Here is a 144,179-nt window from a genome sequence, read left to right as displayed (position 1 = left end):
AGCTGCTGATGATGAAGAGGATCCATCAGAGGATGAACTAATCAATCCACCTCTGCACATCCCATCATTTTTTGAACCTTTCAAATCTACGATTGACATTGACTTACCTCCTGCCGAGCAGTCTGTCCCCTTAACACAATCTTCAGTACCTGTCCCTGAAGAGGACAGTGATGACGAGAAAGACACACCCAAACCTGTGGAAAGGGAACCCACAACTGTTAAAGAGGAACAACTAGCAATGGACAGTGAGGAACCTGAAATTGACCCTGAACAAATCAATCCTGCAGAAGTCTCCAGAGTTGAAGGAAGTCTCTCTCTAGGTCCTGATACTCCAGAGTCTGAAAATGCAGGACCTGAAACACAGGAGCCAGACATTTCCAGCTATGCTGAAGAACCTCATTCACCAGTGGAGTCAGTAGCTTTGGATACTGAGGACCAACCCCTGAGACGTTCCAGCCGCACAAGAAAACCACCTGAGCGGCTGCAGTATACTAAACCTGGCAAACCATTATTGAAAAGCATTCAGACTTTACTCCATGGGCTGAGTTCTGCTTTTTCTTTCGCCCTCCAAGAAGACGAAGAAGAATCGTTGATTGATCCATACTCCAGCCAGCCACCCATTTGCTGCCAGCCTGGTGCATGTACGGGGACGTACATGGGATCAGGAGGGGAGAGTGTAACCGGCATAAAATAACTACCCGTATTTTATTTTGGCGGGTCAAACGAGAAGCCACCCTTTAAGTTTTGGGTTGAAGGTGAGCTCTGATCCTACTCCATGGCTGTTGCTGCTGTTGCCGGGCTAGCTGTTTCTGTCGGCGTTTCCCTAAATCGCTGAACCATATCGCAACATCAACTCAAATTAAAGCTGCCAAAGGATTACTTTGAGCATGTTGTGACCACTACTCGACGGTCAGGTTTTTTCCCCCCCACGGTTTCAAGTCAGGATGGCGAGCTACCACCGGATCACCGCAGCTTTGCGGTAGGACGTACTAGAACCAAAAAAACATTTTTCCTTTTTCCCCGGACCTTTAATTATTTTTTCTTTCCCCCTGGATTACGGACTAACACCAGTTGGACAATTGTTGGTGAATCATTAATCACCTTAAAAGAAAAAGAAAAGAGAAAGAAACGGACTTGAATGAGAGAAAGAAAACCTCTTGTGTCTCATCAGGGTTTATTTGTTTGTTTGTTATTGTTGTTTTCTTGTTGTGTTTATTGTTTATATTTATAAGAAAATATTATTATTATTCAATACCTTCCTAAATATATATATAAAAGAAAGTATACATTAAAATACAATAACTCAACTTTACTTTTTTTGTCGGATGGTGTTTATTCACACACGGGCTCCTCGGCCGAACCTGTCTGATTGCCATAATTGGCCGTAGTCAGGCGCCTAGCCTCAATTAGCGTTACACCAGGGACCTAAAAGGTTCAACGGCTTGATAAAGAAGGCTAGTTCACTTCTGGGACGACTAAAAATCAATCAGACAGCTGCGGCTGATCCGGAATGCTGCTGCTGGTATTTGGCTAAAACCTGGAAGATTGAGCACATCACTACGGTTCTAAAGTCCTTATATTTGTTCCCTGAAACTCAGAGAACAGACTTTAAAATACTGCTGTTAGTTTATAAATCACTGAATGGCTTAGCACCACTTTACATAAAGATCTGCTGTTGTATCAACAACAGCAGATCTCTCAGGTCTCAGGTCTGTTCTGTGTCCAGAACCAGAACCAGACATAGAGAAGCAGCATTCTGCTTCTATGAATATGGAACAACTTCCAGAAAACAGCAAAACTATTGAAGCACTGAATTCATTTAAAACCAGACTTAAAACACACCTGTTTAGAGTTGCTTTTGAAACATTGTAAACAATGTGCAATATTGCCACAAGACAAAATGTTATTTTTCAAGTGTTAACTGTGTTTTCTAAGACTGCATGTATTTGTTATGATGAAAAGAGCTCTGAACTGCCTTGTTTGCTGAGATGTGTGATACAAATGAACTTGATTGATTGATTAATTGACTGTGAAACTGCTGGAGATGACTATGCAGAAAAGGATTCTTCATGAATCAAGAAAATTATGAACAATATTCACAAGAATGTCTTGGGAAGACTGAGCATTTTGAGTCAGAGGTTTCTTCAGATCCAGTATAGAGCAGATTGCTGCAGAACATCTTTCCTGCCAACAGCCATCAACATTTTTTAGAATTTGATGGCGAAATGAAGGTGAAATGGAAGAAGGATGCTGAATTGGGCTGAACTGAGAGAAAATGCGGTGGCATTATTGATGTTAGGAAAACATTTGTAGACAGGGAATGAAGGGGAAAAGGATAGATCGGAAGGAAATGGAGTAGGAAGTCTTGGCTGAACTGGATTTATGAGCTTTGAAAGAAGCATGAACAAACTAGGCATGAAAGGTAGGACAGTTAGAAGAAGGGATGAAAGGATGCTTGTTCACAAACTTTCTGAAGCTTGCGAGGTTGAGGATGAAATGACGGTACAGAGAAGAGCTGGGAGCGTCAAACAAAGAGGATGCAGCAGAGAGTATAATACAACCTGGCTCCCATGAGGGGAGCTATCGGTGCGAGTGGAGGCAGAAATTACATCACCAGAGATGTTGGAAGAGGAAGCAAACACTGAGGAGGAAGCAGAAGCCGAGATGTTTTGACTTCGGTGGTGGTGTTGTTGTCTTTCTAGTTTCTGAGTAACTCTGAGATGTGGATATGTTGCTTGGGTGAGAGACTCTGAAAGTCTGCTGTGATCCGGGAGGAGACTGACGCACCAATGGAGGTCTACAATGGAGGCCGGAATTGGAATGACGTCACTGGAGATGTTGGAGGAGGAAACAGACGCTGAGAAAAAGCCGGAAGCCCAGGATGTTCGGATGACGGCGAGGCTGTTGTTTGATGAGGTACAGAAGATGAAGGGAGTTGGAAGAATCTTAACTTGTTTGAGCAGCTGAATGGGATTCCTTTCTCATGTAGAGAGTTCCAGGAGCACTTAGCTCAACTTGACAGGTTGAGACGCCTGCGGTGGAGCGCTGGGGGCATGAATGTGTTGGTGTTGCGTGGCTGAGTGACCCGGAAGGCGGCAGGAAGAACAAGCCTGATGTCTGACGGACCAAAGTAAATGGGACCAAGTACACCTCGCTACAGCAAACAGAAAGGGGCGGGGACGGACCACTGTCAGTCACATACCTTATTTGGATATGGGACCATTGCACTACACGGGGCACTATTTCTTATATTATCCGCGGTCTCCTGTTTTTATTTTCTTTTGAAATCTTTGATATAGCTTCATCTTTAGGAAGTAGTTTCACTCTCAGCATGTACTTGAACTTATCTCTTTTATTTACTTCAGCATAGCTCAAGGTTTTTAACAAATTCCGTAGCTTTCAGTGTACTTCTAAATCTGCTTCTTAGTTGCATCTTTTCGAGCCTGCTACTGCCTCTAGTGGCGTTGGGGTGGTAACACAACTAATATAATTACATTGCTAAATGAGAATACCTCAAATTCTTTATTATTTACTACTAATTTCACCATTACTGGTAATGTAAAAGATAAATTATCTTCTAAAACAGCATATTTTTCCACTTTCTTCAGGATGTAGAGCTACTTAGGTTATATAAACAATATAAATAATATCTTTATATCTCCATCAATTATAGGAGGAACAAAAGAAATAAGCAGTGATGTCAGTAACACGTTACTGATGTCAGATCACTTTTTTCAGTAACGAGTAATCTAACACATTGCTATTTCAAATCCATTTGTCAGACTATAGTTACTTATCAAAATCACTCTGCGTTACTATCTTCTTTTGGAATTAAATTTTATTTCCTCTATGCGTCTTGGGGAGTGATTGCCATTTTCATGCAACAGTATGAGCAGCGACAGAAACACAAACAATGGAGGGAAGAGGAAGATGCGCATTTTGTCGGTGGAAAAATAGGAACTATTTTGAGTTTCTGTCGCCAAGTCCGATTATTATAAGTGGTTTTGTGCTTGTTTTTTTTTTAGTCGTTTGTAAATTTAATGAGTTGCGGGTTGAGCCTTTTTGGGCTCGTTTTTAATGTGTAGTTTCTCATTTGGGTTTGGAAATAAGCAGAGACTCATAATAAATCCCAGAATTTCTCTGACATCCAGTTAGTTTTAGTCCACCATTTCCCGGATTGTACGTCCCACTGTGTCTTTGTTAATGTCAAGTTAATATATTTGCTGTGACTGACGTCGAGCTTCGCAAGTTACTTGTAAGAGCCATAAGATCGAAATAAGCTATTACTGATGTGGCAGGAGCACATGGTTTTAACACTTGGGTGGTGGGTGTGTCGAGGTGGGCATGACTGTCACTAAGGTATGAATGGGAGCCATACTGGCGCACTGGTTTAGTATGTATGAGTGGTAGTGGTAGTCGTAATTTCTGTTGACCGTGCTATAATCTCGCTTATTGTTGGCACCATTGTATGGTTTAGCCTGGTCAGTATGTGTCAGTACTTGTAAAGTCTGAAGTATGGCTGTCAAAGTGGAATAAATTGATGATTGCAACAACCTGAAGCGACCTGGAGTGTGTTGAAGCACGCGTCGGACAGTTTGAAATTCACCGCGTTAACCCAGTGCGGCCTTCTACAATATCGTTAGTTTGCCGCACATTTATTACTTTTAATGTAACTTAGTTACTTTCCAAATCAAGTAGTCAGTAATCTAACTGAGTTGCTTTTTTAAAGAGTAATCAGTAATCCAATTAAAGTTACTTTTTCAAAGTGCCATCACTGGAAATAAGACATGAAAAACAACATGATCAACTATAATAAAAATACTATTTGCAATGTATACATAAGAAATTTAATTGAGCAAAAGTCAATAATGAACAAATTAATTAGGTTCACAGATGAATTACCAGGGTTGTTAAACAGAATGTTTCATCTTCCAAGGTGGAAATTTTTCTTTGACTCTAAAACGTTAAAATAAAACTCTTTCTAGAATCACAATATCAATAATTTGTGCATCAAGTAAAACACTTTGGATGCCATAGGTAAATGTTATCATTTAGTATGGTTAAGAATAATTATTGCAGTGTCAATAAATGGCTTCTAATAGATGTTGTATAGTTACCAGAGGAACACAATAACGCCTTAATGAGCTCAAACTGTCACCTACTATTTTACCTGCCATTGAAAGTATTCTTAAAGATTGTCTGATAGTGTGCAGCTCATGTGACCAAACCAGCTGAAAAGGTGAAAAGTTAAAACACTCAACAGTTAAAATTTGAGATGAGTTAACATTTTAACTTGAGTTTTAAGTTTTAGCATTTTAACTCAACAACCACTACCTATCTAGAGGTTATACACAACCTCTAGATAGAGGTTGGATCACTGGGTCTTCTTAAAAGATAGTCTCTGAAAACATTTCTTCAAAATATAGCCAGTGTTTTCAGCAAAATTGAGCTGACTATCCAGGAATGACCCGAGGTATTTAAAATTTACCAGTTTCAACAGGAGTGAAACTGGAACCACTTTCAGTTCTTGTTTATGTCATTTAATTACCTCTACTTCCTAAAGGAAATGAAAAGGTTTGGTGTTTTGTGAGGAACTTTATCTTTTATGTCGTGATCTGTGTTTTTTCTGTGTTTATTCTGAGTTTTTCTGTGTCTGAGTCTCCGTGTTGTCCTGTTTCCCCTTGATTATTCCCAGGTGTGTCTCGTTCCCTGATTACCTCATGTGTATTTAGTGTCACCTGCGTCTCTGTGTCTTTGTCGGTTCCTTGTCTCAGTTGGTGGCTAAACTGCCTTCAGTGTTGTTTGTATCACGCCTGTGGAGCTAGTCTCTTCGTCCTTCGTATCATTGAAGGTGTTGAGCCCTTGATTCTGCTCAGCCGTGCTGCCTGGTTGTGGACTGTTTTTGAATTGTGCTTCAGACTGTTTTGGATATTGTTCACCATTAAATCATCATTTCATTTATACCTTGGGTCTGCTGCGTCCTGCCTCCCTCACCTCATACCACCGCACTTCATAACATTTTATGGTTCCAGAAAAGCCAGAATTAATGATAAATAATAAAGACTTTGTGATAATTTGATTTAGTGATGTAATTAGGCCTGTCACAATAGCAAATTTTGCTGAGCAATTAATTGTCTCAAAAACTATTGCGATAGACAATAAAATTGTTTGAAGACCTTTGTACACTGATTTAATGGACATGACAATAATGTATGCGATTTCCTAGATAGATACACTGGAACTGATAAAACAACCAAAAACAAAAATAAAATGGATTCTCAGTCTCCATTAACAAATGTAGCTACTTGAATAAAAACACCAAAGTGTAAATAAATACTGTATTCAACCAAAAGAGTTCAGATTATGAAGTCTGTAAACCATATTGTCCTTCAGTAATCATTAGATTTAAATAAAGAAGATGGAACATCGACTACCTGATGCAATAGTGTTAGTTCACACCTACATTTTCCTCTTACGACAACTTTGATCGTTCTATGATTGTCGCTTGTAATCATCCTGTAGTAACCTGTGGTGTGTTATGGTAGATCGTTGTGGCCGCTCCGATCTAAATCAGAGGTTTTCCCCGACTGGAAGCGTTAAGGCAGCCTATTGAATGTGACAGGTAGCCAATCAGAAAGCGCGGCTTCTCCTCATCGCTTTCTGAGGGGAAATTACAGAGGGGAATCCCAAACAGCTGACACGGGCAACCCGAAGTCCAGCGGACATTGGAGATGATATGTGGAAACAACATTAATATTTATAAAACATTTCGTGCAAAGAATATAGAAATGACAAGAGGAGGAGTTGAAGCAAAATTGCTACGCAGTTGATGAACCCGGTAACTTTTCAGCTGTTATAATGATTTTCATTCAGTCAGGACGTTACACTGACACTAGAACCACATGCATTGCAGTTACAGTAGATTGTAGTAAAGCATTGATTAATGCCTAGTTTTAAAATGAGTTCAGTGGACGTGTAGCCATTATTTTGTGCCCATTGTTGGACACCACACGGCATAATCCAACCATTATTTCTGTCGGCTAATGTGTGATCTCTCAGGTTTTGAAAATGGGCCGACAATCAGCCAACAGCTCTAAGTTCGTGTAGTGTTTGCTGGGCATTACACTGAGGAAATGAGGAAGGGAGGGTCAGTGGAGAGCACCGGAGTTGAGCCTTTTTTCATTTAGTGTCATCAACAGAAAGAGAAAAAGGCTGGAAGAGACGATAAAGCCGATAATTAAAATGACATCAATAGTTTTAATTTATCATACAATTAATTGATTTATTGTTTATCACGACAGGCCTAGATATAATTATAATAGTTGTGTTACCACCACCAAGCCACTAGAGGCAGTAGCGGGCCCGAAAACATGCAACTAAGGAGCAGATTTAGAAGTACAGAGAAAGGTGCAGAATTTGTTAAATTCTGTATGCTGAAGTAAATAAAAGAGATAAGTTCAAGTACATGCTGAGAGTGAAACTCCTTCCTAAAGGTGAAGCTATATCACAACTTTCAAAAGAAAATAAAAACAGGAGGCCGCTGATAATATAGGAAAGAGTGCCCCCTTCACTTCCGGACTGCAATGGTCCCATTTCCAAATAATGTATGAGACTGACAGTGGTCCGTCACCGCCCCTTTCTGTTTGCTGTAGCAGGTCCTCGTCATCGCAGGCATTTGCTACTTGGAGCTTGTCTCATTACTGAAAGAGGAGAATGTTCAGCAGCAACTGGGGAATTGAAGATCATCGTCTAAATAAGAAGGGTAGAGCTGAATAGCCATGTTGCATTCTGTGGTGAGTTGAATTTGTAGATTTGTAATCATAGCAAGAGTTGGGGAGCCTGATGGTTGTCAAAACGTAACAGACTTTGATGAGTGGTGAGCAAAGTATAAATAGGCCTCCTGGAAAAATAAAGGTGTGGTTTGGGCGTGGCTCTGCTCCTGAACCTAAGTTAACACATTAACTCCATTTATATTCCCTGTATTCGTTTTAATCCACTTTTTATGTTTATTCTTCTGGAAGTGTTGTGGTGGTATTATTTTAGCTCAGAAATCGCAGAGGTATTTTTAAGTTCGGACCTTGGTGTTTTGATAAAAGAAAAACCTTGTTGTTTAGGGTGGATGTTACTAAACCTAAAATAAATACTGCTTCTACTTCACTGAGATAGCTAAGCTGTGTTGAAAAGGAAGTTGCAAGGGCGGGGTACTGTTAGGTAAATTGTATATATTATTATCAAATATTTGTTGTTTCATGTAGCCTTTAGTTTTACCTACATAATGTTCTTGATTTATATAGCTTTATTGTTTTATCTTAGCCTAAAGAATGTTTGTGTTGTTTTGCTCTGTTTCTTTCCTCCAGAAAGTCTCTCTGAAGAAAAGCAGTGACGACCAGGTCCAACCGGGTTTATCACTCAGCAGAAACCTCGGCCTCCTTGACCTGTTAGATTGCTGTAAAACTGTCGCAGTGAAGACGTACAACTTGCTCTGTTTTTCCATGTGTCTGGAACAAAAGAATCTAGTGTGTAGATAATGACTAACATTTGCGTTGCAATTATTTGATTGAAGTGTTTTCCCCACCCCTTTGAGAAATTGCAATGCTCCGTGTGACAGGGATCCTAACAGCAATAAAAAGGGAGAACGGACACGTGTTTTCAGAAGCGGAAGAGATTTGTTACTGAAAACATTTCTCTGGCTGTTTCTCCTCGCGAGTACAAAAGAATCTAATTCTCTTGTCTTTCTTGTGTTTTTTTTTTTTGTGTATGTACCTGTCAGGTTTAACACCTATTACTACACAATGTCTGGTTGTTATGCCCCCAAAGTCTAGAGGTCCAGGGGCGGCAACATAAAAATGGCCAGAGAAAAAGGGATTAAATAAAAATGTGACTTATTACAAAAAAAGGAGGTTTCACAGAACCAAGCAGTGATGTCAGTAACGTGTTAATTTGTAACGCGTTACTGACGTCGGACCACTTTTTTCCGTAATGAGTAATCTAACGCGTCGTTATTTCAAATCCAGTAGTCAGACTACAGTTACTTATCAAAATCACTGTGCGTTACTATCTTCTATTGTTATTTAATCGTATTTCCTCTACTCGTCTTGTCGAGTGACCGACGTCTCTATGCAACAGAAATGTAAACAATGGAGGGAGATGCGCATTTTGTTGGTGGAAAAACTGGAACTATTTTGAGTTTCTGTCGCCAAGTCCGATTATTATAAGCAGCTTTGGGCTTAATTTTTTAAAAGTTGTTTGCAAATTTAATGAATGGCGGGTTGCGACTCTTTGGGCTCGTTTTTGAACGTGAAGTTGCTCATTTGGGCTTGGGAATAATCAGAGACTCATAATGAATCCCAGAATTTGTCCGTCATTAAGCTAGTTTTAGTCAGTCTCTCCCTGTTCATCATTTCCCGGATGATTCGTCCCGCTGTGTCTTTGTTAATGTCAAGTTAATGTATTACCTCTGAAAGACGTCGAGCTTCGCGTTGCGCTCCAGAAAACTGCAAACATCGAGACCAATATGAACAGCGCAATAAACGGGAAAACAGCCACGAATGAACGTGTCCGTAGTTGGCAATAATTATAATGGCAACTTAACGCCATTCTAATTATTAATATTAAGATAAGTGTCACAAATCTGTGCAGCAATCTGAGCTGTGGAGCTGCAGGAGGAGCTCTGTGCGCTGACACCAAACGCAGGGCCGTAACGCACAATCTGGAGGCTGGGGGCAGGGGGGGCTTTAAAATCCTTCTTAGAGTTTTCCAGACAACAGTGGACCACACAAATCACTCACGTTTTTTATACAATCTCCTCTTCAGTTCAACCTTATCAGTGGAGACACATTTTTGATGTTACCATTATAAAATAAATTACAATTAAGTATTGTCAAAGCTCAATGTGATTTTCACAGGAGGCAGAGCGTTGTTATTAGTAGCTGCTGAGATTAACTAAAAAGTTACTTTTAGTGTAACTTAGTTACTTTCCATATCAAGTAGTCAGTAATCTAACTAAGTTACTTTTTCAAGGAGTAATCAGTAGTCCGATTAAAGTTACTTTTTCAAAGTAACTATGCCAACACTGGAACCGAGGCACAATACAACTTAACCCAATTGAAACAGCAGAAAATGACTAACAAATTTAAGAATGTGCAGTGCAAATTAAATTACAAAAGTTCAAACAAGTCAGTCTAAGGTAACTCAAAACAATCCAAATCAAAAGAAAAAGGAGCACCATACCTCCCTAGCACAAGCTTAGAGCTTGTAAAAACAAACAAGGTCAAACTGCGTTAGCAGACCAAACAAGAGTTCCAGAATTTCCACAAGCAGTAGCAAAACACAAAAGGTTGGGGAACAGTTTTCCCTCTTCCTACTAGCTGCCCCCACTGGAAGAATGATTTCAGGTGTCTTTTATATGGTGCAGGTGGGCCTCATCAACGTCTGATTGGCTTTGCTGATCCAATGGGGTGGCCACTCTCCTGCTGCCTCCGGGCAGACAATCAGAAAGGTGTGCCTGCACAGCTGTTCCTACATAGCAAAAGGAGCCTGCACAGCCTCAAGAGGCCAGGGGCCATAACAGTTCTCCATTACCATTTTGTCTGTCTGGATCTGGAAGTCCCACAGGATCTTAGCGCCATCATTCTCCACTATCTTTGGGGGTGTTTCCCACTTTGATTTCAGGGCTTCCAGTCCATATTCTGCACAGATCTTTGTGTACACTATGCCCGCCACTTGGTTATATTATTCCAGGTATGCTATCCCTGCCAGCATCTTGTACCCTGCTGTTATGTGCTGGACTGTCTCAGGGGCCTTCGTTGTACAACATAACCATGGGGAGAGAATCATTGGTCGGCCCCTTCAGAGTCCATGAAGGTATGAAAATGACCTCAGCAAAGTATATGGACTTTCTGACTGATCACTTTCTTTCATGGTTCAAAAAAAGAGCCAAACCTTCTGTACCAAAATCATCTTCATGCATGACAATGAATGAAGATGATTTGAATGAAGTGGTATTCCAATGGCACAGGAATACCACTGTGCCATTGGCTGCTATGGGCATACAAGGGGAGAAACTCATGGTGTGGTCACCATCCTCCTCTGACCTAAACCCTATTGAAAACTTTCGGAGTTTCCTCAAGCAGGAGATCTGAGGGTGGAATGCAATTCATATCAAAACAGCTCTGGGAAAGAATTCTGACATCCTGCAAAGAAATTCAGGCAGAAACTCCACAAACTCACAAGTTCAATGGATCAAGAATTGTGCTGTCATATCAAAGAAGGTTCTATGTTAACATGGAACTCGGTTTGTTAAGATGTTTTTCATTGAAATTGCTTTTGATTTTAGTACATGTGATCACTTAATGCTGCACATTCAAAGAATGACCTTTTGCAGTTCTTTAGAATCCATAAAATGTTTAGAAAATCTGCTGTGCATAATAATTTGGAACAGTGCATTTTGTTCAGTAAAATTTGATTTACACTGTAATAGTTCATGACATGAAAATTATACTGACCGTTATTTGCATTGACCATTTAAGAAAACCTGAGAACATAATAATTTGGAACATGCTGGTATATATATATATCTATAGAGAGAGATATAGATATAGATATATTGCATTATTGTTCTTGCATTATTGGTGCAAGAACAATAACTTATGTCAATTTGGATTTTATTTGGTAGGAACATAGTGCAGTTTCACTTCCATCCATGCATCCATTTTCAGTTCACCCTTTGTCCCTAATGGGGTCGGGAGGGTTGCTGGTTCCTATCTCCAGCTGCGTTCCGGGCGAGAGGCGGGGTCACCCTGGACAGGTCGCCAGTCTGTCGCAGTCACTTCCAAATAACCAAAATTATATAATGCCCACATAAATTAATTTAGTTTTTAAAGCTGTACAATAATATGCAAAAGTGCAATGAATGAGGAATTTTTTTCATTTTGCCCACAGACAACTTTGACTTTCACAGTGTGGCAGTTGTGTGCATAAAAGGATCGTATAAATGTTTAAAGGGCCTATATTACCCTTTAAACATAGTATAAAGGGTCTGATTTTCAGGCAAAATCTCAACTTTGTGATGATGATGCATGAATCAATATATGTCTATTATTTGCAATAGTTGCAACATAAAATAATTACATTTTGTTTTTAGGTGTGGCTAAATGTCAACTTCCACCATAACTTGGTGGAAGTTTGTGAAGTTATTATGATGTTTGATTTCCCTCATACACCACTAAAGGAGATCCAGATGTTTCTCTGGACCTGAACTGTCTGTCACTAACCTTTCTCAGGTTTAGAAGCTCTCTTCCCAGAGTCACTGATTTTCTCATGAAGCTGACACTAACTGGGCCATGGCACATTCTCACAGTAATAAACTTGAATAAGATCAGTGACGGCCAGTTAAAAATAGAGCTGTGTAATGGGAGTGATGACAGGATGCTTGATTTCAGAGCCATCATTTGTAAAGACAAACATTTTATTACTGACATCCTGGCATTTAAAAGAAAAAATCTGTTTTATAGAAATACTACCAGCTCTGAATGAGGGCCTCTGTGCTGAAACACAGATGAAAGCAACAATGTCCCTTCTGTTACTAAGTGTGGGCCGTCATTTGGGAATGCATGAATTCCATTCCAGACCCATTTCTTATTGTCTGTTTAGCCAACCCCGTAAACCGTGGAGCATTCCTCTGGATCCTCATGGATCCAACAGCACTGAAGCCACTATGATCCCCCAGCTGAAGAACAACCTGAAACATCCCAGTAACTTCTGTCTGTCACTGATTTGTGTCTTTCATCTTCACCATCATTTCATTTGCAAACATAACAGCGCTGGCTCAGGAGTAATAAACATCATGAGGTTGAAATGGTAATAATGCTGGAACATTTCCAATCCGCAAATGTAACAAGTTACGTAACACACAGGAATATCTAACACGCAGAGCTGCGTCATCAGAACAGAGATCCATTCATTCAGTGAAAGACAAGTCCACAACGTCTGCCGGAGTTCTGTCAAGCAGCCTAAAAGCACGCAATGTGCAACATGCACGTGTGGTTTCAGCACCAGCAGAGAGCGAAGTTAGAAACAAAGCGGAACAAAACACTTAATCAGAATCTTGACTTTAAACTTACTTCAGTGTCCGAGTGAGGCGGAATCCCAACAAGGCAAAAAGTAACTCCATTCATTGGATTCTCAGCGTCTGCTTCTTGTTTAATAATAATAATAATAATAATAATAATAATAATATGGAGCTAGTCTGCAGTGAGCATCTTTCAGGCAACAAACACCCTGAGCGTGGGGCCCTGCGCTCTGCCCTCCCTCTCTACTTGTGCTCCACAAGAACAGCCTTACGTCACTGCCATAAAATCTCCGCCTTCAAAATAAAAGTGAAGGCAAAAAAATCATTCATCTATTCATCAACTGTCTTATCCCTACAGGATCATGCAGAGGACTGAAAGTAGGGAGTGAAAATAATCTCAAAAATACACGTGCATAATGCTGGATTTGTAATCTGTGTAAGCATCTTTGTGTGTAACCTTTTATCTGTGAAACATGATTTGTAAACCATAAAAAAGAAAGTTTGTGCGTAACTCCAGGTACTTGTAAATATGTGTTCAAAGGCACACACAAATGCAAAAATCTTACAAATACAAAATAAAGTATACACACACAATTACAATTTTTACAAACATTAAAATTCTACACAAACTTTTTAATTTCAATCTCACAAATCCGATAATTACAGATTCAAACCTTCTCCTATGCCCACAAATGTTAAATAAGTACGCACAAGTCACCTGAAACACACAGACAAAAATGCATTTACACACAGATTAGGTTACAAGTGCACAAGGATTTTTGAAACTCGGTTCACACTTCCAACGGCCTCCGATTTGAACATAAGTGGTGCGTTAAAATGCTGGTGTTCACCAAAATGCTGGTTTCTCTTTTGTAGTAATTACACAAAATGTCTTTATTTGGTTATTTGTATTGTTCCTTACCTGACTGAAACGCTTCTAAAGAACTCTGTCATTGATTTAACTGTCTTACTTTTAAATTGGAAGCCCCGCCTTTTTATTTCTTCTTCTGTGGTATTGTCTTAATATTGTTTGTGCCCCTTAGGCCCTCCCCTTTTGTCTTGTTTTCCTGCGGGAGAAGTGTGTGTAGTTTATTTTCCATTTAAATACATGCAGTTTATTTGTAGATTTAAGAAGTACATTTTTGTTATGTACTTTTGTTTTGTGTAGGACTTGGAGCGGGCAGCCTATAGCACGGTTGTTTTCTGTTAATGATCACTCAATAAAACCAGCACAACGCAGAAAGGATCCTGTCACATTGGGTCATCTGATTTTTGTCCGGAGACTAATGTTTCCTCTGAACTTTTGTCACTGTTCTTGTATTGAAGTGGCAAGGATGTTGACGGAATACCTCAGCCCTTCTTTATAATACTCAAAATTATTTATAGATCTAATGTTTAATTTTGAACTGTACAGATGTGATAACATAGTTTATAAAACAACCACTAGGTGGCGGAATGGTTCATTGGCTGGAAAAAAAACAGGCTGTCATACAAAAAGCAACATGGAGTGCCTGGTCTGCCTTGAGATGATGAAGCTGAAGTTGGTTTCCGATTCCAGCTACCGATTCGGGAAATGGCGAAAGGGCGATTCCACCTAATTTTTCACTATCTTCTGCATCTTTAATCTCCTCTAGTTAAAAAACTACAACACCAGACTTTTCCAACCTGGACTAGATTCTTCTGCTCTAATAGCAGAATATTTAAAACCATGTTATGGATTTGTGAAACCTTGTTCTGATTTGTGAAACTTTAATAAATTGCCATTTTTGCCCTTTTTCCAGTCGTGGTTATACTAGAATTGCTCCAACTCCAAAAGTACAACAGGTACACACTTTAAACCTGTATTGGATTCTTCTTCTCTAATAGCAGAATATTTAAAACCATGTTTGGGATTTGTGAAACATTTTTCTGATTTGTAACACTTCAAGAAAGGTTGATTTCGCCACTTTTTTGCCTCTTGCTCACAATAGAACTGCTCTAATTCCAAAACTACAAGACCTAGACTCTACAAACCTGGACTAGATTATTCTGCTCTAATAACAGAATATTATAATCTGTTTGGGATTTGTGAAAACTTTATTGGGGCCTGCCATATGCAATGTATGGAAGGCACCTATTGTTCTACACCCAATAGAATGTCTATTTATTTATTGGAGCCTGCCATAGCATTACATATGGAAAGACAGGGACTGCCTCGTGAAGCTTACTGAAAATTTCAAAATAAAAGCCTTGACGATTATTTACATCAAGTAAATTCTCTATTGGGCATGTATACAATGCCCAATAGAGAATTTACTTGATGTAAATTGGTTTAACCCAAACACTGTGTTATTGCACATCCCCCCCCCCCCTTCTCTCTCTACTCACTCACTCTCTACTTCCTCTTCTGAGAGGGGAGATGTGGTACCAGCTCTCCATCTAACGGGTTAATTGAGTTTCCTAAATCTGCTGAGATTTACCCTGTCCAGAACTGAAGTAAACTCTGTTTAAGCTGGCATCGAGAAACGATTCGCCTGGTTTCTGACGACCTCCATCCAGGTGTCCCAACCTTCTTCCCCCTGTGAATTAGCCAGACTGAGCAGCCTGCAGCCAACTAGTTTCACAGAGCACACCTGTTAACGGTCGCTCGTTCTCTTTTATTACAATTTGCTCTTGTTACTGAACCAGGTAGGTTTTAGTGACTCGGGCGAGTCCCAAGGATGATGTTTTAAATTTGGGCTATCAGGAACCAATAAACATTTTCCACCTCTTCCTCTCCAGAATCAAACATCATAGCTATTTTACAACCATCAAAGAACTTTAAGGTGACTCATTAATTGAATGTCCACAACATCTTTTAGATTTTCTTTATGCTAAATATTTTATTAGTAAGGCAATTTTGCAAGGGTCAGTACAGCTTAATTCAGTAGCAGAAATAATCAAATAAGAAAAATCAATCATCTAGTCTATCTTTCCCTAATGCTGACACTGAGAACTAAAAAGGGAACCTTTGAGAGAGACGGACAGTTTGGCTTTTCGAACCCCAGACCTGGCCTGATGATGAAGGAGGTGTTGCAGCAGTAGGAGGATGTTGGTCGACGAAGGCAGGGATCTCTGTAGGCCTGATGAGCTTTCTTCTCCTCATGGATGGTGAGGTCACACAGGACTTGGGTGCTGGCAGAAAGGAAGGCATCAGTTCTTCTTCTTTGTCTTTGCCTTTGTCTTTGCCTTTGCCTTTACCTTGGTCTTCATCTTCGTCTTTGGGGTCTGAACCCAGCTGATGAGAGAAGTGCAATTTGAAGCCACATGTTGCGGGGCAGACGGGTTGGTCCCCATGATCAGGACAGTCTTCGGCTCTGTGGCCCCGGCTCTTCTTCAGCTGCAGAGTTCTTTGTCCATCTCGATCTTGACTCGAAGCTGCCTGGAGGATCCAACCAAAGTTTCCTCTTTTGCACCCACCTTTTATAGGGTTCATCCACCCTTTTGGTTCATTTGCATTGGCTAGCACTGTTGCTGTGCTTATTTCATTGGCTGACTGCTTGGACAGATGATCTCATCTCCATCACTGTCTTAGAGACATTGTGTCCTGATGTCTGTGCTAATGTCTCAGGTTGCTTAACAACCTGTTTCCAAATAAGGCGTTGACCATCTCTGCTCTCCTGTTAGTTCCCCTTTTTCCCTTAACCTTTCACCTACCATCCACCTCCAACACATCAGTGATGTTTAATTGCAGTTACACCTTCCACACCATTTCAAGTTCAATGTCAAAATCACATTTATAACTTCTTTAACTTCTCTGATTTATCATTCATTTTTAATTTTATGATAATCATAATTTATTAGTTACTCTTATTATAAGCTTAATGTGAGTTATTACAAATGTTTTCTGAAAAGAATCCAAGAATAATCCATGATTCTTATTATTTGACACCAAAGTTACAGTTACATTGGTGGGAACTCTTACAAATAAAACAAGTAAGTGTAAGTGTACGTAAGTATTATTACAAGCAAATCAATATTAATATAAGTATTTTACTTTGAATCTTATCCAATTACTCAAAATGTTTAGATTTCATTCTTTAAAACTTTTATGCTTTGAAATAATAATAGTCTCAACTACTTTTATAAATCTGCAGGGTGGAAACTTACTTCCTCTTTTTCCGGGAGGCAGGCATTGTGCTCCTTGGAGTCTTGTTCACTTATGACTGCTGTGCAACCCTGGATGGTCCAGATGGACGCAGTAGTGGATTGGTGGTGGATGATCACCATGTCCCAACATGGCGGTGACATCAGCAAGGAGGTGGTGGAGTCGTGCTTTGGGCCGAAATCATTGGGAGAGAATCATTGGTCGGCCCCTTCAGAGTCCACGAAGGTATGAAAATGACCTCAGCAAAGTATATGGACTTTCTGACTGATCACTTTCTTTCATGGTTCAGAAAGAAGAGCCGAACCTTCAGTAGAAAAATCATCTTCATGTATGACAATGAACCATCTCATGCTGCAAGGAATACCACTGTGCCATTGGCTGCTATCGGCTTACAAGGGGAGAAACTCATGGTGTGGTCACTAGACCACACCAATACCTTTGGTATTGAGAGTCAATAGCAAAGGTATTGAAAACCTTTGGAGTTTCCACAAGCAGAAGATCTGAGGATGGAATGCAATTCATATCAAAACAGCTCTGGGAAAGAATTCTGACATCCTGCAGAGAAATTCAAGCAGAAACTCCACAAACTCACAAGTTCAATGGATCAAGAATTGTGCTGTGATATCAAAGAAGGTCCTATGTTAACATGGAACTCGGCCTGTAAGATGTTTTTCATTGAAATGCTGTAATAGTTCATGACTTGAAAATTATACTGACCATCATTTGCAATGACAATTGAAGAAAATTTGAGAAAATATCACTTACATAATAATTTGGAACACAGTGTAGTAGAACAGGTTAAAAAACAAACAGAGAGTGAATCTCTCTTAACTTCTCAGAGTTAAGAGAGATTAACTTCTGAGCATGTGAGTTTTCTGACCATATGGCATTGTCTCTGTTTTTTAATAATGCCCCAAAATTTATGTGCCAGTTGAGGGATTTACTTATAAAGACTGAATCACTGTGGTGATCTTCTGACAGAGACAGAGATTAGTGGTTATGTCCAGATGTAGTCTACATCATGACTCCCACTCCCTGTTAAAAACAAGAGTGTTGACCTGGTCTTAGTCAATGTTTTTGCACAATCTGAAGCAAGAGGAAGCAGAGTGACCTGTAATATCGATATATACAAGTGTGTTGCTATGGGTCATCATTATAAAGGCCTTGTTCTAAAAAGGCCTTTTTAGAACAAGGCCCCCTCATTGCCACCAGAGGGGGCTGTGTGTAACCAGCATTAGTAAACGTTCATGCAACCCACACGTCTTTATCTACCTCTCAGTTTATTTATTCTGCGGCCTGACTCCCACACCTCTTTTTTCTCTCATAAAACCTTCTGGTCTACCAGGTACCTACAGCATTGAAAGTTTTGTTGTAAAGCTACTTTTGAAGTTAATGGTAACACAATGTGGTCCAACATTAAAGCATGCAAAATTACACAGTATGCCATATTGAGACTAAAGGTATTAAAAGGTAACTTTATATATTGTTGAGCTGTATTTTCATCTGTTCCTGATAAATATTGCAAGCAGCATAACAAACAAAAAAATAGAAAGAAACTGACAAACTTGATAGAGCAAAGGCAAATCAAAAACAGGGGATTCAGTGCATAATTTCTGTTCAGAAATGTTTCATTTTTTGAAGCCACTGAAAGGACCTTGTGTGTACATGTAGGTTGGAGGAAGGGCCCATCTGTCTATTTACAGCAGCAGAAAGAGATTTTGTTAAATCGGTCTAATCCTCTGGGAAGTAATGAATAGAAGGTGTAGTAGGTTTGCTGACTGATAGACAGTGAGTTGACTTTTACATGTAGATGAAAAAAAGGGTGAAAACAGAAATGCTATAAGAGCATAAGGCATTTATGTCCACTGGTAAATGAAAATAGACTTTTATGGATCCACACACTCCAGTGTGTGTGCAGGATGAAAAGCCAGATTACATATAACTCTGTGATTGAATTAGGGTGGCTTCAAATAGAGATTCTGCTCTGCAGAACAATCTCCTCACATCACTGTCACTGATGTCACATCTTTACACTCTGTGGACTGCTGAATGGAAACTTTTACTAAGTTCACTAAAGTCATAGTTTGGTCAAAATACTCTTCATCACAAAGAAGTGCTTCACCTCTTGTCACTTTACATAATCAGAAAGTTGAAGCAGAAAACGGAGCAGCCGTCCAACATTATTCAGCCTTTGAATAACCTTTTAATCACTTTGTGGATAGAAAATAGAAAATCTCACATAAAAATCTGTGCTAGCTTTATGTTTTTGAGAATTCAGCAAGGATTTCTTTCCACATACCTTGAAGTGAGTAAAAAGAGAAACTGTATCAAAACAGTTGTTCATTTTAGTGAGGTGATTTTTAAAAAAAATATATTTTTATAAACACAAATTTTAAGGTCTGAAGAAGAGGTGCTTTTTTGCAATTGTCTATTTAGAGCACAAATATCAGTAAGTCTTTGGAATGAGGTCATTCTGTTTGTACTTTAGAATCAAAATATTCAAGTTCCAAGTCAAGGGCATAAATAAAAATGGACAAAAATAGAGACTGAAATGGCCAGTGTATTTTCAGGCAGTTCGATGTTTTTCATTTGAAATAAAAAAACAAAAATAGACTTGTCTTTTTGTTTTACGTTTATTAAACCAAAATCGGAAATCAGATAATGGCTCATCTCAGCTCGTTATCTGATTTCCCATTTAGTGCACAAAACAAAAATGGAAAAAACGAATAACGAGCATTGAATTTCAATTTTCATGATTTCATTTTTTGACAAGTGGACTGACCCAGAAGTTCTTTCTGCCCCGCACACTATGTAGAGATCCGTTTTTGTAAACTCGCGGCATGCAATTAATTTGATCATGAAACCTTCACACAGAAAGCATTATACTCTCACTTTGTTTTGTATATGAAGCTAATGGCTTCTAAATGCAGCTTCCGATTCAGTAAATGGCTAAAGGGCTAGTACGCCCAATTTTTACCAACCTTTAATCTGCTCTGGTTTCAAACGATGCTCAAACCGTGACCAAAACATTCTGCCAGTCATTGAAACCCTATATTGTAAGTTTTTCCTTTCTGAAAACATTAGCATACCAATTATAACCCGTTATCATGAACAAGCATGCAGAAAAGACTGATTATCCAAAATATACAATAAAAACATTTCTACCAGGTAGGAAATGATTGAAATAATGTGCCAATTAGATTACTAAAACCGTAACTAAATAAATGTTTACCTACGGAAGAGGATTTAGGCCACGTAAATATGGTCATCATTCTGACTTTAATCTCTGATTTCAGGCTTTAATCTAAAGAAATAATCTTGCACATCAGGGGTTGGAAAAATGTTTATGGGGCCCTATAATCCTCTTCTTTGGTTTACCGCCTTATCATTTTTCACACTTTTATAAGTGAAGAATGACTGTCCAATATGAAATGAAAACCTTTGAGACTCTACTTATAACTTATCAGTCTCAATTGACTAACCATAATGAACAACCTTTGAGTTGATGCTTTCCATTATTCCTTTGCTCTGAATTTCTAAGCAGGAAACATTAAAATAATTATTTCATATTTAATTTGTATCAACCTATATGTAGCCAGACCTTTAACTGAATGATTTATTTCTAATACTTACTATATACTGACCATATTTAATCTTATCAGATTGTAAACTCAAATCTTACAAAATAAACAGAGACAAAAAGTTTTCATAAAAATGTACATATTCCAATAACATACAAGCAGATTTCAGCCCATTTTTGGGGAATCATGACAAAATATTCCCATAATTTAAGTATATATAAGATGAGACAGTGAAGAAGACGATGTCAGGCGAAGGAAGAGTTTACAGTACACTAAGTACATACAGTAAGTTTAAAAAAAGTTCCATTTAAAACACTGTGACCGGTTCTTATTCTATTTAAAATAATTTCAAGCTTCTTACATGGATTGTAAAAAATTATAATCAATATTACATTCTCTTCTACCCATATTTCAATTGCTACATTATACAAATCAATTACTTTATATGGAATCTCTTCCTTAATTAGAGAAAGACACCCAACCCCATTTCCTTCTTTTCTATCATATCTCACTGCAATATATCCAGATACTCTGAAGTCCAAAAAAGGCTTCAGCCAAGTTTCCTGTATCAAATTATGTCAGGTTTTACTTCCTGCTCATAAATAAAGTGTTTAAAATCTTGACCATTTGACAAAAGACTCCTTGTATTCCATTGTAAGATTAAAATTATGAAAGAAAAGAAAGGAAAATTACCCACATGAACCTTTTTGACTATTTCTCCCCTTATATCTTCCCATCAAATATTCTTCAAATCTAAGCTATGGCATGCTGATTAATAAACTGTGTCCTTTCCGTCTTTGATTTCACATCTGAAATAGCATTTATTACTCCTGCAATAAAAGTCACAATTTTCTTCTTTTCCACTTCTATTTTCCTTTCAATCACTTCCATAACTTTTTTTTATTACTTGTTTTTCTCCTGTCAACGATTTTCCATTTTGTTTCTCTTTTCCAACCATTTTACACGCTTCTGCATATGCTACTTTCTGCATAACTTTTGTTTTCTGTATAATTCTTTGCTGTTTCATCACTTCACATCCCCAAAAAGTGACACTATGCACTCATCCACAGCTACAGCACTTTGGTTTAACTCCAACTCCACATTTTTCATATTCATGGTCTCCAGAACTTCGGGCACATCTCCTTTTTCCTTTACACATTTTTGCAACATTGCCAAATTCCTGACAGTTGAAACATCTTCAGCTGACAAATTCCCTGACACTAAATCTTATCAAACCAAAGCAAACCTCCTTTGGCACTTCTTTTGTTTCAAACTCCACCAACACAGTGTGGAATAAAAATAATTATTCACAGTATGTTTATTTTTATTAGAAGTTTATTTAATGTTAATCTAACAATGTTTAATCAGTTTATTATATTTTACTCAGACTTACAGAGTCATTGTTTCTTTTCTAGCCTTCACAAGTTTGCTCCAGTGTGATAAATAAATAACTATCAAACCTCCAGAGTGACAGACCAGAGCCAACGGCTGAGTGATTATTATTAGGCACAGAATATTCTCCCTGAAACTGGTTTTTAACTAAAGGTTGCATTTTTCTCACTATGTGTATTAATCTGATAAGCGTTTTTAGAATATCAGCGATGACACCCTGTCTGTGTGCAAAGGGCATTAAACAGTATATATAGAGAAGTGATTCCTTTGTCTAGTCAGATCTCAGATCTATCTTCTGAGTTCTCCGTCTGTACAGATGAAATAAAGCTGTTTTGTTCTCTCTTTTTAACAAGGTTTGGACTTTGACAAAGGGTCCAGAAAAAGTCGAGACAGAAACTGTTGTCGAGTGCAAGAAATTAACAGTCTTCGTGCTCCTTTTACTTCCCTGTTTCTTTTTTTAATATTCCCAACTAAATCTATCGTATTTACACTTAAAGGCACTCTTGTGATAACTCCTTTTCTTCCATTATTTGTTTTTTCACCTGCTCTAACAACTGTTCTAGCCTTGACTTTGCACACCCACCCAAGTTTCTTTGCCTTTTCCACTTAAACTTGCTAATTACAACCAGTCAGAAGATTTCTGTCTCCCAATATTTTAGCATGTTTAATTTCTCCAACATGCGCTTTAAGTGCTTTTGCTAACTTAAGTGGATCAATCTTCTTAACCCCTTCTCCTTCATCAAATCTTACTATAAGATTCATAGTTGGATTTTTTTATTCTTCTGCTCTCCTCAATGCAATCCCTATCAGTGTCTTCTGTACTTTCCTCATCTTCCCATCTTGCCGGTCCGGAGACAGGGGAGTTATGGCTGCAGTATGTTGTGGAAAGCCACGCCCCTCTGTTGTCTCTTTCAAAATAAAAACTAATTTTTCTTGGATGCCAGATGTCTGGAATTGTTTGTTTCTCACAGGAGCATTACTTAAACTGACTTGCGGTTGGCAGGAAATATTATAGTGTGAAATGAACAAGATTGTCCGTCGGCAGCCTGTATAATGTCTGTGTAATACGGACCCTGTGAAAGCCACTTCTGGGTCAGGCAGCTTGTCAGAAATGAAATCATGAAAATCAAAATTCAGCGCTTGTTATTTGTTTTTTCCATTTTTCTTTTGTGAACTAAATGGAAAATTGGATAACAGCTCAGCTCGTTATCCAATTTTGGTTTAATAAATGTAAAACGAATCTCTGTTTTCTCATTTTTCATTTCAAACAAAAAAAAAAAACAACTGCCTGAAAACACACAAACAGAAAATGAATATTCCACTTGGAAACTAATTAGGTTTGTTTTCAAGCAGCTGAAGCTGAGTGGGAAGATTAATGGTCTTTCAAATGGAGAGCTGGGTTGTATTTCAGCTCCTCTGACCACAAGGCATCGTCTGCTTGGCCCAGCACGTTACTTCAAACTGCCTAGTGAAAAGCATATTGATGTATCCGTGTGAGAGGATTCTGAAGGTGTAAAACACTTCAGAATTTTGGAGTTTATAACTCTAATATTCTAATTCAAAATGGCTGCTATAAATGTAATATGTGATAGTTATATTGATAAAATAAAAAAATAAAAAATTTATAAAAGCTATAAACTTGTCCTGGACAACTCAGTAAACCAACAGGAGCATGGACACTTTTTGCAGAGCAATGTCAGTAAAAACACAATAAAGATTTTGAATTTGACTTGTAATGAATTTAACACCCTGAACAACTACCGTCCAGTGGCACTCACACCGATCATCATGAAGTGCTTCGAGAGACTGGTGTGAAGTCACCTCCTCGCCCGCCTGCCTGCTGAGCTGGATCCTCTCCAATTTGCCTACAAAGCAAAGAGGTCCACAGAGGACTCTGTATCCACAGCACTTCATGCCGCTCTGACCCACTTAGAGAAGCAGAGGAGCTACATCAGAATGCTCTTTGTGGACTTCAGCTCAGCATTTAACACTATACTCCCCCAACGTCTGGTGTCCAAGCTAGTAAACGTTGGGCTACCATCAGCCACCTGCAGTTGGATCCTGAACTTCCTAACAGGTCGATCCCAGAGGGTCAGACTGGACCCCCACACCTCCACTGCTCTGAGCCTGAACACCGGATCCCCACAGGTTTGTGTGCTCAGCTAACTTCTCTACACCCTCTACACTCATGACTGTGTCTCCAACCACCTCAACAACAAGATCATAAAGTTTGCAGATGACACGACTGTTGTTGGTTTCATCTCAGACAGGAAGGTGGAGCTGGAGAACAGGATGAGGTGAAGCAATTGTCAGAGTGGTGCAAAGTCAATAACCTGCTCCTCTATATCTCCAAATCAAAGGAGCTGGTGATCGACTTCAGGAAGAACAAAATGGACATCCAGCCTCTCACCATCAGTGGGACCTGTGTGGAGAGGGTCCCAGTGTTCAGGTTTCTGGGCATGGAGCAGGAGGACAAGGTAACCTGGAGCACCAACACCAAGGAGCTACTGAAGAAGGCACAGCAGAGACTGTTCTTTCTGAGAATCCTCCAGAAGAACTGTCTCCCCTCAGACCTGCTGCAGGCCTTCTATCACTGCTCCATAGAGAGTGTGCTCACATACAGTCTGTGTGTCTGGTACGGCAGCAGCACATCCTCGGACAAGAAGGCGCTCCAGAGGGTTGTCAGGGCAGCAGAGAGAACCATAGGCTGCCCCCTCCCCACCATGGAACAGATTTACACTTCCAGGCTCCGCAACAAAGTTCTGGAGATTTTAAATGACTCTTCACACCCTGACCATGGTCTCTTCCAGCTGCTGCCATCAGGCAAGAAATACAGAGCAATAAAAACCAGGACAAATCGCCTGAAAACAGTTTCTACCCGATGACAATAATGGCACTAAATTCAAAGGCATAAGAACTTCTGCTCTTGACACCACTCTGTTAAAAATGTAAATTCTGTTTACTCTGTGACAACTCCAGTCGCTGCAACCATCTTATGATGTCTATTTATTTCTCGTTTTGTACTGTTTGTTTCTTTATCTTTTTATGCATTTATATTTATATTGCGTGTTGTGTATGTGTATACAGGTAAAAGCCAGTAAATTAGAATATTTTGAAAAACTTGATTTATTTCAGTAATTGCATTCAAAAGGTGTAACTTGTACATTATATTTATTCATTGCACACAGACTGATGCATTCAAATGTTTATTTCATTTAATTTTGATGATTTGAAGTGGCAACAAATGAAAATCCAAAATTCTGTGTCACAAAATTAGAATATTACTTAAGGCTAATACAAAAAAGGGATTTTTTAGAAATGTTGGCCAACTGAAAAGTATGAAAATAAAAAATCTGAGCATGTACAATACTCAATACTTGGTTGGAGCTCCTTTTGCCTCAATTACTGCATTAATGCGGCGTGGCATGGAGTCGACGAGTTTCTGGCACTGCTCAGGTGTTATGAGAGCACAAGTTGCTCTGATAGTGGCCTTCAACTCTTCTGCGTTTTTGGGTCTGGCATTCTGCATCTTTCTTTTCACAATACCCCACAGATTTTCTATGGGGCTAAGGACAGGGGAGTTGGCTGGCCAATTTAGAACCATGGCCCGTAAACCAGGCACGGGTAGATTTTGCAGCCACGAAATGGAAGAGCTACTAAAGCCACAGTATTATTTCTGGTTTTAGATAGCATTTCATCGGCGATGTTTTCCCGCCTTGGTGAAGAAACTCAAGACTAGTATGGACAATGCCGGTGTTATGCCGAGAAACGCATGCCTGCCGAGAATTGCATCCCCTGTCGCGGGAGCGCGCATCCCTCTAAACTCTCGCATTTTAATGAGGAAACGAACTGAAATATGACTGAAGACGAAACTTTTAAAGATATTCGTAACATTATCACGTTTCTTAACCATATAAGCCTTATAACGGTGGGTTTTATATCGCAGATTAATTGAAATAAATACGGTTGTTACACATTTATTGAGACAAATGAGTCGAACGTTTTTCAGTCAGTGTCTGAAGAAAATGCTCTCCGCATTTGGTTTGAAATTTCCCGATTTTTCTTTTAACATCATATTAGCTTAAAGTATTACAAAACAGAGGCCCATTATGTAGAGCATTTTATATCATGCTTAACTGTCTAGTCTATTAATGTAGAGGGGATGCATTTTAATTACTGAGCCTGCCAATATTTGTATCCCCTGTCTATTGTTGATATGAAACGTATAGCAGTAGCACAGAGAATAAGTGTCATTACGTAGAAAAGGTGAAGTCCCTCTTAACTCTTCGTTTCTTCAAGTTAGCAGAGGGATGCATTTTCTGGCATAGCAAATTATTACCTTGCCAATATATGTAGGCCTTATATATTTTCCACAAATATAATTCTACTGATACAAAATGTATACCAGCAGTTCATAAAACAAGTCTGATTGCATAGAAAAAGTAATTTCACTCTTAATTCTTTATTTCTCCATGTAAGCAGGGGATGCATGTACAGCAAAGCCTATTATTAGCCTGCCAAAATATGCATGGCCTCTCCACGTTCTTCAAATATTATCCTATTGATATAAAACTCATACCAGTGATTCAGAGAACATCTCTGATTATGTAGAAAAGGTGAAATCCCTCTTTAATTCTTTATTTCTCCATGTTACCAGGGGATGCATTTTTTGGCAATATGGATGTTGAGCCTGCCAAAATATGCATGCCCTATCTATTTTCCTCAAATGTTATCCTATTGCTATGAAATTCATACCAGCAGTTCATAGAACTACTCTGATTATGTAGAAAAAGTTATTTCACTCTAAACTCTTTATTTCTTCAAGTTAGCAGGGGATGCATTTTTTGGCAATATGGAGGTTGAGCCTGCCAAAATTTGCTTGACCTATCTATTTTTCTCAAATGTTATCCTATTGCTATGAAATTCATACCAGCAGTTCATAGAACAAGTGTGATTTTGTAGAAAAAGTTATGTCACTCTTAACTATTTATTTCTCCATGTTAGCAGGGGATGCATTTTTTGGCAATATGGATGTTGAGCCTGCCAAAATATGCATGTTCCTGACATGTATGGAGGTAAGAACAAATTCTGGGAACATAAACAACTGTGTTTAATGTTTTACGACTGTACTTAAAAAACCTTTGTATATCTCAATACTTTGCAGCTGTTTTAAGGATGATATATGGCAGGGGTATTCAAGAAAACTGTGAGGAGGTCCAGTTCAAAGAAATTTCCTCAAGCAGAGGTCCGCAATATCGTCTATTTGTAGTATGACAATATCGGAATACATGGTGTTAAAAAAAATTATAATACAGGTTAAAATAATTTCAAAGAAGTTTATTAGCACTGAAACACAGGATAACATTGTGTGGCTGCAGTTTAAATTAAAAATAACTAAATTATGTATTCAAAAATAAAGAAAGTGCTTAAGAAAAAATAGCAGCTTCAGTTTCCTTTTGATTGAACAATCTCAATATTTCTGCTCAACAAAACAACTCTCAAAACACCTGAACTATTTCTCTTACAGATTTGACTTGCCCTGCCAACATTTTAAATCTGGGCTTGAAGGAGGTCAGGGCCGTTCTCATGCACATGTGCAGATGCTCATTGGTGCTCATTTTGCGTTTCCCTAAAACCCAAGCAACACGGAGGAAACATTCATTAGCACGCTGTTCTGCGCTGAAAGCACGGCTTAATACCCTGGTGGACTGATCATATTGGGCAGTGAGACTTCGAATTTTCTGCGTCAGGAGTTCGGACTTAGGGGGGTATGATTGGTCAAATGCTTTGTGCTGAGTCTCATAGTGACGCTTGACGTTGGCACTTTTAATAAGCGTCACGGTTTCGGAGCATATGAGGCACACTGGTTTCGTGCTCGCGGGTGGAAGAATGACCATTTATGCATCAGTCCATTCCGTGTTGAACGCTCGATTTTCGGCATCTACTTTTCTCTTTTTAGAAAGCGCCATAGTGTTTGTACCTCTTCTGACTGTAATTCACGCCCTGTCTTCCTGTATCACCCTGCATTTCTCGCTTCAATCGCTTTTCGCTCGCCTTTCACCTCCTCTTCCTTATATCACACTGCGTGGATGTCTGTGCCTGGCTACAAACCTCTGCTTCGGTTTGCTCATACAACTCGCGCTGAGTTCAAGCTGGCGATTTGATTCGCTAGTTGAACCACGTGGTTAGTATGACTCGCACGCGATTGGTTTGTAGCTTCCAATCCTTGCTGGTAAAAGCACTTGTGTCAGATAGGGAAAAAAAATAAATGCTCCGGTTTAAAATTAATTCTCCCGTCAAAATTAACAAATATTTTAACAATTTATTCCGGGTCCGGATGGGATGGCATATGGGTCCGTATCCGGACCGAGGTCCGTTGGTTGCGGACCACGGGTATATGGTTTACTTGAATTTAGTTTTCAATGCATTACATTGTTGTCTTACCCACGTCTGATCTTCTTTGTCCTCACTGCCACAGTGTCTGCAGAGTTTATCCACTAACTACAGAAAAACAAACCGCAACTTTAAATCAATGTTAGAAAATAAACTTAACGGTAATTTTTTTCCGTTTCTTTTTTTATTATTATTATTATTATTATTATTATTATTATTATTATTATTATTATTATTATTATTATTATTATTATTATTATTATTATTTTAAATAATTACATTTGTTAGTGCTCTTTAGAAAGTTGAACAACAATAATCCTCTGTGTGTGTCTCAGTCTTCTAATCATCCCTTTTTGATAATGTCTGGTCTCATAAACAGATACAAGTAATAGAAACTGCACATCATATTGGCATATTAGGCAGGATCACATGGTGTCTGTCTATTCATAAATTGAAACACATATGTATTTAAGGTATTTTTGGGATTTATGGTAAAAGAAAGTATCACTGAGTGTTTACTTTTTTATAATTTTCTCCAACTTATGCGACTGAAAGTATAAAAATGGCATTCAGAAAATGTTAATATGTCTACATATATATGTATGTATATGTTGTGAAAGTTGTCATTTTGTAAATGTTAATTTTATAAAAACACAGTAATGAATATAAGGGTTCACATGATACAGCTCATTCCAGTTTTGTACTTTCACAAACTGCAAATCCTTTTTTGCTTTTTATGTTACATTAAAGCTACTCACGAAAGGTGTAATTGTATTCTAGAACAATTTTAAGTTTGTTTATTATGTTTTTTGCATCAACAGTTTTACATTGGGCTTTGTTATGTGTAATTTATGTATTAGAGATCAAGGCCAGGTGTATTGAAATGTTCTTCACTAATTGAATTTGACATAAACACTAACATGATTGTACTTCACACATCTGCAAAGTTCAATGCTTTAATATTTCTAATTAGATAAAATAGTTGACCTAACACAATTTTTTTTGTGCGTACATGATTTTACACTAAACATAGTATCCCAAGCACAAGGGAACTGAATAAAAACATTTCAAGACACCTGATCCTGAAAGAAGTGTGGAAGAAATGTTGAGTCTCATGGTATTAACAGCTTCTGCTGGTGATGGAAAGTTCAGGTCACTCTGCAAACTGTAACGACAAATATATATATATTTTTTTTAAATGGAAAGAAGATTAACAGTAGACACACTACAAAGATAAAATATTTGTCAAAGTAGAGGTCATGACATTTATGAATAATTAAACAGTTTTGCTATACTTATTTCAGAATCTTTCCATTGTCATTAAGAGAAATCAACCATGTAATAAAGCAATATAATTCATAAACTACATTATATTTCTGGCAGAAATGCACAGTTTAACTTAGCCAAAGCTGTTCATCATCTTAAAAGTTCTACTCATGCAAAATAGCATTAGATTAATGGCAATTAATCTAATGCTATTAATCTAATGCATTAGTTGTGATTATTAGACCACCACTTTCATATTATTCTTTTTTTCACAACAAAACATCAAAAACATAAACTAGCATGTATACAAATATAGTGATATACAATTCTATCTATCTTCAGACATAGATAGATATACATATATGTGGAAAGTGACAGAACAGTGCATATAAAGGTTATATAAATGAATTTGTAAACAGACAATGTTCAACATTACATAGGAAATATAAGTAACTATATATATATATATATATATATATATATATATATATATATATATATATATACAAACATCACTTACTTTAAGAGCAAACACACAACATGAAACCACATCTTGCTGGATGTTGAACTGTTTCACATTTCCATCTTGACACTTTCATTCCTTTGCTTCTCATAAATGTTCTTGTTGAGAGGATAGAATGCTAAATTAACATCCTAGTTACCCAATTATGACATTTTTGATTATAATAAACAATAATTGTTCTAGTTTTTCTCACCTTGTTGGATACATGCAATACCATAAAAAGGACACTGGTCATATAGACAAGTGTGACTTTTAAGTGAATACAATTACTGTATGGAACCATCAGTTGAAATTCTTTCATATTTAATGATGCTGTTAATAAATTAAAGTTTGTAAGAAAGGGAACCATTTACAATTACAACAGTACAGACAGTTTTCATTCACATGACATTTTTAAAGACATCATAACTGACCAGCTTACATGATAATAATAAGGAATACATCAATTTCATATATAGAGGTCAATAAATAAGGCATGGAGATTTTGGCAGGCTAATAATAGGCGTTGCTGTAAAATGCATCCCCTGCTAATATGGAGAAATAGAGAGTTAAGAGGGGTTTCACCTTTTCTACATAATCAGAGTAGTTCTATGAACTGCTGGTATGAATTTCATAGCAATAGGATAAGATTTGAGGAAAATAGATAGGGCATGCATATTTTGGCAGGCTAATAATAGGCTTTGCTGTACATGCATCCCCTGCTTACATGGAGAAATAAAGAGTTAAGAGTGAAATTACTTTTTTCTATACAATCAGACTTGTTTTATGAACTGCTGGTATAAGTTTTGTATCAGTAGAATTATATTTGTGGAAAATATATAAGGCCTACATATATTGGCAAGGTAATAATTTGCTATGCCAGAAAATGCATCCCTCTGCTAACTTGAAGAAACGAAGAGTTAAGAGGGACTTCACCTTTTCTACGTAATGACACTTATTCTCTGTGCTACTGACGTTTCATAGCAACAGTAGACAAGGGATACAAATATTGGCAGGCTCAGTAATTAAAATGCATCCCCTCTACATTAATAGACTAGACAGTTAAGCATGATATAAAATGTTTTACATAAAGGGTTTCTGTTTTGTAATACTTTAAGCTATTATGATGTTAAAAGGAAAATCTGGAAATTTCAAACCAAATGCGGAGAGCATTTTCTTCAGACACTGACTGAAAAACGTTCGACTCATTTGTCTCAATAAATGTGTAACAACCGTATTTATTTCAATTAATCTGCGATATAAAACCCACCGTTATAAGGCTTACATGGTTAAGAAACGTGATAATGTTACGAATATCTTTAAAAGTTTCGTCTTCGGTCATATTTCAGTCCGTTTCCTCGTTAAAATGCGAGAGTTTATAGCGATGCGCGCTCCCGCGACAGGGGATGCAATTCTCGGCATAACACCTAACACCGGTCTTGTGCGAGATTCTGTCCCCCGGTAAAAGTCTGTTCCCCATGTCGGGAGCGTACATTGCAGCCGAAGAGACCCTAACCCTGACCATTTTCACTTCTGATCGATTTCTCTGAAACAACAACAAAAAACCCTCATATGATCATGTCCATGTTAGAGAAAGAACGAAGAACACATTTTCAAACTTACATGATTTATTGTTGATGATGAAAGGAATAAACACAGTTAAAGACTTGCAAGTAATTCAATTTGTTCCCATTTTAAGGCGGGGGAGCATTAATTTCAGGCAGCTGAAATATCCATTTGCTCCTATCATCCCCCCATAACTTTGGAAAATAAACAGCAACTTTTCCAAATTCTCAAAAATTGTTATGTGTGATAGCATGTAGTATACTAGCAATCTGTTATATTTTACATTACAACAGGATTTACCAGAAAGTCTACTCTCTCATCTCTTCAGGAAGTCTTAATTTTTGGCGGCTTGCTATCAGCCAATTTCCATCCTCTCATACTAGGAATGAAAAATTATAAATACACACAACGTGTTGGAAACCTGTTTGGTGACTTACTTTTATTTTATTTTTAAGTGACAAAAGTTAGAAAAAGACAGATTCTCTTGGCGTTTAAAATAACACAAAACAGCGACAACCCCTATCTCCAGCGGGGTCGCTAGTCTGTGGCAGGACAACACAGAGACAGACATGCACACACACACTCACACCTAGGGAGAACTTAGAGAGACCTACCCTAACTGGAGAGAACCCACACATTCACAGGGAGAACATGCAAACTCTATGCAGAAAGACCCCAGGCCGGGAATCGAACCCAGGACCTTCTTGCTGCAAGGCAACAGCTCTACCAACTGCACCACTGTGCAGCCCAAAGTGTGACATTGCATTTCATCCTATTTGTTACAGCAAGCATTTCATGGCATTAGCTTGTCATTTCAAATTTAAAGCCCATCAAACAATAACAATAAAACCATTACAAATTTGTTATGATTTTATCGGTTTTTACCCTAGATGTTAACATTGTGTTTTTCTTTGCCTAAAATAATTACGTAGTGGATGCATTTATTTGATGTGAATTTTAGATTTTGGTTACCAAGTAAGAATGAGAGACTTTGTTACTTTACTTTTAATACATTTTTGAGGCAACAAAGCTGAATTTGTGAATTTGGCTTCCCTCTGCAGCTTCCAATTCCAGAAATGGCTAAAAGGCCACTACTTGATATTGCACTATCTTGAGCATCTTTAGTTTGTTCTACTTTAAAAACTACAAGCAAAGACAGTTCAAACATGGACTAGATTATTCTAAACTACTAGTAGAATATATATAAACAAATATGTGATTTCTGAAACCTTTACTTGATACATGGAACTTCATGGAAGGCCCATATTAGTACTTTTTATGCATCTGGAACCCATTTGAAACACTCTAGCTCCAAAACTACAGGAACTGAAGAAAATAAAGATGGACTTGATTCTTAAGTACTAATAGCTGTATAATTACAATATATAATTACAACACAGTTTGTGATTGGGGAATCTGATTTATGAAGCTTAAATAACAGATCAATATGTATTTTTTTTTCTTCTTCCAGACCAAAAAAGTCTAACATCATCCCTATCACTTACATAGAGAATAGTCATCTGATTCTGAAAAAGAAGGAACAAAAACATGGCTGCCTTAAAAAAATCAAAATAAAACAACAAAAAGTCAAAGCCCAAATACAATGATGTCATTTGTAGGCCTGTCGCAATAAGCAATAAATCAATTAATCACACGATAAATGAAAATTCTCAACCTCATTTTAATTTATCAGCTTTATCATTTCTTCCTGCCTTTATTTCTTTGTATTGATGACACTGAATCAAAAAAGGCTCAACTCCGGTGCTCTCCACTGACCTCTCCTTTCTTCATTTTCTTAGTGTAATGCCCAGTTCAAGCTACACAATTTTGGAATTAATCGGCTAATCGTTGGCCGATAATTCCAAAATCGTGTGAGATCACACATTAGCCGACAGAAAGCTTAGGTATAATGGTTCGATCGAGTTTGATCGTGTCGTGTGGTGTCCAACAATGGGCACAAAATAATGGCTACAAGTCCAGTTAACTAATTTTAAAACCAGGCAAACCAGGCTATACTACAATCTAACTGCAATGCATGTGGCTCTAGTGTCAACATAACGTCCTGACTGAATGAAAATCATTATAACCTATTTATGTCACGTTAACGAAGAACAGATGAAAAGTTACCATGTCAGCTGTTTGGGATTCCCCTCCATGTTTTCTCTTAGAAAGCACGGAAGGGAACTATAGTTCTGATTGACTACCTGTCAGATTCAACAGGTTGCGTTAACGCTCCCAGTCGGGGATAACCACATGTTGCAGTGATAAACTGGCTAAGACAATATAACATGTTGAATATGCCTGATTTAAATCAGAGCGGCCACGATGTTCTACCGACTGGACCCGATCAGTCAGAACACACCACACACTACAGGACGTTTATAGCAAATCCAGTCTTAAAACGTTGGACGTTCTAAGATTGTCATAAGGAAAAAAATCATGTAGTGTGAACTATTACATGAGGTATTCGGAATTCGGATATGCTCATCTTCTCTATCTAAATCTAATGATTATTGAAGGGCAATATAGTGTACAGACTTTATAATCTGTACTCTTTTTGGTTGAATGTAGTTTTTATTTCCACTGTTGTTTTCCAGTTCCAGTGTTAAATGTTCTTTTGAAAATAGTGAATTTATTTTTGGCAGGATATCTCTTGCATTATTATGTCATTGCCATTACATCAGTTTAAAATGGTTTTCAAACAATATTATCGTTTATTGCAATAATTTCTGAGACAATTAATCGCTCAGCAAAATTTGTTATCTTGACAGGCCTAGCCATCTGACCCTTTGTAGCACAAATTTAGCTAGCAGCAATGGAGTCGATGCAGACCAATGAGGAAATGAGAATTTAAAAGGCCTTCCTGTTTAGTCAGATTTCCTTTGCTAAAACAGGATAAAAAAAATAGTTTGATAGTATACGTGCCCCGCCTAGACTGCAAGCTGTTTGTAGTTTTTACCTTTAAGTGGCCAATTCTGTTATTCCTCTATCGGTTTGATACAATAGGGACTTCTCCATGTCCCCTATCTGTGTCTTCTGTGATTTTTTTTCAGCGGTTAGAACTGTTTAATCCGTTGACACATCGTAACCTGCTTTGCCGAGCTGCCTTTAAACACATCATGAGTGCTAAGATGCTCCCGCTGGGTTTACACCTGTGCAGGAGACCTGCTGCTGCTGGGCACTGTGTGTTGGACTCATGGTTGCAAACCAGTAAAATGCAAATAACTTTGCAGTTTTTTCTCCACAAACTAACTGCCTGAATTGAGTAATGCTGTTGGATACAGGTAATGTTAGCTAAAAGATGACTAGCTAATACCAATACAGTACCTGTATGTATCTGTTGTCTGTGTTCAAAGTACAAAGTACTTCCCTTGAGTAACTTTTTTTGGAAAAAGGGTACTTATAAGGGTAGTTTTACTGCACTGTACCTTTTTCTTTTACTTGAGTAATATTATTGCTACATATTTATTTTGCCCCCCCGAAATAAGCCGATGCCCCCCTGTTAAACTCATCTGCAGTCGGGGCTGATAGTATATGTATGAGAGTTTGTAAGTTTTGGTCCCTGGCCTCTCATACGTCTCTGTCCACACAAGCAGAAACAGGATGTCCTGATGTTTCTGCACACAAACACACAACCTTTGACAACACAATGGACCTTTCATGTTCATCTCACCATTATAGTGCAGCTATATACATGTTGAGAGGTTTGGGTCAAAAGGCTACAAAATTTCTCTGTGCACTCTGTAAATTTAAGTCTGGGTATGAGTTCTGGTATGACCACATACGCAGAGCTAACACACAGTAAGCAGCAGTAGCTCAGCTAACTGACTAAAAATAATCCCTCTACTTTGGCTCAGGTACAAAAAGACTCTCACTCTCAAAGACGAACCTAAAAATAATCTTGTTTCACTGCTTTGAGCTGATGATAAAATAAATATATACATTTATATCCATCCATCTTCTTCACCTTATCCTGGATTGGGTCACGGGGTAGTAGCCTATGAAGGGAGGCCCAGACTTCCCTTTTCCCAGCCTGTTGGACTAGACAAAGACATTCCCATACCAGCCGAGAAACATAGTCCCTCCAGCGTGTCCTGGGTCACCAGGGAGGTATCCATGAGGTGTCCTGACTAGATGCCCGAACCACCTCCACTGGCTCCTCTGAATGTAGAGAAGCAGTAGCTCTACTATGAGTCCCTCCTGGATGACTGAGCTGCTCATCATATGTCTATAGGACAGCCCAGACATGCTATAGGCTATACAAGCATTTTGTCTGCCTATGACCATAGATGAGAGTAGGAACCCAGATTGACCGGTAATTCAAGAGCTTCGCTTTTTCACTCAGCTCTCTCTTCGCCACAACAGACCAGTACAGCACCCACTTCACTGCAGAGGCTGCTCCGATCCGTTTGTCAATCTCCTGCTCCATGTTTCCTTCATTCGTGAACAAGATCCCAAGATACTTAATCTCCTCCACTTAGGGCAGGAGATCCTCCCCTTTTTTTGGCTCAAGACAATCACCTCTGATTTTGAAGCACTGATCCTCATCCCAGCCAAAAGATAAATGGACAAAGAAGGACCTATTGGCATGTGGACCTATTGGTGCCTTTAATAAAGCTGATAATAATGATGGACATTGGAAATGGAAGAAATTCTTGACAGAATTGCTGAAAACTTTGTACAGTTCCACACTTTTGTTCACATTTTACTTCTGCCCACTACTCTTTTTCAAGGTACAAAATCATTATTACAGTGATTTTAACTAAAATGCATCACATTAAACCCAAAACTGCAAATGAGCACAGAAACAGAAAAGATCATCATTGGGTTTGTTATAATTGCTATTATCAAATAGCAATGCTATTCTACACTGTTTGTTTCTGTATATAACCTGATAACTAAGCCTTGGGTTTTCATCTATTGGCAGCATTGTTGAGGCAATTTCATAAACTTGCCTGATTCAACTTTGTGAAACTAGAATCAGGCAACATTATAACATTGTAATTCAGGAATTACTATGTCACAGATTTTTATGATATCATAATTGCAATATATTAGACATTAATGAACATTCCTGCAGAGCAGGACTATGGGTTGTAAAATGTGCTACGTTCATTATATCAGATTTGGTTGAGGCAAGAGGAATGAAACTCAGTTCAGCGATGATGATCATTTCTTCAGGTTTGTTTCATGTGAAAGGTGAAAGAGTAAAGTTCTTCTTACCTGGGCCATTGTGTTCAGCAGGAAATCCTCTCACTGTTAGTCCTCTGCATCATCAGCTGCGAGACTGGGATGTTAGAGGTTACTTTACACATTTCACTGCCGTAATGCATAAAGTGTTGGTAACCCACACGCTGCAGCACATATCCTCCTCTGGAAAGCCTGCCCTCCTGCTCCAGCTTTTTTCCTTTTCCTCCCTGTCTGATCAGCTACTTCCTCTCCACAGTGTCTGTGGTGTACCAATCCATTTTGCTGACAACTAAAACAAGGAGAATATGATGGTGTTCCCTTTATTCCTGCTTGGTTTTAATCTGTCCTCACTCTGCTCACTCCCTACCCTCCTCCTCCTGCTCACTCAGCTCTCTCTCTCCGCTGTTTCGCCTCCTCCTCCCCCTGTAAAACCTCCTGCTGTTTTGCTCTCCCTCGCAGCATTAGGAACTCAGAGAGAAGGGAGGGGGAGGGATCAGAAGGATGTGTGTGTTTGTGTGTACCATGTGACCTTATGGTGATTTGGATTCACCCAGCAGCTGTCACTCTGTTCTCACAGGTTTACACACTGATGTGGATGTGGGTTTCTGGAAAAACACTGACAGATAGCTAGTTCTCTGCTAGAAAGTTCCATTTTTGTTTGCCAACACCCAAGTAAACTGAAGATAACATTGTTGTGCAGCAGCTAGATGGCAGCATGGTGTGAACATGTCTGTCCTGTGTTTGAGGCTAGGAGGCATAAATCCAATAAGCTGTTCTGGGAGACAGAATAACTCAAATATGTACACGTTTAGCCCGAGAAAGGTACAAGACTAAGTTATTTTGAGTGAACTGGATTTGAATAGTTTTGTTACTGAAGCGAATGCTTCAGCTCAGCAGTCCGCATGAGCAGTAAAGTTAAAGCTAGCTGTACAACGCTAGCTTTGCTAACAATATGTACAATATCTTGCATATCCGATGATAAATGCCGTCACTTACTGTGCTTATTTTGGGGGTGTTGACTGACGTGTTGCACATTTGTGACAAAGCTGTAGCCAAAGTCTGGAATATAGCGATGTGACATTCACAAACAAGTCCATTCTTCTAAATGGCTCTTCACTGTGAACTACAGGACTGTACTCTCACTGAGAGCCGTTCTTTGTTTTTGTAATGCTCTGTGCACACTGCAGTAAGTTGTTATTATGCTATTGTATTAAAAATATGTATTTATTTAATCATCAAATAAATGAAATACAAGAATATAAGGTTATACACAGCACATGTTCATTGCTCTTTGATTATTTTCGTCACCTGTCATCTGTGCACTACCTGAAGCGGGAGACAGAGTAACAACAGTCACAATGCGCTCCTTGCGCTTGGTTCCTTCTTGCTTGTTGCTCCTTGGTCAGTGTTCATAGTTGAGCATTGCTTACCGTTAGTGGATTGTCATGATTGCTATGTTTAATGGTTCAGACAGTGGTGGGTTCCAATATTGGCCATATGAGGAACTACTCAGGGCGTTATCTTGTTAGGGGCGACATGAGATCTCGGTAGATTGTAACACAGAGATGGAAGTAAAATTGCCATGCCTTTTAGGCTGTGTTCACACTGTAGCCTGTAGTGACCCAATTCCGATTTTTTTGACGTAATGCGAGCTGTATCTGGTCTTTTCATGACAGTCTGAATAGCACAGGTCGGATTCTTTTCTAATGAGAGCCAGCCACTTGGATATCCGATACGTATCCGATTCATATTCGACCTAACGTCCAGGTCGCATTCATCTGAACTGAATGTCACTGAGAATCGACAAATGTCTCTATTTTGCAGCCTGATATGCGCAAGTGGGAAGAAAAACAACAACTATGACGGACTATATGTGGACTATAAGTTGTTAGTATGCTGGCTGCGGTCGAACAACAACTTCAAATGTGTAAGCTTTACTCCACCGTCAGCATCCATGTTTACTTCTGCAAACACTGAGCACTTCTTTTTATGGCTGTTGGCAGAACACTGAGAACGATGACGTTATTGCGGCCTCTACTGCGCATGCGGAACACTTTCAGGCTGTTTTCCTGTTCACACTGCAGAACACATTTATGTGCTAGTGTATCTGTATTGGTATTAGCTAGTCGTCTTTTAGCTAACATTACCTGCATCCAACAGCATTACTCAACTCAGTCTGTTAGTTTGGGGTGAAAACTGTGCAAAGTTCTTTGTGTTTTGTTGGTTTGCACACACCTATGCAGCTGTGCACAGCAGCAGTATGTTTTCTTAGCTGCGCAGGTGTAAGCGCTCATGGTGCGTTTTAAGGCGTCTAGGAAAGACAGGTTATGATGTGTTAACAATAGATTAACTAGTTCTAACAGCTGAAAACAGTTACAGAAGGCACAGACATGGGAAGTGCGGAAGCCCCGACTGTATCAAACCGATATAGGAATAACAGAGAGTTGGCCACTTTAACCTCTAGAACCCGACGGACCCACCGGTGGAACCTCTAGGGTTCTAGAGGTTAAGGTAAAAACCACAAACAGCTTGCAGTCTAGGGGGGGCACGGCTGACTCTGTAAGTGGGCAATGCCCGCCAATGCCCGCCCATACCACCAGGCCTGTGCTTAACCCTGTTGTGCCTTGGGCTGGCCCGGACTGAACAATATGAGCGGCTCCACTCACATCAAATTAAACAATGCAAAAACAAAATAATTCAAATGTGCATTACAGCCATCACTGCCAAAAGTCAATTTGGATGCATTGGTGTAAAGAGAAACCTGGCTGCACCTATACTTCAAACCTGAATTTAGCTCTAAGGTGATGAAGCCACTTTTATTTTATCCTTTTATTTTAGTGTTTTCATGAAGGCAGTCGCATCCACACCTCTCGTGACACCTCCTCTAGTGATGTGGAGACAAGCTGGACGCAGCAGCCCAAAGCTTATGTCCAGAACCTCTCTGAGCTGGCATCTGACGTCGTTGAAGTGCTGCATGGGCATTTGCGATCTGAACAGTAAAATCAGGGAAGATGGAAACTGTAGAATCCCCCATCCTTACCCTTTGCTGGGCTCTGGCACGTCGTAGCAGTCTGTAATAATGTAAAGGAGCAATCATGGGACAGGGCCACTCACCGGATTTCAATTTGGCCTGTAGAGATCGGTGAGCCCGGCCAACAAACGGCTCTTTCTCCAGGCTGAAGGCGTCTTTAAGCAGGGTGGAAATTGTGTCTGGTTTGACTGCGTTACGGTCCTCCGGTAGTCCTACGATTCTGTTATTAAACCGAGATCTTGACTCCAAGTCCTCGCATTTACTGTCAGGAGCGAGGACCTGGGCCGAAAGCTTGTCCAAGTTGCTCTTGAGTGAAACCATATCATCCCTCCATGTCTGCAACAGTCACCCTTAATGCATCCAGCTCTGACCTGATAGCCGCAAAGCTAGCACTTAGCTCTGTCTTCACGCCATGCAGCTTCGACTTAATCTGGGTCAGATTGTTAGTCAACGCCTTCTCCACTTCAGTCTTGAAAATCTCCACCATCTCTTAATGAAGTGCAATGAATAGTTCAGCCTTAAAGTCCGGGGAATATACGTTTTGGGCTGTGGAAGTTTCTTCCGAAGGCGTTCACGTACTAGTCGAGCCCCCGGTGGATCGGTCTCAGCAGTTTGAGGCGGGGATGTGAGCAGGAGACCAGGCCTTGCCACTGTAGTTGTTGAATTGTTTGTATTTTTGGGCTTCGGAGGCATCTTGAGCTGTAGTAGAGTCGTTGTAAGATTTAGAAGACAGTCAAAATATACCAAAATGCCCAAATGCACCTTATAGAAAAACTATTTGCACAAACTCCCTCCAACATGTCTTACTCCATGAGTCACAATACCGGAAGTCCTCTTCCTTTATTATTGCTTCCTCAAACATCGCTTTCATGATTGGGGCAAGTGAATCAGTAAAATATTTTTAGAATTCAATTGTTAAACCATCATTTTCTGGGGATTTGTTTCGTGTCATACCACAAAAAGATTATTTGATTTCTTTCTGGCTAATTTCTTGATCACAAAAAAGTCTTAAATGAATAATCAATAACATGTGGATCCTCATTTTGGTCAGAATAAATTCGTGCTTTCATCATTTTCTGAATCTGCTGTGTATAATTTTTGTTAAAATGCTGTTACACTGCGACAGACTGGCGACCTGTCCAGGGTGACCCCGCCTCTCGCCTGGGACGCAGCTGGAGATAGGAACCAGCAACCCTCCCGACCCCATTAGGGACGAAGGGTGCTCAGAAAATGGATGGATGGATGGATGCTGTTACATATTTTGACACACTTTTTCCATCTTCAATTATGACATCATTAACTTTAGGTTTCCATACTAATGAGAACTCTGAATTTCTTTGTTCTAGATTAAAATAATGTGAGGATTTGAGTTCTCTGTGTTTATTTTGGTTTCTGTCAGTTGAATCTCCGTGTTGTCCTGGCTACACCTACATAGATCCCAGCTGTGACTCGTTACCTAGTTGCCCTTTGTGTGTTTGATTCTACCTGTGTCTCTTGTTCCTTGTCGAGTCCTTGTCTTTACTGCCATCTCATGTCTATTCTATTCTCATGTCATTGCATTTGTCAGCTAGCAGTTGCTACCAGTTTTGAGCTTCTAGCCTTCTGCTCACCTGTGCTGCCTGGACTTTGTATTCTGACATTCTTCATTAAATAAAATTCATTCTAAAACCTGGGTCCATTGCATCTTTCTCACCACCAATTACCACAAATCATGACAAATGATATTTGGTACATTTCTCTCCCTGTTCAAACCATTTCCTTCTAAATCCAATAAACGCGGCTCTGGCATTTTCTTCATAGATTTTTTTCTAACCCTAGCCATAACATTAAATATTCTTTAGATTCTTCTTCAGATAGTTTTGTGTCTTTAGATAATGCTATAATCCTTGAGATTATAAATATCTATTTCCCTTTTTTCTCATGCGTTATCATTTTACTTATTCTTGTAGACAAGGGTGTAACTTTGTATTGCAAGTTGGTGGGGACAAAGAGGAGTGGGGGTGATTGGGTGAGGGGAAGGTTCGGGCGCAGATTCACCCACATTTATTGGTAGACATTTTCTTTTTTTAGAGCTAAGAATAATGCAAAAACTTACATGTGAATGCCAGACACTCTTATTCAATAATACGATATACGTCCTGATCAGACTTGTCAGATTAATAGTATATTTCGAAAATAATCTTTTAGCAGGTATTAAACATACTACAAAATATAAATATGTTAAAACATACATAATCTAATTAATCTATATAATGTCTTTCACTTGCTGATGGAATTACTAACAAAGTGACTTTTCAGTCATATTCTAATTTATGGAATGAGTCTGTATATTTGCTGAATGCTTACCTACAGTTGAAAACAGTTTCACTATTCAGTAATATTCTTTGTGAAGAATTATCTCATAGTTGCCTTTTATTGTCTGATATTATCAAGTGCTAAAAACTTCAACAATATGAGATTCTGTAACAATCAAAATGTTATTAAGCTTTTCAAAAACAGAATAATAACTTCTGTATAAACCAAAAGAATCCTTGTAAGTACAAACTTTGTATTGTTTAATTATGTGATTCTGACTCCACAGCTGTCCCTTGGTTGGCAAAACCTTTGCCCTGCTGACTTACACATAGCAGATGAGATATGATGTGTCTTTAATATAGCAAATAATAAATAGGCAAAACCTTTTTTGGGTCTGGTTGGAGCAGGTGGTAAATAGATTGACCATCGATGTTACTAGATTCTATAAAATTGCTTAAATCTGAGATGCTGATGTTTTATTATGTGAAATATATTTTCTCTCTGCTAATAAATCTGTAGTTTGGTTTCTGTCATTTCTAGAAACAAGAGAGAACAAATTGAATTTCTATATAATGGCCCATAATTTATTTTTACTTAATAGAAGCCATGATTTAAAATGTAACAAACTTTGGCTCCTATATACTTTATGAAATATTTCATCCTATTTGAGGATTTCTCTGAATATTTCTACGTTCTACGAACAAATGATGCAATTTGTCCTGGGAAAAATGTAGATTAACGGGTGATTGTATTTTTTTTCTTTGTCTGTCAGATCGCCGTCATACATACGTCTAGCACGTTTCTCCCTCGCTCTCCACAGAGAAGCTACGGCGCATACGTGTGACGTCATCGGATAAGCTGTTAAAAGTAAACAGGGAATATACAGCATAAAATTGAAAAGCCGGCATACATGACAGTTTCCAACAAGGTGAATGTCTACTTGAACAAATACTGTAAAACAAAAATAGACTTAGGGCATTCAGGGCGTTTACAAAATGAAATTCCTGTTTTGTACTTTTTTTTTTTTTTTTTTTAGAATCTTAGAACAGTTAGCAAAATATGTGAGAAACATTCAAACATGACCCGTACAAAACTCAAACAACACCACTGAACACAAAGAAACAGAAAATCCAAACAAGGTCACTTCAGGTCAAACCTGGAAGTATGTAAAGGGTTGGTCCACTTATTGACTGACCAGTCAGTGGTGACCCTCGGAACATGTCTAAAGTTATAAGAAACACCAACAGCACACCCATTGTTAGCAGGGGGCGAACTGTTAACATCTGTCTCCAAAGCAGTGTCAGTGTCTTGAACAGAGTTTTGGTCCAAAAAGGGTGAAATGTAAATGTAGTCAAAGTCAGTTTCAACTGGGAAATCACCAGAGACAATAGCAGTGTCGACAACATCACAGTCAGGCTCTCTGTCCAAAAGAGCAGGGGGCAAGCTGCTGTCTGGCAAACTGAAATCCAAATTTGCAGAAGCCTTTTGCCTTGAGTGTTTGTCAAAACACTCAAGGCTCCTGGGCTACCTGGGCTGTAGCCCAGGTGTAGAATGGTTGAAGGTTTGCAACATGAACTACTCCAGCTTTCTCTCCAGTGTCTGCTTTAGTTAGACAATAGTTCACATCAGACATCATTTTGTAGACACGGTAGGGACCAGTGTAGAGAGGTGCTAGCTTTGCCGAAAAGTTAGATGATGCATCTGACTTTGGGTGTGATTTTGCTCTGACCAAATCTCCAACTTTAAAAGAGACTGGGCGTCGTCTCAGATCATAGTAATGCTTTCGCCTTGTATGACTTTCTGCGAGAACCGTACGAGCATGGTCATGAGCATCTTGAATCGAAGCTCTCAGGTGATCCGAGTAAGAAGTCTCAGGTTCGTCCATTCCTTCCCACGACAGCTGAGTGATGAGATCCAAGGGAGTGTCCAACTCCCGTCCATAGAGCATCATTGATGGGCTCAACCCTGTACTCTCATGAGGTGCAGTATGCAGTGCAAAACAGATCTGGGGAAGATATTTGTCCCATGAAGTGTGCTTATCCTCAATATAAGCTCGAATGGCTGTTTTCAGTGTGCGATTCACACGTTCAGTTGCATTAGTTTGGGGGATGGTAGGCAGTAGTCAATCTGTGCTCAGTTCCAAGTTTGGACACAACATGCTCAAACAGTTCACTGATGAAAGGTGTTCCCCTGTCTGAAATAAGATAGGATGGAGAACCATGTCGGGCAAATATGTCAGTGATGAACTTATTAGCAGCAACTTGAGCCGTTGCTTCCCTCACAGCACTCACTTCAATCCATTTGGAGAAATAGTCCACAAAAACAAGGATATATGCATTTCTCCTTTGAGTGCGGGGTAGCTAGTGGGCCAATGTAGTCCACACCCGTGTACTCCCATGGTCTCTGTGGTTGGATTGGGACCATAAGACCTGCTGGTTTTCTCTGAGTTGGCTTAGTGGTTTGGCATGAACAACATGACACCACACATTTTTTTACATCAGAGTTCATGTTTGGCCAGAAGAATCTGAGACGCAAGCGTGCCAGAGTTTTTGCAATGCCCAGATGTCCAGCTGATCATGGTAATACTTGAGCAGATAACTACGGAGTGCAGTAGGAGCAAAAAGTTTGATCTGCTTGAGTGTGTGAAAACCACACTTTGTTTTTGGATCAATGAAATATAAGAGTCCATCTTGTACAATGTACTGTTGCAGATCTTGCTTATCCTCCTCACTCTGTTGGTCATTTTCGAGTTGACGGAGCAAGGCGCCTGTGACTGGGTCCTCCAGCTGCAACTGACGAACATGAGGACGGTCCGACACAATCACAGAAGGCAGAGCACGAAGATCCATGCTTCCGATCGTGGCATAGGGAGGAAGGAGATCAATAGGTGCATCCACATCAGGGAGGGGGTTACGTGAAAGGGCATTGGGCACCTTATTACGTTCTCCTGGTTTGTGAATGATGCTGAAGTCGAAGTCCTGAAGGTGAAGAGACCACCTGGCAAGCCTACCAGAGGGATTGGGTCGAGACATCAACCACTTGAGGCTGCTGTGGTCGGTGTAAATAGTCACATGTAAACCTTCAACATAGGGACGGAAATGTTCCAATGCCCAGATAACAGCCAGACATTCTTTTTCTGGAGTCGAATAGGGCTTTTCTGATTTATGCAGAGCACGGCTAGCAAAAGCCACAGCCACATCTTTGCCATCCTCATCCTTCTGCATCAATGCTGCTCCAAGTCCAGCATCACATGCATCAGTGTGGATGAAGAACGGACACGTAAAATCTGGGAACTTGAGGACTGGTGCCGAAGTTATGGAATGTTTTAGAAAGTCCACAGCTGCTTGGCACTTGTCATTCCAGTTGAACGTCACATCTTTTTTTGTAAGAGCGAAGAGTGGCTCTGCATGACTGGCATAGTCTTGTACAAAGCGGCAGTAGTAACCCGTTAGGCCAAGAAACTGTCGCACCTGCTTTGTAGTGGTTGGTACTTTAAACTCAGTCACAGCTCTCACCTTGTCAGGGTCAGGATGAATGCCAGATGGTGTAACACGGTAGCCGAGGAAGGTGAGTTCTGTAAGGCAGAATTGACATTTGCTCAGTTTCAATGACAGGCCAGCAGATTTAAGCCTGCTAAGGACCTCCTCAAGGTCAAGTAGGTGCTGCTCGAAAGTTGGTGATGCGACAACAATATCATCCAGATACACTGCACATGACTTATAAATCAGGCCAGCCAGAACATTGTTCATAAGTCGTTGAAAATTTGCAGGGGCATTACATAGACCGAAAGGAAGGACTTTGAATTGAAACAGGCCACAATGCGTAATGAAAGCAGTTTTTGGTTTAGCCTCTTCAGCAATGGGAACCTGCCAGTAACCTCGAGCAAAGTCCAATGTTGTCAGAAACTTTCCTCTTGATAAAAAGTCCAATGATTCATCCACTCGTGGGAGTGGGTAAGAGTCTTTTACAGTCAGCTGATTTAGACCCCGGAAGTCAACACAAAACCGTGGTTCACGGGGGGGTTTGTTCACAATGACTACAGGAGCTGCCCATGGTCCAGATGCAGGCTCAATGATGTTATCCTTTAGCATCTTTTGTACTTGTTCTTCAATGATTTGCTTTTTAGTTGGGAAGGTGCGATAAGGTGGTAGGTTAACTGGCTTTGCATCCCCAGTGACAATGACATGTTCTGCCAGAGAAGTGCGACCTATGTGATCATCAAACAAATCACTGTAGTTACCTAGCAACTTTAACAGTCCTCCTTTTTCCGCAGCATTTAAGTTAGCGTCTTCAACTTTTTCCTTAAGTGAGACCTGAGGAGTGTTCTGCAGAGTCATCGTTCCACACTCAAAATCAGCCTCCACAAAGTCGTTTTCACAGGGTTCATCCAGAAATGGGGGATTGTCATCCATAATTACAGTTCTGGTTGGGACATGAATTGTTAGCGAAGTGCGAGTCATAAAGTCCATCTCAAGAACTAAGGGGGATGACAGGTCCTGCACTATAACAAATCGTTGATAGATTGACTTTTTAATATTATTGAAAAGAAAAAGAAAAAGACAATACACTTGGTGTTTATTGTGGAAAAAGATTTTTTTTTAAAAACAGAAAAAAATGTTGGTCAGGATGTTTGACTATGAAATTAAATGTTGTTAAATATGAAAATGTATTTATTGGTATTGAATTTTACTATAAAACATTTGCTATTTACTAAACTTTAAGATTAAATGGTTTAATTTAATCTTAAAGTTTGTTAATTTCAGATTGAAATATATCTTTCTGTTTGTTTTGAGGTTTTTCACCTAGTGGTTGGCTAAGTGGTTGGACTACAAAAAATTATGGAAATAAGATGGACTAACTAAAATAAAGACTCCTTGAGTGAAATCCAGTCATGTTTCACAGTAGAGACCTATCCTTTCAAGTGGGGATCGCACAGTAAATTAAACCTAACAGAACTTGACACTATGATTGTGGCAGGTTAATTTCATATCTATTTTAACAGTAATGGCTTTGTGGTCAGTAAGAGTAGAGGGTTCTGTAACTGAGTAAATCACACTGGAATTCAAAATCTTTATTTCTCCATATATATCGATCAGGCCTATTCTATTACAGACACATTCTAAACTGGATGCTGATTCGTTTCTTGAGTGGTCTTCACTCTCGTCGATGACAGTGTTAAAATTTATTCCCCATATAATTTTACCTCCAGGAAAAGAGGACAATAATAAATTGATCTCACTTTCTATTGTTGAAAGTAAGGTGGCATTTTCTTTTTGTTTGTTGAATCCATAGATAGATCCATACATATTTATTAATATAAATTGTGTCTGATCAATATCAACTACTATCTACTACCGCTATATTAACAGACACCATCTACCATTGGTGTCTGTTAATTGCTGTATAATGCGTCCTATGAATTTCCCTTGTAGAACAGCAACCCCTGCTGACCTGTTGTTACAGAAGGACAACCACATCTGTTTGCCCCATTGACTCTTCCAGAATGTTGCATCCGTTTCTGTAGTATGTGTTTCTTGGATAAAATAAAAATCTGCCACTGTATTTTGGCAATAAAGCAATAGAGCTTTACTCTATAATTTGTTTCTAATATCCCATTAATAGAATGGTATTACTAGAAAGTACAGAAATGGACATTAGTTTGCATAGAGCTCACAGTAAAACATTGCAAACCTAACCTGTGATGGACTGAACTGTACGAAAGTGCTGCATAGAGCAAGTTTTCACCACCAAAAGGAAACTTTAAGCATGTAACTGATTAGCTTATAACAGAACTGAATTATCAACACTCTGCATAGCTTCATACTCTGATTTCTTTATCTTTAATGTAGCTCTATTGCCAACATAAAAGGCCTTTTCTCCTCTTTTCCGAGCCTCCTCTACAGCTGGCCATAGCTTGCTGCAGGTTTATCTTTGCGCTGCCTCAGACGAAGCCTCCTTGAAGAGGAGCTGGTTGTTCTTCAGGTAGTCACACTTCTTTGTTCCCTTCCATAAGGCGTCTTGCTCAGTTCTGGACGTAAACCTGATGATCACTGGCCTCTGTGTGTTGGTGCCTCCACCCTGCCGCTTTTCCACTCTGTGGACCACATCGATCACAGAGACAACATCCGCAGCCTGCGGTCCCGCCAGCGCCTCATGGCACATTTCTTCAACATGGCTCTAATGTTGTCATCACCTTTCTCAGGAGCACCGTGAAGTTTGAGATTGAGCCTCCGGCCGTGGAAGTCTGCATCATCCATTTTAAATCCGAGAACCTCGACGTCTCTTTCCAGGAGTGAGCACTGATCTTTCAGGGCGGTATTCTGCCACTTTAAATTCACCACCTCATTATTACAGAACATCAGAGCTTTCTGTAGCCCTTCAATCTGCAGCGTATTATATTTGACAGCTTCATCGGTTTGATCAGCTCTCATTTATCTTTGATGACATGGCATCCCAAACCATCACTGATGGTGGAAACTTTACACTAGATTCAGGCAACGTGGATCCTGTGCCTCTCCTGTCTTCCTCCAGACTCTGGGACCTCGATTTCCAAAGGAAATGCAAAATTTGCTTTGGTCAGAAAACATGACTTTGGACCACTCAGCAGCAGTCCAGCTCTTTTTTTCCTTAGCCCAGGTGAGACGCTTTTCGCGCTGTTTCTTGGTCAACAGTGGCTTGACACGAGGTATGCGGCAGTTGAAACCCATGTCTTTCAAGCGTCTCTTGGTGGTGGATCTTGAAGCACTGACTCCAGCAGCTGTCCACTCCTTGTGAATCTCCCCCACATTTTTGAATGGGTTTTTTTTCACAATCTTGACTAGGGCGCGGTGATCCCTATCGCTTGTACACTTTTTCTGACCACAGTTTTTCCTTCCCTTTGCCTCTCTATTAATGTGTTTGGACACAGAGCTCTGAGAACAGCCAGCCTCTTCAGCAATAACCTTTTGTGTCTTTCCCTCCTTGTGCAAGGTGTCGATGGTCGCCTTTTGGACAGCTGTCAAATCTGAAGTCTTCCCCATGTTTGTGTAGGCTTCAGAACTGGACTGAGAGACCATTTAAAGCCCTTTGCAGGTGTTTTGAGTTAATCAGCTGATTAGTTTGTGGCACCAGGTGTCTTCAAAATTTAACCCTTACACAATATTCTAATTTTGTGACACACGGAATTTTGGATTTTCATTTGTTGCCACTTCAAATCATCAAAATTAAATGAAATTGTCATGATTTGCGGTGTTGGAGGTGGTGAGGTAGACGCTAAAGACCCAGCTTAGGTGAGTGATGAAGAAGTTTAATAAATAAATCCAAACAAAGTCCAAAAAACCAAGGCAGCACTGCTTGAGCTGAATCCAGGCTCAACACAGGTAGCAAACAAGGTGACGAATGGACAAAAACGACAGACTGTGGAACAACGGACGCAGAGAGACGTAAACTAGACGTAGGACCCGACAAGACACAGAGACACAGGCGACACTAAATACACAGAAGGTAATCAGGGAACGAGACACACCTGGGGACTAATCAAGGGGGGACAGGACAACACGGAGACTCAGACACACAGGAAACATCAAAATAAACACACAGGAAAACACAGAACATGACAGAAATAAACATTTGAATGCATCAGTCTGTGTGCAATGAATAAATATAATGTACAAGTTACACCTTTTGAATGCAATTACTGAAATAAATCAGGTTTTTCAAAATATTATAATTTACTGGCTTTTACCTGTAGTGCAAGCTTATCTGAACAATCTTCTGCTTGTTTCAGTTAGTGAATCAGTTGTCCTCATATCTTTGGTGGAGATGAAATGTCTTTTTTAAATGTAGATTTGCAGCAAAATCGGCTCAGGCATTTAAAGTTCAATGGCACCAGCTGCCATCTTGCATGGTCACGCAGGGTCTGATGTTGTTCTGGTGACAGGCCAGCTGCCTACATTTCCAATCAGCACACCGATTAGGAGCTCTGAAACAGAGATGTTAGACCCATACGAAAGGCCGTAACACAAATAGTTTTTATATAAATGTTCTATGCCTTATCTAATCTGTAAAATTTCTACCTATTTTCTAATTTAAGACATTATCTGAGTTGCTTTATGATCATTTCAAAATGAGCTTTTGTGGAGCCCATTTGCTGTTTTGTTTTCTTCTGTAAAATCAGACAAATGTGCCAGGAGGCTGATAAATGGATCAACATTAACCTTCTTGTTTTCCATCACAAAACAAAAGCAACATTGGAACATACACAGATTTTCATTTTATCCTTGAGGAATGAGGAAAAGGATGTCCTGTAGTGTTTCCCAAGAGCTGCATAACTGGAACCTCCCATTCCACAACAATAGAAAGGGCTGTTCTTCACCTCATAAATCACTTCAGTATTCCTGTTTGAAAAAGAATTCAGTCCTTACTTGGACATACTGAAGGAAGTAAATACCATTCAGTCTCAAACTCTTATTCAATATGGCGCTGTTTAAGAAAAGGTTCTGATGCAAATGGCGCAACAGTCACAACAGAGAAAGATAAATGGCGACATCTGGTGTATCCATGGAGGAAAAGCTTTGCGCATCTACTGGCACAACTCAAGCGCAGTTAAACCAGAAGTGTATTGATATTCTAGATTTAGAGATGTTTTCAATCACGTAGTTTGCTTCTGTCAAGAAATAAAATGGGTACATAAATGAAGCTGTAAATTCAAATTCAAAAATACCTTATTAATTCCAAAAGGGAATTAAGTGAATACATGCAATATCATTTAAAAATATGTATCTTGCCTCATTACTCTTATCTACTAATTATTTTTAAATGTATCACACGATTTTTTTTATCCTCTTCTCATTATTTTTTTGTTTTCCTTATAGCAATTGTCCTTCCTAACATTGCTAAGCAGTTTTCTTGCTCATTTCCTCATTTTGATGATGTTTTTCTTATTGATGAACTCCAAAACTGATTGAGGTTCTGACATAATCGGGCGTACAGATTGCCTAAAATTCTCTTCTGACAAATTCCTTTATTTCCCACAATCCTAATAAATACTATCAAGTTTTATGAGCTAGTTGAGCACCCCGCTCTGTTTCTTCTCCATCCAGGAAGTTTTAACACTATGGGGGAATTTCCCGCATACAACACACCATCAGTGTGGGACAGAGGATGACAGTCTTATATCGGTTCATCCCGCAAAGTCGGAGAGTCGCTGCTGAGTCAGCAGAGCATCCTGTGCAACGGGGCAGAGAATTTAACTGTGATCAAACAGGATCCATTCATAATAAACTTAGTAATGCTCCAAAAGCACAATTGTGGTCAATGTAATAATTGAAATCCTATATGTGCAGCTATTCAAAATGAGCACATACCTGAGTTTTTAGTTCTTTTAATTATGCATAACAGACTTTGTCCATATTTACGTGAATACAGGTAATGAAGCCTGTAAGTTGCTGTGAAGCATTCTCACTTAAGTTTCACTTACATTTTTGCTATGACCTCACTGAGACTGGTCGATGTCGACTTTTATCATGTTGATGTTGACTTTAAGAAAATATGAAGTCATGTACAGGAGCCTGGTGAGGGACTTTGTTATCTGGTGCCATAGAAACCGCCTGCAGCTAAATGCATCCAAGACGAAGTGGTAATTGACTTCAGGACCAGCTGGTCCACGACCAGTTCAGATAGGAGGGGTGGAGGTGGAGGTTGTGCAGATCTATAAATATTTTTGGCCTGGGGTTTGACAACAAGTTGAACTGGACAAGTCATACAAACAGCTCTATGAGAAGGTCCAGACCAGGATGTACTGAGATCCTTTAACATCTGTGGAAAGCTGCTGGGGTTGTTTTACCAGTGTTTACCATGTTGTGTTTGGGTTCTCCCTCACTCAAGGACTGTTTAAAGTAGTTATTACTACTGTTTAATGTAGTGATCACAGTATGCTCCAATTACACTTTTGTTTTACTGTAACTGCTAATGAAGTACACTTTAGTTACTTATCAATCTCATATATTATTAACAAGGGTATTACGACGGGTGTCGTCAACTTAATTATTGATTATAATTTTCATTATTGATTCTATGTTGCATTTTGTTTCTGTGTTTGATTTGATGTAAAGCACTTTGAAATGCCTTGATGCTGAAATGTGCTATACAAATAAAATTTGATTTGATTTATGCAAATATGCCTGTGCAGGTGCTTGTCTCTGATTGGTTCCCAGAAGACGACGGAGACAGTGGCCTCCCAGAGGCGACGGAAATAAAACCTGCTGACGGACTTTCTGCCATCTCAACCAGCCACATTGTTTGTCTGTTAACATCTTGTAAAAGTTCTGGAGTTTGTAGGCGTGAGCTGCTGTTTCTGTTTGCTTAGTTTTCTCATGTTTTTCTTAATTAGGGAGGTAAGTTTTTGTCATTTGGTTTATATACTTTCAATTAGGTAAGTTTCGGTTAATATTCAGATAGTTTCCTTTTCTTTGTTGTTTTGAGCATTATAGCTCACTCTGAAGACATATGCTCCACTTGTAACATCTTAATCAAAAATACATCTTTTTAAAATAAATAAAATGTTCAACTTTGTGTGTGTTGGCTGCTTGGGATCTGAAGACGATGGATCCTTCATGTTATGATCTGGCCCCCCTAGATGGCTCATAACAAGGGGATAAATTCTGTCCAATTATTTTTAAATCAAATCATGTTTATTAAGCCCATGTTGGAAACAGATCTGTTTTTGCTGTTGTTAAAAATGTAGCCAGGTTAACGTTTTGAAGAAAACTATATTAAGTCGCAACAAACAGCCTCTATGCAGTTTTAACATGAAGTTGAATGTATGATGTTAAATAGTAATAAAAATCACAATAAAATTTATAAAATTATTTTTTCTGAAACCAACGTAAGTTTGTTTATATATGAACTGCACTGTTTATAATTAAAGATAATTAGCATTTTGAAGCAAACTTACCATCAGCTAGCAACACGTTCCTTTGGGCTCCTTTGCAATCCACATTTAATTTCCATTCGGTTCTTGTCCAGTTGTGTTACAGTCTAACTCAGAGTAGGAGTTAGCTTGAATTTACCAAAACTAGCAACTATTATCAAGGCTCTCTCTACTTTTAAGGCAATATTAAAATGGCAAATTGGAAGAACATCTCTTATCTTCCCTGATTCTATATAAAGAACAAGGCTGTTCTTTAAATAGCTCTTTTCAAAAAAACCTGAAAGTGTTATTGAAGAAAGAACTATTAAGTTAGCTTAATTTGGAAAAAGCTTGGCTCTCTTTATTTCTCCCTATTTCCCGGATTCTTCCAGTGAGCCGCGTGTGCCAATCAGGAACAACGATGCGTGATGACGTCACAGAGTTACAGCGTTTAATTCCACACAAGAAGCGTATGAATTAACAAGAAAACTGCAGAGTTACAGAGACATACATTCGTTACCTGAGACAAAAGAATTAGAAGACAAAGGGACAATGACAGAGAAAGGAAAGGCAAAGACATGTCTTTGGAGAAGGCTGATGCCAAAACGGCAGAAATATACCAGCAATCTGAATTATTATTATCATGTTCGATCTCTTATAGTGAAGGCGTTTCTCTCCTTGTTAATGTATTCAATTGAGGTGTAGCTCTGTATGACCAATCAGACGCTACCTTGGACGCCAATAAAACTTAGAACTTCCCCTAATTCACGCCAGAGATCAAAGGCCATTTGGTCTCTGATAGGACAAAGGAGCAGGGCCAGCTGCATCTTGGTCTTCCCTGCTCTGTAGCCATTTGGTTCAATAAAACCATAAAACAAGATTTCACAGATACCTGTGAAATTCGGAGTGTCTCCTTCACAAAGTTAAGCTCAGTAAAAGATTATCTTCACAAACCTAATTCTGGTCTACTGCATTCAGCTTTTCCAAAGATTTGAATCCTTGCCTTATCACATACATCCTGAACAGTTTTCTAATACTAAACAACACATTTTCATTGAAACAATTTCCATTTGATTCAGATATTATCATAGACAGTACAATTTTCAAATACATTCAGCATTCACCATTCTAAACTTAGATAATACACTTTGATTAAAACTTGCTATTAATACTTAGAAAAATGTTAATGATCTCAACATTCTATGTTGCATTTTAGTTTAACCCATGCCAGATGTGGTTATAAAACCTTTGATGTTCTGTGAACCCAATCGGCTTCTGCCCTGCACTAGATGCTAATTTCATGGCTTCCTGAGCCCTGATAACACAGCAGGAGGAACCTCACAGAGAGATCACAGATTTGACCTACTTCTAAATATTTACCGATAGAGTAGTTTTAGTTTCAAATCCTTTACACAAGCCTGTTTAAAATTAAGAAATTTGTTCAAAATCAGACTGTTCATTATAACCTTTACATCTGGGGTAAGATTAGCTGTATTAAGCACTAAAAAGTAATTATTTTCTTCAACAGTGTGCATTACCACCACCATCTGGTCTGGAGTGTTAACTGGAGCTAATAGACTGGTGCGACAAACTCAATGTCAATTGAATGACATAGAGTTTGTCATTCAATTGTACTTTTAAAAACATTCAAATTGAAAGAAATGTCGTTGTAAGGCTCCAATAATAATAAATAAGTAATAATAATAAAAGTATTGATGTAAATATATATAATAGAACAGTAAAGTAATGACAATTTAGTAGTCTTATGGCATGAAGGATGACGCTGTTATAGAATCTGGTTGTTCTGCATTTGTGCATTTGAAGCTGCTAAATCTTTTCCCAGAAGGCAGCAGGGAGAACTAACCCGACTGAGGGTGGAAGGGGTCCACCCTTCCATGCTGAGGTCCACCCTCAGCATAGTTAGTTCTCCCTGCTGCCTTCTGGGAAAAGATTTAGCAGCTTCAAATGCACAAATTTGTCTGTTGATTAAAAATTTGTCTGTTGACAGTCGCTGCCTGAACAGGCAGCGACTGTGAACAGTTTCATGGATGGAAGGAAGCTCAGTCCCAATGATTTTCTTTTGTTGACTTTAAGGGTTTGATGGTTGGCATCACAGCAATACACCAGATGTTTCGCCTCTTTTCTGTAGACTAGTGGTTGTCCCTGATGAAACCCACCACTGTTGAATCGTCTGCACACATAATGATGTGGTTCGTACTGAACCTCGCTTGGCAGTCATGGGTCGTCATAGTCAAGAGCAGTGGGCTCAGTACACAGCCCTGGGCAGAGCCAGTGCTGAGGGAGATGACCCTTGAAGCTTTTTTACCAACCCTCAAAAACTAGGGTATGTCTATGAGGAAATCCAGCAGATGCCTTTCAGTAATAGAAAGATAAGTGTCATAAATTGGTTTGGTGAGGTGGTGAGGTAGATGCTGTAGACCCAGGTAAGTGGATGAAAAGACAATTTTAATAATATTTCCAGCTCCAAAACAGTCCACAAAACTCTGTCGCGTCATCTCTGTTTGGTTTGCCACGCATCTTATTCTGTTGCTACCGGTGTGAGCCTTGGCTTCCGCTCAGCCGTGCCGCCAATCAACGGGGACCCGACAAGGACACAGAGACACAGGTGACACTAAATACACATGAGGTAATCAGGGGACGAGACACACCTGGGAATAATCAAAGGGAGACAGGAAAACACGGAGACGTAGAAACACAGAAAACTCGAAATAAACACATAGAAAAACACGGAACATGACAATAAGATTTTCAGATGTATGACGTAAGCGTCATACATCTGAAAATGGACAGGGTAAAGACAGCTTCAGTGTTTTAGTTAAAAAACAGAAAACAGATCATATTTGGAGAGAAGTAATACTGAAGACACCGGCTACATTTAGTGATAATGTGAGAATAAAAATTGGAGAAATGAAAATTTAAAAGGTTTTATTTTGAAAGGTAATGTTTTACTGTGAAAGGTTCCCCCGGGGGTGAATAAAAAGGATTGATAAGAAGTTTTGGGGAGTTCAGTGACGGCTGGTTGAGAAGCTTAAAAAGAAATGAAATGTTCGACACTGAGAAAGAGCTCAATTGTGTCTGTGGATTATTCTACAAAGGAGAATCACAGTATCTGGACACCCACGATTCTTACATTAAGGAAAGGTACTCCTTTTGTTATAGAACCTCTGTCACAAAACTGTCAATGTTTGGTGTTTTGAGGCATGAACACATTATTTACTACTTTGTTAAACATTACATCACATTCCATTATAAGGATTGTTAATTTTTTTTTTATCTTTGCCATTTTAACATAATAGTAGAAGGCACCTAAAATGGCTAGAGATGTAATTTAAAAATACTGAAATTTCAGTATGTTTAATAGTTTACTTTTACTAAGCTTGAGTGAATTTTAAATAATTTTATTTTGAGCATATGTTTTAAAATATACACAAAATATCTTTAAAAGCACATTGTTTCATTAGTACACTTAAGCAACATATTTTGTTCACTTAAAGCATACTTTCATTTAATATTTCTTGAAAGTGTATTTTAGTACAATTATAAATAAGTGTGTTTTTATTATGTCAAAATAGTACAAGCATGCTGTTAGTGTACTTTGTATAAATTTATATGTAGTACACCTAATACTTAGCATAATTAAAATGTACTTACATAGATATATGTATGTTTGAAATATACCAAAGTATTTTTTTCACTTGGGTGAGTACGAAGCTTTGGAAATGATACTGTTTTATTATATTTTACTGTAAAAAGACATCTGACCATATTTAGCCAGTTTTGTGCTTTAAAAACCCAAAGTCATACAAGGTATTCATATATGTTATATGAAATTTTTAATTTATTTACTTAAAATAGAAGTAGGTGGAAATACTTTCCTCCAGTGAGGTATGAGCATCTTGACAGCCGAATCTCTGAATGGTCCTCTGAAACAGAAGGTGTTGACATGTCAATAGAAGGGGACAGACAGTAGATACAGACACCAGAAGCAGTCTCACCTCCATCCCTGTCAGATGCTCCTCTGCGGATTTCATGAAGAGAAGTTCATACAGTTTGTATTTCAGAATAAGACTGCACAAAAATGTTTACAGAATCAGTTTGAGTACAGTATAACACAACGCACTGGCTGTAAAACAGCAATTGTATCCCCTATTTATTCTACATTTGTAGGGGGGTGGGGGGGAATTTGATCAGTTTGAGTAAATGGAGGATCAACAAACACTATACTTTCCAACAATTTCCAAATTGTTGAAAAGTTTATTTGTTATCATCAGTCCATTTGAATTGATACCAGGAAGTTAAAAACTATCTAACGTCGACCAATACCAATCTGCCATTATATCATATAATTTTCCATCAGTTATCTTAAAATTTGTTTGATGATCTGATAGAAAAAAAAGAGTAAAACCAGGGGAATCTATAAGGATGCAAATACATTTTTGCAGCACTAAACTGAATTAAATGGAAGATGACTTGAAGAGATCAGATGTTAAAGAGGAAATGCCTTTGAAATGGGTATTTTAACAAGACAGTGACTGCAAAAACTAATGAGGAGCAGATCCATCGCTGCAGACCACAAGTTGGAACCAAGTGTAAATCTTGTGTTTCATGAGTTTTGAATGTTAGTGACCAAAAACGCTTTATCTCAGCAACAGAAGTGAAAAATGGACAATATGTGAATTTTCAGCACTACATTCAATTTTTACCCTTATTAGCTTTAGAACAGCATAGAAATGGGTTTTATCACTCAGATAAAATTATTTGAGTGATTTTATCCATCACTCAGATAAGGGCCATGCAGAGGGCTTAAAGATACAAAGTGGCACATTTAACAAGACAATTGGGACAATGCAGCGGAAATGGAGGCTATCTTTTCCCCAATAGGTCCTATGTTCCTAGGAGGGGTTTCTGCTGCTGGGAGGACAGCGGGCCCCGGCCTATGGGGGCCCGGCTGGGAGGTAAAATGTAGTGATGTTACGTGATGAGCCGAGGCTTCGAGGCGCGTGTCGAGTAATGGAGGGGGCGTTTCCGTAAAGCGCGTATCGAGGCTTGCTTCATTTAGGGGAGGAGCCGAAAACGATGACGTCCGAAGCCTCGCTGCCCGGCTGTACCACGTGACTGCTTCGGGAAATGGCTCAGATTTTGGCGCGGGGTTTGACAGCTTTATAAACCCCACAGGCTCCATTCAAAATGTGGGTTGTTGTAGGCGAGTTGCGGTCAGTTGAGAGAGTGGATAGAGTTTTGATAGTTTGGATAGCAGAGTTTGGATTGTGGTTATTTAGTTTGAGACAGTTAGTTTGGTGTTTGGAGAGTTTAGGAGAGAGATAGATAGATAGGAGATTTAGGAGCGCGAAGACAGGATAGGAGTAGGATGGAGCCAGCGAGAGGTAAGGTGAACTGAACATTTGCAGATGCATTAGGTTTGCTTATGAGGAACTGTATTTTTCACTGTTTCTTATTTTCTGTAAAGGTGAGGTGTTTATTGTGCACCAAGGAGTTGGGGTACAATAATAACACCTCATCCATGCTAAGACACTACCGTGCCTTGCATGAGAATAGGGAGGAAACTGGAGCTTCACCCAGCCAAGGTATTTCATTATTATACTATATACTATACTATAATCATCGGTCACTGTACCCCAATCTGTACAAACTTGCACTTATTTATTTATGCACCCCGGCATCATCTGTGCCATGTGAGCGTGTCTTTTCAAAGGCTGGAGAAGTAGTGTCAAAAAAGAGAAATCGTTTGAAACCTAAAACTGTGGAGAAATTGTTGTTTCTTAATAAAAATGAATGAAATCATCCAAGTTACACAAGCATTAGCCTATTCACTACTCCCTCCCTACTTCCACAAGCACTTTCACTGTCCTCTGCCTGATTAAGCTCATGCCATTTTTCTAGAGTCACAGAAAAACATTATTACACAACATGCCATATCACATGACACTACTATTTTGGGAATAATTACACAGAGAATACATTCAAACAATATTTTATTGTTCAAACAATATTTTATTGTACACATATGTACACCTTTTGTGAAGTCATTCCCAAGACCCATAATAGACAAAAATTCAATGCATCACATGTGTTAAGATACAGCGGGCTGTGATTGTACACCTGGCCAGTAGGTGGTTTCGTGAGCACATGAAGCCTCAAGAAATGAACCCTTTCTCGAACCATTTGGCTCAAGTGGTACAATGCCTCATGAGGCTTCATCTCACCATCACTAGTAAAATGTGACTTCAGGAATCCAAACCTTTATGACATTTGACAAGAGCTGGAGAAGTTGTGCCATCTCTCGATGAGCATATTGTGTGTAGGATATATAGTATATAGTAGGTTGCCCCAGTCAATGTTGACTCATGGTTGTTAAAAACTTTACAAGACCGACTGATTTTAATGACATAGTGGGTGTAAAATGTTGAATAAAATGTTGTGCTACATGACTGGCTTTATTTTTACTGTTACATTTAACTGTATGGCTATCAAAGAGGATTGCCCATAGTATCTCCAAGTGTATGCTGGGTAAAACTTGTCACCAGCAATTCATCAAGGCCATCATCAGTCACTTGGCAACAGATGGCAAACTAAATGGAGCATTTTTACCAACTAAGTTAACATGAGTGAAGCTCCAGGAAGTGGCAAAGTGAAAAGAATGGAAAAAATAGAGCGAGGAAAAGTCAAAAACTGGACACATATTTTGTTAATCGTCTTGGGGATGAACCGGACTAGCAGCAATTCAGGCCCGCCAAAACTGCCAGCCCAGCCAAGGAGCCGGTGTTCTGTCAGATTATCATACGCTTAGCACAAACTGATTGCTATATCTGTCAGACAAGTATACTCTGTCATTACCATATGATTTTATTTAATCGGCAACATAGAATTATGACGTAGATTGTAGATTTAGATGTTTTTCACAGGCATGTGTTGTAGTTGACTGCGGCTGCAGTTAGACCCTGCTTTAAATACATGTTGAAACCACCACAATGCATGTATATCTTGAAAACAATTTATTGACTTATTTTTGTCGTAACTTGTCACATATGCTGAATTGACAGCTCCTCTGACGTTGGACTTCTTAATGCGCATACGCAGGCATGAGTACTCACTATTCTGACAGCGTTCAATGTTCTGATAGGTCCCCAACCTTTTTGGGGACCACTGCCCTCAGATAATGCTTCTGCATGCTGGTGTTCCCGCTAAAGCCTATTCCCCCCCCCGATTTTCCCTTTACGACAATTTTACAACATGCTGCAGTGTGGTATGTTACGTGGTGGTGTGTTGAATATACACTATCTAAAATCAGGCATATTGAATATTGTCTTGGCCCGATTATCGCAGCCTGTGGAGTTTTCCCTGACTGGGAGCGAGAACACAGCCTGTTGAATGCGACAGGTAGCCAATCAGAAAGCCCGGTAATGTAAGAAGGGAGGGGAATCCCAAACAGTTGACATGGCAACTGAGAGTCCAGTGGACATCAGAGGTGATATGTGGAAATGTTTTTTTCTATATGTAAAGGTCATTTTTGTTCATTTTTATTACATGTGGTTCTGTTTATTCAGTTAAAAATGTCTACTACGCACAAACATAACTTGCCTCCAAATCATAGTGCAGCAAATAGAGCAGCTTTTTGCTCTATCAAAAGCCTTTTCTTTTTGTTACGTCTTTTATCCCTTAAAATGAGTCCACAAACTATCACTACTGCTTCTACATCATCATCCATGTTTGATTATTCTAAATTCATGTATGGTATGTTGGAGGTTTTACTGAATGTTTGTGAGTTTAATCGGTTCGTCTGTGGTGTGTTGCTCCTGCTGTTTGGTTGGACCCACAAACCGATCAAACCTGTTGGACTTTTATCGGCTCTGTGGTCACAGAGGTTTTGAAAATCGTCCGACAATCCTTAAATCGTGTTAACCAGACCTAAAACTCACAAGCTCTACTCCTCTCCTCTCGTCTTGACCACTGCCCTAACACTCTTTGACTCTGGTCACTATGGTAAAGTTTACATATCCCTTCAAAATAAGAGACAGATGCGCCACAAAAACGAACATTGTACTTTCGTGAAAAGTTTAACTCACGATAACGACAAATCAATAGCAGCCCTGAGCTTGTTTCTCTGCAACGAGACGACCCCATCTGGGAGTGATGAAAGACAATGACACCCAAAGTGTTGCTTATCCACAGGGTGCTTGGTCTCTATGTGGCGAAGCAGTTGAAGCTTCATTGCCTCTAACGAATCGGTCACCATATCATGCAGAGCTTGGAATGTGGGAATCACATACAGGGATAAATCCATTCTCCTGTCTCTTCTCTGGGCCTTTTTTCTTTGCAAAGAAACTTTCCAAAGACATCTAATCTGTTTCTTATTTATTTTGCTGCTTGTGGGCTCAATGTTGTGGCCCGGTACCAATTGGCCTGGGGGTTGGGGACCACTGGTCTGGAGTCTAAACCAAAAAGTCTCCTTATATGCTGATGACCTGTTACTCTTTCTCTCAGACCCAGAGACCTCCATGCCCCCCCATATAAGACCTGCTTGAAAAGTTTGGACAAATATCTGAATATAAACTGAACTTTAACAAAAGTTAATTATTTCCAATTAATGATGCAGCTACAGCCTACCCACTCACTAGTTTACCATTCTAGATTTCTCTGCAAGGATTTAAGTACCTGGGAATCCATGTAACTAAGAATCACTCACAACTTTTTAAAATCAATTCTAGTCCCTTACTTAGCCAGCTGACTCAGGACTCTGCATGTTTTAGTTGTTTCCCTTCTGCCACACACCTGGATTGAATCTTTGGGTGATTAACAGGCTCCTGCAGTACTTGGTGGCTGCAGAAGATGTCATGCAATCATTTGAATCAGCTGTTCTGGTATAGAGGCACATCTAAAACATGCAGAGCAGGGGGGCCCCGAGGACTGGAATTGGGAAACACTGTTCTAGAGAATACAAAAGAGAAAAGTAATGAGAAGGGAGGGCTTGCCACACCAAATTCCTTATGCTATTATTGGTCTGGAGCTGTGCAGTGACACAGTTGGTAGAGCTGTTGCCTTGCAGCAAGAAGGTCCTGGGTTCGATTCCCAGCCTGGGGTCTTTCTGCATGGAGTTTGCATGTTCTCCCTGTGCATGGTGGGTTCTCTCCGGGTTCTCTGGCTTCCTCCCACAGTCCAAAAACATGACTGTCAGGTTAATTGGTCTCTCTAAATTCTCCCTAGGTGTGAGTGTGTGTGTGCATGGTTGTGTGTCTGTCTCTGTGTTGCCCTGCAATAATCCACCTGTCCATGGTGGATTATTGGTCTGTTAAAATTTGCACAGTGTTATTCTGGTGCAATGCAAACTGTGGTTACCATTATTGGAACCCTCATGTAGCTCTGCTTGCTTGTACTCCAGGGGTCTCAAAGTCCAGTCCTCGAGGGCCAACTTTTAGATGTGCCTCTGCTGCACCACACCTGAATAGAATAATTAAGTCATTAAGGCTCTGGAGAACTGATCTACACATTAACTGATCATTAATCCATTTCATTCCAGTGTTCAGTACCTGTGGCACATCTAAAAACTGCAGGACAGCGGCCCTCGAGGACTGGAGTTTGAGACCCCTGGAGTACTCTCTTGCAACATCTCCTATAACTTACACTGACAAAATAATAATTAAGAGCTGTGTTAGAATATGGGCTCAGATTATGCAACATTTTGGGATCCAGAGAATACCACTAAATTCTAATCCTCTATTTCCACTTTCACTCAATAAGATTTTTTCAGTGTGGAAAAGCCATTGGATTTTTTCTGTGAAAGATCTATACTTAGATGGTACTTTTGCATCATTTGATCAATTATCTTCACATTTTAACCCAAAAACCAGTTACTGTCGCCACATCATGATGACTTTCCTCACGCTACTAGTTAGACATATTATGCTGATGCACTGGAAGAATCCTCTCCCACCCACACATTCTCATTGGATAAAAGATGCCTTTTGATCATGAAACTGGAAAAAATTAGCCATACTCTCAAAGGCTCTTGAATCACATTTTCAAGAATCTGGTCACCGTTTTTGGACCATGTTATGTTTTTGACACTTAATGTGACCCCATGAGTGGTGCTCTCCAGTTGTAATGGCATAAACCCTTTATCTAAGAAGTCTTATAACAATTTTAGCAGGACAGAATACATTAAGCCCTTTAGGTGCCCCGTTTTAGTTGTTTTCTGCCTAATTTATATTTTATTTACTTTCTGTTACCTCTATTTGTTCATTTTTCAGTTAACTACTTCTTATCGATGTACTTATGGAAATAATTGCTGAGTTTTCTTTTGTGTGGCTTTTTTTATATTTGGTTCTTGTTTTGTAATTTATCAGTTTGACAAAACAATGAGCACCATACATAAAATATCAGGAAAAAATAAAATTATATATATATATATATATATATATATATATATATATATATATATATATGATTATTGTGTTTTATACTTACTTAATATATAAGTAGGTAGAAATAATGCATATCTGGGAAATCTATCTTAAATTGAATGCTCAAAGCATTAAGGTTTTTACAGAAAGATATCCAGATTTAGTGTGTGTGGTTTTGGAGTCACTATGTTGAAGACGATAAGAAATAAAGACACCTTTTTTCTGATTTTCTTTCTCCTCACACACTGAGCTGTCAGCTAGTTGTTCTGCTTTTGCTTCTCTTACAATTTTGGACTGATTCTAACAATGGCAGGGGTAGACGTAAAAGTGGATTTTTTTCTTTGATGAACGGCAAACTTATATTGTTATTTGTTTCTTTCATCTTTTTATAATGAAGCCTAGGCGTAAATTCAATCTGGAAGACTCTTTAGCCCCACCTGCATCATCCAACCGGCACTTCCTGCTAAATCACCGCTGATCATCTAACGCCGGTCCAAATCAAGACACGCCCAATCTCCGACCGAGTCCCAGCTGAAAAGGACTTCCATTCACGGACACTCTCGCTTTCCAGCAGAGCTCACCCCACCTCCAACCCCCTCACCTCCATGACTCGGCCATCTAGCCTCATCCCTCATCGCCTCCACCACCAGTGTCGGGTCCCGGGGGGATGACGACCCGGTCAGCGTCCGGGATGTCCATCCGAGCCCATTGCAAAGCTTGCAATAATAGATGTCCCCAGCCGGTGCCCGAGCGCCAAAGTTTAACTTATGCTGTTAATAAATTTTCTAATTGTTTCCCTTTCTCTGTCTGAGTCTCTCCAGATTGAATTGATATTGTTTAAACACAAAGATTATTTGTAGGATTTTTTGGGGGGGCAATTCTACACTTCTCCAAGATTGGGGTGGAGCCGAACCCTCTCTATCCTTCTTAGGATTTCGACCCCTGGGCATCACTGCTCTACAAAAATAGTTTATGTTAGGGTTCTGAAACTGTTGTGACTATTACAAGAAATTATAAATATGGTGGTGATGTGGTTAGAGTCCAAGTTTTTTAACGTTTGGTGATCATTATTTTATTATTATTATTTTCAAATTATTTAATTTCCCTTTGGAATCAAAGTATTTTTTAATTTGAATTTGACTGATTTGGTCAGGCTTACCTTTTTGTAACATAGCATGTCAGTGCTTTGGCTTCATTATTGTTCAAAAGTGAAGTGCCATTTTCTTCAGAAGGAGCACAGTGGCAGGCAGCAGTCATGGCTTTCATGAACACCACCATATTATCCACTGAACTCATTTGTTTTTCTGGGGGAGGAAGGCAAAGCACAAATAAATTGTAAGTCTACTAAACTTTTTTGTTTTTTCTTACAAAAAGAAAGTCAATGTTAGAAGTGTGGATACAACACAACTCATAAGCTTGAATAACCAACATTCTGCACTTCCCACCTCTTAGATTTTCCAGCAGTACATGGAGTACAGCCATGGTGAAAGAGATCTGTGTGGGGCTAAACTTGGTATCTTTAGCCCACCAGAATCCAGACAAATAGTACTGTAGGAGGACAGCCTCTCTGATACAGATCCGGTGGTTTGTGAAACCCAGAATGTTCTGCATTTTACTACAAACAGAGAATGGAATTAGATTATACTGTAGTCATGGTAAACAGTTAGTGATAACACTGCTAAAGCAGAATATTGGTCTGCTGACATTCCCTACTTAATAAAAAAATCTTACAAAAACAGAACCCATCTTACAGGGAAATTTGTATCACACTCAGCACAGATGTTTCTGTTCACTGTTCCAGGCTATTGCTCATAGTAGACTGTGCATTTTTTTGCCTGAGAGTTTCCTGTTTCCAGCTTGAATCTAGTTTGGTGTGTTAGACCCTGGTCTCTATCAAAAGGTAAAAATCAGTTTGAAGAGTTTCAATCAGGCTTCAGGGCTCATCATAGGACTGAAACAGAACTGCTGAAGGTTATAAATGATATTCTCTTGGCTTCAGATAAATTGACTTATGTCTGTTCTGGTTTTGCTAGATCTCAGTGCTGCTTTTGAAACAGTCAACCACAATATTCTTTTAAAACCAGGGGTGAAGCTTCAGGGGGGCTGGGAGGGCATACAGGGGCCCTGAATGAATAGGATTTCAAGGATCCAAGTTGACTCATGGTTACTAAAATCTTTACAAGATTGTACTGTAAAATATTGAATAAAATGTTGTGCTACATGACTGGCTTTATTTTCACTCTTACATTTAACTTTATGACATGCAAAATTACAAGTGTATTTTTTGTAAAATTCGACACTGGCTGTCCACCAACGTCACCATCAGTCACATGGCTACAGACGGCGGACTAGGTAGAGCATTTTTACAGACTAAGTTAACATAAGTGGAGCTTTATGGAAGCAGCAACGTGAAAAGGATGGGGAAAAAATATTCATATATTTAAGTTGTCCCTGTACCTTTTATCACACTTAACAACAGATGAGTCAGTCAGCAGCACCTCTAACCCACCAGTATAAGTATATTAAAGCTGCATTATGTAACTTTTATATAAAATATTTTTTAACATATTTGTTAGAACTGTCAATATGTTGTGACAGTATGGTATGAAAGATTATCTGAGAAAAAAATTTAACTCCTCTGCCTTCTCCCAGTAATATCTAGAAACAACCAACGAGAGGCAGGAGGTGGGTTTTAGCGCTGTCAATCACAATTTCATGTGGCTGCTCATCCTCCCTCCCCCTCGCTCTGTGCTATGGTGCAACTAGCATAGCCTGTTGTAAATGCTCAAATTAGTTGGCAGAACTACCAATGACAGATAAACAGATTTCCACTAATGATAAGTTGTTTCTCTGACCATTAGCACATTTAGCAGAGAGTGAATGAGGTTGATTAACGCTAAGACGCTCCTCCTGGTTCTGATTGGTTGTTTTTGTCCGGAATACCTTAGCCAGCAATAATAGTTCAGGGAGCAGGTGGAGGAGATTGAACTTTTCACTGATTATCTGTCGCATAGCAAAGCTTTCACCATATTGTAATAGTTTAACAAATATTTAAAAAAGTTAAATATATATAACTTATATCTAAGTTAGAGTGATGGATCCTAGAGGATCCATCACTCTGCGTTTCTGAGGTCTGAGGCCGGGGTCCAGATATTATTTTTACACCCGTCTTCCCCCAGAATGTGTCTGGCCCCCCGGCACTGCAAAATAGGACATTACCTGTCCGGATCACTACAAGAAAAGCTACAAAAAACAGAAACATAAAATACAGTGGACCTAATTCAAACCTCAGACGGTTCCCCTGCCTAAAGGAACCTCAGACTCAAGAACTTTTGGCCTCCAAGTCACTAAAATGAGCTCTTTTAAACCCCAGATCTCTCTGTGCTAAAGCTCTATTAATCAATGATTTCATCACTGAACATAATATCGATGTTATGTTCCTGACAGAAACATGGTTGAATGACAATAATGAACCGATCGTACTAATTGAATCTGCGCCTCCTAACTACAATTTCTTAAGTGAGAATAGAAAACATAAAAAAGGAGGAGGCGTGGCTTCAATATTTAAGAATACAGTAAATAGTAGTAAAATTTCTTTGGGTCACTTTACTTCTTTTGAGTATCTTGGAATTGAGATTAAAGGCCTCAAACGGACTTTAACACTAACTTTATACAAAACTCCAACATATGTGGAAAATTTCTTTACTGAGTTGAATGAACTTCTATCTCTCGTATGTATTAATTATGAATGCTTAATAATTGTTGGTGATTTTAACGTTCATGTTGACAAACCCAAGACAGAGGGGCTAAAAAGCTCTAATATCTTAGAGACTTTTGGTCGAACACAACATGTCAAACAAGCAACACACACTCAAGGACACACACTGGACCTGGTTATCAGTAAGGGTGTGAATATTTCCAATGTCTCTGTAACTGATGGCGCCCTGTCGGATCACTTCCTGTTATCTTTGAAAGTTCTTTATCCTTTAATCCACTTGGACAAACAGCAACCATCACAAAACGTTCTCTCACAGAAAACACAGCAGAAACATTTCATCAAATCTACTCTTCTTCCTCACCCTTAAGCTGTAATGACGTAGATAAATTGGTAAATGATTTTCAGTCTAAAGTTTCAGATATCATTGATTCCATTGCCCCAATTAAAATGAAGGTTGTGTCTGGCAAGAAGAAATCTCCATGGAGAAATGCACAAATAGTTAGATCTGCAAGACAACTCTGCCGTAGGGCAGAACGAAAATGGCGTAAAACTCAACTTCAAGTTCATTATGACATCTATAAAGAAAAACTACGTTACTATCATTTAACACTCAAACATGCAAGACAGGCTTTCTTTGCAGATGTCATAAACAAAAACATTAACAATGCTCCAGCTTTATTTGCAACAGTTGACAGACTCACAAACCCTCCTATCACGTTACCACCTGAATTTCAGTCTATTGCTGCCTGCAACCAGTTTTCCAGTTTCTTTTCAGAGAAAATTCAAAAAATCAGAGGATTAATCTGCACATCCACTATAAAGTCAGTACTAACACTGAACCCAAACAAAACAAATACAGGAAAAATGACCCAATTTCAAATACTTAATTATAAAACCCTAGAGGAAATTATAAGTCAACTCAGCTCCAGTTCTTGCTGTCTGGATGTCCTACTCACACATTTCTTTAAGAAAGTTCTGCCTGTTGTTGCTACTGATCTGATCCAAATAGTAAATTCATCGTTCTCATCAGGCGTTTTCCCCCAGGCTTTGAAAACGGCAGTAATCAAACCACTGGTAAAAAAGAACAATCTAGACAAATCACTACTGCAGAATTACAGGCCAATCTCTGACCTCTGACCTCCCATTCATCAGTAAAGTTATTGAAAAACTTGTGTGTAAACAGTTAAATAGCTTCCTAATGATCACCAACCACTTTGACTCCTTCCAATCTGGTTTCCAGTCTCACCACAGCACAGAAACTGCCCTCGTAAAAGTGTTCAATGACATCCATATAAATACGGACTGTGGGAGAACCACAGTGCTGGTTCTGTTGGACCTCAGTGTTGACCATGACATATTACTGAATGGACTGGAGAGTTGGGTCGGACTCTCCGGTCCAGTGCTTAACTGGTTTGAATCGTACATAAAGAACAGGGATTTCTTTGTTTCAATTGGAAACTTCTCATCAAAGAGGTCAAAGGTCACATGTGGGGTACCCCAAGGTTCAATCCTAGTACTCCTCTTATTCAATATCTATATGCTCCCACTAGCTCAGGTTATAACAGGAAATAATATTAGCTACCATAACTATGCAGATGACACACAGCTCTACATTACGATGTCACCAGGAGACTCAGAACCCATCCAATCACTGAACAGATGCTTAGAACAGATAAATGTGTGGATGTGCCAAAACTTCCTCCAGCTGAACAAAAACAAAACTGAAGTTATTATTTTTGGACCTAAAGAGGAACGATCTAGTTATAGATCTAGAGTCAGTGCACAGCTTCAGTTATTACAACTAAAAAACAGTGATCAGGCCAGAAACCTGGGAGTAGTGATGGACTCTGACCTGAACCTTCAGAGCCACGTAAAGACAGTCACAAAGACGGCCTTCTATCACCTGAAGAACATTTCCAGGATTAAAGGACTAATGTCTCAGCCAGATCTAGAGAAACTCATCCATGCGTTTATCTTCAGTCGTATTGATTATTGTAATGGCGTCTTCACAGGTCTGTCCAACAAATCAATCAAACAGCTGCAGTTGATCCAGAATGCTGCTGCTCGTGTTCTCACTAAAACCAGGAAGATAGAGCACATAACACCAGTTTTAAAGTCTCTCCACTGGCTCCCTGTAGCTCAAAGAATAGACTTTAAAATACTGTTGTTAGTTTATAAATCACTGAATGGTTTAGCACCACAATACATTAAAGATCTGCTGCTGTTGTATCAACCTTCCAGAACTCTCAGGTTCTGGTTCTGGTTCTGCTCTGCATCCCCAGAACCAGAACCAAAAGAGGAGAAGCGGCATTTAGCATCTATGCACCAAAAATCTGGAACAAACTTCCAGAAAACTGTAAAACAGCTGAAACACTGACTTCCTTTAAATCTCAACTAAAAACCCACTTGTTTAGAGTTGTATTCAAAACGTAATCAATTGCAAATTTATTGACGGAATCTGACTATGTTGTGTTTTTATTGTTGATTCTATGTTGCATTGTGTTTTTGTGTTTGATTTGATGTAAAGCACTTTGAAATGCCTTGCTGCTGAAATGTGCTATACAAATAAAGTTTGATTGATTGATTGATTGATCTAAGTTTTATACAGCAGCTTGAACAAAATGCAACTACATAAAATTTTTGAGAAGTCACGATTGCTATATGTATATTTTGCACGTTTCCTATGACTGTTTCTGGTGGGGAGATACATTTCAGTAAGTTAAAACTGAAATGATAAATAAAAATTTAAGCAACCTATTTAGATACCGTAAGTGGACTGTTGCATTTAAAATTCACTAGCAGTAAATATTGTGCAAGTACCAGTGTTGGACCGAAGGAAACAAGGCAGTTGCAAGCCTTTAAAATTGTGACGTTTTGATGGGTTAGATCAGTGCTTCTCAATTCCAGCTCTGCATGTTTTAGATGTGCCTCTATACCAGAACAGCTGATTCAAATGATTGCATTAGTGATGGCCAAATGAAGCCTCATGAAGCAATGAAGCTTCCCGGTCCATTGCTTTGCCCAAAAGTTCATCACTCGATGCTTCATTCATTTCTCACTAGTGACACCTGCTGTTGATGTAAATGCAATATTGCCACAAAGTTTTTGTCAAACTCACGTTTAGTAACAGGAGAGTCAATTAAATCCTATTTAACTAATCTTTTGTTAGTTATTAAAATAATTTGTAGTCAATCCTGGTATATGTTGACTGTCAGTGGCTGTTTTCTTTTGTCACTGACTGATTGAACAGTAGACATTTGTTTTAATGTACTCAGAGTGCAGCTTGTTGGGGCACACAGTTTTCTTTGAGTTTTGTAATTCTTCAAAATTTCTCTTTTTCTTGGATTTCTATTGGCTCTCTGATCTGATCCCTTATATTTTTACTCATAAGCCAGAATTTTACTTTTCCAACAGTTTTAAGTCTGTCTCTGCTGTGTAAGACTGATATATTTTTGCAGAACAAAGAAATAGTGGAAATTTCAAGGTGAGAAGTTTTTGAGGTGAAGGGTTTAATTATTATTATTTAAGAATCTTGTGAATCATCATCTCAGGTTTTCCCTGATGTAAGATTTTTTCTTCTGGCTCCTTTCCAATCAAGTTTATTTGTGTAACACATTTCAGCGACAATGCAGTGTCAAAATGTTTTACATAATAAAAACACATAAATATAAAGTCACAAAATATGCCACAATCAACCATTGAGAAAACTGGTAACAAACATTACATTTTGATGAGTGTCGTCATCAAAATCATTAATACAAATCTTGATGCGATCAAGCAGCGGATCATCACGCTTTAATTTTGAAAACCGATACGCAAACTGAAGCAGTCACGTGACCCATGCAATGCGAGGCCTCGTTTGTTGCCAGTCACGTGGTTTTCAACAAGCCGACACAAGCCTTGAAACGAGGCTTCATTGGACACGCCCCCTTATTACTCGGCACAAGCCTGTCAGATAGCCCATCACTACCTGAAGCCTCCTGTTCATCCTGGGATGTGGCAGTAATTTACCCTCTCCAGTGCAACTTGGCAACATAAAACGGGTATGTATCTTTATTGCATTGCACCCATACAGTTCAACATCACAAAATGACAATTATTTATACATAGCATGTATTGGCAAGTGGATCCTCCTGCTTTGGGCTGGAAGGGGTTCTCTGGTCGGGGTGGAGACATCCAGCTCTGGTAGGTGAGCTGGAATGGTTTCCTCTACCTTCGGCCATTTTTCTAAAAATCCCCTATTAACCTAACTTAATTTCAGATCTAAAGCTGCTGCAGCTCGCTGGAAGCCCTGCTGCTTTGTTCTTGCTTTGGCATCCTACACTGTCTGGCCTCCAGCTTTGCTGCAATGTAACTGCTGTGGTTTTTAGCTTACTTAATTAAAACATTGATTTTAATGACTGGATAGATCGGAGGTTAGGGGTAACCTCATTTTAGCACCCCTTGTCTAAATTGTAGTTTATTTCTTTCTTTTTGTATTTGCTTTGTTTAATCCCACCCTTTTGTCTCTAAACTGGGAGCTGAAGGCGGTGGGGGGGCATCCAGAGGGACTGGACCAGTGTGCTGTGCGAGTGACCGGTGTTGGGGTTTCTTCACGATTGAGTGTCTGTTCACAAGTGCTTGAGGTGATTTATTTTGATTTATTAATTTATTTTAGAACCAGTTCCCACATTTGGACTGCCCTCCCCCTGCTGGTCGGCCCCAGTACTGTGCACTTCCCTTCCTATTGTGGTTCTTTGAATTTTATTGATTGTTAAAAGCAGCAATAAAATTAATTATTTTGTGACTGAAGGAAGTCTTGTTCTCATTGGTTACGAACCTTAAGTGCCTTGCAAATCTATTTGCTTGGGTGCAATTCCCAAGGTGGTGTTGTTGACACCAGCTGGTTACCCTGCTTTGAAAGGCAGAGTAGTCGCTTCATCCACTAGTGTTGCCAGATTAGCTTTAGTAAAAACAAGGTAAAGTTTTCATGCATCTTTGTGTTAATGGCAGGAAGGGAAATAGGAACTGAAAATATGATTTACCGATAGTAAATCTATCATAGCAGCAAAATCACAAGAACGATAGATAAAGGGTATAATTTCTAAAATAATATATTACATAAAGTCCCTCTAATTAATTAAGCCATTTACTGGCACATTTTCTTGTTTACTTTCTGTTTCCAGGTTAACCAGGTTACTTACTGCAGAAGCTCCTCGGCGCTGTGTTCTTGCAGCTCCTGTATTAATTGCACTGGCAGCGCGTCCCACTGCAGGAACTCTGCTGCTTGTTCCTGTCAAATAGACGCACTTTTTGTATCATAAGTAAAATACATCAGCGATTCAGCACTGCTACAAACATTAATCAACATGACTATTCATACCTCTTCTCCGGACATGTTGGCATTGCGGTGGTCATGACAACGGGCCGTTAAACTGTTCTTCCTTATTTAAAGGGGAACTCCGTTTAATTAACAATCTGTGGTTGTTGGTTATTTAGTAATAAATTATTTTAAAAAATAAATACATTTTATTTTTTTAATACTATTAAAAAGCAAATGTGTTATCTGGTAAATGTGCTTTATAACAAACAATTGGTCTCAGAAGATTTTAAAAAATGAAACAGTACCATATATGTACAAAGCAAAAATGTTTAAATGAGTAAATTAATCATAAGTAATTTATTTTTCCTTTAAATCATCAGAAACCAAACAGCACAAATACCGGATGATTTCAGACGCAGGAAGACGTTTGGAGATGTGGAGCCCTTACCTCTCGGTCTAAAAGGTTCCGTCTTCCGAAATAAATGCAACAATTTGTATGCTTATGAAATGCAAAACAGTTTAAAAGTGGTTTGACTGTGCAGGTCGCCAGGAAGGCTTGGTTTGAAATAATCTCCACACGCCTCCCAAGCACCCCCTCTCTGCTCTGCGTCACATGCGGCGCATCCTCACAGAAACCGAGCGGAACCACTTCCATTCTGACCTGGATTAGGGAACGCTCAGCTGAACGGAGAAGACACGACCCCAGGTAAATTCCGCCTCTGCTTACCGTTATAAAGCAGCATCTTTAAAAGTAGCATCTGAGCCTGTGGCAACAGATCTGCTCCTTTTGCAGATAATTGGCATATTAAGTCTTCAATTTTAGGTATCTTAACCTAAATGGAAATAAGAAAAGCAAACCTCAGCAAACATCATTCCTGCATGCGTGGTTGTTTTCCTCCTTCGGTAGTTTAGCAGGCAGATTTCACTTTGTTTTTAAAGCATCCCCGTATTCTTAGCGTGAATGTCCGCCCAACTATCCACCCACGCTCATGTGTCACGCAGAGCTCGATAGAAGATATAGCAGGCATGGCTGTTCTGCCTTGACCAAGTCCGGATGGAGTCAGGATAACAAGGCTGAAGCGGAGCCGCTGCGCTGGACGACAGCGGTGGACTACGGTGATCCGAGAACCGTAGGTTTCATCTTCATCACTGCCGGAGACAACTCCCTGCTGAGACTCTCCTTTTCCATTGATCTGGTACACGCAAGTTAGGGAAGGGCGTGGCGCAGTGGTTCTCAGTTCACAGCTCAAGTGCAACTTTGTTAAAGCTGATGGTAAGTATCTGTGTCTTTTCTAACAAGTTCAAATTACTCTAATATTTTGATCCATTTCCTTCGCACATCATAAGAAGTAGGAGATCCATTTCGAACATAGGCAGAGCATCAGACCAGTGTCTTAATGAATCATTTATTGTATAAATGTATAATGTATAAATGTATTGTTTATATAACCTAATTAGCTCTACATCCTGAAGAAAACGGAAAAATGTGGTGTTTTAGAAGATAATTTATCTTTTATGTTGCCTATTAATGCCAGAATTAATAACAAATAATAAAGACTTTCTGGTATTCTGATTTAGTAATGTAATTATATTAGTTGTGCTACCCCCCCCCCCCCCCACCCACCCCAGGCCACTAGAGGCAGTACAATGAAAAATTAACTTATAATAAACAAAACAAATTGACCAGTAATACACATAAACAGTCACATTTTCTCAAGTGATCTGTCTGTAATAAATTCGATGTCTCTCACAATAACTTTATGTGACAGTTTTTCATAATCAATCAAAAGAGTTACTGAACAGAGTGCTGAACATTAACATTAAGCTATATTCCTGGATATCCTAAATCACTCAAACAAAATGTCTGAGTTGAGAGGGTAAAGAATGTAGAGCAGGAATCTAAAAAGAACAAGAAAAGGAAACACATTGTAAACTAATAAATAGGGAGACATAAAAACTGAATATCTCTATTGTTGAATATCACATACAGATTGTTGCACTACAACTTCCTTATTTTTGGCATTTCTTGTACCTAAATATCAAATTCTCACATTAAATTGATCACATTGCAGTTTACAAATGCATATTACAATGCTGTTAAAATTGAAATGGAAATTTTTTCAATCCCCAATTTTGTCATGAACCTGGGTTGTTTAGGTTTTTGTCACTTTCATGTTTTTCTGTCACCAGTTTTCATTTCAGCCTTAACTTTTGATCAGTCTTTTTTTAGTAGCTTGGGTTATCTCTGTTGTTGTTCATTCTTTGTGTCAAGTTATTCTTTGTAACAATTCTATATAATGTAGCTGGGTGGTTTGAATAATTGTACTGTTTCAAATTGTTGATTTTCTTTTATGTTATGGTAGCAATGCTATTGAGTTATTTTGGTTCCGTTATATAATTTTATTTGTTTTTCATATTTAAATATGTTCAGGTAGTTGGTCTCGGGTGCTGCACTTTTTGACCACCAGAAAGCCGTGTTTCAAGGTGATTACTGTTTCCCAAGACGGGGCAGGAAATGCATCTTGTTTTCTTCCTGTGTTGCTATGCGACGTGCTGAACTTGGATGTGAACTGTACATGTTTTGTCTGCAGCAGATAGTTTTGGCAGAAAATCGGTAAATATATACATCACTTGTTGAAATATGTTGGTACATTCTCATTCCCATGATAAGCAGTCAGTATTTTAATAACAAGGTGTATTTCTGAAACGGATGGTTCATGGAACCTGTATGTGTGGAGCAGGGTGGCCATTTCCTGCACGTGACAATAAGATGTCTGAGTAATGTCTCAATTCAGTCTTAGTGCTGGAACACACCGATGATCAGTGATTTTTGAGAAGTGGGACAAAATGGTTTTATATTTTCCCAATTTAAAAAAAAATAATTATTTATCAAGCTTATGTATACAAATTTGACAAATAATGTTTTGGAAATGTAAAGATGCTAAAGTGCAGGCTCCCAGTTGCAACATTTTTTTGAAAATTACATTTCTAATGGACCTGATCTAGAACTTTGCCATCACCACCTGACAAAAATAAATATAAAATTATTTTTAATGACAATATTAGTGATATTTTTACTCAGTTTTACAGACAAATGCTTCTCAAGACACAAAAGAAATATTACCGTATTTTCCGCACTATAAGGCACACCTAAAAGCCTTCAATTTTCTCAAAAGCCGACAGTGCGCCTTATAAATTGACCAATATTGAGCCACAACAGGTCTCGCAACTACGGTAAGCAGCTGCCGACTTCAATTTACCCCATAGAAGAAGAACTCCAGCCGCTAGCGGCTAGATATCGGTCTCACAGAGCATTCAAATCTAGACTGCGAACTGCGTGGGAACAGTGAATGACAGAAGGCGAACACATGTTCACCAAGATGGGGAGACAGAGCCGACGACACGCCACAATCTGCCAGTGGATCGTAAATGCCTGGGCTGATAGATCATTCTCAACTGTGGTCCGAGCTTTCAGGAAGGCAGGAATTGTCACTGAACTGCTGGACAACAGCAGGGACACTGACTCGATTAATGACGACTTTGACGAGACGGAGCCGGGCATGTTGGATCCCGTATTCGCCCAACTGTTTCATTCGGACACTGAAGAAGAAGAATTAGATTCGTGGATGAGGAATAAATTAATAAAATGAGCTTTACATGTTTATTTTGTGTATTTACAGCTGAACAAGGTTGGTCATATTGTGAATGTGGACATTAACGTTTGAACAATGTTGACTTATTGATATATTATTATTGCTTTGCACTATTTAGAGTGTTACTGTATAGTGATTGCACTAACGTTTGATTTACCGTAACAGTATCAGACTGTTTTTCCTCGTGTTTATTGAATCGAGGAAAAGTTCCCCTCCAATATGTGATAGAAATGTTGCACTACATGTTACCACGTCACTGACTTTACCTTGGGGGGAAAATAATAAAACAGCTGTTTATTCATTTTGGGAGTGAACGGAGTTGTCAGAACGCTGGTTTGTAATCTATTAATAAAGTTTGACTGACCTATCTGACTGTTTTGTTGACATTCCCTTTAGCGCAGCTCCGTTTAATGGATGCATAATATAAACCAAGCCTCTACTGTAGTGTCTATTCTATGCGCCTTATATATCAAAAAAGTTTCAAAATAGGCCATTCATTGAAGGTGCTCCTTATAATGCGGTGTGCCATATAGTGCAGAAAATACGGTATTTAAAACAAAAAAAAACAACATAAAGTGCATTTGACAGAGTTGACACAGAACTGAAGATGGTGACAAACTAGTGAATAACAGGAAATATTTGATGCATCTGAAGTAATGGCATTCATGTAAAATACATTAAAATGAATTAACTGTACACTTAAGTGAGATTTGTAACACTATCACTGAAAGAGTCACACTGTCAGTTAAAAACTGATGGAGTTGACAAAATGCCAAACTACTTCAATTTATATGATGTTATTCTGAAGGAAGCAATATTGTAGCTCATCAGGTCCATGAAATCTTTACAGTATACTAAAATTAAGCATTTAGTTCACAAGATTTCCTCAGCTTCCAGCACCTTCTTTAGGCACAGTAGATCAGCAAGTACTTCCCGTATATGCTCCTCCGAGGGAGGAACCACAAAGGTAGTCTTACCTTTGTGGTTCCTCCCTCGGAGGAGTTTATATGGGAAGTACTTGCTTGCTGGTCAGACACCAAGGCACTTTCACGTCTGACAATGGATGGCAGGGTCCTGGCACCCATGCAGGAGGCACGCAGGGTTGGCTTGGGGCAGATGCCAACGGTGGAACCGGGCATTGCCTCTCTTATTATCCCACCTGATGAGGCTTCGCAGCCCGATGCCTTTTGTCTGCGGCCTCAGTGCCTTATTACTGATGACCTTCTCTGGAAGGCATATGACTATGGGGCCCGCAGGGCCGTATTGGGAACTCTTTCTCCCATCTTAAGCTGGCCCTGTCTTCTTCTTTGGAATCACTGGACCACACCACGCAAGGCCTGGTTGATGCATCTCTGCAAGCCTTTGATCTCATGATGAGGGAGCTTGGACGTACACTCTCCACACTGGTTCAAGCTCGCCACCAGGTCTGGTTGGCGCAGTCACCACTTACTGAGCCTTGTAGAAGAACCCTCTGGGCCCTGTCTGTAGTTCCGGGGGAACTTTTTGGCTGGACTCCTTGGACCGTTCACCTCAGGCCTCTCGAACAAGGAAGCAACTGGCAGGGCTTCACAGACGTGATCGCCAACCAGTCTGCACTTGAGCAGCTGCAGGTGCTTCACGGAGGTCCTCGTGCCCATCTCCTTCTTTCATTGAGCCCCAGGTTCTGGTGCTGGGTCAGAGATTGGTCCAAAAATCTGCTCCAGATCAGGGCAACCAGGCTCGAGACCAAGCTGGGGTGAGGTCATCTCACTCCTTTAGAGCTGCACAGTCTGGCCAGCGTCCTCCCAGACCTTCAAAGAGCCAGGGGACCCACAGATGATGGCTTAGGGCCGGCGGTGGGTTATTTAACCCCGGGACAGCTCGGCTTCTGGACTCCCCACACCCTGGACTAGTGGGTGTTGTCCACCCTGTCCCGGGGGTACTGTCTTCAATTCTGCCGCCAGCCACCTGTCCCTGGCCGGGTCAGGATGACTGTGATCCATGACCCGGTGAAGGCACAGGCACGGAACCAAGAAATCTGCACCTTGCTAGCCAAGGGAGATATAGTGTGTTACGGTCCGTCCAGTAAAACACAGGGACAAAGGCATAAAAAGAATAAGTTCTATTTATTTTTCCAAATATTCTTCCAAAAAAGAACATCAAATTCCAAAATATGACAAAAATGGGCCCAAAAGAAAACAACTGTCACCACAAACACACAAGGGAATTTAAACACAAGAGCTAGCCTATACAAACAAGGAGGGGTCGAAAATAAGACAAAGACAAGCAATGTATAAACATAAACAATTAATTTAAACCAACATATTTTAACTACAACACCATCACAAACACAAATCAAACCTAACATCAAAATATTTAAGGACTTATGCTATAACTAGAGAGAGGAAAGTTCTTTAACATCAGGTCCCCTGCTTCCAGCAGCCTGATGGTTTGTTCCACTTCCTGGTTCATCTTTCAATCAGTCTTCTTTCCCAGCCAGTCCTTCAAACTCAGCAAACAAATAATTAATAATTACCAAACAAAGGTGTTTACTAAATGTGTGCACCCATAATAGCAAACAACCTAAAACAATAAACACGCAAACAAATGAAATTATAAATGTATTGTATGAAAACATTTAAATAAATACTAACACTGGGTTAATTGTGGAGGAACCTCCACATAGTGCCTGTGGACCCCTTGCTGGATCCAGGGGGCTTTTATTCCATATATTTTCTGGTTCCGAAGAAGACCGGGGGTCTGAGGTCCAAGACTGTGACTACTGAATGTGTACTTGAAGGCCATGCCTTTCCGTATGCTGACCACCAAGGAAGTGTTGCAGGCAATTTCCCCGGGTGATTGGTTCACTTACATAGATCTCAAGGATGCTTGTTTTCAAGTTCCAATCTTTCCGCCCCATTGGTATTTTCTTCGTTTTGCTTTTCACGGGAGGCACTTCCAGTTCAGTTTCCTCTCATTCTGACTTTCTCTGTGGGACTGCAGTGTCTTCAGTCTCTGTCTGAATGGAGGATGAGGTTGTTTATGACAACAGGGGTCCCGCTCGGTTCCCTCCCATGTCATCGGGAAGTTGCGTTTATGGATGCATCCTCCACGGGATGGGGTGCAACCTGGCAGCCCCATTCTGGCCAGCAAGGACTTGGTTTCCTCTACTCCAGCTCGCTAAAGTATCTTCCCTCCAGGAAGGATCTTCTTTCCAGATGTGGGGTCGGATTTTATACCCCAAACCGGACCGGCTCCAGCTCTGGATTTGGCCCCTGCGGGGTCCAGTTTTTCAAGATACACTGGGTAAGTAGGGCATACAATGGCTAATGCACAGGCGCCATCCACGCAAGCTGTCTATGCTAACAAGTGGGCAGTCTTTGTGACCTGGTGCCATAATAAAGGGCAGGACTCGGTGCAGTGTTTAGTCTCTGACATACTGACCTTCCTGCAGGCATTACTGGATCAGGGATGGTCTGCATCTACCTTTAACGTTTATGTGGCTGCCTTTTCCTGTTGACATATTGGGCTGACTGGTTGTTCGGTGGGCTGAGATAAGGAGATTGTACTGTTTTTGAGAGGTGCTCGGCATTTGCACCCACCCAACCACCCTGTGGCACCAGAGTGGGACCTTTCTCTGGTGCTTGACACACTTTGGTCCCTCCCATTTGAACCGCTGGCATTGGCGGACCTCACATGGCTCTCACTGAAGACGGTGTTCCTGTTGGCGATGGTTACCACAAAGCCTATGGGGAAATTGCAGGCTCTCTCGATAGCCGAGCCCCATGCCGGTGGAATCCTGATATCTCAGGTGTTACACTGTGGCTTGATGTAGGATTTATTCACTGGCAGCAGGCAGTACCCAGCTGCTCAGTCTTGCCTGGTTTGACACCGGATGCTCCTCTGAACTACTGTGCCCTGTTCGTGCCCTTGAGGCACATATCAATGCCACGGCATCCTTCCGAAAGACGAATAGCCTTTTTGTTTGCTACGCTGGCTCACGGAAAGGTCAGGCACTTTCTAAGCAGCGACTTGCACCCTGAGTTGTGGATTTAATCTCCAAAGCTTATGCCTTGCACGACCGGCTACTGTCGGCAGGAGTGAAGTGTCACTACAAGGGGCATGCCGACCTGGGGTGGCGTTGGACTTTATATGTCGTGTGTCCTCCTGGAAATCACCTAGTACCTTTACTCGGTTTTACAGGGTGAATGTGGCTGTGCCCCATCCCCTTCAAATGGTTGTTCCTTGAATGTTGCCGATTCCTCTTGACCTTGTTGACGTAAACCATCCAATGCTTGAAGCACCGCCTCTGGCGATCGGTAGGAATGAAATAGAATGAAATTTACTACCGTAACTACGGTTCTATGAATCCTGGATGACCGCCAGAGTGCTTGGTCCCTCTGAATCCTTGCTTCTCGCGAGAAGGTTGAGAGATTGAACGTCAGGTGCCATGTGACTATATAGAGTCACGTGGGTCCCCGGCAGGTCACAGGTGACTTTGTTGTCATTAGTACTCGACCTGCGCATCTTAAAATTTATTTTAAGATAAATTTGTAATTTATCTTAAAATAATGCACTTCTTTGCCCTCATCACTAAATCAAATGCTAGCCAATCCCCTTTTTCTGTTTGACTGTGTATGTGAGTGCATTAAACAATATAGACAAATGTAACGGACTCTGAATTGGAAAGCTCCATGTTCGATTCTGGGTTGAGCCATGTGTTTCATTCTTATCCTTGTGGGATCAATTAATTCATTTTGAATTTGGTTTCACTGCCAACATGAGTAATCACAGTGAAATAGCCTGCTGGGTAATGTGATGGACTCTGAATTGGAAGGCTGCAGGTTTGATACTAGGTTAAAACCTGTGGTGGGTGGGGCGGTGCATGGGGAGGACCTCCTGGCTTGGGCAAGGAACCCATTATAACTGCTGGCAGTTCTAGTTAAGATGTCAAAATCACTTACGAAATTATGCCCACAAGGCTTGAAAAGATTAATCTTCATATATTCCCTGAGCAAACTGGATTTATTAAAAAAAAATAGGACCAGCTGGACCAGACTATAGTAGGTGACTGGCCAACTCATAGGATTTTGATCCATAACGAGAGAGACAAAAACAGAGACAGAGAGAGAGTTTTAAGGATGTCAATGATAGAACACTACCTTTCTCCAGCCTGTGAATGGCCTTAGCTTCAACCTGGACCACCTGCTTTGATGTTCCTAAACTTTAACACACTTCAATTAATTAGCATTGCTGTTTTAAAAGCCTTGTGTTGTTCTATGAAGTGTTGTTAGGGAACAATAGGTGGACCACTGTGTTTTTGTATTTGACAGAAGATTTGAAAACATGTCTAGGCTATTAAGTATTGTCAATGATGTTGTCCAACAACATCAACACATAACACCAACTATATAGTCTTACAAAAGGCAAACATAATAAAATAATTAATTTATTGTATACATGTAATTTATTTTAAATATCCGTTTTATTTTAATTGCAATTTCTCTGAAACCCACCCTTTTGTTTCATCTTCCACTGTTTTAATATAGAATAGGATCCAATTTACAAATGAATCGCTTGCAATTCTTCATCAACTAGACCTGAATTAAACGGTTCCTGAAGTCTTAACGGCAGAACTCTGAATGTTAGGTGTTTATATCCCAGCAAAATAAAAAGAGGAAAAATTCTCTGAAATGTCTCCTACTGTCAGGAAAAATTTCATAGAGCTTGAGTTTCAGTTGGTGGAAGGCCTTAATTTCCCAAAAATTGGGTTTATTTGTTTCAGCAGCGGTATCAGCCATAAGTGGAATTGGATTGTCTTGCAAAGTTACTCGATACATGACCAGTCAGCTGAGGAAAATCAAGTTCCTCCCTCAGACCTCTGCTATTATGTGTGTCAACTCCTTGCTTTAGTATATGTATGTATGAGTGTGTATGCTGCATTTTATAGAACCTGAGAAGCATTTAAGCAGTCATGCTTAGCCTAATTGATGGTTTATTCAGTGGAGCAAGATGAGAGACCCCATTTTCATGCAAAGTTGTGGATGAAAGTGAGAGATAATGGCATCTGTAAAACTCAGGCTAGGAACACAGAGGAAAAGTGAGTTGACACAATTAAGATAAAGCTACCAGCATACAGCTATCCTTTGAGCAAGCATATTGTCTTTTTCCCACTGAGGGAAAGCTACACCTTTTCTGGACATGCACATCACTTTGTGTGTCATGTTGGTTTTGAGGATATGTTGGACTCACATGGAAAACACTATTAAAAGAAGCAGAATTTAAGGATCTTTAATAAATTGAGAATTGCAAAGAGATGCGCTCAGTAGTGGAAATGGCTCAGTGGAGCACTCAGGAAGGGGGTGGTCCACTGGTTCAGCAGAGGCAGGTAAACGGTAATCATGATGACGAGAAAGCTTTAGGATATGATGTTCTTACAATAGAGATGAATGGAGCGAATGTTGGTGATGGGGTGGTGGATTTAGTCCAGGAATCCTCCTGGCCTCTAGGCGGAAACCAGTATGATCAGCCGTGTGATGGTGTTGTTGGAGGAAGAGTTGGGCCATCTGAATCCGGTCTTCGAGGCATGTACCAAGTAAACAAGGGGGGGTGTCAGATGACGCCCCGCTTCGATGCTTGTGTCTTGCTGAAAACCACATGACTGACAACAAACAATGCCTCGCATTCAGTGTATATGCAAACTAAGCAGCCGCTTTTGGCCCTGGGGCACTGAAGGGGCCCCCTAAGTGAAATATATATATTTTTTGTAGTGATGATTTCCTTGGCATTATATTAACGCAAAAACATAAAACTTCATTATAAGTGTTTTTGTTTGTTTTTTTACAATAATATATATCTGATAATGTATGTGTTATATAGGCATACATATAACACATACATGATGTGTTATATGTATGTTATATGTGCAGGACCCCAATCAATCAAATTGATTGGGGGCCTCCTGGTGGAGGTACCTCAGTGCACGGTAATATGAGCTGCCCTGCAATGCGCATTCAAACCTTGAAAGCACCGGTGGAAGATAAGTTATGAAAACGATGTTGCAAAAAAGTACTGAACCTTTCAGGGAGAGAGAAAAGAAAGAGGAAGAATAGAAAAAAAAGTTAAGATCAAGGTATGACCCTAACCCTACTATAATAAGCAAAACAAATAAACAAATTGGCTGGGGTACCTGTGAACTATAATACACATGAACAGTACAATAAATAAATTGTCATGATTATCTGGTGTGGGTGATGGAGGCAGACGCTGAGACCCAGGTAAGATGAAATGAGATTAATTTAATGATAAGAAATCCAGAGAATCCAAAAACACGAAGTCCAGACAGCACAAAGAGCAGATGCAAAAGCTCTCAAAACGTGACAACCAATGACTGAACAGACACGACGAGGACCCGACGAGGAACAAAGAACACAAGTGGGGTTAAATACACAAAGGGTAATCAAGGAGACAAGAAACACCTGGGAACAATCAAGGGGAGACAGGACAACACAGACAGAAACTCAAAATAAATGCATATTGTCTAGCAAAATGTTTTTACATCAGGCTACATGGCTACTGCATTAATATATCAATGAACTGCTCTAAGCTGTAATTGGTGATGGTCCGCAACAATACCAAGATAGGGTGTGGCGTTGACAAAATGCTGAATTGATACTTTGGGCCAGGAAAATTTCCTGGCACACTTTCCTGGCCCAAAGAATACCAGGAAAAAATCCCCCACACCATTGCACCACCACCACCAACCTGAACTGATACAAGACAATGGATCCATGCTTTCATGTTGTTGATGCCAAATTCTGACTCTACCGTTGGAAAGTTGCAGCAGAAATTGAGACACATCAGACTAGGCAACGTTTTACCAATCATCTATTGTCTAATTTTGGTGAGCCTGTGTGAATCGTAGCCTCAATTTTCTGTCCTTGGCTGACAGGAGTGGTACCTGGTGTGGTCTTCTGCTGCTGTAGCCCATCCGCCTCATGGTTCGACGTGTTGTGCATTCAGAGATTTGAATGCACAACATTCAACAACATTGAATGCTCTTCTGCATACCTGAGTTGTAACAAGTGGTTATTTGAATTACTGTTGGTGTTCTAAAAGATCAAATCAGGTCATTCTCCTCTGATCTCTGGCATCAAAAAGGCATTTGCGTCCACAGAACTGCCACTCACTCGATATTTTCTTTTTTCCCGTCCATTCTCTGTAAACCCTAGAGATGGTTGTGTGTGTAAATCCCAATAGATCAGCAGTTTCTGAAATACTCAGACCAGCCCATCTGGCACCAACAACCAGGCCACATTTAAAAAGTCACTTAAATCACCTTTCTTCCCCATTCTGATGCTCAGTTTGAACTGCAGCAGATCGTCTTGGCCATGTCTACATGACTAAATGCATTGAGTTGCTGCTGTGTGATTAGCTGGACCGACATTTGCGTAATGAGTAGTTGGGCAGGAGTACCCAATAAAGTGGCCAGTGAGTGTATGTCTTAAGTCAACTATGCTGACACTGTTAGGTGGCAGCATAGTTTCTGGAAGGCCTGTTAAGTTCTAATGTAGATAAATTTCAAGAAATCCCTTGATATACAAATCAGTGCGGTATCGTTTAACTGGTTATAACTTTTCAAACTGTTTATTTCAGAGTTAGATGTTAGTAACTAGAACTTTAAATTTAACATAAACAGATCTCTTATGTGCGCATATCCTCCAAACATTTTGAAAATACTTAACTAATTTCAAGTGTGATTTTTTTTATTTTTTTTTTTTGTATATTTACCAGGATCTAAAGAGAGTGCTGTCCTTCCCTCCATACCCTAGGGATTATCTACATCCTGTGGTGTATGCCTGTACTGCCGTCATGCTGCTGTGTTTACTTGTCTCCATCGTGACTTACATTGTACACCACAGGTAAGAGTCTGTCTAGGACTTTTTTTTTTTCCCAAATGAGCTGTTTTTGTTATCAGAAACATTAGCTTAATTTGAACCTTCAAACTGCATGTTAAATCCCATCTCAAAGTTAAGAATTATTTCCATTTAGTTGGGTGCATTACTGTAGGTCCTTCTTCCCAGGAGGAGACTTTATAACAATCAACACGTTCAAACTTTCATGTTTGGTGTGTTCAGAATAAGACCAAAATGCAAACGGGAGAACTGAATAGTCATATGAGCCAATATATATTGAACAAAAGGCAAAAAGTACAATACTTGAAACCAGGAACAAGAAAAGAGCAGAACGGAGTAAAACTGAGTCAATGAAAGCAACCAGTGAACAGTAATGAGTCAGGAAGGTAGATAAACAGAAGAGGGAGTTAAGATAAAGGGACTAAGTAGTATAGAGGCTGACAGGTACAAACTTGCAACAACCTCTTGGTGCAGTGTAGTGTTTTTATCCACCCAATGAACGACTCCAAATCCAGATTTTTCCAATACCTTGAGCAAGAATTTCCAGTTGAGTTTATCAAAAGCTTTCTCTGCATCCAAGGAAACTATCATAGTTTTTGCTTGATTTTGGTGGGCGATATTAAGTTAAATAATATCCAGGTACTATCAATTAGGTTTCTGTTTTTGATAAAGCCAGTTGGGATTTGGATGAATTAATGTTGGGATATTTTTTTCTATTATTGCTGCAAGTACTTTAGTGATAATTTTTAAATCTGTGTTACTAAAAGAAACACATTTCTGTAAGCAAAATTTGGTTCCTTATTGGGTTTCAATAAGCCAATTAAAGGGCCTCCTTAATATAAACATCCCATTTTAGATACCAGAATTGTCTAAACTTCTAGCATTGGACTGCACCATGGTCATTAGCAATTATGAACAAAGACAACCCCAATTAACAAAATGTGAAAGTGTAAAAAAGACGCTTCAAAATGGTCTACTTCAGCAGTTTTGTGTAATATTTTCTACAACATAAACATCTAAGTTTTTCAGACAAGTTAATATGAAACAGAGCTTTTCTAAAACCTACAAGAGCAAATTCTGTCTCAATATCTTCTACAACAGCATGTACACAAGAACCACATACACGTCATTCCTCTCAAAACTGTACGTTGTCTTAAGGTCAAAAGGTTAGAAAAATGCAACTGGTCAACACTCAGCATAGAATCATCAAACTAATTTTCCTTCACCACATAGTAAGAGTGAAAATGTTAGCCAAATCCAAGAGTTTGAAAGTGTTTGATACCAAGAAAATAATTCCCAGCAAAAACAATAATAACACCTATTTGACAAAATATTAACATTCCATCTTCAAACTTGGAACCCACAATTAGACCAGCACAATACTCCATGCCATCACATGCAACCCAAGACACCACGACAACGTCACAATTCATGTCAGTTTTCTGCCACAATGTCCTCATTTGTTTACTCACTTTCTCACTGTCTTTACATTTCCATAATCAATGCAGTTAAAACTCAACTCCCAGGGGTATGCTATTGCAATCTGTTTTGGGGGCATTAGTGCACATACTGTTCTATGAAGAGTTCGTCAGAAGCTGAAATTTAACACCTAGCCTTGCAGGGAATGAGTTGACGATCCACAGCTACATAGCTGTGGATCATAGTCATTGAAGGCGCGATGCTCCAACTGCTAAAACGTAGTAGGGCTGCCTCCCCTGGACTGAGCTTGTCATCTCTTGAAGGCTGTGGCATGACTAATAAAAATTTCAGTGGAACAAAATTAAATCAGATAAAAGCTTTTCAACTTTGCTGTAACACCACTTTACTAAAGGTTGGGTTAGGGTGACCAGACGTCCTCTTTTTCCCGGACATGTCCTACTTTTCAGACCTAAAAAAATGTCCGGGGGGAATTTCAAAATCGTCCGGGATTTTGGTCAACTGCCTCAAAACACATTACATAGCTTACAGTGCATTGTGATTACATTGCCACTCCGTTCCACTACTCCATTCCAGGTTTCTTTGTATGGCAAAGAAATCGGTAGCACATGTGTGTCCGCCGATTCTAACAAAACTCGGGAAATGTTAAGGTCAGCTAAATTGTCGTTGCAGGACCTAAATAGGACCCCACGAACTGACGCTGTTGTCATGGTTACCTAGAGACAGGACATTACGGAGCCGCAGTGAGCTGCTCTCAACCAGTGTCTTTTTAAAATGTCCACCCGATAAAACACCGTCCTTAAAGTAAAACCTCTGGCAGAAATACAGACGGTAGTGGGAAGACACGGGCTAAACAATCACAGTGAAGTTTAATAGAGGCATTAAAATAAATGTGTCGGTGACATTCAGTGGCAGCCAGCGGGTTTGATATCAGACAGAATGGATCAGGAGAGGAACCGCAGAACCAAAAGAACCTAAAGAACCAGACATCAGACTCTTCATTCCTCAGTCATTTCCTGAGACCAAAAAATAATATAGATTTAAAGAACAAATCATATTTGTGAAAAGGAGGACACTTTTTTTTTGTTGGCGGGAGGGGGGGAGGGGGGTCAGTGTCTTGTTACTGACCTTATACTGCTTAACAGTATGGAAAGCAAAGCTGCCTTCTGCTGCAGTGACGGCTGCTCTGTCTGACTTTGTCACAAAGAAATCTGTGACTTTAGTCGAAGAGCTTTCGCCTCTGGCTGCTTTCATGTGCTTTGCTGAATTCACTGCACTTGCAGGTCGTTGGCACCTTTATTTGCCACAGACACATTAGTGCCTGCCTTACACGTCAAACACTCCGCCTCATAGGGATCACGACCTTGACGAAAGCACGGGAATCTTTTCTTTAATTCCTCCATAAACGTTCACTTTCGTTTAGGCATTTTTGCCGTAGAATCGGCGAACACACATGTTCTACCGCCTGTCACACTTAAGGTTTAACTAGTCTAGCGGCCGGTGTACAAGTCAACTCAGCTATCTTTACTTTTCCCACACACACTCGCACACATAATGCAACGTGATTGGATTTGGGGAGAAGGCGTGACTAATTTGCCATACAAAGAAACCTGGAATGGAGTAGTGGAACGGAGTGGCAATGTAATCACAATGCACTGTAAGCTATATAATGTGTTTTGAGGCAGTTGACCAAAATCCCGGACGATTTTTAAATTCCCCCCGGACATTTTTTTAGGTCTGAAAAGTAGGATGTGTCCGGGAAAAAGAGGACGTCTGGTCATCCTATCTTAGGATTGTGTAGGAAAAACGTTGATATCTTTTATAAATAGTGTTTTGTGGTCAATATTATTTCACCATTTTATTAATGTGGGTTGCCAGTGTAACCGGTGTATACTAGTGTTCTTTACTGATAACCTAGTCTTATACAGTCGATTAACCTTGATGTGTTCTGCGCTGTGTTCAGATGAAGAAGGGAGTCAGACCACAGGAGTTGCTGGTTGTTCTTTAATGCAGGTTGCTGGCAGAGGCCTGTACAAATAGAAATAAACATGTCCTTTAACATTGTTACGACCCGGCTCGACTGGTTGCAACAAAAACTGGGGGGGACACGGAAACAGGCAGCGTTTTAAGCCTATAAAAGGCATTTATTTAAAAGAGTCAAAAATAGTCTAGGCGTCGGCATCAAATGCCAGCTCGGATGGGGCGATCATGCCTGGTCCCTCCACACCAGGAAGTCCGGACCCCAACCTGGTCTGGTCTGGATGACTGTCTGCAGCGTGCTTGCTTCAACCAGGGGACGCGGCTCTCAAACAGGGGACGAGCTTCTCGTGAATGGAACGGCGCTCCTTAAATCCCACCCTGGTGGCCGCATAATGGAAGCGCCTCCCACTTAGAGGACCTTAATTGATAATGTTAATTGACAGCAATATAGCACACATGCATACCGGACCGCACAGCAGGGCCGTCACAAACATGCAGCTCTTCTATTCACAGGAATCGGAATTCCCCTAGCAGACAAGCACATGGAGAAACCCTGTGACTAACTAATAACAATATCTTCTCCAACATTGAATAAATATTTTCTTAACTTGTCAAAAGAACACTCCTTTGTATGTATTAAAACAAATAAACATCCACAGCTGCATGTACTTACAATTATTTTATATACTTCATAAAACGCGAGCATAACCAAAAGCAAAAGAATTTCCTACCTCTTCTCAGGCAGCCTAGCGCCACCTGAAGGTAGTACAGTTTTGATAAGACGCTCTCTTAAAGTGACAGTACAGGTACTAGTGCTTATCAAAACAAGTAAAATAATAAAATTCTTAAAATATTACAAAGAAATAGAATTCTTCAGTGTTAATCAGGATTTGGTGAAATTTCAAACATAATAATAATAAAAAATAAAAGCACATTTTCTAAAGTTGTTACACCAGTTTGGACAAGGCTTGCCATCAAGCTATAAGAATGATAGAAAACATGCTAACAAAAAGCCTCAGACCTTCAGCCCATAGGAGTTTCTAGATGTTCTGTTCTCTGATTATATATATTTAATAATATCTCGAGGCTACACAGAAGTACGCGTGAGACATCTCCATCTCAGCAGGTCCTCTTTATTCTGCAGGTACCTGAACACAATACAGCACAAAGGTTCCTATTCACCGATAGCCTGACACTACATCCCCGTTTCTAAATGGGATATGTTTTGAGGGTTTATATAAGAAAATGTAGAGATATAAACTTGAATCACACCAGAAAGATGCATCCTGTGGAATACCAAAGATTAACTTAGTATCTTACTAGTACTTTTCCACAGTAGAATGTGCTAGAACTTTAACTTGTCATTACTGTTTATTTATCTATTTTACACTAACAGTGCACAAACTTAAAACCCTTTCCAGTTACAGTTCAGCCTAGAACTAAGATATATAAATCTCAGAACATTAAAGTAATCTATAACATTTAACTTTAGCTACTAAGAGGAAGGGGTGGACTACCTAAGATCTCTCTCTGAGTGTGGGGATTATTCTGCCCCATGCAGGAAACTCACTCAGTTCCTATGAACAAATATAATCATCCGGGCTGGATGATTATACTTCTTAGTGAAACTCGACTCTCAGGTGGTGGAGTCTGATGGCTAACCTCCTGCTGGTCTTCATCTGGATCAGGTGTGTGTGGAGAATTGTCAAGATTTTCTTCAGGTAATGTCTCTTGTGGAACAGCAGAAGTTTCAGGTGGAACAACAGATGTTTCAGTTGTTCCAGGAGTGTGTGCAAGGTGGTAGCTATTCCTTCTCAGCATGCCTCTGGGTGTCTCAATGATGTAGGATCGAGGTGATCCTGCTCCAGACACCATTGTTCCTCTGGTTTGCAGATCTGTCACCCACACCTTCTGAACATGTCACATGTAGGAGTGACATGTTGCGGGCCCGGGGCCTCCGGTTGTAGTTTTGTCTTTGTATGTCTTTGTATGTCTCTGGTATGTCTATAGTTGTTTTCTGCAGTCCTCAGCTTTTCCATATCAATATTCTTTGGCGTTAGCTGCGACTGAGTAACAGGAACAGTTGTCCTTATCCTCCTTCCCATGAGAAGCTCAGTCGGACTGAATCCATTCGCTAATGGAGCGGAACGGTAGGCCATAAGAGCAAGATACGGATCCCTTGCCTTTTTAAGGAGAGTCTTGATAGTCCTGAAAGCTCTCAACCTCCCCTTTGCACTGAGGAAAATTTGGGCTGGATGTCTCATGACTGAAACCCCATTCTTGTCCAAATCTTCTGAAGGAATCCAAAGCAAACTGTGTCCCATTATCAGAACGGAGACTCTCTGAACACTGTAAGTCCATCTTTGCATGCCATGACATACCAATCACTCCCTTAGATGTTGTGGAAGTAAGCTTTGCAACTTAAAAAAATCTGGAGAAATAATCCACGATCACTAAATATTGTTTGTCTTTAAACTGGAAAAGATCAGCTCCCACCATGACCCATGGTCTTTGTGGGAATTCAGTGGGCAGTAGTGGCTCTTTGTGTTTAGTTCTCTCCCAGCAACAAGTGTCACAGGTCTCCAACAGCTTAATGAGCTCGCTGCTCAGACCTAGCCACCAAACTGAATTTTTGGCCCTTTTTCTACATTTAGTTTTCCCCAAATTACCCTCATGTAGCTTTGATAGAATGTCCTTTCTGAGAGAAGCTGGAATCATTATTCTGCTACCATAAAGAAGTAGGCCATTTTGAACAGTAAGTTCACCTAAAAATGGCAGATAAGGCTGGAAACCTTTCTCAATAGAGTATTTATCTGGCCATCCTTCCACACAGAACTTTTTCAGCTGTTAGAGTTTGGTGTCACTGTCCTGATGTCTTTGGATTTCCCTCAGTCGTGGTTCCGTGGCAGGTAAACATGCAATGACTGAGTCAACATACAAGTTAACCTTCTCCTCTCGCAGTCCTCCTTACTCGTAGCGGATTGGAGCTCTGGACAAAACATCAGCTGTAGCAATAGTTTTGCCAGCCACATGGGAAATACTGTAAGAAAATCTCATTAGTCGCATTCGCAGTGGCTATATGTGAGGAGGAAGCTTGTTTAGACTCCTCGACCCCAGCAGCAGGACTAATGGCTTATGATCAGTTTCAATGTGGGACCTCTTCCCCAGGGGTGCAACCACATATTTTTGAGGTGGATGCGAACATCTCATCGCTCCCCCCCAGTCAGAAACTCTGTGAACCTCTCACAGGCCCATGTTGAAGCGAGAGCCTACCTCTGCTCTGTGTCGCTGAGAGACCATGATGCATATGCCACTGGCCTCCATCCTGTATTAGCAAGTTTCTGGAGAACTGCACCGAGTGCATACGATGATGCATCTGCTGACACACATTCAGGTCATACAATGACCTGAATGCAGATCTGTTTTAATAGCGTCAAAAGCTTGTTGCTGTGGTGGACCCCATCACCACATGTTTGACATCTTCAGAAGATCTCTCAAAGGTCGGGTTTTCTCTGCTGGGGGGGGAGGAACTTCCCAAGATGGTTCACCATACCCAGGAAGCATCTCACCTCGCTTATATTTCTGGGCTCCTCCATGGCTCTTATAGCGCTCACTTTATCCTGATCTGGACTGACTCCTGATGCATCAATAGCTTGTCCCAAGAACATTTAATGAAATTCTTTTTAAAATTCTAAATTAGTTAAATAAAAAAGGGGTCAAATGTAATAAAGATGAGTGTGCTTCATCTATACAGTCTGATTTTGAGTTAATGGGGCACACGATTTGGAAGCTATTGAAGAAATCATACTATTTAATATTAAAATTATTTATCCACCCATTTTCTTACACTAGGGGTGTCAAACTCCAGTCCTCAAGGGCCGGTGTCCTACAACTTTTAGATGTGCCGCTGCTGCACCACCGGAATAGAATAATTAGGTAATTAGCAAGGCCGTGGATAACTGATCTACACAACATGGAGGCAATTAAGCCATTTCATTCCGGTGTTTTGTAGCTTAGGCACATCTAAAAACTGCAGGAAAGTGGCCCTTGAGGACTGGAGTTTACCCCCTTGTGTTTAGTGGGTCGGAAGGTGCTGGTGCCTCTCCAGCTAACGTTTCGGGCGATAGGTGAGGTCACCCTGGACAGGTCGCCAGTGTGTCTCTTAAAATTTTAATAGAGGACAGCAGAGTGCCAATATCCAATATCCAACTTGAAAACAACTTCACTGCAGTCGGTAACACAATGAAAATGCCGGAAAAAGTTTGTTTTGGTCTGTGGCCATACAACATGGCGGTGAGCGACGTAAAACGTTACGTGCAGTGATGTCAGCTCCAAAGCTCTATAAAAGCTGAAAGGCAGCCTCCATTAAAATTTTCTGCATTTAAAATGTATACATTGGAATGGATAAAGGCTTTTATTGCATTATATTGGCTATGACTGGCACTCTTAAGGTGTCATAAGTTGCGTTACAATATGAAGCGGTAACGGTGGTACTGCTAGCAGTGGGTCAAGTTTTCAACAGCAACCGGGAGAGCACAATATGGAGGAAACTGAAAGTGCAGTTTTTGAGGAAAAATAGGGGTAATATTGACAGTGTCTAACTGTCTTAGACACATTTATCGATTCTAGTGGATTTTTTTTACTATCTTCCTTAAGTCGACATTTAGCAACTCTGGTGGCACAATTATTAAACTGGAACTAGCATTTGGTCAAAATTATACGTACAAACAAAACTTATCTGTGTTTTTTGATGTCCGAAAAATAACTGCTGTCTGCTTATTTGAAGCATGCGCATTCATAGTATGTCGCAACAGACGCACCCGATGTGCTTACGTGCACTATTAAAATGCGAACCGTGAGGACTCAATCACAAATACACACCGTGAGAGTTGGTGAGTTAATATAAAACTCTGTACCAACACTGCCAAAATAACTGACACCAATCGGTGATGCTGTCCCAACATGGAATGTGTTTTTTTTTTTTTTCCTTCATTTGACCAGGTAAACCCCATTGAGATCTAGATCTCATTTTCAAGAGGGACCTGGGCATATTTCTAATTACTAATGAACTCTGCAGTGTAAAAAAAACAACTCTGCATATTCAAACGCTAAAAAAGTAACACTCTTGAATTTGCTAGGTACATTGGAAGTTGTTGTATTTCAGTTGTTGAATAGCAAACGTTTTTTTTATGGATAATTTTTTCCCATTGATGTTTAAAATTAGTTAGTTCCTCCTTAATTTGATCATCTGGATTTGTATTGTAAGAGTTAGAAATTTAGAAAAACAAATAACTTATTTAACTATTTGTTGTTGTTTTTCTTGTGTGATGAATAAGCTTGTATTTTACCTCTCAATACTGCTTTTCCTGTTTCCCACAATAAAGACTATGCTGTATTTGGAGAGTTGTTCTTCTCCAGAAAGAATGCCCACTCTTTTTTCAGGTATAGTTAAATTACCGTAGCTGATATTGGTCCTTGCTGCAAATGTGGATTCTCTCCAAATACTGACCCATTTCACACGGTTTCCTGATGTTCAATGCTTGTATGTTACTTCATTACACACAAACCTTTGTGGACTGCTTTACTATTTGGATTTCTTTGTATGTGTGCATTACATAAGTTCTTTCTTATATCTGGGGTAAATTAGTTATCAATATAATTTCTAGAAATAAATCTACTGAGAAAAATTTTGACATGTTTAATAACTGAAGTATCAGTAGTATACATGTTTTGTTCAGCCTCTTTGGAATTAGTAATAGTAAAAATCAGATGATAAACCCTTAAAATTGCAGCTACAATTCAACCAAATAACCCGTTGAAATTACTGTTCTTGGGTCCAAAAACCTCTGCTATGTAATCACATGTAGATTATAGGTATGTATACTGCAGTCTAACTACATATTTACTTTCTCTATTCACTGTCCAGCGTCATCCGCATCAGCAGGAAGGGCTGGCACACCCTCCTCAATTTCCTCTTTCACACAGGCCTGACATTTGGGGTGTTTGCTGGAGGCATCAATCAGATCCACTTTCCTTTGGTTTGTCAGATTGTAAGTGTGCCATCTTCTGATCTTTTGTGTGGCTAATATTTTACAATTATATATTTTTGTGGAGCGCAGTAATTATGGCCTTTTCTGTGCATTGCTTAGCAGCTTGGAGCCCGTCATTAATTAAACAACAAGCAAGCATAGATCCCTCTGAATCTGGAACCATCTTTTGTAAATAAATTTGAACAAGAAAAAGTCACATTTTTAACTGTCAACTAACTTTCAAGAAAAGCAATGTTTTCAAGTCTAATACAAATTGTAGATTGTTAGTATTAGATCTGCAGTACAGAACCTTCCTTGATTCCTTTAAGTTGATCAGAGTGTCAAGAGATTTTTAATTAGAAATCCATGGCAATCCGAGCCCCTTTTCCTTTACCATTTTTCACTTTGAAAAAGTGAAAGGAATGTATGCGGTAAAAGTGACATGTCAGAAAATTACTACAAGAAAATATCTTCTTACCTAAACTTGTTTGTATCTACAGTCTGGGCAGTCCTTGAAATGATTTTTACCAACTGAAAATGTGATAAACAAGGCTGGACTAGAGTTCCAAGTTTCATTTCCAGAAAAGCATTGTCACTTCTCACTGAGAGCAAATGTCTCCTATGAATGAGATTATTACTATAATGTGTAATTTTTCCTTCTTTGGTGTGATAGGTCGGCATTGTACTCCATTATGCTTCATTGTCCACCATGATGTGGCTGGCATTTACTGCAAGAAACATTTGTAAAGATGTGTGCAAAGAGCCAATTCAAGCCCAGGACAGGAGTGGTCCAGTCCAGAAACGTTCCAAACCAACCATCCTGAGGTAGAGTTTTATTTTCAAATAATAAAAGACTGACAACTCTTGAGAGGGTATCAAACGATGGGGACTATTGTCTTAAAGCCTCTGAATCTTTCACCAGATTCATATGTTTCTATACACTTAATCAAAAACTAGCTAATTTCACTGTGGTTTGAGAATGTGAGAGGATCTCAAGGTAGATCAGAAAAGCCTATTTTTGTGGTGAATCAACATGTTTCTTTATAGGATCACAGTCATTCATTTTTGTCAAGTTAGTCCAACTCTCACTGGTGTAATTTAAAAAATTTTGAACATAATAAATTTCTCAGCACTTTATGTGGTTTAACTGTATTTTTTTTTTTCAGTTCTACGACTGACAAAGGACCTCTAATCTTGGTCAACTTCTAATCTTGGTCAACAGATCCAACTGTGTATACAGTTGTATCTGCATAAACAGTTACAACTGTTTTAGTTACAGTTGTATCTAAGACAGAAGTAAATAAATTTCACAATATTGTTAAGCCAGTGGTATTATTATTGTGAATCAGGAGGAACAATGATTACTGTTTCCTAAATAGCTTCCTAAGCGTTTTCATCTAGTAAGTGTCAAAAAGACCAGATCTATATGCTGACTGCCCTGCTTCAACACATTTTGAACTTTTTCACTTTTTTCTCAGATTTTATCTTGTGAGCGATGGAGTACCTCTGATAGTTGTAGTCATTACGGCTGTGTTTGGCATGGATAACTATGGCAGCAGAGACGGAGCATTATAGTAAGTATAGATTCGATATATTCATTTCATTCATTTATAAGTTTATCTTTGCAAGGTTAAAAAATAGTTTTAAGTCCCCGTTTATCATTTTCAGCTGCTGGATGGCATGGGAACCTAGTCTGGGAGGCTTTTATGCACCAGTAGGTCTTCTGGTCTTAGTCATGTCTTTGTACTTGTTGATCACCTACATCCAGCTGAAGCGCCACCCAGAGAGAAAGTATGAATTGCACCTTCTAAGAGAGGATCAGCAGATGTTGTCGTCCAGTGACTCAAACCATCATTCTCAAAGTGGCAGTGGTGGAGCTTCAGTGTCTGCTGGAGACTGTCTGCCATTTTCTACTGGTGCATCTGTACTGGCTAATGAACACTCTTTTAAATCCCAACTCCGTGCCACCATCTTCACACTGTTTCTGTTCCTGGCAACCTGGGCTTTAGGAGCATTGGCTGTATCACAGGGACATTTTCTGGATATGATTTTCAGCTGCCTCTACGGGGCTTTTTGTGTCACTCTGGGCCTCTTCCTTCTCATCCAGCATTGTGCCAAACGGGATGATGTGTGGAATCGTTGGTGGGTTTGTTGCCCATCTAAATCAAAGATAGAAAATATAAATACTGATGGACAGAGTCAGACGCAACAACTCCATCAACCACACTGCCACTTGAGCTCTCCGTGTTCAGGCAAGCAGCCACTGCTTTCATTACACCTCTTACAGGGTTCTTCAGATAAAATGACACCACCTCCTCAAAGCCCAACTCCAAGTAACACAGGTCCATGTTGTGTGGCTGTAATGAGTCCAGCATCCCCTATCCCGTCTCTCATTGAGCCAGAGTTTTCACCACGTCCTCATTCACTTCCAGATGAACTCCCTCGGCCAACTCTTCCCCTTCAGAGATGCCTTACTGAGAGAGCAAAGTCACGTTCCTTTAATCGCCCACGACCATGCCTCCAAGACTACCACTCACATTTGGCTTCACTGAGTATGGATGGAAGTGTGCACAGCTCTCAAAGGGACAGCTCTCAGCCTGCACAGCATCTAGAAGGAACACCGTTAGTTTCCAACGGCCCACTTCCAGATCATCAGCTTCTTTGTCCTAGTCCTCACTTGGATAAGCAGATGGGTTCCTGCCACACCTTTCAACGCCAAACGTCCTGCCAGAGTATACAAGACCCAGTGACTTCCTGTCACGGCCATGTTCACAACATGCATAACAGCATAACTTCCTATCACAGCCTCCTCCTGCCTTCTCAAGGGGTCCATTCCTGCCAGTGGCACATGTATGGTTCAGCTACTCCCTCTGCTAATGCAACCTGCTGTGAAAAACTTGATTCATTTAAAGTGCAATGTGAGCAAGATCCCAAAACATACAGCTGCACATTAAAAACAGAAGATGAAGACACAGAGAACCATTCTTTGGACATAGAGCAGAGAGGCTTTCCAAGAAATACTCTGCCTCGACAGCATTCCAAAGTTAGCCGCCGAGGAGTCATTGGTCGAAACAGAAGTTTGCAAGAAGATGGCCTGTTTGGCTCAGATGCTACAGGAAATATTCGGACTGGCCCTTGGAAGAATGAAACCACAGTTTAGATGTTTAGTCTTCCAATAACTCTGTCTTTATAGATGACTTGTATGTGGTTTTGGTCTTTATGCTGTACCCTAAAGTAACCTCAATGAGTCCTCACATAATTTAGGACAAAATTAAGTTGTGAAATAAATATTACAGTCTTTGCAGATTTAAAGGATAATGTGGAGTCACCTCTAGTTAAACTAAACAAGGAATATTTTATGAATACTCACGAGCACAGTGGTTCTCTAATTAGAAATGTGAGTGAAAAGAAAAGGGCCAAAACTTTAAACCATATCAATTCCACTTAGATGTTTCATGTTAGTTTCTATAAATTGTTTTATATTAATCTAAAATGTTTGTATCTAGAAAAATTAAGATAGCAGCACTCACTGAACGTTGCATAGGAACACAGTCCAGGTACAAAATATGACTAGAGCCCCTGATTTTCTTGAAAAGAAGACTTGGCCTCTTGACTTAATATGCATGAAAAAGCTTACAATATCTCTTTTTAGATACAATTGTCTTAAAGACACAGATAATGAAACCCCTCCCAACTAGAATAGCAGGAATCTCCCTCGAACTGCTCAGTGTCTTAGATATCTACTCTGGGTATGAATTTAGAACATTTTACTTCCTGCCTTTGGCTCTGTAGACATGACAATGTATTATGTAAAATTGTCTCTTTTTAGCTTTGTATCATGTTATTCCTGTGATGGACTGGTGACCTGTCCAGGGTGGCCCCACCTCTCGCCCGTTGACCCTGGGAGATGGGCACCAACACCCCTGGTGACCCCACTAGGGATAAACGTGTTGGATAATGGATGGATGGCTGTCATGTCATTATATTATTCCCTTATAATGGAGTGCTGCTTTGATTTTTTCATGTATATTTGAAACATATTTGAATCTCCTGTGGCAACCATTCTGTGGTGTCTAAGTCCTTGCTGTAGCCAAACACCACCTTTTTCCATAAAGCTCTTCCTTGGAACTGCAGACTCCAGCTGAGCTTCCACCTCTCTGAGCTCCTCTCCTCCTAGCCTCCCCCATTTAGCTCCCCCAGACTAGTGGCAGCAGCAATTAGTAAACACCAGGTGGAACTGCAAATCTGCTGTGCTTATTATAAACTACGTCTCAGTCCTATGCTCCTAAGAACATTTGTTAACAGCATAATGTAGAACCATTGTTGTGATGACGGCGGGGTATCAGAAAGAGCAGGAGTTTCTCAATGAGACAGAGGCCCAATTTCAAGAAGCTAAGTTATGAATTCAAATTTCATGTCATGTTGCATACATACAGCACTTTTATAACAACTGAAAGTAACAGTTACTTGATTGTGGGGGTGGGCATTCATCTTATCATTTATCGTAAATTTGTTTTTGTAATTTTAAGAATTTAGATTTATCGTCACCATAAATTTCCGTAAACATTAAAAAAATTTACTAAATGTAATTTTTGCAATTTTTTTCTCTTGCTTTTTCACAACAATATCAATAACTATCAATAAATTTGAAAATTATTATACTAAGTCTCTAAATCCAGTTTAGTGATGCATATCACACTTCTCTAAGGCATTTATTTCAAACAGGAATGTTTTTCAAAAGTAGGATTTATGTTTGTGGTGTTATGAATGTTGTGCCATGCAATCACCTAAAACAGAAGTGACGAATAGTTTTTAACCATTATTTTTATCGTTATCATCGTAGTACTACAAAATATTGTCATAAATTTCTTAGCACAATGTTGCCCACCCCACTTGATTGTACTATAAAGGTGCTTATGTGCCGCATTCATCTGTTCAAACAATTATACGCATGTACAGACATGCTGGGAATGTGCAACCATCACATTGTATAGGAAGATAATGGGTTCTGTGTCCCAGAGATAAATATATAAATGTGCAAATAGACCCCAAAGTAAAAGCTAAAGATGCTGCTGTATCTTTTTAAAACGTCATTATCCCCAGTGAAACATGCCCTGTTCTGACATTGCTTCTTCGCTGAGTGGTCTTTCAGCCAGATTTTACATAAAAAGAAACATAAAAAGTCTGATTTGTTTGCAAATACACACACAGACAACAATCATCATTTCTGGACACATGTCCTAAGGCCTGGTGAAACTAAAGTGAACCTGTTTGGCCATAATGCCCGTTGTTACGTCTGGAGGAAGAACAAGGATACCTGTACTATTTTACCTTTGAAGTTTGGGAGTGGCAGCATCATGGTATTGGGCTATTGTGCTGCAGGAGGAACTACTTCCCAAAAACTGTACAATACAGTTCGTCTCTATCAAGGGGCTGATGAGTTCAATTTTATAAGCTCTGTTACGATTGATCTTCTGTCTTTTGATTCCTGTTAAGCTTCCACATACTGCAAAATATTATATTATATTTAATCGTGATCAGTTGGGATTAGTTGATAAGAAGTGGAACACGAAAAGTAACATGAATGAATCCACTCTCAGATTGACTTCCACTGTTCATTGATTTGATTAAAGTTGTTTATTTGAGCATATGACAGGTATGATTATGATGGTTTTAGTTAAGAATAGCTTGGAAATATATATTTTAGACTAGTTACGCATTCAATCGAATGTTATTGTAGCAGCAGTTTATTTTCCTTTTGTATGATGTGCTTCAATTCCTCATAACCCTCAATCAAAAGATCTTTGTTTGGTGTGAAGCTCTGGATATGCAATTTATGTAGCCATCATGAGCATCAGTGAATCTGTGAAGGTCTGCTGAAAAAATCTGTGGAGGCGTATTCACCTGAATTACTTAAGTCTGAGCCAACATAGCTGCACCTCCTGAAAGTACATAATATTGCCCTTTTAAAATATGTGAGGACCTAACTTAAAATAATAAATGTATTAGTCTTTTAAAAGTTTTGAAAAAATAAATAAATAGATTTCAAAATGCACAATATAAAACTCATTATATTGCTAATAATTACAAATTTTGACAGCTTTTGAGCAGGCCCTTTCAGATTCCAAAGAGATTTCAAAGAACCTACTGACCTTGATTTTCAGGATCCAACATCTCTAAAGTTTACACCTTTAAATTCTGACATTTAAACATATCTAGTCTGTATCTGTTATTTTTGGATTTCATCTGACTATAACACAATTATTAAAAAAGATTATTGATGACTGATATACAACACATTGAAATATATGATAGACTATGTGTGTGAGGTTTATGTGTGCAACGGTGCATGAATTATTAGACAAAGATGTGGTGTGTTTGTGTAACATGTGCTTATTATTATGGAGACACCCTAGCACAGGGGTGGGCAACTCCAGGCCTGGAGGGCCGGTGTCCTGCAACTGTTAGGTGTGTGTCTACTTCAACACATCTGAGTCAAATAATGAGGTCATTAGCAGGACTCTGGAGAACCTGACTGCACTCAGTAGGTGATTCAGCTGTTGGATTCAAGTGTGTTGGACCAGGGAGACTCTTAAGAGATGCAGGACCAGGATAGCTCACTCCTGCCCTAACAGATATTTATGTTTATTGATAAAGTTGTATTTATGAAGTTTATACATATTTTCCTTTAGTGATACTTTATTTATGCTACCAAGTTAAGTCAAACTGAATTTAGAGTTTGACAATTATTGCACTAGTGTGCACTATAGCAGTGGTCCCCAACCACCGGCTGTGGACTGGTACCAGTCCGTGGACCAATTGGTACCGGGCTGCACAAGAAATAATTGTCCGCTCCATGTATTGAGTCTGGTGGAGCTATTATTTAGAAAATCCTAAACCGGATGCAGTTACGTCTTGCGCGCCAACATGCAGCAGAATGAGTCCGCAGAAAATTTACAAAGGGTCAACTGGTCCGCTGTACTAAAAAGGTTTGGGACCACTGCACTATAAGACCCTTCACCTGGTGAAATGTTTAAAAAGTGCAATGTGCTAAAAGCACAATGTTTTATAGTGCCAAAATGATGTGCCAGTTTTCACTGTGATGACAAACTAAACAAAACATATTCTCATTGAGAAACTGCAGTTTGTAGCATAATGCAAACTTTTACTCAGGTTTTAGAATATAATCAGCAACACTTTAAAAGAGATCTTCAAAATGCATGTTTTCTAAAGCTATGCATAACGAAGTTAAGCGTGTTTCTGTGAATCTGTCTCATCTTATTCTCATTTAACCAACTAGAAGTTGTGGCGTTCTGCCAAGCACTATTTTTCATGGACTTAAATTTGTGCGGTATTACAGGTCAACATACATGTGACCAGTGCTGGAAATATTTGATAAAAAATTTTTTTATTGAGAATTACAAGAAAATAAATCTAGTGACTATATGAAGTTGCCACTATTTAAAGCACTAAAATATTAACCTGTCTGTCAAAGTAAATTTGACCAAAACATTATTTATTAAATTTAAGTCCTTGGAGTTCACTGCCCTGCATGTTTTCTGGTCTTAGATCATCTGATTCAATACAACAGATATGAAAAAGCTTCTGAAAGAAAATAATGTTGAGTGGCACCTTGCATAGAAAGCAAAATCACATACCTTTTGTTCTGAATCAATTTGTCATCCTTACAAGTTTTTATAGCTTATGCCTACACACGTTCACCTATAATGTTGTGAAATATTTTAGGTTACACATTTTTAGTGTGATGTCATCATAGTTGTAGTCATTAAATCACAGTGAGCAGTGATGTTGATGACTGTACATGTAATGTTTAGTCCCAGTGTTTCAACAGTATAACATGGCTTCCTAGACAATGGTCAGAAGTCATCTGACAGGTTGTGACTGAACATGAAACCATTTTCATATGCATTTGCTATTTTTTTTTTTTTTTTACTGTTATGAATTTTAAAAGTACAAGATGCATATCCTTAAAAATAAAGGGAACAGCTATTTGAGCACTATGTTGTCTGCACTAAAAATAAATACTTACTGTGACATACTGCACGAGGCTGTTCTCCCCTTCTTTTCAGAAAATATGGCAACTTAGGCAACCCTGTTTTACGGAAGACGATTAGGGCCACTGTAAAAAAAAAAAAAAAAAAAATTTTTTCTCAGAAAAACGTCAGAATTTTTTTTTTCCAGTGCCCCAGAAAAAAAAAATCTCAGAATACAAAGTAAATAAATAAATAAAATTAAAGCTGCAAGTAGTCTCGTGCGGCCCTCGCAGCAAGCGCCGTTACGGCCTATTGGCCACCGCGGGGGTTCCACCCACCGCAGAAGCTCTCGCACTGTTTCCAGAGCCAGCGCCCACTCGCCACAGCAGAAGCTGTCACGTATTTCCCCTGCCCGATCGCCCGCCAGGCGACACACATGAATGCGTTCGGCAGCGCTCCCCGACGACTCACAAAAAATCTGGTGCAAATTGGTCCATGTACGGCGGAGATATAGCAGATGGATTAACCTAGGGGGCGCAGTGGAGTCAAATTACATGTCAATATTGCTGAGCTCTTCAGAGTTGAACAAAGGACTTGCATATCGAGTTTGGTGCCAATCGGATCATCCATGTGTGATTTAAAGACAATTGTATGAATATGGCGAGAGACTGATAAATTAGTAGCCCAGAAAAAAAAATCTCAGAAATCAAAGGGAAAACGTCAGAATTCTGGCTGATGGACGCCAGCAAGCAATGAGCTTCAGAACCACAGATGCGAGTTGTGGCGGACAGCTAATGTACTGGAGAAAAATGTCTGTTTAAGTGACTTTTTGCGTGCCACTGCCAGAAGAGTCCCCGAAGCTTCCACTAATGGAAGAATAAAAGGTAAGTAAATCAAATGAGATAGTTTAGTTTAGTGTCTAAAGCCGAACAGTTGTTAGCATGTTTGTTAGCTTACGGGGATAAGCAATGTAAGATCACACAGATAAATGAAAGATGTAACAGCTGTTGATTGCTGGAATTGTCCCGTAAGTGTTTGGTGCGTTTATTTTATTGTTCTTCTGTTTGAATGTTTTACAATGAAATTAAGGTTAGCTGTATATGTCACCTTCTAAATAAGATGTCTGCTGTGTTAAACTGTGTAACTTTTAGTTCAGTGGAGGACAGAAACTATAGTATAAAGTGACAAATGTTTATAGCCTATATGAATATTGTAATAATGCCAACACCGCAGATGTAGTCCCGCCAAACAGGGTTTATTAGAATAGAGTATGAGCTGCTATTTCGGAGGCTGCAGCTCACGCCTCTAACAGAACTAGCACGCTCCCCGATAGCTTCTCTGCTAACTCACCTCTGAACTCTCTCCACTTCCGGTCCTGGAACTCCCGCTCCCCCGATCCCCCGCCCACATGACAAACCAATCACTCTGGGAGCCAGCAGAGTCAGACAGGGGAAGGCTTAACACTACATATAACAAAACGGGTCACAATGCAACTTACAACAAACACAAACAACTATATGGAACCCAGCAGAACTAAAACACAGAATCGTTACAATATATTTAAAAGGGAAAACATATTTTCCCTTTTAAATACTTGCATCAGATCGGTGAAAGTCATAAAGCCATCGATCTGCGGCTGGCTGTAGATCTGATTGTCTGTAACATAACCACTATGTTTTCTTTCTTTATTTATTTTTTTTCTGAATAAATATATTTCAGAGTAAATGTATCAAACTGTTTTGTGGAACAGTTGATGTTATTTCATTGTTAAAATTATTCCAGATCTCCACTATTTAAAACGGATTTTGGGCAGTATCATGCTGGTTTTAGGTGTGATTGAAATTAGTGAATAAAAAGGGGCGTGTGCGGCGGTGCAACCGGAGAGGAAGACATACACTTACTGATCTGTGAAGCGGGAGATTTGACTTGTTTGACTGGTTTTTTAGGCTACTGGTTGTTGACTGTTGAAGGCGTTGGTCTTACGTGTGCTCAATTAATAATCCGGATGCTGAGCCTTTGTTTGATTTATAATAAAGTTGTTTATTGTTTGCATAATGTCCATCGTTGCAATGAATTTCCATTGCAATTCACCTACATTCTGACATCGAACCTCAACCAAAACACAGTAGAAAACTGTTGCCCCTTCTTATCAACAACACCTGAACACAATCATGGTTGACCTTAAATAACCCATCCCCCATTAGACACACAGAACTCAAAATGAAATACGCCCCCTGGTGGCGATAAACACAGAAAAGGATAAATGGCTCCTACACGTTTGATTCAAGCACTTCAAGTTGCATGTAAACAGGTGACTCGCATTTCAAGTAAAAATTATCAAGTATTTAAAATATTTCAGGTAATAAACATGCATGTAATGGAAGATTATATTTTAAATGAACATTTTATTTGATTAAAGTAAACAATTATATAATCACACATTTTGCAGTAAACATTTAATTTAACAGGCAAACCAGATGAAAGAGCCCATCTTTAAACATTTAATGTGTAATTAAACAGTTCAGAGTAAACATTAAAGGTAAATATTATGAAATAGATCACACTAATATTTGTTGTATTTAACACATTTCAGGTAAGAAGTGAACATGTAATAAAATAGATCCTGTCCTAGAATTTTATGTAATTGAACATTACAGGTAATGAATGTGATAATCATCTGAGGTAATACATTTTGGAACATTTTAAAAATATATTTATTAAATATAAAATTAGTTAAAAAATAAAAAAGGGGGTCAAAATGTAATAAAGATGAGTGTGCTTCATCTACAGACTAGTAGAACAATTTCACACTGATTTTGAGTTAATGGGGCACACCATTTAATATTAAAATTATTTAAAATATTGAATATGAATTAAATTTTTTATGGAGGATAGTGTGCATCGTGATGAATTATCACTTTTTGTATCAGTTGGTCACAAGGCAAGCCATTTATTTACAGGAGTGTTTGGTTCGGAAATTGACGGTCACCGAACCTCCGAGCGCTTGAGGAGGGAGCGCAAGAGAACAGCTGGCCGGAATTAGGGTTCATAAATCGGATCAACCTTGAGCTACTCCACGAAGCGCGAAAATCCAATATCCAACTTGAAACCAACTTCGATGCGGTCGGTAACACAATGAAAATGCCGGAATAAAGTTTGTTTAGGTCTGTGGCCTCAAAAGATGGCGCCGAACGCCTGAGCAAGACGTAAACGTCACACGGAGTGACGTCAGTTTCAAAGCTCTATTATTATTATTATTATTATTATTATTATTATTATTATTATTATTATTATTATTATTATTATTATTATTATTATTATTATTATTTTGGTCAAAATTTACATACACACTTTTCTCTCTGTTACACATGTGATTTCCTGCCAAAGATAGATACACTTTATTTTCAAAAGAACATTTAACACTGGAACTCATAAAATAAACAAAACAACCAAAAACAAAAATAAAATGGATTCTCAGTCTCCATTAACAAAAATGTACTTGAATAAAAACACCAAAGTGTAAATAAATACTGGGTTCAACCAAGAGTTCAGATTATGAAGTCTGGGGGGTGGGGGGGCGCGGTGCGAGGGAAAAAGTAAACCGGAAAAGCTATCTGCTTGCTGTCTACTGATGTGAGAGAAACGTCTTTTTCGCACACGATCAACTCTGTGGATTTAGGAAAAAGTTGGTACTGTGGGGTGCGCGTGTGGAGTGGGTATCAGTGGAAATGTTTCCCACCTTAGAGGATGTTTTGGCCAGTGATGTCAGTATGTTACTGACGTCGGACCACTTTTTTCTGTAATGAGTAATCTAACGCGTTGCTATTTCAAATCCAGTAGTCAGACTACAGTTACTTATCAAAATCACTGTGCGTTACTATCTTTTATTGTTATTTAATCGTATTTCCTCTACTCGTCTTGTCGAGTGACCGACGTCTCTATGCAACAGAAATGTAAACAATGGAGGGAGATGCGCATTTTGTTGGTGAAAAAACTGGAACTATTTTCAGTTTCTGTCGCCAAGTCCGATTATTATAAGCGGCTTTGGGCTTCATTTTTTTAAAGTCGCTTGAAAATTTAACAAGTTGCTGGTTGCGCCTTTTTGGGCTCGTTTTTGAACGTGAAGTTGCTCATTTGGGCTCGGAAATAAGCAGAGACTCATAATAAATCCCAGAATTTGTCCGTCATTAAGCTAGTTTTAGTCAGTCTCTCCCTGTTCATCATTTCCCGGATGATTCGTCCCGCTGTGTCTTTGTTAATGTCAAGTTAATATATTACCTCTGAATGACGTCGAGTTTCACGTTGCGCTCCAGAAAACTGCAAACATCGAGACCAATATGAACAGCGCAATAAACGTGAAAACAGCCACGAATAAACGTGTCCGTAGTTGGCAATAATTATAATGGCAACTTAACGCCACTATAATTATTAATATTACTGTAAGTGTCACAAATCTGTGCAGCCATCTGAGCTGTGGAGCTGCAGGAGGAGCTCTGTGCGCTGCGACACCAAACGCAGGGCCGTAACGCAGAATCTGGAGGCTGGGGGGAGGGGGGGCTTTAAAATCCTACTTAGAGTTTTCCAGACAACAGTGGACCACACAAATTACTCACGTTTTTTGTACAATCTCCTCTTCAGTTCAACCTTATCAGTGGAGACACATTGTTGATGTTACCATTATAAAATAGCTGATAATTAAGTATTAGCAAAGATCAGTGTGATTTTCACAGGAGGCAGAGCGTTGTTGTTAGCAGCTGCTGAAAGTAACTAAAAAGTTACTTTTAGTGTAACTTAGTTACTTGCAAGTCAAGTAGTCAGTAATATAACTAAGTTACTTTTTCAAGGAGTAATCAGTAATCCGATTAAAGTTACTTTTTCAAAGGGGGCGGGGGGGGGGGGGCGGCAGGCATTGTGCTCCTTGGAGGGGGGCTCACCCTTTCATACTTTGAAAACCCTTGGTTTAAACGATAACACGATAACACAACAGAATGTATCTGTCTATGGAAATGTGTACCTGTGTCTCTGTGTTAAAATGAAAACTAATGTCACTGAATATTGTTATTTTTCAGGAAACAGCATCAAGGGCAAAAGCGGGTCCAGCAGCTCCTTTTGGCACCTAGAGTATTGTTTCATAGGTGAGAACTATGTGAACTACCAAGTATGTTTTGTAAAGGCATTACTGAAATAGTTCTCAGACATCTAATCTAAAAATGTAATATGTACTTAAAAACAAAAGGGTGATTTTAAACTGTCTCCCATCTGTTTCTAGGCGATTCATAGGCCTCAACCCAGAAAGAAGAAAAGCTGCAAACGGAAAAGGGAGATCAACCAACAAGACAACCAATGCAAAACACAGCAGTGAACCCGCATGTCTCCATTCTTCTTGTTCATGAACCAGTGGAACTTTTAAGATGGTAAAATTACACATTTACACATTACACACAATCAGTTCTCTTACTGCATCTCTCTTACTGTCTGTCTTCTTCTCTGCCTGTCTCTGTGTATCTGTTCTGTCCATTTCTAATAGGCAGACAGGAGGACAGCAACAATGAAGGAAGGTCAGAGAGAGTATCTGTCTGCTAAATCTTTACTTTTCATGTCTTTAACTGATATGAAGGCAGTTTGGAAACTTTGACGTTTGGGTACTTTTGTTTTAGTAAAGATTATTTAATTAATTGTATTGAATGTCATATTATCATGATTGTAAATGTATCAGTTATGTTTTTAGATCTGAGTATTTTTCACTCTGGTTGCAATACTTTGAAGCAAAACAAAATACAGTGTTTGGCAGCAGCAATATTTGCTTGTTACACAGAAGTCAGTTTCAGATTTAAATTGACAATAAAATCAAGTGATTTTAAAATATACATATATGTTTTTGTAATTAGAATTTTTTTTTGTGAGTTTGGTAAATTAAGTTGCAAGTTTACATGTAAACTTTTGCAAAGTATGCAGTTTCATAAACTACTGTAAAATGAAAACTTTTTGTAATTTAAACTAGCTTAAATGCATGTTCAAATGTGTTGTCATATTGTTCTGACAAACTGCCAGTTAGCCACTCCCCTCTGCCAAGCCCCTCTGCTGCATCTTTCTTCTCTGCTGGAGTGATGAGAACCAGGTGGATTCAATCTCCTACCAATCAGAGTGTAGGTACTTAAGGTGTGACTGACCTGTCACTCCTGTTTGAAGGGCCACAGCAAGAAGGCAAACAATCCTGTTAACACGTAAAGTGAAACTGTGCAAAAGTTTCTAAAAAACTGTGAAGGACAGCCAGTAAACTCAAAATACTGTTGCTCATTCACATGGACTTGGTTTGATTGTTTGAGAGTTTTAATATTATTGAAAAGAAAAGAAAAAAAAAGACAATACACTTGGTGTTTATTGGTTGAAGTAGAAAGTGAGAAAAGATTTAAAGAAAAAGCTGTTGGTTAAAATGTTTGACTATGAAATTAAATGTTGTTAAATATGCTAATTTATTTATTGATATTGAATTTTATTATAAAACATTTGCTATTTATCAAACTTTAGGTTTAAATGGTGGAAAGGGGTGGCAATTTATCTTGTTAATTTCACAATGTATTTATCTTGTCGATTTCAGATTGTAATTGATGTGTTTCTGTTTGTTTTGAGGTTTTTCACCTAAGTGGTTGGACTACAAAAAATTCTGAAAAATAAAGATGGACTAACTAAAATGAAGACTCCTTGAGTGAAATCCAGTCATGTTTCACAATAGAGACCTATCCCTTTCAAGTGGGGATCGCACAGTAAATAAAATCTAGCAGAACTTGACACATATGGCTAGAGATTATACCTTTTGTAGTAAAGTGCCTGCACTGCACATTTTCTAATTGTTGAGTCTTCTTTCTACCCTTTCCAGTGTCTTAAAACACTTAATGCAATGTAACTTTAAAAAAATGTCTTTGAATTAATGTAATTAAATCAAGGAAAGGATTTCCACACGATTAAATAGCTTTCTTTCAGCATGAAGCATATTTCTTGAGCTAACTTAATCTTCATGAGTTGGACCAACTTAACCGTCCTGTTGTCCTTGGGTCAAAATGACCCGCCACTGTGTTAAAACTCCCCAAAGATCCACTAACATTTAGTGGATGTTTGGGGAGTTTGACTAAAAGATCCACTAAATGTTATTTTAGGACAACAGGAAGGTCAATTAAGTAGTGTGAAGGTACCACTGTAAAATAAGGTGGTTTCAATTAAATTAGCATTCATTTTAATCAAGTAAAATCAATTACTCAGAGCCAGCCCAACTGATTTGCAATGTTTTGGACTATTAAATTACATTGGGTCCAACTAAAGTAAATGAGTTGAATCAACCTTAATTTATTATGGTTTTTCCAATTTAAAGCAAATGTGTTGGCTCAATTTTATTTATTAAGTTGAGCCAACACAATTGCTGTACATTGGAATAACCTTAATATATTAAGTTAATGTAACACATTTGCATTAAATAAAAGTAACACAATTACATGGTGCTAAAATAAAGCAAAGTAATCAGGTGGAAATCCTTTCCAGGATTTTTTTATGTTCATACAAAGGGTTATTTTTTTCAGTGTGGATGGCAATTTAAAGAACAAATCATACAAATAGATTAATAGTAAATAAGTAAATATTGTGAAGAGAAACTTTATTTTTTCAACATTTAAAACGTTTGTTAGGATTGTGTAGGTGCTGCACAGTGGTGCAGTTGGTAGAGCTGCTGCCTTGCAGCAAGAAGGTCCTGGGTTCGATTCCCAGCCCGGTGTCTTTCTGCATGGAGTTTGCATGTTCTCCCTGTGCATGGTGGGTTCTCTCCGGGTTCTCTGGCTTCCTCCCACAGTCCAAAAACATGACTGTCAGGTTAACTGGTCTCTCTAAATTCTCCCTAGGTGTGAGTGTGTGTGTGTGTGTGTGTGAATGGTTGTTTGTCTTGTATGCCTTTGTGTTGCCTTGCAACAGACTGGTGACCTGTCCAGGGTGACCCCGCCTCTTGCCCGGGACGCAGCTGGAGAGGAACCAGCAACCCTCCTGACCCCATTAGGGACGAAAGGTGTTCAGAAAATGGATGGATGGATAGGAGGAAGAATGTTGACATCTTTCATAAATAGTGTTTTGTGGTCAATATTATTTCACCATTTTATTAATGTGGGTTGCCAGTTTGGATCAGGTTTCCTATCAAGGTAGAAGAATGATAGAAAACATGCTAACAAAATGCCTCAGACCTGCAGCTCATAGTGGTTCTAGACACAGACTCTCTTTGGCTCACTTATATATTAAATGATGAAATATTGCTCTGTTTTTTTGGTTCATCCTTGTTTAATTGTCCTGTAGGCAGCAATTAATTCACATATATGTACATTTATTATCATAGATACTTTAATTAAAAATGAGTTGTACAAGTTTATGTCGTTGGGCCTGGGGGGGCCCAACGACATACACCTCAGAAAATATGTATTTGCGCCCCTGACTATTGTTAACTGCAAACATGCAGACTGACCTGGTGGGTCAGACTTTCCTCCCAGAGAGAGGACAGTGGTTGATTTTTAGACCTTTGCTGAGGTTGACAAGATCGTGATCGACAGATAATTACATGTGAAGTCGATCTCCTAAAATTAAGAAAATTGGCACCAATAAATTGCTGGCTGATAAATTGTTGCACCCCTAGCAAAAAATACTAGATTCAACATGTTTTATGCAATTGCAGTACAAATATAGGCTTGCAGTCCTGCCTATATTTTAGTTATAAATAAAAGTTTACTTTTCTCTCTAGCAATAACTCAGCACTGCAGAACCTTGCTAATGAGCCATTCATTTGATCCAGTTGTGTAAAGTTACAGGATGATAACTCTGAGAACTGGACTGGGCCACCCTGCTGTAAACGTTTGACACTGACTGCTGTGCAGATCAAAGGCCTTATTAGGTTTTTTCATGGAAATGACAAAATGTGTTTATATTGAAAATGAGCTGTGCTTGACTGAACCCCCCCTACAATAAAAATAATAAACTTGTGAACCAACAATGTCTGATTGGATACAGCAATTCACTCCAAGGTGTCTGTGGTTTATGTATCAACTGCCAGGTGATGGTTAAACTGACACTTGAAGGTGCAAGCAGACTTAAAAATTTATCCTGAATTGTTTGTAAGATTCAGAAAGAAAAATGTAAAAAAAATAAAATAAATAACACAGCAGTGTACCTTTTTAGCTAAAGCCTCTAGTTGACTCCAATGTTTGTGTCTCAGCATCTCTGACTTTGATAAGTCTTAATGCAGAGGTCTCTTCTTTCCCATCCCCCACATACAGCCATGGGCCACTGGCCTGAACCATTTCAGCTGCAGAGAAGTCAGAAAAATTATGCAGACGTCCCTGATGTGAACATGACCTATTTCAGAGCACCACAGAAGCCTACAGATCCTGTGTTCTTGCTAGAATGGCCTACCACTTGCACCTGCCTGCATATCAGAAAACCTCAGTACTCTTGGTCTGTTTTTGTTATCTTTTCTTTATCCAGCAAATAATGTTGGGTCCATTATTGTTTTTCTTGTGTTGCAATTATTCATATTTAAATATGCAAAATTTTAAATCTATATCCAATCCTTTGCTAATTATTTTGTACATACCTATCTGCACTATCACCATATATTAACTGCTCATCCCCTCTCTGAGGGGAGGGGAACATGCAGAGCCTTAATACCCTCCTGAATAGCCCTGCTCCTATCATAGCCCTCTCTGCTCCCCCTTAAGCAGTGGTGATGACTATAGATTCCAATATTTATTGCTTTGGTTTGTTCCCAAATGGGATTAAGGGGGTAATGAGGTTGCGCTTGTTTTAGGAGGGTGAGGAGACCAGATTCAGGTGTGACCTGCTTGTCACTGATAGAAGATGTTTGAATGTCACTGCCTCATGTCATTGATTATATATCAGGAAATTAAATGCTTAATTTAAGTGAAACTGTTCTGGTATCACAATAAAATGAAGCTGTAGAAAATACTTCAAAGGTGTAAAAGCCGTGGAGTAACTGAGTAAAAAAAATACAAAAATTCTTACTGCTTAGAAAATACATGTTTAAATTTGAATATTTTTTTAATTTGATTAAGTATGCAGTTGCAATCAAACTACATACTTTGTAGCTTTCCCATTATTTTTACCAACATAAGTTAAATAAAATAAGCTAAAAGAACTGTGTCATGTGGCATTTAAAAAATTGTGTTGAATTATTGGAATTTTAAATAGGTAAACATATTATTTCATGTAAGGTTTTTGGAAGAATCTGGAGACTCTGAAGAATATAATCATAGTAACACCAAGACTGATAGTATTATATAAAAAGGATTTGAGATTCTAAATTTAAATTACGCGTTTTATTAAGTTTACTAAAGTATTAAGGTAATGATTTGGTTATGTGTGCTGCCCTCTTGTGGAATGTTTCAGCAGGCATCATCTTTGGTTGCAAAGGCACGAGTTCCACCTGATTTAATACAGGTTCCCAATTCATGAATGACTGATTTTTTGTACTTGTGAACCCACAAAGGTTTAATTTGTCTTTCTCATTCCTAGATGCTGCTTCCTGGGTATTTTCAGCTGTTTTTTCAGACACTGTCAAGAAATTAGTTTTTTAATCTCATCTTTACCCACCTATTCAAACTGAATTTGACCTTTGACCAAATTCAGTATTTGGTTTAACAAAATAAATATAGTACCTGAAGTTTTCCAATAATTTAAATGTCATTTTTATTATGAACAGCCCACAACTGAGAACAGAGTGGCTTTATCTGTTGGAGAGGTGATATCGCACGAGCCGACATGGAGCCACACCATCATTGGATCAGACATGTGGTAGAACTGAACACAGCTCTCTAAAACATGTTAATGCAATGCACGATACACTGCAATGGTCTGTTAAAGGCAGTGACGTGCGGTGAGGTTCATAGCTGGTGAGGCACTGACGTCATCAGAATCAGATTTGCAAATAGATGCATAGATTGACAGCAGTTTACAGGTTATGTTTCACTTCTGCATCCTTACACATACAAACTGTAGCTCACAAAACACACATATTATCTCCTGCTTCGATTGAAAGTTCACTTGAGAAAACTTTTTTAGTGTTGTAATGTAGTCATCCATGTCGAAAGTCGGGATAAGCGAGAGGAAAAAAATCACTATCTCTATTATAATCTATCGCTGCACTTGACTTGCTTCCCGAATCGTTTAGCCTAGCTCGCTGTCACTTACTCGGCAGTTGAGGAGTGAACAAGACGAACGTCTGGGATCTTGAGCGCCCCCTGCCATGAGGCAAGAGAACTGCCTGCCTCACCTCGAACCTGTTCTCTGCCGTTTATAATCGCTCATTACACGAAACACGTTACACAAACACAGTTGGTGACAAACAGCACTGTACATTATATACATAAGCTAAATTATTGGAAATAAGTTCACATATTAAATTTGTTTAAACCATTTTATTGACGCCGTAAAGCAACATGCTCTCTCCGCTTAGCAGCCAGCGCAGAGCCAGGGGTTGCGCAATCCAAGGTGAGGCAGAGCTCGCTGCCTCACCGCATCGCTTCAAGCATTTGAATGGGAAAATAAGAAAATTCAGCGATTTTGAACAAATAAAAATCGAAATTGGTGAAGCTACATGAAAAATAAATATTTTTTAGTACAAACCACCGGACGAATATAACAATTTAAATTACTTTATGATTATATATTTTCTTTCTTTTCATGATGGCTGGTGAGGCACTGCCTCACCTGCCTCCCCTGACCGCACGTCACTGGTTAAAGGCCATTCTGTCAAACTAGAACAGCAGTCCTCAGAAACACAATCAAGCAAAAGTCCGTAAAAACGGTATTTAACAAAGGTATTTTGTATATTATCGCGGATACAAACGGTCGAAATGGGTTTTCTCCGTAGGGTGTCTGGGCTCTCCCTTAGAGATAGGGTGAGAAGCTCAGTCATCCATGAGGGACTCAGAGTAGAGCTGCTGCTCCTTCACGTCAAGAGGAGGTGGCTCGGGCATCTGGTCAGGATGCCTCCTGGACGCCTCCCTGGTGAGGTGTTCCGGGCACGTCCCACTGGGAGGAGACCCCGGGGAAGACACAGGACATGCTGGAGGGACTATGGGAACGCCTTGGGATTCCTCCGGAGGAGCTGCAAGAAGTGGCTGAGGAGAGGGAAGTCTGGGCCTCCCTTCTGAAGCTGCTATCCCCGTGACCCGAACCCGGATAAGCGGAAGAAGATGGATAGATTTTATATATTATAATGTTAAAATAATAATAGTACTTGTCTGAATATCAAAATGAATTAGTGATATTTTAATGCAGGGTGATTAAAAAAGACCAAAACAGATAAGAAAATGGAAACACGGACAAAACTCATCGGTTCCTGATCGGTGTGTCTGCTGACTGAACAGATAAAGCTCTGTGATTAACCAAGTCTGGCTGTTGGCCTGGTCTGGAGAAGGCCAGCTGCACAGGATAAATCTCCATGGGAACTTGTGTGTTACCAGTTTTGTGAAACCAAATTAGGACTTCATTAAGCCAGGATGTCTCAAAAATCCCAGTTTAACTCGTTGTTTTGTGAAATTTTGTGTTTTTAGATAAAGCTAACAAGAAACCAGAGTAGGTGTGGCTTTTCTGAACACTTTATATTTTCAAAAGATACATTTATTTAATGGGTTATTGTTCTCCCTCCTTTCCCAAGTTAAAATGTTTGCTTTTGAGTCCACTCCAAATATCTTAAGCCTTGGATGTTTTCAATAGGTAGCTTTTGTCATAAATTGATAAAATCTTTTTTGTATGTCAATATCTTGATTATTACAATATCATGTGCACATCACAAATGACCTCCCCTGGACTGTGAACACCACGACTCTGGTCAAGAGGGCACAGAAACGCTTGTATTTCCTGCGGAGGATGAGAAGAGCTCACCTGCCCCCGCCCATCCTCAAGACGTTCTACAGAAGCACCATAGAGAGCATTCTGACCAGCTGCCTCTCTGTGTGGTGTGGAGGCTGCAGCGCCTCCCACTGGAAGAACGTGAGGAGAGTGGTGCGGACAGCAGAGAGGATCATCGGGGCCCCCCTTCCCTCCATTCAGGACATTTCATCTCAGCGCTGCGTGTCCTGAAGCCGAAACATCGTCAGCGACCCCTCACACCACCACCATGGACTGTTCTCCCTGCTTCCCTCTGGAAAGAGGTTCTGGAACAGCTTCAGGTCCACCAGGTTCTGGAACAGCTTCAGGTCCACCAGGTTCTGGAACAGCTTCAGGTCCACCAGGTTCTGGAACAGCTTTTTCCCACTTGCCATCAGATTGCTGAACTCTTAACTGGACTGCACTGGAAAACTGGTCTCCACTTCATGTACATAGTTAAATAACTTCTATTTTACTGTCATTCCTGCACTTTATATTTAATATTTATATTTAATATTGTATTTATTTATTCTGGAGTAACCAAATAACACTGGAACCTTAAAACATTGTCCTGAGCCGTATGCAACGAAATTTGGTTCTGTATACACCTCTGTGCATCCAAAATGACAATAAAAGTCAGTCTAAGTCTACATGCAAAAAACATGACCGTGTATTAATTAAATTAGCTAAATTTGTGCAAATTTTAAGTTTAGATGGAATCAAAGTAGTAAGGTTTAATCATCTAACAACTGAATTGTTTGTAAGATTAACAATTATAGATTTCAATACAGCAGGTTTTGCTGCCAACTTTTTTCTCCGACTTATAATAAATTTGGTATCATGTGAGTAATTATAAGATTGCTCATATTTCATACATTAGATGCAGATTAATTAGACAGTACATTTTGGAAAAAAAATTCTTTACACAGGTATTAAACACACTTTTCATTCAGCACAAATTTCTGTATTACAAATATTTTTATTAGTCTGGTGCACAATTCTAATCTTGAATATTGAACTAAATTATACTTTTAATACAGAGGAAAAACCATCTGTTATCGCATGTTTAGCAGCTTTCAGTTTCTCAGTACCGTGATCAGTCAAAAAATTTAACAAAACAAAAAATCAGACACCATTAACAATATATACTTATGCTTTTTATTTGTTGAAAAATAAATTCTTTGGCCCAAGAGCCACCAGGAAGGAGGAGAAATAGGAAATTTGCAAATCAGACAAGAACAAAGCAAAGTCATATGAGAGGCAATTTGGGGATTCCATCCATCTGACTGTTACAAGTGTCTTCAAGTCTATACAAAAGACTGCAGATCTTTTATTTGAAGCTATTCAGTCCATTTAAATATGGACCAAATACTTCATCAAATCTCTAATGAAGACTAACTTTTGTTTAAAATCTGTTATATTCTCATATGCAACATTTTATCTTGTAGCCCTTGAGTTAAAAAAAATACAAATTTCACATAAACCTTAAACATGACCAATTCAAAATATCAAAATGTAAATATTAATCACCAATGATATATTGCAGTTTAGCTGAATCTTAAAGCAATAATGACAATGACAAAAAAAAAACAAAAAAAACCCCATAAAACCTTACCAAAGTATCTGCTCAGCAAATGGGTTTCTTTCTTCTTTCTATGGAACAATTATGTAAATACAAAACAGTAGCATGGCTTGTTGCTCAAAATGGTTTGCATACTAAGAGGGAAGAAAACATGTTTTATGGACCACCTATCATGTACTACAATCATTTCAACTCAAAGAATTCAGAGACTCTAAAGTCCAGGAAGTAGGAAAATTGTGAAATGTAACATAAAATGGGTTTAAAGCAGAAGAGACATAATGACAATGTGCAGATATACAGTAGATTTAAGTAAAGTCCAAGTCCTCATCACACACAATCTACCAATATTAGCAGTTACCAGGATTCAATTATGAACAGTTAAAACATACAAAAATGTCTTTCGAGACATTGTTGAAGGGGCTCCATTTTGATATTAAAAAAATATTAACATGAGTGGGTGCTTATAATTTTTTATACACTCTTGCTCATATTAGAAACAATGTGCAATAATTAGACCATAGCATGCTGTACTTCTATAAAAAATGGGTTGATCCAGCCAACACCCCTCTACATAAAATTAACTTTTCCATGGAACCAACAGCAGAACCACAGAACCATGTGATCACTGGCATTGTTTTTAGATTTGGGAAAACAAGCAGTAGCTATACTTCAGCCTTTTGCCATGTCCATTGGACCTGCTTGAATGACTGGAACACTCAGACTGAGGCTTTTTCTGAGGGCCCTTTAGCTTTAGAAATCAATTATTTAGTTCCAGTCAAATCTACATCTTTGAATAGGGCAGCTCTTTCTGTACAAACTGGCTACCCACTAGGTCAGGGGCCTCAAACTCCAGTCCTCGAGGGCCACAGTCCTGCAACTTTTAGATGTGCCTCTGCTGCACCACCTGAATAGAATAATAAGGTCATTAAGGCTCTGGAGAACTGGTCTACACAAGGAGGAGGAAATTAAGCCATTTCATTCCACTGTTTAGTACCTGTGGCTCATCTAAAAACTGCAGGACAGCGACTGGAGGACTGGAGTTTGAATACAAAAAATGAATAAAAAAAAGCAAAAGATACCCATCATTTCGCTGTACAAATGGAAGACATATTTACAATATGACCTGGAAGCCAATCACCACAGAAGCCTAACAAGAAAAGAGACAGGTTCTATGAAGTGAGCATTTGACTAGAACCAACTTTTTTCTCGCTTTGCACAGGTAGCAGAAAACAACTGCAGGTCTATTGGTTCTCAAAAATGACAAGCATTCAAGCTGATTCTTAAGTGTAAAGTAGAACTCCAATTCCATCATCTGATTCAGACAGTTTGTAACATTGTAAAGTCACTTTTACTGTTGTCTATGTTTTTACAGTTAGCTGTACATCATGTCCAGGAAGTATGGTTTAATAAACAATGCAGAAAATGACAAAGAATAATATGAAATCACCTGAGTTATTTGGTCTAATTGTTCCCCTTCAGTCAATACTCCACATCCACACCTCTGATTACAAAATACAGTTTTCACATTTAAACTAACATGGGTGGCAAAAATCATGTTTACATTTGCCATGATATGCATAAAAAAGTGTAATTCACTCAATATGTATTTAAGTGATGAAAAAAGAAACTAGGATCTTTACATTACATCAAAAGTTCTATGAGAAAAAAAAAAACATTTAACCATTTCTGAATGGTGTAAAACTTTCAGAAGAGCTTATTCCAGTCTCTTGTTGCCTCCATGAGATGTCTTTGGCCGTGGCCAATCCAATCTTCTTGGTTGTTGAAAAGACGACCACAAAACCAGCAGTCAAACACCATTGAGGCTTGTCCACATGCAGATAAAGTTTTCACTACTTCATATTTCTTTTTGTTTTTCTTTCTTAGTTTTAATTTCAGGAGAAATCGTTCTCGGACAGAACTCAGAACAGGTCTAGGTCTTGAAACACATTCATTTGAAGATGCAGAGCAATTGTTCACAAGACCACTAAACTCAGCAAGGGCTTGAACTGTCTTTTGACTTAGAGCAACTTTTGTGACAGCACCTTTGTACCTGTTGACTGCCTTCATTATGTTCATCACTTCTGGAATGTCAGCATCAGGATGATTAAGCACCACAACAGGTTGGCCTCTACAGGGATATTTGATCTGCTGTCCTGTGCTGTGTGGTGCAAGTCTCAGCATCCTTTCCACTTCTTTGCCAGCTGGCGACCATAAAATATTGTCTTTTTCAGTCAGCACCTTATTTGAGAGCCTATTAACCTTATGCAGGCTTGCTGGGAGCTCATCAAATAAAGTTTTCTTGTGTCTTTTCCTTTGGCTTACAAGCCTTGGAGCAAGGAGGAGCCTATTTGCTTCACATGGCTGTAGGTTTCCATTTATGACTGAAGGTGACTCTCTAGGCTCCTTTGGATGTTCATGTACATTATTTTGTATACTGATCAATTGAGATGTCGGACAAGTTTTGTTTGCAGACACTAGGAAGCACTGCCCTTGAGGTCTGCTGGCCAAAAGCAAAGGTTGCTTGCTTGATGTGGGAGCAGTATTGAGGTGAGCAGTGGGCGAAACTATTTTAAATATAACTTTATTCCCAGGACATTCACTGCTCTGGCTCAAAATAGCTCTGTTCTTTGCCTCTTGCTTATTTCCAAAAAGGCTTGATCTAGAAGGCGAAACGTATCGAAGCAAGTACGCCTGACGACCCGTTTGTGGAGTGCTGGATTTTTCTGGAAAAGTTCCTGCCAGAACTGGTTGTGAGTTGACTGAGAGTTGAGGACCTGGCAATTTGAAGCTAGATTTAGTTGGGTTATGAGCAGATGGGATAGACCTCTGCACAAAGTAGCATGTTGGTTGTGCCTTTGCTGCTGTATTTGTTGATGGACTATGCAGTGTTCTTGAAAGAAGCACGGGTCTCTTGAAACCTGAACTGTTGATAAAGTAGTGATTTGAGGAGGTGCTACCACCTGAACGTACAGCAGAGAGAACAGTCCCCTTTTCTGTGGCTTGTGGATTTTCTGCTGATATACCTACAATGTTGGCTTTTGGAGTAAGCACTACACCAGTAGTGTTACTCAGGTTATTAAACTGTTGTTTCATGCAAGATAAAGTGACCTGAGGATTTGGAGAACTAGTTAGGAATTTAAAACCTGGAGTGGCAGTGACTTGCACTGGCATGGCAAATTTATTGTTGGTTGGTTGGATGTTGGTTGCTCTCACGAGTACTGGTTGCTTTCCACCAGGCAACTGGAGAATTTGAAGAGGTTTTTTAGCTTGCTTTAAAAAGACATTTCTTGCATGTGAAAGTCCTGTTCTTTCTCTATTAAGCTGTCGAGTAATGATAGCATTCGAATGTTCTTTGACAAAACTTTCTATAGAATGTAAACTAGTTTTTGTTTCTGGCTGTTTTGTGGATATGGGGATCCCATCTTCCTCAATTTTGATGATATTAAAGTCTTGAAGAACTGAATCTCCATTTTCCTCACTCAAAAGATTATCATCAGCTATGCACTCATCAACCTCCCCATCCCCATCTGTATTTCCTGCACTGTGTTCTGTAGACTCTGTTAATCTCAAACTAAACTGTGATGGATCCCAAGCATTTTTTGTCGGTTCAGAATATTCGCTAGTACAGAGCAAGTTTTGGGAATTGCTCTGTACTGGTGAGGAGCTTAACATTTCCTTTGAATAGTTGTGAAAAGTAAACACCTCCTTGTTTGATGTTTTTGGTTCACCTTTTCCTGTGCCCACGCCTTCCCAAGAAAAGGGTTTTGGCAATTGAGACGAAGATTCTATGTGTTTTACAATTTGCTGACAAATGTTACTTCCATTTTCCATGAATGTGTTGGTAGCAAAGTTGTCTTTGTTTTTTTTGCATAATCCGCCAAAATCATTGGTTAGAATTGATTCTTCTGTGGTTCTGCTGTTCTTCACAGTTTCTCTGCAGACACTTTTGGAAAGCAATGTTTTCTGGGCAGCATTTAAAGGAGATTGACTAGCACTAATATCCTCACATTCCATTTTAGTATTACTCATTTCAGATCCATAGGTACCTCCATCAGATTTTAAATTTGCAGCACCTGAATTCCCAGACTCTGCTATCTTGCCTGTGTCAGTACACACAGACTCACAGCTGTGGTGACCTTCACCCGCTACCGAGTAAAACCGGTTTTGTGAGGGATTTATTTGTTCACTATCAGAGTACGGAGTAGAATTAAGATGACAAACAGAGGTTTCCTCCTCCTCAATCTTCACTTTTACTGCCATAATATCATCACGATCCATTTGAAGCAAAGATCCGTTTCTTGGTGAAACAGCTACACATTTTGATGTGGAGCCCTTGCATTCAGAGTACTGCTCAGTCTCAATGGAGTCCATTGTTTTTGATATCACAGGATTTGATACCAAAGGACCTACACCATCCATTAATAAATGACTCTGAGAAGACATATTTTGCTTTGCTGTTGGTATTACTTTGAGAACCAAATGCTTTTTGCCATCAACTATCTTGAATCCCATCACTTTAGTTGTACAATTAGGGGGAAGGGAGATTTTGTTTTTCACCATCAGTACAGTAAGCCCATTGGCATTGGGATGACTTCCAGTGTCTGAATTATTTGCATTGTCACATTCCTGTAACATGACTGAAGTCGAGTGTTCTGCATTATGAAAGATCCGACTTCTGTTGTCCTTTCGTCCGAGAGTCCCATCCGTAAAGTGGTGGATTTCCTCCAAAGGAAATTCTTGTTTGGTTAGTCTGCCATTTTCACTTGGTACAGTTCTAGGGGGAGAGTTCAATTTTGACATCCCTTGTGTTTCCTGTGAAACTGCAATCTTTTTATACAGTTTTGTATTTGTAGAAGAATTTGTTGGTGAATCACAGTCTTCAGCAACCTTTAGAGCACTCTTTCGCTGTGCCTCCTCTTTGTGAACAGCTACTGTGTGCTTTTTAAGCTGCTCACTTTCTGCTGTGCCAAATCCACAAATTGGACAAGTGAAAGTAAATGGACCAGAGTGAGCTTTCATGTGATTATGGTGATCTTCTTCATTTAAGCTAATATGTTTACATTTTGAACATTTCCAATGACTCTCATTATGGTGATGGATGTGCTGAACAAATGTTCCTGCATCAACAGTAGTAAACTCGCACCAGTCACATTTAAACTCTCCGTTTATACTATGACACATCATGTAGTGTCTGGTAAGTAAAAGCAGGGAATACTGAACATTGTCATTGCAGAGCTCACATGCAACCAGAGTATTCCTGTGCTCAATTCGGTGACGTTGAAGTGCAGGAAACTCATTTGTGACAAAATCACACAAGTCACAAGGGTAGGTGGGAAGGGATCCTTGATGAACTGCTTGGAAATGTTTAAGGAGATCATTGGGGCTAAATGTCAAATTGTCTTTACACAATGAGCATCCAAAACTAAGAATTTTTCCAGAGAAAACAGCGCGCTGCTGAATTTTACAACGGCCTTGGACAGTTTGGTCATCCTTTCTAATCACACTTCCATTGTCCTTTGTGATAGATTCATCAGTATTATGGAAGAGGGGCCCATCATTTACTTCTCTGAAATGCTTGCAGACCAAATCTTTCCCCTCATCTTTTTCTTCCTCCCCACCTGATGAATTTTTGTTTGGATCCTGGGATAGTGTGAAGTCTTCCATAGTTCAGATTGGAGAATTTCTGTAAGAAAAAAACACCATTACACACTATTAAACAGTAGAGGGATTATTATTATTATTTTGTACTGTGTAACTTCATACAAACATTCACATTCAAACACCGTAATAAATACTTATATAACCATTTGTCTGAAAAAGAATGTAAGTTATAGAATGACAACACACCTGATAATTCAAAAATTGTTGGAAAAAAAAAAAATTCCAGCAATAAAACTCTGCTGTGATAAATGTTTATGATCATGTCCCTCATATAAACAAAATAGACACTGAAATGTAAAATATAAAAATCTCCCATTTGACCATTTAAAATATTGCTTTAAGAATATTTTAAAAGAAATGAAATAAAGAAATATAAAAAGAAAAAAATATTCCAAAACAATTGTTTGCATTCTAAGAGCAAATTTAAGCAGATTTCAAGGAAAAACAAATCAAAACATTGAAAGCAGCTGTAGTTTTAACTTTTGATGCTGTAGACTATTTTAAAGATAAGAATTAAATATATAGCGTATAATAATATTACATATAGTATGTTACAATGTTTAAGCGTTATTTTAGTGCAGGGTGTGTTCTTAGCACTTGTACTCATCTATGATTGTAAAGTTTCACACGCTGGGTGACAATAGTGATCGGCAGTATTTCCCAACATACACTCAACATAATTTGCAGTGCATGTTACTTTGTTTTTGTCTGACTTTAAATAGCCAAAATAACTCCTTTTTGTCAACAGTGTAATTCACTGTCTTCTATGTTTTCTTCCATTAGGACACTCTTTATTCCCAAGTCATGTCCTGCTTATTACCTGAAATAAGAGACTTAGCTGTTAGTGCATCTGGGTGCTTCTGTGCTCTCTTGCGTGAACCTTACTGTGTGCCTTTATTCAACTCATATGATTAGTTCAGCAAGGAGCAACTCTTACTAGCTATTCATCTTTTCTGTATATCAAAGGTCTATATTTATCCTCTCTCATTTGTTTAGCAAAGAAACATTATTTTGTAATATATATTGCTATCATTTTATTGCCTATACCTAAGTATATTTAGTCACATACTTTATGTTTGACCATAAACATAACCGAGACTTAATATTTCAGTATGTGGTAAAATAAAACACATTCTGGACCACCAGTCCCTTCACATTCTTACGGTTCTCTGGTTACATTGTGTTTGGATTACTGTGCTGAGGTTCAAAGCAATAAAACAGATGTGTAACATCCTTATTCAGGCTCTAAGGATAACTCAAAATAACTTTTCAGAAAACACAGATCCACTAAAATCACAAATATTAAAATTGACTGATCTAGTCAACTATTCTACAGCGCAATTAATGTATAAGCAATAAATAACCAGATTCCAGACATGTTGGGAGTTGAATGTTGAGAAATGAACAAAACGATCCTTTCAGATCCTTGAGGTTCATTCTTCACTATTCTGACGAAGACTGTTGAAAATCCTTTCAGGTAGTTTTACATTGAATAAACCGCCCTAACCCCAAAAATGATGTTCTTGAGAATGTCTAAAAGCAATAGGCCGTGGATAACTGATCTACACAACAAGGAGGTAATTAAGCCATTTCATTCCGGTGTTTTGTAGCTTAGGCACATCTAAAAACTGCAGGAAAGTGGCCCTTGAGGACTGGAGTTTGACACGGAGTTTACCCCCTTGTGTTTAGTGGGTCGGAAGGTGCTGGTGCCTCTCCAGCTAACGTTTCGGGCGATAGGTGAGGTCACCCTGGACAGGTCGCCAGTCTGTCTCTTAAAATTTTAATAGAGGACAGTGTGCGTCATGTAATAACATGAATTACCACTTTTTTGTATCAGTTGGTCACAAGGCATTTATTTATAGGAGTGTTTGGTTCGGAAATGAACGGTTCCTACGTGAATCTCCGAGCGCTTGAGGAGGGAGCGCTAGAGAACAGCTGGCTGGAATTAGTTTTCATAAATCGGATCAAACGCCCCTTACTCCGCAGAGCGCCAATATCCAATATCCAACTTGAAAACAACTTCACTGCAGTCGGTAACACAATGAAAATGCCGGAAAAAGTTTGTTTTGGTCTGTGGCCATACAACATGGCGGTGAGCGACGTAAAACGTCAGACGTTCCGCTAAAACTTAGCTTATTCAGTTAGCAACATTATTACATCAAGTAAGAAGATTTTAAATTTGTTAACATGAAGCACTGCAAGAAGCTTTTCATTGAATCAGAGTAATAGATTACCTTTCTGCATAGAACGTGCATTTACCATGGAAGAAGGAAGAAGCTAGATGGAGTGGTGAAAAAGAGGGAGCTGGTCCTACTGGAGAACTGCCACCATATTTTTTGAGCCATATAGTTCAGGAAGCAACGATGACTCCAATGTTTCTTGGGAAGGAATGATCCGACAGTGAGGGGTTGGAGCAGGACATCTATCGCCTCCTAATCACTGAATGGTGATAAACCGTTTCAACACCTTTAAAAAAACATGAGCAGAAACAAAAAGCAACAAATGAAAATAAATATTGGTTCTTCATACCAACCCAGTTTTATTTATTTGACTGATATTGACATGTTTAAAAAATTACATATCAGTCGATGCTGATATTAGTACCAATATATTGTGCAACCCTATAGTAAACACTACAGGGTTGCACAACAACATAGCAACAACATAGTAAACACTAGTGATGGGTCAAAGAGGAGTCACGATAGTATTGATACCATTGATATTGTCACTGAATACCGACAACCTGCTGGACCTTAAAAATTCCTACAGGCAACTTTGTTGACACTGTCGACTAACAATGATTTGATGACCTAGTACAGGGGTCACCAACACGGTGCCCACAGGCACCCTGTCACCCAAGGGGACCTTGTCAGTCGCCCACGGAGCAAGTTCTAAAAATAGCCATTGTCATTAAGGAAGCGCTGCCAAAGAAATGTTTGAATTTAATGTTTTTACATTGAATTAATAACATTTGTTTGTATTTAGATTTAATTTAAAAAAGTTAATTATAAAAAACGTTTAACCATAGAAAAGAGTTTTATGCATAAATCAATTTATTTTAAAGTTCAGATCTGCGCAGAAGCCTACAGGATTTTATTGGAGGGCAGCAGTACGGCTGCACACACTCTGCCTACCTTAAGATTTTACCTTGAAGACAAAAAAAGAAAAGATTAATTTCTGAAATTTTTATTATCAAACCCTCTTTACAATTAACAAAATTGTGTAGGAAAAAAAGATCTTATGTGTCAAAACATCTTGTACATAGAGCACGTCTGAGTCTGTGGGGGTGGGCAGCCAAAGCTCAAATCTTATTGGTCAGTTTGCTTTTGTTTATTTGTCGGCTTGGTGCTTTATCTGCAAGCTAAAAATGAATGAGCAGAGTTTGAACCTCTCGTAGTTCTAAGAGTGGTTTGGATACCGGTGGAGCTTTTTACCGTGTCGGTTCAAATCAAATCAAATCAAATTTTATTTGTATAGCACATTTCAGCAGCAAGGCATTTCAAAGTGCTTTACACCAAATCAAACACAAGAACACAATGCGACATAGAATCAACAATCAAAACAGAACACCAAGTCAGGTTCCATCAATAAATTTGCAATTGATTACATTTCAAATACAACTCTAAACAAGTGGGTTTTTAGTTGAGATTTAAAGGAAGTCAGTGTTTCAGCTGTTTTTCAGTTTTCTGGAAGTTTGTTCCAGATTTTTGGTGCATAGATGCTAAATGCCACTTAGCGGCATTTGGCATCTATGGTTCTGGTTCTGGTTCAGAACCAGAACCAGAACCAGAAGACCTAAGAGGTCTGGAAGGTTGATACAACAGCAGCAGATCTTTAATGTATTGTGGTGCTAAACCATTCAGTGATTTATAAACTAACAACAGTATTTAAAACTCTATTCTTTGAGCTACAGGGAGCCAGTGGAGGGACTTTAAAACTGTGTTATGTGCTCTATCTTCCTGGTTTTAGTGAGAACGTGAGCAGCAGCATTCTGGATCAGCTGCAGCTGTTTGATTGATTTGTCGGTTCTGGTGGGTCACCGATTTATGAGCTTCTTTGATATTTCCCGAACTGGAGAGCTGATGGGTCACCACTTAACTGACATCTGCTGCTCTTCCTGAGCGTCGCGCTAAACAATTTAATCTAGTTGAAACGTTCCCCAATTAATCAAACATTATCGTTTCACCTTCTCCTCCTTTGGACGTCTAACACCACCTGAACCTGGGAATGAACATCCTCCTCTTTCCGTGGATCTACTGGGCAGGCTTCACTTCCATGTCTTTATAATTTAACATCGTTTGTGTAAAAAAAAAAAAACAACGAAAAAAAGGGTGCGCTGTTTAGTGTTTCAGGTTTGTGCGACACACACATGATGGAGAGGTGTTCTATTGCAGGTCAGGTGCAGTGATAGTTTTGTACATACCTTCCAATCTGTCTGACATTTTTTTTCCGACATCTGTTGGTGTCAGCCAACAGGTGACCAGTCAGCTTTTAAATTCGAAAACCACAAAAAAAACCTAATAAACCGGCGACCTGCCAGAACCGTGCACTGCAAAAAAGGTCAGGCGGGATCTTCAAACTCTGGTAGATTCAAACTCCACTCATCATTTTTAGCTTACAGAAAAAGCAAACTGACCAACAAGATTTAGGCTTTGGCTGCCCTTTGACTCCCACTGATGTGTGCTACATGTTTTGGCACAAAATCTTTTTCTTCTCTCCACAATTTTGTTAGTAGTAAAGAGGGTTGGATAATAAAAAATATAATAACTTCTCTTTTTTTAATTTAAAAAAATTAAATTACAGTACGACTCCAATGTACTCATTTACAGTACAGCTGTAAGTCCGTACAGCTGTAACAATCAATACTGTCAATCACTTGTGGGCAATGTAGAATCACACAGAAAAGCTCCAAAAGGGAATCAAACTTAAATTCTGAACTAAGAACTTCTGATCACATAATAGCAATTAACCATATCTGCCATGGTAAATCATTATTGATAACTATTGTGAGTAGTCCCTAACATTAATATGATCAGGCAGCATATAATCATATATACATATATGTATTATTGTTACAAAGGCTGAGCCAAGAATATTTATGTCTGTATCAAACAAGTAGCCCTTCGTGTTACTCTGGACCCTTGAAGTAGCTCCCAGTCTGAAAAAGGTTGGTGACCCTTGACCTAGTACATACAGTAATATATTTTAAGTCATGGACCTCATTGGCTGATGCCCATTCTACTTGGTCACGTGGGTGGCCGTCTCACAAACACGCTTCCCGTTAGCTAAGTATAGCATAATAGCACTACTGATACAACTTCTACACCTTGAAGCCTGTCTGCTACACAGTCTTACGTTAGCTAACCGGATCAATATGCAATGTGTACTGTATCTGACATACACTAAATATATTATTTTTGCAGAAAAGGCTTTGGACTAAACTGTTACTCGTGTTAGCCACTTTAGCACCAAGTACAGCTGGTCAATCAACCATCGCTGTGTTCAGGGAAGCGCTGATTAATAATCCAGAAATAAATATCTAGTCTGGAAACTTGTTATGGTAACAGACTGATTATGTTTTTAACGTAATCTTTGCCCGTCTTGCGGGGTGCAGGCAGTTGCCACAGTAACAGGTGTGCTTAAACTACAAAGAGAGAGAGAGAGTAAAAAGGTACAGGTTTTGAGTTGATCACCTGTTTGGGTTATTTTACCTTTGTTTACCTTTGCTGTGGCGCATTACAGCATCTGTAGTTTCTAAATGTTGGACTAATTACCTCGTTCATTTGTGACTATACAAACATCAAATAGAACAACCATATTTTATTCAATTTTAACAAACAAATGGCTTCTACCGTGATAATTATGTGAAATTAAATTAATCATATCCCAGCTTCAGAAGATTTGCCTTTACCTTTCCAGAGCTCTTTGGTTCCTCCTATCAGTCTGTAGCTTCTCATATTGAGGTAATCAAACCAACTTTCAGATCTACCATAACTGACTGACACCTGCTGGCCTCAGGTTTGCAACCAGCTTGTGACTGAGAAACCAGTAACCTCCTCCCAGATGATGACATTGTAGTAGCTCAGGGGTTTTCAAAGTATGAAAGGGTGAGCCCCCCTCCAAGGAGCACAATGCCTGCCGCGCCCGCCCCCCCGCCCACCCCTTTGAAAAAGTAACTTTAATCGGACTACTGATTGCTCCTTGAAAAAGTAACTTAGTTATATTACTGACTACTTGACTTGCAAGTAACTAAGTTACACTAAAAGTAACCTTTTAGTTACTTTCAGCAGCTGCTAACAACAACGCTCTGCCTCCTGTGAAAATCACACTGATCTTTGCTAATACTTAATTATCAGCTATTTTATAATGGTAACATCAACAATGTGTCTCCACTGATAAGGTTGAACTGAAGAGGAGATTGTACAAAAAACGTGAGTAATTTGTGTGGTCCACTGTTGTCTGGAAAACTCTAAGTAGGATTTTAAAGCCCCCCCTCCCCCCAGCCTCCAGATTCTGCGTTACGCCCCTGCGTTTGGTGTCGCAGCGCACAGAGCTCCTCCTGCAGCCCCACAGCTCAGATGGCTGCACAGATTTGTGACACTTACAGTAATATTAATAATTATAGTGGCGTTAAGTTGCCATTATAATTATTGCCAACTACGGACACGTTTATTCGTGGCTGTTTTCACGTTTATTGCGCTGTTCATATTGGTCTCGATGTTTGCAGTTTTCTGGAGCGCAACGTGAAGCTCGACGTCTTTCAGAGGTAATATATTAACTTGACATTAACAAAGACACAGCGGGACGAATCATCCGGGAAATGATGAACAGGGAGAGACTGACTAAAACTAGCTTAATGACGGACAAATTCTGGGATTTATTATGAGTCTCTGTTTATTCCCAAGCCCAAATGAGCAACTTCACGTTCAAAAACGAGCCCAAAGAGTCGCAACCCGCCACTCATTAAATCTGCAAGCGACTTTAAAAAAATGAAGCCCAAAGCCGCTTATAATAATCGGACTTGGCGACAGAAACTCAAAATAGTTCCAGTTTTTCCACCAACAAAATGCGCATCTCCCTCCATTGTTTACATTTCTGTTGCATAGAGACGTCGGTCACTCGACAAGACGAGTAGAGGAAATACGATTAAATAACAATAGAAGATAGTAACGCACAGTGATTTTGATAAGTAACTGTAGTCTGACTACTGGATTTGAAATAGCAACGCGTTAGATTACTCATTACGGAAAAAAGTGGTCCGACGTCAGTAACATACTGACATCACTGGCCAAAACATCCTCTAAGGTGGGAAACATTTCCACTGATACCCACTCCACACGCGCACCCCACAGTACCAACTTTTTCCTAAATCCACAGAGTTGATCGTGTGCGTAAAAGACGTTTCTCTCACATCAGTAGACAGCAAACAGATAGCTTTTCCGGTTTACTTTTTCCCTCGCACCGCGCCTCCCCTAAAGTGCTCTGGCGCCCCCCAGGGGAGGCGCGCCTCACACTTTGAAAACCGCCGTAGTAGCTGATATATTGTGAAAATCCACTAGAAATGATGCACTAATGGAGTCATGTTTACATAGGAATAACGCGCTGCGAGGCTTTATTTGTGAGACTTGCGGTCATGTGGGTCGGTTGTGGGCGGAGCTTGGTAAGGGCCATTGTATTACTTCATCTCTTCATTTAAATTTAAAATATGTTAGATATAAAGCAGAGGAGCTAAATTTTTTCATATGATCTGTTTCATACTGTCATGACATAGTGACAGTTTTAACAAATATGTAAAAAACATTTTCTTTTTTAATAAAAATTACATACTGTAGCTTTAAGGCGAAGCTCTGTACAAGTCTTTGTTTCCACAATTGTGTAATAAGAACTACCTCTGAAATGGTTTGCAATGTTTTGCAAAATTGTAGTTATTGCAAAATTACTGTAAGCAATACGTATTTCACAAAAAATTCTCTGAATTGCAAAAAGTGTAATGCCGGATTCACAAAGCATGTGAACTGAAGACCTAGTCAGACAGTTAAGAAGATTGAGGCAGATGTCACTGTCCGACAACAGGGAAGTGATGGCGGTGTTCTGCCAGCCATCAGCTCCCGAAACCATGAAAAATAAAACCTCGTAAAAATGCCGGAACTGTGCACAGGATAAAAACATTGTGCAGAACCTACTTAACCCCTCCTAGACCTTAAAAGCAGGTAAAGCAGGATAAGGTAGTCAAGTAAAACAGCAGAGCAAAACCCAGAAGCAACTTTCACATAAAATTGATAGAATCCAGAGAATATGCAGTGTTTGTTGAACTGTCTTGAGATTCTTCAGTAAGGTTTCATAGTGATCCATCACCTTAATAGTGCAGGGGTCACTTGACTTCCTAACACATCCTGAGATTTTTAAAACATCTTGTAATTTTTTTATCCTTTCTACTATGACCTTTGGTACAAGAAGAGAGTTAGATATGGCCTTACAGTGTTTTCTTGTGTTCTGAGGAGCCACAATGTGCAGACATGTTTCCTCACTTATCTCTGTCTTAGCCACAACTTACATCAAACCAACTGCAGAAAACTGCTGTTTTTCAACTGTTGACTTGGTAAAAATAGTTGTCCCTAATTAATCAATGTAATTACTGTAAATTTTGTCTCATCATAGTATGATATGCTGAGACACAGCACTCTATTGAACATCCAGTTTCCTTAACTATGAACATTTGTGGCTTACACCAGTGCCGCAAACTGTGGCTATGCAGTGTATGCAACGCATAGGGGCGCTGAACTAGAGGGGGCGCAAAAACGATGTATGAATTTTTTTTCTAGTCAGCATTTTTATGAAATGATCAATAACAGAAGAACAGCACTGATTAGGCCCCCCTCCCCTCCTGCCAGCCGCTCTCCCCACCCATACAGGTAACTTGGGCAGCGTCCCTTCGAGCACTGAGGCGCGTTTTTTAAATAAATTTGTAGTAATGCCTCAACTACACAGAGCTAAAGATGGAGCGCAGAAAAAACTACGGGGCACAAAACGGAAAACAGAAGAGGGGGAAGGATAAAGATGTTGGAGAGACGAAGAAAAGCTTTTCAAAGTGGTTGAAAGACAGAAGGTAAGTAAAGTCAGTGTATCAACAAGAGAGTTGTAAATATTCAGGTTAGCTTAAGCTAGCCTAAAATGACAGCTGGTTGTTGTTGTCCAACACGGGATGCGATTTATTCCGTATTGTTATAAATGTTTGATAGACACACCTATCACACACATCTCAACAATAAGTGTAATAATAATGACCAAAACAAAACACGGGAAATGTTAAGGTCAGCTAAATTGTCGTTGCAGGACCTAAATAGGACCCCACGAACTGACGCTGTTGTCATGGTTACCTAGAGACAGGACATTACGGAGCCGCAGTGAGCTGCTCTCAACCAGTGTCTTTTTAAAATGTCCACCCGATAAAACACCGTCCTTAAAGTAAAACCTCTGACAGAAATACAGACGGTAGTGGGAAGACACGGGCTAAACAATCACAGTGAAGTTTAATAGAGGCATTAAAATAAATGTGTCGGTGACATTCAGTGGCAGCCAGCGGGTTTGATATCAGACAGAATGGATCAGGAGAGGAACCGCAGAACCTAAAGAACCTAAAGAACCAGACATCAGACTCTTCATTCCTCAGTCATTTCCTGAGACCAAAAAATAATATAGATTTAAAGAACAAATCATACAAATAGATTAATAGTAAATAAATAAATATTGTGAAGAGAACATTAAAAACATTTGTTAGGATTGTGTAGAAAAAATATTGATATCTTCTATAAATAGTGTTTTGTGGTCAATATTATTTCACCATTTTATTAATGTGGGTTGCCAGTTTGGATAAGGCTTGCTATCAAGGTAGAAGAATGATAGAAAACATGCTAACAAAATGCCTCAGACCTGCAGCGGTTCTAGACACAGGCTAACATAAGAGGCTCTTTGGCTCACTTGTCCAAGTTTATGTCCTGTGGGGGACAGGGGGCGCCGGTGAGATGTTCGCATCCACCTCAAAAATATGTAGTTGCGCCCCTGGCTTACACATCCTGGGGAGGACATCAATGATGGCAGTAAGATCTGCAGTCTTCCCTATATTGAACTGAACTGAGACAAAAGAACCAAATTAAAATAATGTAATGGGCTGCTTGGGCTGCACAGTGGTGCAGTTGGTAGAGCTGTTGCCTTGCAGCAAGAAGGTCCTGGGTTCGATTCCCAGCCGGGGGTCTTTCTGCATGGAGTTTGCATGTTCTCCCTGTGCATGGTGGGTTCTCTCCGGGTTCTCTGGCTTCCTCCCACAGTCCAAAAACATGACTGTCAGGTTAATTGGTTTCTCTAAATTCTCCCTAGGTGTGAGTGTGTGTGTGTGTGTGGGTGTGCGTGTGTGTGCGTGTGTGTGTGTGTGTGTGTGTGTGTGTGAATGGTTGTTTGTCTTGTATGCCTTTGTGTTGCCTTGCGACAGACTGGCGACCTGTCCGGGGTGAATCCCGCCTCTCGCCCGGTACGCAGCTGGAGAGGAACCAGCAACCCTCCCGACCCCATTAGGGACGAAAGGTGTAAGAAAATGGATGGATGGATGGATGGATGGATGGATGGATGGATGGATGGATGGGTAATGACACTTAGTGGAAACCTGTGCGCACCCAGTTTACAATATTCATGCCCTGTAAAATGTAAGTTGATTTCTTCACAGTATTCTAATTTTTTTGAATTCCTGTTTTTATGGGTTTTATGTAAAAATAAACAAACAAACAAATACTTCGGGGGAGGGTATAAACCGCAAAAGGCAAAACAAAACACAGGTAGCAGTTTGCTGCTGGATGGTTTAGGGCTGAAATGATTCCTCGAATGATTCGAGTACCTCGATTATTAAAATTCCTCAAGAAAAATTTACTTGCCTCAAAGCTACGTTAATTTATGTTTATTATTTAGCGCACCAATTTTATTGATTTATGATAATACCTGAGTTTCCATGGTGTTTTGGGGACCAATAAGCATCCTTAAAATGACTGGCACGATGGCTGGAGTACGGCAGCCTTTTCCTCCAGAAGCTACTGGTTCAAAGCGAATAGCGGGAAGATCGCTGCTGGAGTATTTATACAGGTAAGCAGACAGACTGAACACGGTGGGCGGCTGAGTAGTTAATGCTTACAGTGTCAGTGTAGCTTTATGGACGAACCGTACAATAAATTTTATATCATCCTGGTCTGAATAAAAGGGTGGCGGAAATCATCGTGGCGGTACCTGGCTGGTAGATGAGTTTCTGAGTGTGACGAACAAAGCTGCCGTAAATATCCCATATTGCTCCCCCGTTCTTACTTTCATCTCCTGGTTGTACATTTGTTCCTTCGTCTTTCCTACCCGGATTTATACTCCTAGGGGAGTATAAACTCCCCTGGTCTATTTCCTCCCCTCCCCCACATATTATGTTTGTTCGTTCGCCTGCACCCCACCACCATCCCAAACCTCCAACGCCAGGCGACATTGCCTGTATTCTCAAACCCAAAGCTTGACAGGTATGGGGCAAGATGAGAATTCATCTATTGGCTGACTGAAGATGAATAAACTAAAAGCTGGAGCGTAGACATTTTTTATAAATGTATTTGTGAGCCTGCTATTGTTACATTGAATACAACTTTAGATTTTTGTATTACTTCAGGTTGACTTAGAAAGTGAGCTATTATTGTTACAGGTTAGTTTTCCAAATACAAAAAAGTAACTGTTAGGGATGCTCAAAAATGAAGAATTGGATTGATATTGACACCAGTAACACCAGTCTTATGCCAGATTTACCAATATTTTCTAACTTTTTTTTCCGATTACTCAATTATTTGTAAGAATAATTGATAGATTACTCGATTACTAAATTAAACACAGCCCTAGGATGGTTTGAATTCTTTGATGACTCCAGCCGATCATGCAACACAATAACCAGGTGCTGCAGCTCTAAAAAACTCTGAAAAATCTTTTTACAATCAAAAATAGGAAACACAGTCAAATAAGAAAAGGGCAGCCCCAGATGGATAGGATGCCTTGACTGTAAATGTTTCTTAAAGGAAAAGGCATAAAAAAACGTTTCCAATTGATGTCACATATATAATCATCTGTATGAAGCAAATCTTTAAGAAGAGCTAACATTAGCTGGTTTGACTGCATATTTCCAAGTATCAGCTCACTTTACTGCAATGTCATGCGTGCACTTTGTGAACTTGTCTTCAACACCACTGGTAAAATTGTTAACTACCTGCACAAGGTGGGAAAACTGCTAAATGAAGTGAATATGCTCGCTTTCCTTATTAAAGGAATTTTAGCTTTGTCTAGAAAAATGCCTATTTTCCCCTTTTCTGCTTATTCTGAGTCTGTACAGTTTTTGGACGTTTCCTTCATTTATGTATTGTCTGGAATTAAATGCATTGTCTGGAATTGATAAGAAATATCTGTTATTGACCCATTGAAGAAAAATTCCGAAATATTTTAGGCAAAATGCCCAATTTCGCCAAAATTATTCTGGTTCAAATGTAACTCAAGAATTCAGTAATATTCCATAGTATGCTGATCAACTCGACTACATTTGATTATCCCCTTGCACCTCCATAATAAATGATCCCATTTCTATAAAATATGGCTTAAATTAAAGCTGAGGAAATTGCCGATGTTTTGACACATAAAATATGTGTCCCAAGATATAAATAAATCTATTAACAGTTTGGTTTCCGTCAGTTCTGTCAAGATACAAGACAGGTCTAAACAAATTACTCTTTTATGGTCAGTAATTTAATTTTACCTAATTGACACTTTAGGACTCTTAATTTGTTAAAGATTAACAAACCAGGCTCCTGTACGTTATGAAATATCATCCTGTTTGATGATTGTTATGGATATTGAAATGTTCTACAGACAAAAGAGGCAATTAGTCCAGACTGAGAGTTATTGAACTTTTAGATATTGCAGCAGTTGCAGTGCGCCACATTAAACGGAAAAATAATACTGAAGAACAAGTGAAAACAACACCAAACCACTTTTTGTTCTGCTTCCGCTCTCTGTGTCAGTTTTACGCCACAAAAAATTACTTTTTGGCTTGTTATCATACCAAGACTTGGTGCTATGACAACAGACAACAATTCTACAAGTACACAGAGCAGAGTTTATGTTCAAGTGTATCCAGAGTAAACTCCAAAAAAACACAAACATATTTCTTATGCAAAAACCATGCTTGAAAACAAACAAACAAAAAAAAAAACAGAACAGCCCGTTTGTTTTCATGCTTGATGTTAATTGTGCAATCATCAATAAGTGATGACCTGAATACCTGCGGTGATTGATTAGTCAATTTAGACACCTGCTCTACTGATGATCTGTCAGAAAGTAGGTGTGTGGGTCACTTTATTTTAGTGTTAATTGATCTGAAACACACCGATCTACGCAGCACAGGTACATGATAAAATTGTCAAGTTAGCAGAACTGACCTACTTCCCATTTCTAAAATATTTTTTTAGTTAAAACATTTTACTGATCTATGAAATGTGATACACTTGGACCTTGTTATTTAGTTGTAGTGTTGGCATTGCGACCCTTATTCAGATTCTTTGCCTGATCTTGTCATTTTCCGACCACCAATTTTCCCAACTCAATGTGCTTAACTGTGCATGTGCAGCACATGACGGATGATGTACAGTCCAGTATATCGATACTGCCGTCTTCTGTCATTAATGCTCCTCTCTCATTTTTCCCTATTTTTTATGCAGGACAAGATAAGGGGACTTGCACTTGATTGTTGCCATTCATAGCAACTGTCTTTCGACAAAGATATAAACTGCTGCACTCTATTGATTTATATTTCATGTCTTTTTTGATATGTTTTATTGTTTTATTTTTTTAACTTATACTTTGTCTTTTAGTTTTTATGCTTCCTGTAACATCAATTGCCCATCTGGGACACAAATAAATCAGAATCAGAATCTATTCTGTCAGGTTACTTTGTGTTGCATTAAATGTTGTTGGGGGAAAAAAGATTCTTATTCTTATGTCCAATTTGCAAAGACTGTTTCTACAATTCATAATTGCCGGTTAGGGTAGCAACAAGGGTGGCATGGCAAAGGGTGGCAACCCAGTAGATCCGCCCTTGAGCAGATCTACTGTTTGGGCTGGGAAGCTACCGTTTGTTTACCCCACTTTCCTGCAGTTTTCTTGTATTATTATTTTCCCATAAATATCACATACTGTGCCCACCCCCGTGTCCCCTTGCGCTTTCATGTTAGCTTCGCTCCCTCCACACTCTGACACTCGCTCTTATGTTAGCCCCACTATTACGTTAGTCGACAACCCACCAACCCCGCCTACACTGGACTAATAATACTGATGTGCTTTACAGGAAGGGTCAGAGCAGGCTCTAACTTAAGAGTCTCAAAGTCCAGTCCTCAAGGGCCGCTGTCCTGCAGTTTTTAGATGAGCCACAGGTACAAAACACTGGAATGAAATGGCTTAATTTCCTCCTCCTTGTGTAGACCAGTTCTCCAGAGCCTTAATGACCTTATCTATTCAGAATAATAGAATAATTGGGGCAGCAGAGGCACATTTAAACGTTGCAGGACTGTGGCCCTCGAGGACTGGAGTTTGAGACCCCTGTTCTAACTGCTGAGAAGGCTGAGGTCGCATCACACTGTTGCTATGGCAGCATGTAAACATGCAGCAGCTCGGAGCGCTCAAGTTTTCTTTTATTTAACATTTTTAGTCTAGTTTTTGTAATCTGGTAGGACAGCTGAAGTGCTGAAGCAGTACAGCAGGGAAGAATTACTGAAAATTAAGAATCAGACATCCAATTTGTATATTCAAAGCATTCACCATAGCTACAATAGTCAGGTGTAGCTCCAAAGTCTCTTGGACCACCCCTGGGTGGCCCAAGAGACGGCTGGCAAAACTTAGGTACAATGAGCTGCATTGAGGAACAGTTCAACAACAATGACTCATGGAATATGTAGAAAGGACTCAGGACTATGGCAAATTACAGAGCACTAGCCAGTTGATCAGTGAGAATCCCTTTCTTCCTGATGGAAGGGCTGTTTCTAAATTGAACAGTTTCTTCTTTAGATTTGATGCTACTAGTGGCAGAGAAAGCAATTCTCCCCTCCAACTAGAGGAGCAATATCAGCCCCTAATCCTGCAGCTCAATCAGGTGACTTCCTCTCTGAAGAGGATTAACCCCAACAGAGCCGCAGGACTGGACAAGGTATCGGGAAGGACTCTGAGGTCTTGTGCTGACCAGTTGGCAGGTTTCTTTTTAGACATTTTCAATCTGTCCCTGCAGTTTAACACTGTCCATCTGCCTTAAGTCCTCCATCATTGTGCTGGTACCAAAGAAATCTGCTATGACTGACAAAAATGACTACCGCCCAGTTGCACTAACCCCAGTCATTATGAAGTGCTTTAAGAGGCTCATCCTAAAACACATCAAGTATAACCTTCCTGCTGGTCTAGGCACCAGTTTGCCTATAGAAGGAACCGGTCCACAGAGGATGCTGTTTCCATTGCACTACACATAGCCCTGACACATCTGCAGCATCCTGACACTTATGCTAGATCCTATTTGTTGACTTTAGTTCAGCATTTAACACCATCATCCCGGTGAAGCTGATAGTGAAGCTCCACGACCTGGGATTTTCAAGATCAATGAGCCTTTGTATCAGGGACATTCTCACCAACCGGCCTCAGGTGGCGAGAATAGGGGACCACGCATCCACCCTGACCCTCAATACAGCCCCACTGCAGGGCTGTGTGCTGAGTCCGGTTCTTTTCACACTGTTCACCCATGACTGTGTAGCCATCCACTCCAGGAACAGGGTTCTAAAGTTTGCAGATGATACCACCATAGTGGGTCTAATAAACAATGATGAGACCCTGTAGAGAGAGGAGATCCAGAACCTGTCCAAGTTGTGTTCAGTAAATAACCTGGTGCTCAACACCGTTAAAAAACAGCTTTTTCCCAAGAGCTGTGAAATCGGTCTGTCCACCTTACATCCTTTCTGCCCCCTGCAGTCACACCCACACCCTTCTGCTGCACCCCAAGGACTAATTAAGACTTTATTCATTTATCACTGAGGGTACCACTCCAATTTCATTATGTTCTGGAAACATAATGACAAAAATCTTATGTCTTATGAAGACATTCTTTGATTCTGTGGTGGCATGAGCCATCGTCTATGGTGTGCTTTGTGGGAGCAGCGGCTTATCTATAGCAAAGAGGAAGCGGTTAGATCAGTTCATCCAGAAGGCCACATCTTTTCATGGATGGCATGAAAGTGCAGATGGCGGGAGACAGACGGACACTGGCTAAAACAATATCACTGATAGACAGTGTCTTCCATCCCATGTATGAAGCTACTGCTGAACTGGATGCAGTAGTTTGCACAAAGGATGCAAACTACTGCATCCTTTGTGCACAAAAGAGTGTTATAGGACTGTCTTCCTCCCAACTGCTGTTTGACTTTATATCCATCACTACTTCCAACAAATCTGATTCCTTGGATAATCATAAAAATATTCTATAGAGTACTCGATTACTAGAATATTGTTTTACAACAGCCCTACTTTATATGCACACAGTAAACACTCTAGAGCTGTGCATTTTAAATGTTGAATATATATTTAGTAATATACTGAGCGATATGCTTGCTTCCTTAAGACTGTCACTGCTCATTGTTGTTTATTATTGCTGTATGTTTACTCTTATTACTTTATTTTTTTACACTTTTATTGTTTGATATTCACAGGAGGGGGGACAAACAAAATCCCTTTGATAACTATAAATGCACAGTAACACCAACCCCTCACCTCCGAAAGTAAAGAATGTGAATAAATACTATGGTCTTCATGGTATAAGTCCCCTAGACTGTTTTTTCTCAATTCTTATCATTATCACTGTAATGGACTTTAAAACTATAGTGCATGCAAGCGAATGAAGAAAATTTATACTTTAAGAGTTGTTGAACAAATAAGTACAACTGAACAAGTTCAGACAGAGGTATACAATTACTTAACTTCCAACCAAAGGTTGCACTAGACTTTTTTGTTGTGCATCATTATGACTAGTGAGGTTGAAAACAATCTCACCACTTTTAAAATCATAATGACATATTCAATTTCATTTAATCTTAATTCAATTTAATGAAAGGCAACATATCTTGCAAAATCCACTTTTTTATCCCTTAAATTTTTTTGTGTGTACATACAGGAGGGCAAAAAAATTTAATTTATTCTCCCATTGATCTGCATAGATTTTTTTATACTTAATTACTCATCATTAGTGATGAGTACTACCTTTTTGTTTTTGAGTTATATTTTTCACTCTGCTCATTTTTCTCTATTGTCTATAATGGTTTTTGTATACTGCGACAGACTGGCGACCTGTCCAGGGTGACCCCGCCTCTCGCCCGGAACGTTAGCTGGGGATTGGCACCAGCAACCCTCCCGACCCCATTAGGGACAAAGGTGTATAGAAAATGGATGGATGGATGGATGGATGGATGGATGGATGGATGGATGGATGGATGGATGGATGGATGGATGGATGGATGGATGGATGGATGGATGGATGGTTTTTGTCTATGAAATCATAGCACTTGCTGTGGAACTGCTAAACAAGGTTATGACTTCTGGCTAATCAGTTTTGTAAATCCACCATTAAAATCACAGCAATTTTGGAGTCCCAGTTCAGTTATGCCGAAGTTACAAGTAGACAAGTCAAGACAAGATTCCTTACATTATCCCCCAGCATCAGAGCCTATTCGAAGTGTCTCGTTCAATTAATTTTTTTTCGGGAATGTTCCCACATCAGTGGGGAAAGTCTGTTTGCATGGAGCCCTTGAGGAGGAGTGCTTCAGCAACCTCTGCCAGTAAAAAGGGATTTTCAAAAAGACTTTGTCTGATTGAGGGGCAAGTTCCTTCTCTTTATGGAAATGAGGCTCACAGCAAAGTGATAAGCTAAAATGACTTTAAAGCTTATTTTAGACATGAATTTTGTATGTTCTGGCCATTGGTTTGGCAGTAGCGTTGTGCCATCTGCCTTTGTTAGCACTGTGCTAGCTTCTAGCTGGCCTCTTGATAATATAACTGCACTGCATTACTGAATATAATGATGTGGCTTTGTTTTTCAGCTTTTGTCTTGGGAAACAAAAGCATACATCAAATGCATTCAGTGACATTCTTGATGCTCTCATTTGCTAACTCCTTAATTATGTTGAGGCTTTGTTTACTTTTTTTATATTGTAATAACATGTGACTACAAATTGTGCAGGTGTGCAGCATTGTAAAGGTACATGGGCACAGCCTGCCCTACCTGTACACAGCCAAAAAAAGACAAAAACGACTTCTTCACTTTTTTAAAAACACATAAAATACCACCATTAGCAATATAACGCCAGGCATTGTCATAAATTGCCTATAGATTTGTCAGAGGCAAAGACAGTTTCAAGTCAGACACTTACTGCTTAAACTGTCTCAACACAACCCCATAAAAATAAAATTAGTTTTAACTACTTAAAGGAGCTTTATTATATATTTTCCAGGCGCACTGTGCCATTTTATAGCAGAATCTACTAACTATGCTACGATCAGTTATATAAATGCTGTGTATATTAAATGTGACTTACAGCAAATTAGCTTTGTAATTTATCGCCTTGAAATTGGGTCTCTATCTCTTTAAATCAGGGGCCTCAAACTCCAGTCCTCGAGGGCCGCAGTCCTGCAGTTTTTAGATGTGCCACAGGTACAAAACACTGGAATGAAATAGATTAATTACCTCCACCTTGTGTAGATCAGTTCTCCAGAGCCTTAATTATTCTATTCAGGTGGTGCAGCAGAGGCACATCTAAAAGTTGCAGGACTGTGGCCCTCGAGGACTGGAGTTTGAGACCCCTGCTTTAAATACTTCTGCTCTTTCTGAAACTCCACCAACGTAGCACTGCAGATATGTTTTTGATGACTAAATGATGTTATAACATAACACCTGTCACATGTGTAAAGTTAAAAGAAAGTTCATTTTACATGATGCTGTCCATTTAAGTAATCTATAGGCGGGAGTATTTTTTATCAAGTTAAAGTACCGTACTTTAACATTGTGGGGCTCAAGTCAAACTAATGCCTGATCCAAACTTCCCAAGTTTCTGTTTTTCTATGAATGTTAAACCAGGTTAAAAGATGCTGACCAGCAGCATTTGATGTATGCTGCAGAGCAGTGGTCTCAAGCTGCATTCCTCGAGCCAGAGTCTTAGAACTTTCAGATGTCCTACACATTTGAGTTAAACAGTAAAACTCTCTCATTAGCATACAGTCAAACTCTGCAGAGCTTTCCTTACAAACTGACATAGAAGCCAGGTGTGCACAGAGGTATCTAAAAGTTGCAGGACCCCGGTCCTTAAGGACTGTGGTTTCACACCACTGCTGTAGAGTCTGCAGGAAAAAAATTTACAGTCAACTCAAGTTCACATTATTGTGAACTGTTAGGATGCAACTTCTATATCTTGAGAGGCAAATAAAACATTTTAATATTTTCTATGAAAATTTCTAATCAAATAGAAGCAACATAGTAAACAACTTTTCCAAATATCAGTCAACTTTATAAACATAAAAAATATGCTTGCTTGCTTGTACAGAAAAACATCCTAACTGAACAAGCAAAATGCAATAGTCAATAACAGCGATGAACACCTAAAGTGATCCTTGAGATGACTTTTGGCTCGAAATGAACAGACTGTACCAGATTCATGTCATGTAATGTGCAACTTATTCTATGTTCCTGCTCAGGTTAAGCAGTATGTAATTCAGCAGAATGGTGACAACACCTGAGGTTGCCACAGGTAGACTACGATCGGCCACACCTCTCACAGTAACATTAATTAAGCTCAGCAGGAAAAGTTGTGTCGTCTCAAACCCAGAAGCTCAGTTTGTTCACTTGTGACTAAATAGAAAAATGGACAACAAATACAAAGCTCCATCACTGCGTTATAGCTGGGTATTTCCATAATGGTGTTCACTTTTCCAAAGGACTTGTTCCTTAGGAACCTAACTTCAGATGAAAGCTGCATCACGGGGGGGAGAACTCCAGGCTGAACCCAGCCAGCCAACAATGCGACCACATTTTATCGCACTGCTCCTGTTTCTACAATGTTCCTGAAACAAGCTGCCATTCTGCGATAATCTGAGACTCTAACGACTTTAAAAAGCACTTATGTTACACCTAAAAAAGAACTCACCAAAGCAAGTACATCTAAAGTTATAGTAAATAAGTTTGTGCTTACTATGAAGTCGAAGGAAGCTCGGGCTGTTTCTCAACAACGTCCAGCATTGTTAAAGAAGGTCAAGCATGAAAGGAACATACAACAAAACATCAGCCTTCCTTCTCTCTTCTCAGAAGAACCACATCGACGGCGGCCATGACAGTCCATCCGGGTACTCCTTTGCTCCTGACACTCACGTAGTCGCGGATGAATATGCATTGACTGTCAAACATTAAATTAGTGCCACGGAGGATAATTTTGTTCCGTCGTAAACACAAAAAGCAACTTTCAGTGGAACGCAACAGCAATGACTTAAACTAAGATATACCCAAACCTTTACAACGTTGTTGCTGCACAATACCTTTCATCCTGTTTCTCTCTGTGTGTGCGTGTGTGTATTTGTGTCTGCGTATAGCAGGAGATAGGAGTAAACAATGGTTAGTAATGGCGGAAACATGATCTTGTCTGTGTTACTGTATGATCTGCTAGTGTATTTATTGACCTGAAGTCAATTTATTAATGTTTTCTTTTTCTGCCTAACTCGGTTTCACGCACGAGCACACGAGCATCAAAAACAGAGACCCGTAGAGAGACAGACAGTAATGGCGGACGCACTCTGCCAAGTCTGTGTTGTATAACTAAGCATGGAAACTGTTTCCGTAGCACATCGGTCGTACTAAGAAATGTGAAGCCTGGGATAGTTTTATGCGTATCTCCTCTAACATAACGGTTCTACTCGCTTATTGTTTTCATCTGTTAAAATTTATTATGTTTTTGTAAGTACTGCAATTTACATTACACAATGTGATTTGTAAAAGCAGTTTATTAACCTCGCGAACAACATATTAAACAACTACCATATGGCTCGGGGTTCAATCAGTTCTTATTGAAATTGCATTTCATAAAATGAATTGGTAGTACTTTCCAGTATGAATTCCTGGATCTTAAAAGGACATAAAACTGCAGCAGTTTTATTGCGGTAGTT

The 144,179-nt window shown here is 39.3% G+C and overlaps 4 protein-coding genes and 1 long non-coding RNA gene across 15 annotated transcripts in view; 2 read left to right on the top strand and 3 right to left on the bottom strand.

Annotated features, from left to right (window-relative positions):
• arhgap23b (Rho GTPase activating protein 23b) overlaps positions 1-37,496 on the bottom strand; it is a 517,086-nt gene extending 479,590 nt beyond the window's left edge. For 4 of the 6 annotated variants that reach the window (XR_006369244.1, XM_044102017.1, XM_044102015.1 and 1 more), the window contains exon 1: positions 13,122-13,260. Coding sequence is in view for 5 of the 6 variants with exons in the window: in XM_044102017.1 (XP_043957952.1) it covers positions 13,122-13,175 (54 nt within the window). In the remaining variant the exon portion in view is untranslated. Of the gene's footprint in view, positions 1-13,121; positions 13,302-37,118 lie in introns of those variants that run through there. The other 2 variants (XM_044102016.1, XM_044102012.1) reach the window with 2 other exon arrangements.
• A 17,796-nt stretch (positions 37,497-55,292) lies between these two features.
• cabcoco1 (ciliary associated calcium binding coiled-coil 1) lies at positions 55,293-73,274 on the bottom strand. Of its 2 annotated transcripts, XM_044102010.1 has the most exons (8): positions 73,207-73,225; positions 72,819-72,879; positions 72,640-72,728; positions 65,184-65,353; positions 64,898-65,042; positions 57,316-57,388; positions 57,167-57,243; positions 55,293-55,968 (listed from the first exon to the last, which is right to left on the bottom strand). In XM_044102010.1, exons 2-8 carry the CDS (start codon positions 72,831-72,833, stop codon positions 55,932-55,934), a joined length of 606 nt encoding a protein of 201 aa, XP_043957945.1. In that variant the 5' UTR covers positions 72,834-72,879; positions 73,207-73,225; the 3' UTR covers positions 55,293-55,931. The 2 variants fall into 2 exon arrangements, with proteins under 2 accessions (XP_043957945.1, XP_043957946.1); XM_044102011.1 differs by lacking the exon at positions 55,293-55,968 and having other exon boundaries at positions 57,137-57,243; positions 57,316-57,338; positions 73,207-73,274.
• Positions 73,275-73,766: 492 nt separating this feature from the next.
• adgra1a (adhesion G protein-coupled receptor A1a) lies at positions 73,767-102,801 on the top strand. 2 transcript variants are annotated; one of them, XM_044102008.1, is made up of 6 exons: positions 73,767-73,888; positions 85,184-85,311; positions 94,649-94,772; positions 95,425-95,576; positions 96,230-96,325; positions 96,420-102,801. In XM_044102008.1, exons 2-6 carry the CDS (start codon positions 85,262-85,264, stop codon positions 97,909-97,911), a joined length of 1,914 nt encoding a protein of 637 aa, XP_043957943.1. In that variant the 5' UTR covers positions 73,767-73,888; positions 85,184-85,261; the 3' UTR covers positions 97,912-102,801. The 2 variants fall into 2 exon arrangements, with proteins under 2 accessions (XP_043957943.1, XP_043957944.1); XM_044102009.1 differs by lacking the exons at positions 73,767-73,888; positions 85,184-85,311 and adding an exon at positions 94,061-94,164.
• Positions 102,802-107,724: 4,923 nt separating this feature from the next.
• Positions 107,725-109,438, top strand: LOC122822917. The gene is made up of 3 exons (XR_006369243.1): positions 107,725-107,880; positions 108,015-108,159; positions 108,273-109,438. It is a non-coding gene; the product is annotated as an uncharacterized LOC122822917 (long non-coding RNA).
• Positions 109,439-116,792: 7,354 nt separating this feature from the next.
• Positions 116,793-143,967, bottom strand: si:ch211-214e3.5 (zinc finger protein 518A). 4 transcript variants are annotated; one of them, XM_044102005.1, is made up of 3 exons: positions 143,216-143,967; positions 125,160-125,366; positions 116,793-122,922 (listed from the first exon to the last, which is right to left on the bottom strand). In XM_044102005.1, the coding sequence occupies exon 3, from the start codon at positions 122,901-122,903 to the stop codon at positions 118,944-118,946; it is 3,960 nt and encodes a 1,319-aa protein (XP_043957940.1). In that variant the 5' UTR covers positions 122,904-122,922; positions 125,160-125,366; positions 143,216-143,967; the 3' UTR covers positions 116,793-118,943. The 4 variants fall into 4 exon arrangements, with proteins under 4 accessions (XP_043957940.1, XP_043957938.1, XP_043957941.1 ...); XM_044102003.1 differs by having other exon boundaries at positions 125,135-125,366; positions 143,216-143,966; XM_044102006.1 differs by lacking the exon at positions 125,160-125,366.
• Between the last annotated feature and the right edge of the window lie 212 nt (positions 143,968-144,179).

This window comes from Gambusia affinis, linkage group LG20 (genome assembly GCF_019740435.1).
Source record: "Gambusia affinis linkage group LG20, SWU_Gaff_1.0, whole genome shotgun sequence".
NCBI lineage: Eukaryota > Metazoa > Chordata > Actinopteri > Cyprinodontiformes > Poeciliidae > Gambusia > Gambusia affinis.
Note: the sequence above shows the minus strand (reverse complement) of the source record. Positions and strands in the feature narration are given on the sequence as shown.

Excerpts from the sequence above, each read along its gene's own strand:
- cabcoco1 (XM_044102010.1), bottom strand. Across the intron at positions 65,043-65,183 it reads ACTGCTGGAAAATCTAAGAG|AAAAACAAATGAGTTCAGTG; the intron begins GTGGGAAGTGCA and ends TTCCTCCCCCAG. Across the intron at positions 55,969-57,166 it reads TCCACCTACTTCTATTTTAA|GTGTGTCTCGTCCCCTGATT; the intron begins GTAAATAAATTA and ends GATTATTCCCAG.
- adgra1a (XM_044102008.1), top strand. The coding sequence starts at position 85,262 with ATGCTGCTGTGTTTACTTGTCTCCATCGTGACTTACATTGTACACCAC. Across the intron at positions 95,577-96,229 it reads TCCAAACCAACCATCCTGAG|ATTTTATCTTGTGAGCGATG; the intron begins GTAGAGTTTTAT and ends CTTTTTTCTCAG. Across the intron at positions 96,326-96,419 it reads AGCAGAGACGGAGCATTATA|CTGCTGGATGGCATGGGAAC; the intron begins GTAAGTATAGAT and ends TATCATTTTCAG.
- si:ch211-214e3.5 (XM_044102005.1), bottom strand. The coding sequence starts at position 122,903 with ATGGAAGACTTCACACTATCCCAGGATCCAAACAAAAATTCATCAGGT.